General features: G+C 32.2%; 20 protein-coding genes, 1 non-coding gene and 1 pseudogene across 34 annotated transcripts; 16 read left to right on the top strand and 6 right to left on the bottom strand.

Moving 5' to 3' along the window:
* Positions 1-279: 279 nt before the first annotated feature.
* Positions 280-1,255, bottom strand: LOC124927164 (RNA-binding protein PNO1-like). Its single transcript, XM_047467526.1, has 2 exons — positions 1,207-1,255; positions 280-1,082 (listed from the first exon to the last, which is right to left on the bottom strand). Exon 2 carries the CDS (start codon positions 1,018-1,020, stop codon positions 295-297), a length of 726 nt encoding a protein of 241 aa, XP_047323482.1. The 5' UTR covers positions 1,021-1,082; positions 1,207-1,255; the 3' UTR covers positions 280-294.
* A 3,755-nt stretch (positions 1,256-5,010) lies between these two features.
* LOC124925808 (RNA-binding protein PNO1-like) lies at positions 5,011-6,137 on the bottom strand. Of its 2 annotated transcripts, none has more exons than XM_047465913.1 (2): positions 6,016-6,137; positions 5,011-5,887 (listed from the first exon to the last, which is right to left on the bottom strand). In XM_047465913.1, exon 2 carries the CDS (start codon positions 5,831-5,833, stop codon positions 5,165-5,167), a length of 669 nt encoding a protein of 222 aa, XP_047321869.1. In that variant the 5' UTR covers positions 5,834-5,887; positions 6,016-6,137; the 3' UTR covers positions 5,011-5,164. The 2 variants fall into 2 exon arrangements, with proteins under 2 accessions (XP_047321869.1, XP_047321871.1); XM_047465915.1 differs by having other exon boundaries at positions 6,020-6,067.
* Positions 6,138-10,692: 4,555 nt separating this feature from the next.
* On the top strand, positions 10,693-12,275 carry LOC124926522 (L-aminoadipate-semialdehyde dehydrogenase-phosphopantetheinyl transferase-like). Of its 2 annotated transcripts, none has more exons than XM_047466765.1 (5): positions 10,693-10,852; positions 10,947-11,079; positions 11,210-11,466; positions 11,545-11,716; positions 11,807-12,275. In XM_047466765.1, exons 1-5 carry the CDS (start codon positions 10,731-10,733, stop codon positions 11,987-11,989), a joined length of 867 nt encoding a protein of 288 aa, XP_047322721.1. In that variant the 5' UTR covers positions 10,693-10,730; the 3' UTR covers positions 11,990-12,275. The 2 variants fall into 2 exon arrangements, with proteins under 2 accessions (XP_047322721.1, XP_047322722.1); XM_047466766.1 differs by having other exon boundaries at positions 11,793-11,862.
* Positions 12,276-12,537: 262 nt separating this feature from the next.
* LOC124924035 lies at positions 12,538-22,660 on the bottom strand. 5 transcript variants are annotated; one of them, XM_047464071.1, is made up of 16 exons: positions 22,327-22,660; positions 21,360-21,849; positions 20,861-21,083; positions 20,128-20,399; positions 19,240-19,371; positions 18,281-19,027; positions 17,889-17,980; positions 17,598-17,660; positions 17,412-17,500; positions 17,246-17,311; positions 15,977-16,597; positions 15,723-15,800; positions 14,865-14,935; positions 14,483-14,540; positions 13,630-13,834; positions 12,538-13,499 (listed from the first exon to the last, which is right to left on the bottom strand). In XM_047464071.1, the coding sequence occupies exons 2-16, from the start codon at positions 21,764-21,766 to the stop codon at positions 12,838-12,840; spliced, it is 3,786 nt and encodes a 1,261-aa protein (XP_047320027.1). In that variant the 5' UTR covers positions 21,767-21,849; positions 22,327-22,660; the 3' UTR covers positions 12,538-12,837. The 5 variants fall into 5 exon arrangements, with proteins under 5 accessions (XP_047320027.1, XP_047320028.1, XP_047320026.1 ...); XM_047464072.1 differs by having other exon boundaries at positions 21,360-21,794; XM_047464070.1 differs by lacking the exon at positions 22,327-22,660 and having other exon boundaries at positions 21,360-21,897.
* Positions 22,661-27,527: 4,867 nt separating this feature from the next.
* Positions 27,528-31,488, top strand: LOC124925671 (ACT domain-containing protein ACR12-like). The gene is made up of 10 exons (XM_047465743.1): positions 27,528-27,779; positions 28,103-28,157; positions 28,356-28,478; positions 28,796-28,890; positions 28,990-29,074; positions 29,150-29,209; positions 30,244-30,299; positions 30,408-30,513; positions 30,632-30,700; positions 31,275-31,488. Exons 1-10 carry the CDS (start codon positions 27,598-27,600, stop codon positions 31,335-31,337), a joined length of 894 nt encoding a protein of 297 aa, XP_047321699.1. The 5' UTR covers positions 27,528-27,597; the 3' UTR covers positions 31,338-31,488.
* A 1,807-nt stretch (positions 31,489-33,295) lies between these two features.
* Positions 33,296-34,645, bottom strand: LOC124925916. The gene is made up of 3 exons (XM_047466051.1): positions 34,310-34,645; positions 33,752-34,243; positions 33,296-33,680 (listed from the first exon to the last, which is right to left on the bottom strand). The coding sequence occupies exons 1-3, from the start codon at positions 34,559-34,561 to the stop codon at positions 33,393-33,395; spliced, it is 1,032 nt and encodes a 343-aa protein (XP_047322007.1). The 5' UTR covers positions 34,562-34,645; the 3' UTR covers positions 33,296-33,392.
* A 3,297-nt stretch (positions 34,646-37,942) lies between these two features.
* LOC124927948 (11S globulin seed storage protein Ana o 2.0101-like) lies at positions 37,943-38,659 on the top strand. Its single transcript, XM_047468461.1, has 2 exons — positions 37,943-38,258; positions 38,377-38,659. Exons 1-2 carry the CDS (start codon positions 37,961-37,963, stop codon positions 38,649-38,651), a joined length of 573 nt encoding a protein of 190 aa, XP_047324417.1. The 5' UTR covers positions 37,943-37,960; the 3' UTR covers positions 38,652-38,659.
* Positions 38,660-38,730: 71 nt separating this feature from the next.
* LOC124925050 (11S globulin seed storage protein 1-like) lies at positions 38,731-39,207 on the top strand. Its single transcript, XM_047465026.1, has one exon. The coding sequence runs from the start codon at positions 38,731-38,733 to the stop codon at positions 39,205-39,207; it is 477 nt and encodes a 158-aa protein (XP_047320982.1).
* Positions 39,208-39,267: 60 nt separating this feature from the next.
* On the top strand, positions 39,268-39,659 carry LOC124927949 (11S globulin seed storage protein Ana o 2.0101-like). Its single transcript, XM_047468462.1, has one exon. It carries the CDS (start codon positions 39,271-39,273, stop codon positions 39,649-39,651), a length of 381 nt encoding a protein of 126 aa, XP_047324418.1. The 5' UTR covers positions 39,268-39,270; the 3' UTR covers positions 39,652-39,659.
* A 2,768-nt stretch (positions 39,660-42,427) lies between these two features.
* On the top strand, positions 42,428-44,163 carry LOC124925049 (11S globulin seed storage protein Ana o 2.0101-like). The gene is made up of 4 exons (XM_047465025.1): positions 42,428-42,829; positions 42,917-43,176; positions 43,281-43,691; positions 43,777-44,163. The coding sequence occupies exons 1-4, from the start codon at positions 42,517-42,519 to the stop codon at positions 44,161-44,163; spliced, it is 1,371 nt and encodes a 456-aa protein (XP_047320981.1). The 5' UTR covers positions 42,428-42,516.
* A 2,224-nt stretch (positions 44,164-46,387) lies between these two features.
* LOC124925048 (11S globulin seed storage protein Ana o 2.0101-like) lies at positions 46,388-48,165 on the top strand. Its single transcript, XM_047465024.1, has 4 exons — positions 46,388-46,734; positions 46,817-47,088; positions 47,168-47,605; positions 47,687-48,165. Exons 1-4 carry the CDS (start codon positions 46,422-46,424, stop codon positions 48,089-48,091), a joined length of 1,428 nt encoding a protein of 475 aa, XP_047320980.1. The 5' UTR covers positions 46,388-46,421; the 3' UTR covers positions 48,092-48,165.
* Positions 48,166-50,653: 2,488 nt separating this feature from the next.
* LOC124925047 (11S globulin seed storage protein 1-like) lies at positions 50,654-52,298 on the top strand. Its single transcript, XM_047465022.1, has 4 exons — positions 50,654-50,951; positions 51,034-51,293; positions 51,385-51,822; positions 51,904-52,298. Exons 1-4 carry the CDS (start codon positions 50,654-50,656, stop codon positions 52,288-52,290), a joined length of 1,383 nt encoding a protein of 460 aa, XP_047320978.1. The 3' UTR covers positions 52,291-52,298.
* Positions 52,299-55,066: 2,768 nt separating this feature from the next.
* On the top strand, positions 55,067-56,802 carry LOC124925046 (11S globulin seed storage protein Ana o 2.0101-like). Its single transcript, XM_047465021.1, has 4 exons — positions 55,067-55,468; positions 55,556-55,815; positions 55,920-56,330; positions 56,416-56,802. Exons 1-4 carry the CDS (start codon positions 55,156-55,158, stop codon positions 56,800-56,802), a joined length of 1,371 nt encoding a protein of 456 aa, XP_047320977.1. The 5' UTR covers positions 55,067-55,155.
* Positions 56,803-59,038: 2,236 nt separating this feature from the next.
* LOC124925045 (11S globulin seed storage protein Ana o 2.0101-like) lies at positions 59,039-60,797 on the top strand. Its single transcript, XM_047465020.1, has 4 exons — positions 59,039-59,373; positions 59,456-59,727; positions 59,807-60,244; positions 60,326-60,797. The coding sequence occupies exons 1-4, from the start codon at positions 59,061-59,063 to the stop codon at positions 60,728-60,730; spliced, it is 1,428 nt and encodes a 475-aa protein (XP_047320976.1). The 5' UTR covers positions 59,039-59,060; the 3' UTR covers positions 60,731-60,797.
* Positions 60,798-63,292: 2,495 nt separating this feature from the next.
* Positions 63,293-64,945, top strand: LOC124925043 (11S globulin seed storage protein 1-like). Its single transcript, XM_047465019.1, has 4 exons — positions 63,293-63,590; positions 63,673-63,932; positions 64,024-64,461; positions 64,543-64,945. Exons 1-4 carry the CDS (start codon positions 63,293-63,295, stop codon positions 64,927-64,929), a joined length of 1,383 nt encoding a protein of 460 aa, XP_047320975.1. The 3' UTR covers positions 64,930-64,945.
* Positions 64,946-69,803: 4,858 nt separating this feature from the next.
* On the top strand, positions 69,804-69,876 carry TRNAR-CCG. Its single transcript has one exon. It is a non-coding gene; the product is annotated as a tRNA-Arg (tRNA).
* A 42-nt stretch (positions 69,877-69,918) lies between these two features.
* Positions 69,919-73,533, top strand: LOC124925658. The gene is made up of 10 exons (XM_047465725.1): positions 69,919-70,149; positions 70,214-70,310; positions 70,387-70,491; positions 70,577-70,654; positions 70,750-70,805; positions 71,476-71,533; positions 72,303-72,428; positions 72,604-72,699; positions 72,801-72,872; positions 73,130-73,533. Exons 1-10 carry the CDS (start codon positions 70,049-70,051, stop codon positions 73,190-73,192), a joined length of 852 nt encoding a protein of 283 aa, XP_047321681.1. The 5' UTR covers positions 69,919-70,048; the 3' UTR covers positions 73,193-73,533.
* A 2,638-nt stretch (positions 73,534-76,171) lies between these two features.
* Positions 76,172-81,556, top strand: LOC124927305 (annotated as a pseudogene).
* A 64-nt stretch (positions 81,557-81,620) lies between these two features.
* On the bottom strand, positions 81,621-86,215 carry LOC124927306 (putative lysine-specific demethylase JMJ16). 7 transcript variants are annotated; one of them, XM_047467701.1, is made up of 11 exons: positions 86,200-86,215; positions 85,334-85,403; positions 84,952-85,240; positions 84,337-84,867; positions 84,026-84,250; positions 83,785-83,946; positions 83,324-83,692; positions 82,680-83,253; positions 82,475-82,581; positions 82,178-82,381; positions 81,621-82,099 (listed from the first exon to the last, which is right to left on the bottom strand). In XM_047467701.1, exons 3-11 carry the CDS (start codon positions 85,237-85,239, stop codon positions 81,866-81,868), a joined length of 2,694 nt encoding a protein of 897 aa, XP_047323657.1. In that variant the 5' UTR covers position 85,240; positions 85,334-85,403; positions 86,200-86,215; the 3' UTR covers positions 81,621-81,865. The 7 variants fall into 7 exon arrangements, with proteins under 7 accessions (XP_047323657.1, XP_047323660.1, XP_047323655.1 ...); XM_047467704.1 differs by lacking the exon at positions 86,200-86,215 and having other exon boundaries at positions 84,952-85,044; positions 85,075-85,240; positions 85,334-86,041; XM_047467699.1 differs by lacking the exon at positions 86,200-86,215 and adding an exon at positions 85,821-86,041.
* A 2,925-nt stretch (positions 86,216-89,140) lies between these two features.
* On the top strand, positions 89,141-92,909 carry LOC124927307 (RNA-binding protein 42). 2 transcript variants are annotated; one of them, XM_047467707.1, is made up of 7 exons: positions 89,141-89,685; positions 89,836-90,013; positions 90,163-90,260; positions 91,679-91,775; positions 92,232-92,317; positions 92,407-92,496; positions 92,620-92,909. In XM_047467707.1, the coding sequence occupies exons 1-6, from the start codon at positions 89,419-89,421 to the stop codon at positions 92,458-92,460; spliced, it is 780 nt and encodes a 259-aa protein (XP_047323663.1). In that variant the 5' UTR covers positions 89,141-89,418; the 3' UTR covers positions 92,461-92,496; positions 92,620-92,909. The 2 variants fall into 2 exon arrangements, with proteins under 2 accessions (XP_047323663.1, XP_047323662.1); XM_047467706.1 differs by having other exon boundaries at positions 92,612-92,909.
* A 153-nt stretch (positions 92,910-93,062) lies between these two features.
* LOC124926301 lies at positions 93,063-98,196 on the bottom strand. Its single transcript, XM_047466497.1, has 4 exons — positions 97,728-98,196; positions 97,464-97,579; positions 94,637-94,886; positions 93,063-94,547 (listed from the first exon to the last, which is right to left on the bottom strand). The coding sequence occupies exons 1-4, from the start codon at positions 98,055-98,057 to the stop codon at positions 93,315-93,317; spliced, it is 1,929 nt and encodes a 642-aa protein (XP_047322453.1). The 5' UTR covers positions 98,058-98,196; the 3' UTR covers positions 93,063-93,314.
* A 20,092-nt stretch (positions 98,197-118,288) lies between these two features.
* LOC124926802 (uncharacterized acetyltransferase At3g50280-like) lies at positions 118,289-119,784 on the top strand. The gene has a single exon (XM_047467105.1). The coding sequence runs from the start codon at positions 118,333-118,335 to the stop codon at positions 119,737-119,739; it is 1,407 nt and encodes a 468-aa protein (XP_047323061.1). The 5' UTR covers positions 118,289-118,332; the 3' UTR covers positions 119,740-119,784.
* The last annotated feature ends 2,112 nt before the right edge of the window (positions 119,785-121,896 follow it).

The following is a 121,896-nucleotide window of genomic DNA, read 5'->3' as shown; positions in this document are numbered from 1 at the left end:
CACCAATCCCTAATCGCCTGATCTTACTCACTTCGACTAATCAATCACATATTTTACCATATATATACAACTAAACTTATATATCCTCACTTCACTTCGATCATTACTCATTCATTTTGAACACATCTCATCACATATTTTACAATTGACTTACACTTTGACCTTATTTGACCTCACTCTACTAACCATTATATATATAATTTGAATATAAAAAATTAATAATGAAAGATAATATATTTATGTGATAAGAAAATAAAAATCAATTAGAAAAACGATCATCTGCATAATAAAATCTCAAAACAAAACAAAACATAACAAAACAAAAGAAAAGAAGATAAAAAATAAGATCCAACACCTCTCAGCTAACCAAGCAGACACAGCTCTAAGCTTAGAGTAAACCTTCCCAGCAGGAGACCCAAGAATGAGACTATAAAGTGAATCCCTAGCCACCTTTATGTTTGCAAAGGATCCAAGAATATGAATCTTAGTATCTGCAATCACAATTCGAGTCTTTGTCGAGTTTTCAATTGCAAACTTTGTCCTCCCATACTTCCCAGAAAGCCTTCCAATTGCCCTAGATAGATGCTCCCCTCGAAGAGTTTTCACATCCTTTATTTCAAACGACTCAACATACAGTTCATCCATACGCAGAAGAGCCAAGGCGTCAATTACATCAAAACCAAGCATGAAAGCATGGACAAAATCAGCACACTTTAGTAGGTTGCTGACGTCTGGGGTATCTGCCCGGGTCTTCAACTCAACCTTTCGACCTTTCAGATTCATCCGGACGTCAATATGCATATGGTCGTATATTGGCGTGTAGATATCCATCCAGGCTTTCTTCAGCAGCGTGTAGCGATGAGGAGGAACTGGGACCTTTCGGAACTGGATTTTGCCTTCAGATATTTCGTGAGCCTTTAAGGGTTCGAAGATTGGCTTGGATGGAATAGATGCAGGGTTTGGATTGGCCGTCGACTTCTCCACCTCCATTGAAGTAGCAGCTCCTTCGCTTGATCCCATGACGATATTGAATTAGGGTATTCAAGGATCGATGTGTTTAGATGGAGAATTAAGTGACAATTCTATAAAAGAGATCATATATATATATATAGCAAACAAACAGATAAATATAGAGAAATTAGTTCAGAAAGAGAGAAAGAAAACATTAATGATGAATCATAAACGGAGGAATTGCAAAAGACTCACATGATCTTCTAATGGGTGATTTCGGAGGCTCTCTCACTTTGAGAATTAGGGATTTTGATGAAATAGTATTTACAAGTTAAAATATATAATATATATATAATATTTATAAGGAAAAAAATAAATAGATTTTATATTAAGTTAATTATAAAAATATAATTTTTGAAATATTATTCAATATATGAAATTTTTACCTTACCAATAAGATTGATTTTTTTTTTAAGTTAATATGGTTTTTAGATATTAAAGATACCGATACAGTACCGAAATTAAGGTAAGGTAAATGTATAAATTTTTTGTATATTGAAATTAAGGTATATCGAAATAAGATATACCGAAATCAATGTAAGGTAAAGATATGCATTTTTTACATACAAAAATTTTAGGTAAAATATAAGGTATGGATAAAATATTAAGATATATCATGCCACCCACCCCTAGTCATTCTTTCCTATTCCTTTTCCCAAATTACCTCCTCTATCATTTCTCATATTTATATTATCTAATATATATATATATATATATATATATATATATATATAATAAAAGAAATTATATATCTATATATATTAATAAATAAATAAGGAAATTGATTTGATATGTTATATACTACGAGAGAATAAATAAAAATAATAATTAATTAAAAAAAATAAATTATATATATATATATAAGGAGAGGAAAAATAAAAATATATTTATATAAAATTAATAATAAGAAAAAAAAATATAAAAAATATATTAGTGATTTAATTATATTATTGTATATTTTAGTATTATATATATATATATAATAAGAGAAAAGAATAAAATATTTATATAAATTTAATGATAAAACGTAATTTATTTATATGATAATATATATATATATATAAAAATAAAATAAAGAAATTATATGGAGAGAGAAATTGAGAGAGAAAACGAGAAATCATGTAGTAATGTTACTCATGTTATAATAACATGAATTTTTTTTAAATAAATAAGTGTGAAGAGAGAAAAAAAAATATTATTATCTCTTATTCTTTAACTTAAATTTTATATCTTTATCATTTCTTTAAAATAAATTAATTAATAAAAAAATAGTTATTATTAGTGTTACTTTTTAATTATATATTATAATTTTATTAAATTTATTAAATTTATAAAAAAAAATATGTAATATCATATATATAAATATAAAATTTATTGATTAAATAATATAGTTTTATATGATTTTTCATAATATATATATATATATATATATATATATAAATAAATATTTATATAAAAGTAATATGAAATAAAATATATATATATATATATATAAATGAGCGAATATAAAAAAGAATAAATTAATTATGAGAAATAAAAAAAAATTAATAGCCAATAGTGTATTGACTAAGCTAATTAAGAGGGTGAAAAAATTATTTTGTCAATTGGAGTTTTTATTATATTAGGTGCTAAATTACGATTAAATGTCTATTGTGACCTGATTATCATTAAAATAGAATATAAATGATCTAGATAGAAAATGTAAAAATAATTTCGAAAAGGGCTGGTTAATTCTCATTAAGAGTGAGTTGTCATCTATGCTCATATATGATGTCATTATTTATTCTACCAAAAGTGTGGCAGTGAAAATGAAAAGAATAAAGTGTAAATTTTTATGAGAATTTTCTAACTTATCGTTTTGTCATCTAGTTAGTTGAAATAATATTAAATGTTTTAAAACTAAGAAGGTCTAGATATTCAAGATCTTAATTTTTTTAATAAGGCCTTTTTATCAAAATGGTGTAGTAGATTTGCAATGAACCGAATAATTTTTTGGCATCGATAATCAGATTTAAGTATGATATTGATTAAGTTTAGCTACCATGTACCATTAATTTTGCTTCCATAACTATATTTAGAAATACCACAGTTAAAGACATGTTTGATCATTGGTCTAGTGATTTCGCTAGCTGAATTAGATATAAAAGGAAATTAAACATTGTGGAGACTTTGTCCCATAATAGAGTTACTTTTGGTAAGACGCGAACAAATGTCACCGTCTGAACAAAAAGTTATGCGTTGACAAAATATAGATAGTTTTCATGTGGGGTATTGATACAAATTGTTCGTTAAGATGATTTTATATAATTTTTGTTGAAAAAAATTTTGAGAGTCAAAGATTCCATCTAAGAGCTTCTTTTTGGATGAAGCGTTGTTCATGATAGAATTTTTACGGATGATGTGTGCATAAAAAAATGTTGTATTATAACTAGTCATATGTGTCACGAAAAGGTTTAATCGACAACTCACTTACTTTTGCATTGTCGAGAGTGACAAATATTTAGAGTCTTTTGTTGAGTATTAATGAGATTAATATGTGATGTCTGAATCTTTGAGTAGTTGCTAAAAATTTGATTTGATGCATCTGATATGATGATATGACAGACCACATATTTGGGTTATTATCTCAATTATTTTTTGGTGTATTATCTGGTTAGAGAGAAATCGTCGAACTTTTAATTATTGTAGTCATCAGTTACGTATTATTGCTAATACTATTATTATGACAATTTTTAGATTCGTTCAGGAGTAAATAGAGTTAATCGGAGAGTTAATCGTTTTTTTTTTTAGAATTTACAATTATGATAACTTATTTAGTATTGTTTTACCTTATTTTTTTATTTTTTATTTCCATTTAATGTTTTGTCGATCGTTTAAATAATTTTTTTCATTTTTAAAATATAAATATTTTTCAAAAAATATGAAAGAGAGAGAAAATTATATGATGAGAGAAAAAATAATAAAAAAATATATGTTAATTATAAGAGAAAAATTAATATTATTATTTGTTAGACGTTAACATTTTTTTAATAAGGGTTATTATATATAATAAATTAATTATTATTGTATTATGAATATTTATTTTTTAATATTTTATTTTAAATATATTTTAAATTATTAATTTTATTTTATTTTAAATATATTTTGTCTTAGCATTGATTTAATATATATATATATAAATATATATGAAATTGGCAAGAAAAAAAATTAATTATATATATATATATAAGTTTTATTATATATAAATTAAATAGATATATATTTATATAAATATAAAAATTATTAATTAGATAATATACCTATATAAATAAAAAATTAATTATGAAATAAAATATATATAATATGAGGTGTAATATGGTTGGAAATTTGGGGAAGAGATTTAGATTAAATCATTTTCTTATATAATAATTTTTATATTTATATATAAAATATTATATATTTATTTATATATATATATATTAAAACTATAATATAATATATATATATATATATATAATTACTTAATTTAATTTTTTTTTTCTTGCTAAATTCATTTCATATATGTATATTATATATTTTGTCTAATATATAAATATATTGTCTTTCACACCATGTTATACCAAAAAAATGAGGTATAAAATAATGATATAAATATATATGATAGAGAAAAAAAAAAAACTATTAGAAATGAGAAATTTATATTATTTTAGTAAAAGAAACTCCAAAACATTATTATGCAAATCAAGATATATATTATAGCCACAAAAGTTGTAATCAAAGATAAATATAAAACCATTCATTCTTGAAAGATTGATCTTAACCCTCAATTTATACATACACTGAAATAAATGAGATTTCCACAAGACACTTAAATAATCTTGAGAGTATTAGATTCTAAATTAAAACTACACAACCCAATTAACCCTAATCTGTATCAAGATCCCAATTAAAGTTTTTAAGTCTAGTTTTGAATTACTACCAACACACTCAAATAATTTCCACAGTATCCTTGACACCATCAACAAAACTATCAACCATATAAATCAATCAATCTTAGTTTATCATAACATAGTAATGGAAAGGAACCAGAGATTGCTTCCAACCCTTTTGACAAAAAGGATTATCTGCATATATAATAATATCTCAAAACAAAACAAGAAGATCAAAAATAAGATCAACTCCTCTCAGCTAACCGAGCAGACACAGCTCTAAGCTTAGAGTAAACCTTCCCAGCAGGAGACCCAAGAATGAGACTACAAAGTGAATCCCTAGCCACCTTAATGTTTGCAAACGATCCAAGCATATGAATCTTAGTATCTGCAATCACAATTCGAGTCTTTGTCGAGTTTTCAATTGCAAACTTTGTCCTCCCATCCTTCCCAGAAAGCCTTCCAATTGCCCTAGATAGATGCTCCCCACGAAGAGTTTTCACATCCTTTATTTCAAACGACTCTACATACAGTTCATCCATACGCAGAAGAGCCAAGGCGTCAATTACATCAAAACCAAGCATGAAAGCATGGACAAAATCAGCACACTTTTGTAAGTTGCTGACGTCTGGGGTATCTGCCCGGGTCTTCAACTCAACCTTTCTACCTTTCAGATTCATCCGGACGTCAATATGCATATGGTCGTATATCGGCGTGTAGATATCCATCCAGGCTTTCTTCAGCGGCGTGTAGCGATGAGGAGGAACTGGAACCTTTCGGACCTGGATTTTGCCTTCAGATATCTCGTGAGCCTTTAAGGGTTCGAAGATTGGCTTGGATGGAATAGATGCAGGGTTTGGATTGGCCGTCGAGTTTTCCACCTCCATTGAAGTAGCTCCTTCGTTTGATCCCATGACGATGAATTGGGTATTCAAGGATGTGTTTAGATGGAGAATTAAGCGACAATTCTACAACAGATATCATATATACAACAAACAAACAAACAAACAGATAAATATAGGAAATTAGTTCAGAAAGAGTGAAAGAAAACATTAATGTTGAATCATAAACGGAGGAATTGGATCAAAAGACTCACCCGCCGGCTTAGTGATGATCTTCCAATGGGTGCTACTGATTTCCGCGGCTGTCTATCTCTAACTTTAGAATTAGGGTTTTGCTTTCTCCTCTTTTATAGGTCTGATGAAAGGGCGAATGAAGCTAACGGGTCAATGAGGAGTAATGGGCTGGACACCCAGTCCAATAAGGATAATTAATATAATTTATTTAGGATTTTAAAATTAAGATGTTTTTTTAGATTTTACATATATAAATAAAAACAAAATATTTTTTAATTAAACAAATTATAATTATTTATCCAAAAAAATAAATTCATATCATATAACTAATATTAATGTGATTTTATTTTTTATTTATAACAAATATACGAGATATCGGTATATATTCTACGAAATAATATTTATAAATAAAAAATATGTATATAATACTTATAATAAAATAAATAATGACTAATTAAATTATAAATATTTAAGTTTTAATTTTCATTTTAGAAATTAGATTCACGTATCCATTATAAAATTTTCAACAAAATCAAACCATGTATCAACTAATTTTAAGAAATTTATTTTTTTCTCCATTGTAAAGATATCTATTTTATCTAGGATGGAAAAATATACTGATATTAAAGGTATATTGAAAATACCGTACCGTAATATATCGAAAATATCGACTTTTAAGGTATACCGAAAAAAAGGTAAAGTATGATATCGATACCGAAATTATTGGTACGGTAAAGGTACGAAATTTTTAAAATTGTAGTATATGAAGATATACCGAAATACCAAAATAATATTTATAAGTTAAAATATATATAAATATATATCTATATATATATATATTTAATACTTATAAGGAAATAATTAAATAGATTTGATATTAATTTAATTCTAGAAATATAATTTTTAAACAATATCAAAATATAATTATACTGAAATATTATTCAATGTAATTTTTACCTTAACGATGAAATTGATTATTTTTAAATTAATTAATTTTTAGGTATTAAAGGTATAATATGGATACTCTACTGAAATTAAGGTATACCGAAATCAATGTAAGGTAAATGTATGCATTTTTTGTATACCGAAATTAAGGTATATCGAAATCAAGGTAAGGTAAAAATATACCTTTATACCGAAATTTTAGGGAAATTTGAGGAAATGACTTTAAAGAGGGGCCTAATTACGGATGGTGCGGGCCCATAATTTTAATAGCGCTAGTGACCCCCAAACTTTTTAATGACCATTATACCCTTGCGTCACGCACCCTCCAGCTGCGTGACGCACCCTAAACCCTATAAAGTGATAATTTTTTTTTCATTTTCGATTCATTTTCTCTCTCATTCATTTCTTCCATGTCTTCTCCGCCGTGAACCCTAATGGCGGCGGAGAAGACTTTCTCTTCTTTTTCATCGCCGAAAAACCAATCGAAGGGGCATCGTCGACCATTCCACCATATTCAATGGTCTATAGTTGCGAAGAACTTCCAAACGCGAACTGCGGCTCCAACGGCGAACGACGACGGCCGAAACAAAAATTTCCACTGTATTCGTTTATATTTTGTGTTTATTTCGTTTACATATGATTGTTTGTGTTGATTTCCTATACATATGATTGTTTGTGTGGATTTCCTTTACAGAACGTCATTGATTCGCCCTGATTCGTTGAATGCAGGTTGATTGGTTGGTTGCGTCACGCAGGGTGCGTCACGCAGGATTACAAATGAAAGTTGACGAAGAATCAATTGGAGGCTTATTCGTGGCGTTTCTTCATCAAAGGAGGTATATTACCTTACATTTGCTGACTTCAAATTCTGTATTATTGGTGCTTTCATGTTAATGATGTTTTTTAACTAATCTGTCCCGTTTAAAGTGTGCTAGGCAAGGTTTTGCATTGGGTTTATCTGTCCTAGTTAGTTCTATCCCAAGCATCAAAATTGATGCATTGCTGAATCTCATAGTAGATACCCTGCCGACCACTTCTTCAATGAAAGGACAGGTTACAAATGAAAGCCTCAATTTTTTTTATATTTTTTTGCCAAATGGAATAATGTTCATTTTCATTGAATATTTAACTAGATGATGGTGGCCAATATAGGACATGCGAGATAATCTTTTGGGTCGATTATTTGATTATGGTGCTATTGCACGATCCAAAAGGTTATCTGAAGATTGGAGAACTGACCAGAACTCAACGCAAATTGTTGGATCCATTGGTTCTCTAGTTGGCCTTGCATCCAAGAAGAGGTACCTTCAAGAGCCTGCTGTCTCAATAATTCTGGAACTAATTAACAAGGTAAATTTCTTCGACATGAGTACACTTATTTATCTGAGGTGTTCACTCATTTATATGATATGTTAATTGGGTGGTGTTTACAGGTACCTGTAGAGTCTGTCTTGAATGAGATTCTTGAAGCACCAGGTCTTGGTGATTGGTTTAATGGTGCAATTGAAGCTGGAAATCCCGATGCATTGCTTCTAGCTCTTAAAATGAGAGAGAAAATATATGTTGAAAGCAATGTCTTTGGGAAACTTCTTCCTCATCCATATATACCTGGAAGCTTTTTTACAGTCTTAATCTTCTTTGTATGGCCTAACTTGCAGGAGTCTACTTTCTGTCAGCCTCGTGTTCATAGTATATGGCCTGTCTTAGTGAATATTATCCTACCAGATGTGGTCTTGGAAGTAGACTCAACTCAAAGCTCGCATTCTGGAAAAAAACACAAAAGAAACCGAAAAGCTAGTTTGTTGGAAGAAGAGGTTGAGAAAAATCTGAAGTGCTTCTGCGAAGTTGTGTTGGAAGGATGTCTTCTTTTGTGCCAATTTGAGTTTTGCTGTAAACTCGGTACTGTGTATATATACAACACATTTGTTATAGATTATTCTTCATTTAAGTTGGTTCAAACATTTAATTTATTTATCTTTTTTTATTTGTTATTTGATAAGAGAAGTGTGATTGAGGTAAATCTTTGAATTTTGAACGAAATGATTCAATGGTTTAGTTTCAAGTTATAGAGGGTTAAACAAATCTGGATAGTTACAAATAAATTGTGATTTGTGAACCAGAAGTTGTGATTTGAGGTAATGTAATGTTTTACAATATAAAAATTTACAAATAAATTGTAATAGAGTTTCAAGATAGTTAAATTGTTATTATTTGAAGTTAAAACATGTAGTAGAATATCTCATTTCAACATAAAAGGCACAAACACTAAAACTGATATAAGCAACAATTCTAACCTGACTCGATTTTACCTATTTCAAACCAAACTCGACTTGATTTTTTCATGGTTCAATCCGCAAAAAAACTTCGAAAATTCAGTATAAATCAAATTTCAAATATTTATAAAGTTCCCAACATAGGGTGACAATTATTGAGTAATGTCTGATTTACAAACCAATGTAATTACATATAAAGTTCCCAACATATTTGATTTACAAATAAATAAGAAACAATTTATAAAAGACAGTATAAAGACACATATCATCTGATCTTTGTTAATCATAAAAGAGATCGATCAGATCCAAAAATTAGGGTTCTTCGTCGTCATTATCCTGCACCAAGATGATTAACATGTCGATCTGGCTCTGCAATCTCACGTTCTCTTTTTCTACATGAGACCTTTTATTTCTCTCCTCCAACAGATGAACTTGCAGGTGTTCAACACATTTTGCATCTTCTTCCAATTGCTCATTTAACTTATCAATCTCTCTATCCCGAGTTTTCAACAGACAATGGAGAAATATGTGACAAACTATGTCATCAAATTAAAAATAGAAGCTAATCAATCTACTACAATCCTAAACTACAAAATCTGGCTTTTATGGGCCACACAGCTTGGATTGACACCAGATAGCTATATAGATCCAATTTGAGGAAGATTTCATAATCAAGAATAAACTAACATGTTTCAAGCCTTCAACACTCTAAAATCAGTTGTCAGTTACCCTAATTTCTTCAAAGAATGAATTGGGTATTTCAACAGGGCATTTCATCAACCCAATATATTTGAACTGTTAACACAAAAAAGAAATAACATATTCAGATGGTTGCTACTATCAATCGAGAGACACTGTAACAATGAAATGCAAATACTAACTATAAATGGTTTGGGGTGCGTCACTCAGGTGCGTTACGCACCTGCGTGACGCACCTGCGTGACGCACCCGGATTTCGCCGCCAGTGACATTTACCTAATCAATCCCTAATCCCTAGACCCTAACAAACAATGCGTTCAAAGAAAGAAATAAAGGAAGAAGTAAGCATACCAGTAGCAGAAAGATACATCTCCTTCGTTGGGATTCCGCCGTCTTCGTTGGGATTCCTTCGTCGGTGGTTGTCCTTTTTAGAGAGAAGGAGGAGAAAATGAAGTGAAGAAAGAGAAGAAGAAAGAAAGAAAGAAATGAAAAGAAAGAGAAAAACTGGAATTTTTTTTTATTATATAGTAAGGGCATTGTGGACTTTTCACAATGCCCTCGGGTGCGTCACGCAACTGGAGGGTGCGTGACGCAATAGGGGTATTTCGGCAAAAAATATTTTGGGGGTCACCAGCACTATAAAAAATATGGGCCCGCACCAAACATAATTTGACCTCTCTCTAGGGTCATTTCCTCAAATTCCCCAAATTTTAGGTACTCACATAATCTAAATAATTTACATGTTAGGCAATTTTTCATATTTACTTTGAAGGAAACTTGTTAAAATAATACCATTATCATATCGTAGATTATTGACGATGGTTTTGCAGGAGGGCGTGAAGAGATGGTTGGTGGACATATCGGAGTGGGAACCCTCTCCCCAAGACTTTTCCGCCGCTTTATCTTCTCTTCCTCAACTTGACCACCATTCCATCACCAGGTCAAGACATGATTTTGATTATCCCCTTTAGCTTCTAGAGTTATATATTGCATAGAATGTCAAATTGATAAACAGATAGACCGATTTAACCTAGATTTGTCAAATTGGAAGATCGGAAAAGGGCACTTGTGAGCAGGCTGCTTCAGTATTCCCTTGTGCATCAAGTGCTGGGAATACCATTTCAGGACATTCTCATTAAACGCACTTTTGAAGGCAAACCCTACTTGGTACGACTATGATTGAGCTCCATCCAATCCAATCATAATTTTATTTTAGTTAGAATGTTTAAACAAGATGGTTTTGGGTAATGTCTAATTTTTTTAAAGATTTACTAAATTTTTGTCAATTGTTTGACAGGAAGGTAGTGATTATAGTAAAACCCTAGACTTTCCCAATTTCAACTTCAATGTGTCTCATCACGGCGATTACGTGGCCATTGCATCAGAACCAATTTCCCTTATCGGTGTTGATATTGTCGCTCCTTCCACTCCAATTGGGAACAAGGAAACGGTACCAGAATTCATTAGTAGCTTCACTTCGTACTTCTCAACCCTAGAATGGTCCAACATAGTTAATGCAGCAAACCATGATCAAATGTTAACCAATTTCTACAGGTAATTTTAGTTCTCTATTATAATCTATTATGGACAGGAAGGACCGAAGAAAGAGGTTAAGATTTTTACACTTGATAGATACTGGTGTCTGAAAGAATCTTATGTGAAGGCAATTGGGAAAGGTGTGGGAGAAAGATTGGACAAGGTGGAGTTTCATCACATCGGTTGGAACAACATATATGTTAAGATCGATGGAACCATATTGAGTGACTGGAAATTTTGGCTTTCTCAACTGCAGAAGAATCACTTGGTTAGTTTGTACTAATCACTTGGCTTTCTCAACCTGCAGAAGTAATTTTCCATACAGTTTTAACCTTTGTTGTAAGGGTGGGGATTGTAGATAGCCATCGCAAGAGGTAATCCAAATGCAGCAACGGATAGCTACAAGAGAACATTCAAGAAGATGCAATTTGACCAAGAAGAGTGCAGATGTGGTCTACTTCTTCCCAATACAAGCTTTGAGCTACTGAAGGTGGAACAATTAATACTCCAGAATCCCAATGATGCTGGGAAGAAGATGTAGAAGACTGTAATAGACTATTCATGAGGATAGGCAAGCATTGGATGTTTGTAGAATGGGCTTCAAGGGCTGATATCATCGCAGAAGATGTTTGTAGTCAGTTTTTTTGTGTGCTTGGCTACTTACTTATCCATGTTGGATTTTTGAAAAAGTATCATCAATATATAAATATATAAATGTCAGTTGATATTACACAATCTGGAAGACAGAACTTGGTTTACTAATGAAATTCATATTTCATAAGCTTGAGTGAGCTATCATTTTCAAAACAATCAAATAGATTTAAAGAAAATTTGTATCAACCTGAAATTCATACAAACTTATTAACTTCACTTCAAGCTTTGCACAGCTTTGCAAAAATGCAAATTCAAACATTAGGCAGCAGAATTTCATATTTATAATAAGATTAATAAAACATGAATTCTAAACTACAATTTCATGGTCAAACTATGTTTACATTGTGTCTGACCCTCAAAAAGAAAAGTTCTTAAGATTTAGTATGCCTGCTATTCAGCATACATAAATCAGATAATTAAATGCATACACAAACATGGTAACAATAATAATAGGATAAAGCCCCTCCATTTCCCCTTAAGCAGCTAGCTGTGATTCATTGAGGAAATTCTTAAACAGTAAAATCAATAGTAAATAAATTTTTTTCTTTTATCTGTAGAACTGTATAAAAGAAGAAAAATACATTAAAGAAATTAAAATAATTACAAATAATGCCATTTGGCATTTTTCTGGTGAAATGAGAAGACTGGACAATTTCTCCTAAACAAGTAGAATAAAAAGCTTTTCTGAACCAAAAAAAAAAGTAACTAGCAAGAATTTACACATTCAGCAGGCGATCAAAACATATTCAAACCAGCAATATCATCCATAGGTATTTGAAGTCCCTCCATGGAAAAGTCTTGGTCTTCTTCTTGTAAGCCAGTATCATCAAAATTCAGCCATGAAGCCAAATCTTGCTGCCCACCACCACCCATATCTATCCCCCCTGCACCCAGCTCGTCTATTGTGTCCATTTCTGGGAGTGGAAAGTTTGCCAGATCCAACGGTTCTTCTTCTTCTTCAACAGCTTTTGTTGCTGCTGCTGATGATTTTTCAAGATTATTATTGCGGCCACCCTCTTTTTTCCGGTTGGTTTCTGTCGACTTATTATTAACAAATGCATTTCCAGCTGAGGACAGCTGCCTTGTTGTCTTCTGCTTGGGATTTGTTTTTGTTTTGACATCTCCATTACTACAGGTACTCAAATGGTCATTTTTCGACGTAGCAAATCCATTAGACGTTTCCTTCTCATTTCTTTTTCTCTTGGCTCCAAAAGCAGAAGCACCACCACCACCACTGACATCATCAAGCGGTATGTCCCTCTTCTTCCCTCTATGTTGATTTGGTACACCAATTGATAAGCCCTTGTCAGGTTTCTGAGATGTCCCAAATAAATCTGATGACACGCCATTGAGATTACCACTAGAACCGTGTTGTTCAGCATATCTGCGAGTAGAGACTACAAGAGGAACAAAGCACATACGTCAAGATAACAGAGCAGGAAGGTATGAGATAGAAATAGATCGTGAGTGGAATCAAACAAAACAATAAAATACAAAAGGAAAGGAAAACACTTCAAACTTGCATACCAAAAGTGTTGGCGGGTTCAGTCTCATCATATGGAGTAGTAGGTTCAGCAAAAAGAACATCCCGAAACGGTTTCTCATTTAAGCAGCTTACTCCTGAATCTTCAAATACTCTGCATCTAGCCAGAGTCCTTTCGACAAAAGCCAGAGCAACATGCTTAGACACCTTCGGGGTCCCAGATTTAGACGCATTGCTTCCTTCACTAGCCTGAATATATTTTACCATTTTGTCTAAATTTCAGTTCAACAAGAATAACAACAAGACATCCCCCTTTACACATTTTAAAAAAGAATAAATCCGTGAAGAAATAAGAAGAAACAAGGAATGCATCTGATAAAACGACTAAACCAGGGATCTTGTCCTTTGACATCTAAGAAGCAACTACCATGTGCAGCAACAGAACTATAAATGATTTATTCCCAGGTTCTCTCACAAGAAAATTATCTCATTATTAAGCACAACTCAAAGGGATAAATGTAAATTAATATCTAAAAGGCCTAGCTCATTAGGTGGATAACCTAAAGCTGTAAAAAGCCAACAAGATATACTGGGAGATTTTTGTTTATAAAAAAAATCACAACCTTCAGACCCCCGCCCTACTAGGACTTAGTTGACTGTTAATAAAAAAAAAATTCCCCGCATCAATAGAATTATTTGAAACAATAACAAATATCAAAATTGCATTTCAACTGCTTAGAAGGAGAAGAGCACCAGGCCTTAAAAACTAGCAAACTCTCAAAAACCCCTATGGATCCATTAACCAACGCATGTATTAGCAGTTCTCCTTAATCAAATCTCATTTATGTGTCAGTACTAAGTCAAGGAAATTTTAGCAGACAAAAAATAAATAATCACCTGGAGTTTTTTGTACCCCAACTCCACGAGTCTGTCCATTGCAACTTGCTCAAGTGCCCTGCAGATGAAAGCACTATATTATATCTCACAATGATTAGCAAATTTATTTTAAATTAATATTTTATTTAGAGGCAGAAAAAAATGTTGCATCTGCAGTGAGACATAATCTATTATATAGACAAACCTCACACAAAAAAGACCAAAATACCCTTAAGACTACCTATACAATTTTACCCCACATACACAGCACAAGATGCATCATGTGCCGCAAAGACAAAATTACCCACGTCAAGATTTTATAAGGAACCCAAGATAAAACCCCTGAACATAAAATCAATGTTCTATATCAATATATATAGAAAAGCTGCTGAGATATAGTTACCCCTTCTCCTCTTCTTTCCCTCGCAGAACTGCCCCATATAGTATGTCCAAGGATTCTTTTGTTGTGACAACCTGTGAAAACAGCTAAAGAAAATAAGAATAGAGAGAAACTAGACTGGTGCTTATGATAGAAATATCCAAGTAAAACAGCATTTTTCATCACTTTTGAAGTAACTTGCTAATGTCTTTTATGAACAACATTATTTGACGGAGCAGATTCATTTGTTTATTAGATTTTTTTACAAGACTCTCCTGTATCATACAAATACAAACATGATATGGGTAAAAATAAAATGGATCTTGGAATAGGAGAAAACCTGCCCCTGAACTTTTTGAGATAGAGGAATTTTTCCATAGAAATATTTAAAGGGTAAAATTACCCATGAACTTTCTTGATTGAGAACAAATTAGCTCTCATTTGAGAAAATTGACTGGTATTGTTTCCCTTTACAGGAAAAATTACTAGAGTTCATGGCAAAGTTGCCCTCTGAAAAGTTCAAGGGTAAGTTTGCTCTACTATAGAAAGTTTGGGGGAAATTAGCTATTTTGTCCAAGTCATACAATAGGATAAAAATTGAAAAGGACATCTATAGTTAAGATTTATCTTTTATCATAGACTTGGCAATTCAATTTCCTTATTACAGAATTCCCAGACTTGTTATGTTATTGATACCCCACAACCAGGCATTTTATCCATTCGTTGGAAAGAGCAGAAAAAAGTAGTGGAGTCAAATTCAGATAGAGTTAAACATCAGAGTTATGATTTATGAACAACATCAAAATTATACTAGTATAATTTAATCTATTTAATTTTCGGGGTAGGAAGACTGAAGCTTGTGAAAAAAAAATACAGCTTAACCTGTTGCCTATAACAGTCCTCGGTGAATTGAATAGTTTCTTCGACGATACTTGCATCATCATGGTCATCTAAATCAGGCTGTGGATAAAATCAGCAAGCCAAAAGTAAGACATAATAATTTGTAAATATCTGAAGAAAACTGAATAGTTGTAGGGGAAGGGGTAATGAATAATACTGTTGATACTAGAGGAGGAGGAGATTAAAATATCAAATTGCAAAAATAATTTTTTGAAATACCAACATCCAGAACCTACCACTGTTTCTGGATATATTCCAACATTATGCAGTTCCAGCAAAATCTTGTCTTCTATGCACAACTGCTCGTATTCATTATCAGAGTAAGAATGTCCAAACCCATTTGAATGAGCAAAAGGGGACCCGCCAAGAGAATTTTTGCAAAACCCAGTTAAACCCCCAACTTCACGTGAAAACCCAATTTTCTCCTGCGACTTGTCCACACTGCATGGAAGATTCTGGCCCACTGAACCATTAACACCATCATAGGAAAAATACATGCTTGCTGCAGATTGTTTCTCCATTTCAGTACCAAAATGCAACTGATATCTTCCTTCTTTTCCATCTGTCCTACTAGGTTCATTACAGGATAGACTATGTGCAGCATACTGGGAAAAAGCATTTCTTTCTGTACCACCTTCTTCAATTTCTTCAATTTCATCTTCTGCAATGAGAGCTGATAAAACCCTTTGATACAATGGAGTGTGTTTGTTTGATCCCTTTTCCGAGCCTGATCTTTCAGGAGGAGTTTTAAATTTAAGCCAGTCAACTGAGCCAATAGAGTTGACTTCCTCCTTTTGTTTAACTCCATCAGTTTCCACTGCTCCAGAAACAAAGGCAGCAGGCACATATGTATCATCCTGCAAAAAAGAAGGATGATGATAATGGCTTTTGCCAGTACATGAAGAAAATCTGTGGCATGTCCAGATCCACATAACTATCCATACCATTATGTCACGTAGCTTAGATAATTATACTTGTATCATGCTACCAACTAGTTAACCCGAAAAAGTGAAACATGCATAAGACGACCCATTACATTCGACATCATCAGAGAAACATCTAAAAAGATAAAATTAGAGATGCTTTTCTATGTTGGACCAACTATAGTACCATGGTCCTTGTATACCTACCCTTTACGCCAGAACAAAAGATACTATTTACTACTTGGTGTTTCATGGTTCTTTATGTAAAAAATAAAAGCTTCAAATTTAGTTTAGCAGTATTTTAGAGTAAATATGCTTAGGAAGTCCAGAAAATGGCAATTAGTAGAACCCATTTATAATTAGTTTGAAATAAATTTCTTGTGCATCATTTCTAGGAATTCATATGAAAAGAATACAGAATTGAATGCAAGCCTAATTTCACTATACACTAACATCATATGCCAAAAGAATGAATAGAAAATAAATTTGTAATCAGAAATAATTATCATAAAATGTACATCTAATAAGAAAATATATGTGCACTGTTAAGCACATTGCAGCAAATAAGAGTGAGCGACTCACCAAATAATTACTGTCATGGCCAGTCATTTGAGGCAGACTTTTATTAAGTTTTTCTTCAACTTGTAACTGGTATAAAAAACATGTAAGTTTAGAAAGGAACGGATAAAGATAAGAATACAAAAATAACATTACACAGTTTTTTCAGGTAATCAACTTTCTATAGCACCTGTTGAGCCAAGTAAGAACTGTCCTGTGAGCTAACTGGAGCAAAACCTATTTCCATATACTTCCAGAATGCATTGGAACCAACAAGATCTACACAGTATTGACTAATTCAGAATAGAATTGTTTCAAACATAATGTGTACTAAACAAATAAGGAAGTCATGATATAGTGGGATGGATCCACATACAACTGGGGTTACTAGCAAAACTAGCAGATGTTAAGAGTTCTTCATGATCATCATCTGATTCCCCTGCAGTGTTTTTGGACAAGCATAATTACTTAGTTTATAAACTAGGAATGAAAACTCATAACATAAAAATAAAGAAGTCGTGATATAATGGGATCTCAAGCAGGAGTATAATATCTATCTGAAACAGACTGTATGAGGCTGAAAATCACAAAACAAAACCAAATTCTAAAGAAAGAGCAGACTTTATACTGAACATCAACATGAAATAACTCTTTCAGAAAAAACTACCAGTGATATCTGGAGAATCGCCATTTGGAATATGTCCTTTACGGTAAAGGCCTTTACGATCCACTGGTTTTTTTGGAGGGCGTCCAGTCTTACTGCACAAAACATATACAGGAGGTTAAACCAACTCATGATGATACATCTGAGATGAGTTTCAATTCAAATAGAATATCTCATCATGGATGTGGCACAAGGACCAAATTGAGAGTTATGAGGTGCAGTGTTATTTCAAACATCCTATCATTTGCCAATGTTCAATAGCTTATATGCAAGATATAGAAGAAATAAGAATGGAGACTTATAGCTCAGTGGTAGAACGCAGAAACTCATTTCACACGACCACCGTTTACAAAAGAAGAAATAAGAGGGGAAAAAACAAATGTTATATTCAGCACCTTCCATTCTTATCAGAATTTGGCCGTGCACTTCTAAGGGGATTAGCTGTGGCAGCATTCTCCATCTTATCTCTCATTGGTGAAGTGCTAGAATTGGAAAACGGAGAGCCCCTCCCATTCCTCCCTTGCCTCGGTACGCAATCACCAATGTCTTCTATTGGTGATTTATTTTTCTTTGCCAACATTGTGAGAGTCCCAAAACTTGGGAAAGTAGTTCCTGCTTTTTCCTTTATGCCACTGATACAAGTACCTTTTTCTTTCATTCTGTTTCCCCCCGCACCAGATTCTTCACCCTCAGAAAATCTAGCAGGAGAAGAAGCATTTTCTACTTTCATCTTGAGATGATGTTTACCATTAGCCCCATCTCTGAAGCCTCGACTGGAATTAATTCTAGCTTCAAAATTTGAAGGTGAATAACCATCAGCTGATACTTGTGTGTCATCAGGGTTTGAAACAGGGGATACTACATTAGTCCGTCGAGTGCGAGAAATCTTCTGTGGTCTCTGTCCGCCCCACTGAGTCATGGATGAGGTTGATCCTGAGGGAATAGAACGTTTTTTGTTGTTACTCCCACTTGACGTGTGGATCTTGTTTAGATTTGCGGATTGCTTGCAGATCTCAGGTGCTCCAGACCTAATTATATTTGTTGATATACTTACAGCTGCTGAAGGGCCACCTCGTGGAGCCCTTGAAGCCTTTGTTTTCGTTACTGGGATAGTATTGCCAATGCGGTTCTCCTCACGTATACTGTCATATAGCCAAATTGGAAGATCATCAAAAAGGAAATTATATTTCTTTGGTTCATCAGAACTAATACTCCTTCAATTCCAAATAAATGGATAGCCTTAATGAAAATACTCTTGCAGACCAGTCCATTTATTTTGGAAGGAGGGAATAGAAGCCAGGTAAAAGCAAGCATGAACCACAATTGTATAGCTTAATTCAACATAGATACATACATGTTTCCTTTTACTATTAGTTTATCTGTGTCCTGTTCATGCTTGGGCATAGCAGCAGAGGTATTCAAGATTACAGGTGAAGAAATGATACCCTTCTTAGGACTGCCACTGTTACCATTAAAAAAACCAGATCTGTAAAGACAAAATCCATTATCACAGTGAGAAAGCCCCTATATAAAAATCAATAAACAATCATGCCCATAAATAGCAAGGGTTGTTAAGTTCACGAGTTCAATTGGCATAGACAATGTTTTTATTATTAGAAGTTGCCTACAAGATCACTTTATTGATACAAACTCTAACATTTCGAAGAACAAAAGGCCACAGAGTACAAACATTATGAAGACACATAATGAGCCAGTTCGGGAGCTAGTATTTTGTCACAATATGTGCCACAAATACAATTACAATATCAATGGAAAATTGCTAAAGGTAAAATTGCAATTTAGGCTTGGATTATAAGTTATATAGACCTCGCTTTATATCAAACCACACAGATAAACATAAAACCACATAACAGTTACTATAGGCATTTCAAGGCCCAAACCATGTTGGCAAACATTGTTCCAAGAAATACTCATATCCTACCTTGGAAAAAGTTATCAAATTTCAATTTCAATTCAACAGATCTTATTAATATTTTAACTGGGTTGGAATGTGAAAAAAAAAGAGAAATTGTTTTAAGAAGCATTTAAAACATTAAAGAAGAATTATGAATTTAGTTGTTTCTTTTATCATTCTGAGACTCAGTTAATTTCATTGTAACCTGTCCTAATAAGATGACAATACAAAATTGCTCTCATGTCATCAAAAGAATAAGGGAGAAAAATAAACTTTAGATATGCAGTAGAGACAAAAAAGAAAGAAAAAATGTACAAGAATTTGTACCTTAAGGAGCCATTTCCTTGTGAACCACCTCCTTCATTGCAAAAACTTTTATGCATAGATCGTTTCGGATCTCCATTGATATCCAATGATCTCGTTAAAACCTTGCTTACTGAACGTTTTCTTCTCATTTTTTGGTGCCAACCTTCTCCTCCAGCAGGTAGTGGCCTAATCTTTTCTTCTGTATCAGGTTGGGAAACACTATCCTTAAGCAAGTCCAGGTTTTTTGTCGCAGCCATTGGCTGTCTTGATATGCCATTACTACGGGCTTCTGTCTGGAATGAAGGAAATTACATTTATGATGGATTAAAATGTTTACATGGTGACTGCCAAGAAAGAAAGAAAATTTAACAGGAAATAATTAATTCCCTAGAATGGAATGATTCTAAATTCACTATCTAAATCCCTCGTGGTAAACCAAAGGTCAAGTAAAAGACCATTGTGCTCTCAAATTATACGCATTGAAGTCATATCCAGCTCACAATAAAAAGGAAAAAAATATCGTCAAGCATTAATGACTTGATTTTCAATCTCCCTTTTGTTGTGAACTTCTGGTATTCATACTTCACCAGCCACACTTATTTGAATATTATCTCATTTATTACGAATGTGCCTCAGTTCCGAAAGAACAATTCAAACAACTGGCAGCAAGAACATCTTACTTTGATAGGTTCACACTTGAGAAGTATTGGTAACAAAAAAAAGTAAGTTAACATTATTTAAGGAGATAAGAAACCTGGGTTTCCGCCATTGACGTGCGAACTCGCTTATTAAGAACACCATTCTTAGCCCGGTCGTCTACTAGAGAGTTTCGATTAATCTGAGCACCAATCTTCAAGTTTGATCCAATTGATCGTTCGTTTGTAGACAGCTCAGTCCTTTGCTGCTTCCTAGTGTTAGGAGCTTCAGAGATCTTATCCAACTTATGCAAGTTCTCGTTAAGCCTTTTTACTCTAACCCTATCAAGAAATATAAAATAAGACTGTAAGTATGTAGTGGTGAGTCATCCACTTGCATGATCTACATACTGCTTTAGTTATCACACAACAATATACTGTTCCAAGCCATCCTTAGCCGTGTATCACAAAAAACTAACCATCTATTAGAAATATTTAACCATGAATAATAGTAACTGTCATGAAGTATAAAGAAGAAAGATGTGACAAAAACTATATATTTTCCAATGTGACTTGCATATCCTAGTAGCATTTCCAGTATCAAGTCTATATACACACCTAGCTTTGCTGTTAATCTCAGAAAAAGTTACTTTGCTCTGCTTCAGAGCCTCCACAGCTGCAGAACGTATAGGCCTAGAATGAGCAGGTACAAGGGAACTCTCTTCAGAGGCAAGTCCAGCAAGATTCAGAACCCTCGTTAATTCACCTGAACATGAGTTCTTTTTAAGGTCTTCCATTGGCATCGGTTCGAGCATCAGACCTTGAAGTGAAGTGGACGAGCCACCTATATGTTGCCTACTTGACCGAAATGTATTGTTTCCAGATGGGAATGATCGACTCTCACCACCTTCTCGAAAGCTTCCAGGCCTATCCAAAGTAGGGCCAGAATGGTTCCCTTTATAGCTACCAGTGAACCCAGGCTCTACAGTACTCGAGTCCAGGTCAAATTTTCCATTCCCCGCCATAAATAAAATTGCACAGTCGAATTATCCCCTGAGAAAAAAAACGGTTATACTACCCTTGTTTCAATCATCGGAAAAGAAACAACCTGCAATTGCCCCCAACAAACAAATAAGGTAACATTGTTAAGTATTATACTTATCTAAAATATTGTTTATCATCGGATTAAACAAAAAAGTGTTAACAGAATCTTAAGGTCACAATTATGCAAACTTTACTATCATGCTTCATCTATTCTAAGTGCAGTACAGAGGGCTAAACTTTGATGCGAAATACAGTGTCAAAAAGTTGAAGAAAAAATGCAGCTTGTTCCCCCCCCAACAAAATTAACGGTCTTCTTCGTCTCACACGTATGAACTCAAGTAAAAGTTGTGATCTAGAATCCCCGTGTCTGGTTTTAAGATATATAGAAGCATGAAAGCGATCAAGTATATTCTATGAGTTCTGAAACCCTAGGTCACCCGGATCAGAATAATCTAGGGTTTATCAGTGAAATTGGATATAGATGAGCTGAATAAAGGAATTGAGTCGACAATGAGATGTTGAAAAGGAATCGTAACATTACCAGAAGGCAATTGCCAGGAAGGGATCGGCACGGAATTACCGGTAAAGATTTGAGGCTTCGTACGAGTAAAAACGATGGCGGGCTGATTCTTTTTTTTCTGTTTATAGTAATTTCTTGATGTCGTGGAGATTCTTCTTCTTCTGCTTCGTGTGAGAGAGAAAGAGAGAGAGGGAGAGAGATCGGCGTATGATTGGGGAGGGTCCCCCTAACACTAACACTTGGGGGGATTAGGCATACAATACTACTACAATTGGCGATGACGGGTGAGTCCAAATTCAATAGAATTTAGAGCCCCCCAATTGAAACAAAACCCTTTTCTCTCTCTTTTCTTCTCTCTCTGGGTATTGGTTCATTGAACTAATAATGGTCCTTCTTATTATATATATCCAAAGGACACGGCCCCTCTTTTAGACTACATTCACTGACATCATCATCTCACGTACTCTCTCGTATGACAATATACCCTAAAAAAATCTTTTTCAAATAATCCACCCTAATTCACTCTAGGCTCGTTTATTGGTATTTTTCCAAATATGTGGATTAAATTTTCTAAAAATTGGATTTTATTTATTTTTTTATTTTTTGGGTTAAAAGTTTAAAAAATATTTTTTTTAAAGATAAATTAATTTTATATAATTAAATAAAGAGTAATTTTGATGGTTAAATATATAAAATGAGTAGTTAGATAGTTGATTTAAAGAAGATTTTTTTAATTTATTATTTTATTTATTTGATTTTATATATTAAATTAACCCATTTGAGAACAATTTAGTCTTATTGTAATTGGTCTGAAAATATAAGTATCTATATTTTTTCACCAAGACGAGCATTTCAGGTCATTCTTTGTCGACTTTGAGTAATCTCGTAGTTCTATAGGGCAGAGATGATGGGTTTGGTCTATGATGGATGAAAGATTTGTATTATGAGATAAAATTATGAAAAAAATAGAAAAACCACTACAATCAAATGAGTCTCTTTGACTTGTTTTTTTTTTTAAGTTTTTTAAAATGTAATAATAGGAGATGATTTTAAGAAGGTTTGAGAATTTTTTATAATATATTAATATATAATAATAAAATAAAAATAATAATTTAAAATATAGGTATTTTAGTATTTTTATTAATAAATTTAGTAATATAATGAATAAAAGGGGAATGATATGATATTTTTATATTCAGATATGTAAATAATCATCCATTCAAATATTTAATATTTTTTTTCAAAATTATATATTTTAGTAACTTTTAAATCTATTAAGTAAAATATCAAACAAAGCTGATCAAATAAAACAATGATTGGATTTTGAAGATTAGCACTTTTTGTTAATTATAATTTCATTGAAAAAAATATATAATTAAAAGTAAAAGTCATTTTTTTTGTTTGGTATAATTTATTTTATCACGACTAATGTAATATTTTATCCTCGATATAGATAATTATGTTTTTAATAATTTGAATAATTGATAACATACAACTTAGAAATGACTATTTATAAGTAAAAAATCACATCATTTTAATCCTTACTATTTTTTTTAGTAGAAAATCATGCCATTATCAATTTTTCGGTCAAAAATCATGCAGGTACTATTTTGTTTTTATAAAATAAAAACATGGCAAAATCAATTTTTTTGTTTGAAATGATATGTCAAAATTATGATAAGAATTTCTCAATTCAAAACCATCCTTGACCAAAGATAGTTCAAAACCCTTGTATGCATTTGTTACCTCTTATAATAACTTATAAAATAAATAAAATTAGTTTTTTGTGTTAATTTATAAAATAATTAATTTACAATTATAAAAAATCGAGAAAAAAAAAATGTACTATATTATTCTTGTTAAGTTTAATTCGGCTTATACTAAACTTGAAAAAATATAAAAAAAAAAAATTGTATTAAAACGTAAAATATGTTTAACTATAAATTTTGCATTAATTTATTACGCAAAATTATGGTAACAAATTATTACGCAAACGCTAAACGCAAATACGCCATATAAATTATGATAGGGGCAACGACTTGCATAGGGAGCAAAACAACGAATTCGACGTAGCATGCCACGGCAGATGGAAAAAAATAAAATAAAATAAAAAGACGTTTCCCGTTCATCGGAAAAGAGTCTCCCTCTACTACTAGTTGCGTCTCCTCACATTTTTTCTTCTTCTTTTTCGGTTGGTTTCTCTTCCATTGTTCGCGTTTTCTTATTCTCTTTCGGTTGCTCTCTACTAGTCGTGTTTACTCCGTTGTGCAACCAAAATGGTAAGAATAGGGGTTTCTTCAGTTTCCTGTAAGTTTTTCCAAGGTTTTAAAATACGCGGTCGGACCGTCGGTCCAACCGGTCCGACCGCGAAACGGTTGAGAAGGCGGTTCAATTTTATACTTCAATAAGTTACCTTTCGAACTGGTCAAAATCCGGTCCGACCAGACGGTTCGACCGGAAATCCGAACCGAAAATTACCGGTTGAAAAGGTTTATCCAAAATCATTTCATATCCTGCCTCTTTCTCTCTCTTTCTTTCACTCTCTCCCTCTTTTTACTCTACTACTCTACTTTTCAAGGATAGAGACATAGATGAGAGAGGATGTTCAAATGTAGTTATTTTTTTATTACTTATTAAATTAGATTTATAAAAATAAAGATATATATTTTATTTTATTTTAATATAATTATAAATTTTTAAATTGATATCTCTTTTTATTTATACGATGGAGGACTTTTTCATCATAATATTTAATAAGAAAATGTATTAAATTTGAAAAACGTCTTAATATTAAAATATTTGATTAACTTTGCACATGTCTAATTGAATATATATATATATATATATATACCAATATATTTAAATTATTTTAAAAAAAATTTAAAATCCGGTCCAACTAGTAGTTCAACTGGTTGGACCGGTCGGACCGAAGTTCGTCCAAAAAACCGGGTTGATGACCGGAACGGTTTTCAAAACCTTGAGTTTTTCAAGCTTCAAGCTTTACATTTTATTTTATTTTTATTTTTTAAAATTTTACATTTATCTCTAATTTAATTATCAGGAATCACATAAAGAAATCGTTTCTGAATCGATAAATAAATCGGCATATAAAACTAAGAGATAACACATTTCAATATGTTTACTGAATCGATAAAAATATCGTTCCGTTTATAATATTGTAGTTAGTTTTCATGTAAAACACAAACTATATTTTTGTAGTATTATATATGAAGGTGATTAGCTTTATCAATTAAAATATAAACACCTTCATAGAAAACCCCTCATCTAAAACACATTAATAGATAACAAAAGGTGTTTCATATAAAACAACTTCATTGAAAGCTCAAATATAAACAACAAATATAAAATACTTTCATAGATAACAAAAGTTGTTCAAATCACTTAGAATGATTGGTTCATGTTCATGTTCAAATACAAATACTAATCTTTTTGCTAGAAAATCGAGGTGTATAAAACAAATACGACTTATAATGCATGAAAACTTAAATATTTTCAACAAACTTTCATATAAAACGATTTATGACTTCATATAAGATATAAAACAATGTATTACTTCACATAAAACATAGTTTAGACTTGTAATGAGATTTACTGAATTATTTTAAAAATGAAAGATTATAAAAAAATTGTTCTAAGTCAAATAGAATGTAAATTACGTCAATGATATTTTCATACTCATGTTTAATATCTTATTGGAAGGCCGAGGACGTAAAACATTTTTTTTTGTCTCTCATGCTTTAACCTCACTTTTAGCACATTCAATGAAGTATTTTTTCCTTCCCATCTTTTCCATTTTTTCCTTCTAGTTTGCAATGGTCAAAACCACTAGTTTAGGCATATGTATTATAATATTCACTGGTAGTTGGACATCAGCAGCATTTAGAATTGGGATATCGATATGTGGATGGTTGATTTACATCATGTAACAAATAAGAGAAAGTTAAAAAAAAAATGTAAAAGTTTTACATGAATGTCTAAACTATGCTAATTTATGTGAGAGTATAAATCGTTTTATATGAGAATACATATATTTTTATCGAAGGTATAAATCGTTTTATATGAGATTTTGCTAAAAATATTTCAGTTTTAATGCAATAAAGTTCATATTTGATTTATATAATTCAGTTTTCAATCATTTAAACATTAAACCAATCATTTTATATGATTTGAACAACTTTTGTTATAATATTTTATTTTTAAATCACTTCAATAAATCACATTACATATATAAACTATGATTTATATAAAGTATAACGGTTTTATATGACATTTTTCTAAAAATATTTCAATTTCAAACAATAAAATTCGAGTTTTATATGTATTTACTGTTTATATTTTAGTTTCCAACTACAATATTAAAATAATTTACACATTCATTCACTTAATATAAAATGATTTAGACATTCATTCAATTAAAAACTAATATTAACACGAAAGACATCTACAACATTAAAAACTTGTGGTTAACCCTATTATTACACTAAATGTCTTTTATATATCACACATCTCAAATCCGATTCAACTATCATCAATATAAAGAACTCAATATTCTTACACAAGGTTTTAGAAATAGAAAAAATGGCAGAACAGGAAGAGTGAAAAAAATGAAAAATCATTGATTTCATACATGTTATCCTCCTTGTTCTGATTTAAATACTCTAAAACAAGCAAACTACAATATTAAGAACAAACTAGTTTCAAAATAGAATTTCAAACTTAAGAACGACATATATTTTTCCGACGACAACAAAAGAGCTTTGTTTATTGAGATGATAGTTGAATCGGGGCTTGAGTTTTATTTCCGATGACAACGAGCAACATTTTGGTTTGAAAGAAGAAGAGTCGCGTTAAAAGAAAAAATACATCAGAAAGAGATAAAGAAATAAGTTCGAAAAAACTATGACAGTTTTTGTGAAGATCTTTTGGATAGAAAACTTTCGGAAATAGAAAAAAAAAACTTTTCGAAAAGAAAAACCCTTTTATTTATTTATTTATTTATAATTTTTTTTCTCATTAGTTACCTTAATCATGTTCCTTGTCTGAAATATCTAATAATAAAATATGTTTCCCATAAATTTTGAATAATTAAGTTGAAGTGATAAACGTCATATATGTCCCTACAAATGACGATCTGGCCCCATCTGATGTGGAAATTTAGCTGTTCTTCTAAATATTTTATCTAATCAGAAACATCTTTCTCTTTCAAAGACCTTTGAGAAGCAAAAAGCAAATCAGTAGTATTTCAACAGTATAATCCGGGCAACAACAACTATGGCGATGGCAGCTGCTTTTACTTCATCATCTGCTTTGTCCCTCCACCTCCGCCGATCCAGGTTCCCAGAACTTTCTTTTGATTCCATCCCCGGATTAACCCTTTTCCAAGATGTCAAAATTTTTGGTCAGCCCCTTCGTCATGGCTCTTCCGAGCTCGTCATAACTTCCTCAACAAAAAAGTAAGTGAAAGGTTGATGTGGGTATCAACCTTCTGTACATTGCTATTGTGTCTATTGGAGCTTCATAAATTATTTTCACTTTTCACTCCCCATGTGATTGATTGATGACAACGATAGAATTGAGGTAAATTTTACTAAATTCCATGTCTAGCCTGGACTACTCCAAGTGCATTTAATTAAAAGACTTTAATTTTACTTGATGTTCCCAACTTCTACAAATTATGTATTTCCCCTGTATTGTTGTCCATGGTGACTGATCTTGTAGTCTCTTTATTGGGTTTGATTTTTGTTACTAAATGAATGTTTGTATTTTTACTATTTAGGAACATCATAAAGGCTTCCGTTGATGGTTTTGATTCTGTGGGTTCAATTTCAATGGTGAGCGGAAATGATTCCTTGTAGATTTGTTAAAAATGTAAAGTATATGGTTCTTTTGAAATCGTAGAAGGTATTGAATTTTGTGGTGTTTCTCTGGATCCTGAATATCTTATACACTCCTTTACTGCTATGAGTATGATTAAAGTAAGTATCCTTTTTTAATTCCATGATCAAGTTTATTTTATTCTTTCATTCCAGAAGTATGGGCTGGATGGTGAAGATGTGCCTATGCCAGTTGTTATGATAGATCAAGATTCAGATGCAGATGCAACAATTGTGCAAGTCAGCTTTGGGGATCGCCTGGGTGCCCTTCTTGACACGGTGAAATATTATGTTGATTTTCAGCACTAAACAAATGTATAGAGGTCTAGACCTAAATGGTTGATTATCATTCCCATGACTGGTATTGATATAAGTTCGTTGAGTTCATCCAAAATATTGAAATACTTGTTGTTTGGAATAAAAATAACTTTGAGAATAAAAAATGTTTGGAAAAATTGGATCCACATACAAAAACATATATAAAAAGTGTTTTGAAATAGGGCTATTGTGTTTTTTGCTGGAACTTTCTCATTTGCTTTCACACTTGTGTAACCAATAGATGCAAAAGAAGTCATAATGTTTGTTTTCTGGAGCAGATGAAGGCACTGAAAGATTTGGGTTTGGATGTGATAAAAGGAACTGTCACAACTGAGGGATCTGAGAAACAAACAAAATTTTTCATCACAAGATTGTAAGTTATGCTCCTATGTTTTTTTACTTAAAATTAAGTATCATGATTTTTTATCCCAAGTACTGCTTCCCAGTGATCGTACTATGGTTAATGTGTTAGATCGACTGGGCGCAAAGTTGAAGATCCTGATCTCCTGGAGAGAATTCGTCTAACTATTATTAACAACCTGTTGAAATATCACCCGGTTTGTATGCCATACAAATGCGTTCTGATGTTGTTTGTAACTTTCCTTGGGCTGATTGTCTTTTAATTTCAATAGGAGTCCAGTGAGCAGCTTGCAATGGGTGAAGTTTTTGGGGTTAAAGCACCAGAGAAGAAGGTGATATTAATAAGAATGATAATATTCTGTTACGTTATCCATTGCTTCCTGAAATAATACACCAGAAAATGTTTCTGTCTGTGAATTTGTTCTTCCAACTTTTCTCCTCCTTTTTATTGAAATGTTAAAGTTTGTATTATAGATGCTAATGCGACTTCTATCTATACTAAGTCTTGAAATGACCTCAACGTTCTCAACCATCTAGCCACGTTGAATATGGTCTTGCTCTATGTGGCAAAGTTGCAATTTGGTCAAACTTTTATGCGAAATTTAAACGAGTGCTAAATAAATGTGGATCCAGATGCAATCACATTTGTAACTTAGTGAGACACATTAAAAACTTTACCTGTGGTTTCTCATAGGATCCGGATTTAGATCCAGAAATAAAAATTGTTTCTATATAGGAATGTTAGAATTTTTTGCGTATTCGATCCCTTTAATGAAGTCTTAGTTTTTCTAAATAAGAGAAGAACAACCATGTTTACTACATGGTATGGAGACATCTATATAGATCAAGCATGATTTTGTGATAGATATGACATGGATTTAGTGTTTTATCCCCTCTGGATTATGAACAGGTCATAAATTTCCATTCTTCGAAAGTCAATTAGTGCATGTTTCTTTTATTGGATTCTTTATTATTACTGATCAGAGTTTCTAATTTCAGTGTCTTGCACAACCAGACGTGTACCTTACCCATAGATTTTTGCTTTTTCTATGAAATTGTTCAGGTTTTGAGCTTAATCCTATGATATTTCTTAGCTTAGACTCCTTAAAATGATATACTTTGTTGCAACCTTTTGAAATGCTACCAAATACTTTGTCTTCATGGTTCTAGCTTTCCTAATATGCCAGAAACAGCATAAGCAAACCAACCCAACTGTCTAGTCTGTCTTCAATGCAGTAAATTATCTTTTCTATGTTGAATTGAAACACTTCACAGAGAATCGGGGTATTTGGATTTGGATTTTGAAACTGTTTTTCACTTGGCTTATATTCTAAGTCAACAAATTTTGCTTTTATACTGATGACAGCTTGATGTCGATATTGCGACGCATATACAAGTCAAGGAAGACGGGCCCAAGAGAAGGTGTGTGATACCAAAACCTTGATTGATGACTCAATCCTTTGGTTATAGTTATGTAACCATTTGTAAAATTCCTTCTAATCTATACAAGGACTTATGTTTTCAATGCAGTTTACTTTGTATAGAGACAGCTGATCGACCTGGGTTACTGTTGGAGATGATCAAAATTATGTCTGATATTAATGTCAATGTGGAATCAGCAGAGATTGATACTGAAGTATGTAGTCTTTCCCTACTCTTCTTTGTGTTATGAGTAAATTTGTATCTCTTCCCTTATCCTTGAAAAAAAAAGAACATGTGTTCAACCTAACCTTAAGTTGTCTCTTTGTATGTAGGGTCTGGTAGCTAAGGATAAGTTTCATGTCAGCTACAGAGGTGCAGCTTTAAACAATTCACTCTCTCAGGTAGCAGTTTTATATTGATCAGTGTCTATAGTTAGAGTTTAAACTAAACATTGTTAGTGTGTGCATTCATAAAACTAAAAATTAAGTGATGAATGTTAGAAAACTGACTTTTTAAGTGTCAAATAAGTTAAGTATCTGAAAAATAGATGTTGAATAAACCAAATTATGCAAGCTGATTAGAAAAAATGTGGAATTAGGTGCCGCGAAAGTACTCAAACCCTATTTACCATTATAGCGACGTAATTTGATTCATTATGTGGGTTAAATTTGTAATTTGGATACTCATGTTAGATAACCTAGATAAGTTATTCATAGTTTTTGCTTAATTTGAGTTGAATGTTTATCCTTATGTGATTATAAATAACATTTATCAAATACAGTTGAAATAAACACTTAATAATTTAGATTAAGTGATAAGCTTAACACATGATCTTATGATAGTTATTATTATTATCATCTTTGGGAGGTGAAGATGTTTACTCTAGAGTTGACTGATTTTACTCTTAAGAGAGATTCAGATTCCGTTTTGACTTTAGTTTTCATGTAATAACTTGTTGCTTCATTGAATTGGTAGGTGCTGATAAATTGCCTCCGGTTCTACCTCAGGAGGCCAGAGACAGACGATGAAAGTTATTAACGCTACCAATGTGTACAATTTGTTGTTGAAAAGAACTCCATTTTCAGTCTCGAGTTTCTACTGTGCTAGGATTTATGAACTATTATCACTCTTTGATACTCCAACTGCATTGACATTTCTTCTCTGGATATATAGTCTGATGTTTGGTTATCAGTTCATCATCAACTTGTAGAAAAAATAACATCAAGATCTCATCACAACATGAATATGTACTACATAGGAGGCTTAGCCATGGAAGTTCATAAGTTGAAGCAGTAGCATTTAATTGACACTTGTTTGGTTTTGGGTTCTTGTTGATCATAAGTTATTTTGAACTAAAACAGGATATTTTGATCATATCAAACTTAAAACCAAGCAAGGAATATTTAAGATAATTTTTATTTTATTTTAATGATTTAATTTACTAGGGTTTAATTTTAATTTTATGTACACATTTTAATTAAAAATAAAATTATTTAAATATAATTAGATTTATAAAATTAATCATAATTTGTGACAATTTTTTTGTTTGATTTTATAATTGTTGTAAAAAGAAGGAAAGTAAAACAATTTTTAGGTACTTTAAAACAGAATAGGAAAGGGAAAAAAGGTATTCAAATTTTAATTGTGTCCAAAGTCTCAATTTGTCTGGATGGTATGTTTTTCTATGGTAAGCTAAGTAAACTTTTTTTTTTCTCTTTTTTTTAGAAAAATTAAGTATAAATAATATTGACTCAATTGCTATTTGTGAATCAAACTTGGATCATTTTATCATTTGGCTCCAACTTTGGACCGTATCATATAAGGTGGAACTATCAAAATTTTAGTAATTTAAAATTTTTGAATTTGAAGTTTTTTCAAATGGACAACAAGTGTTATTTTATTTTAACACATCATTTTCGTTTTTCTAATTAATTTGTAACTAAAATGAGACATTTTAGACGTAAATTTTTAAATTAAGTATTATTTTCGAGAATTAGACATTCTATCATGTTATAATTGGTTTGAGTGATTACAAAAATGTGTAATCTAAAAAAAGATTTAAAAAATTTTAAATAGAGATATATTTTATATTTATTTTTCAAATAACTTCATAACGATATAACATTGTGTAATGTCTATCAGTTTAGACGTTTTTGTGTTTTAGATTGAGTATTTTTTCGAGATATAAGCAATACGGTTTGAATGTCTTAAAAAATGTGTAATGTGTAAAAAATATATTGAAAAATAAAAAAAATAATAATTTATTTTTGTACAAAATGGTGTAAATTAATTTAAAAAATGAATAAAGTAGGAACACATACATTTATTCGAAAAAGTTTAAAAGACTAATTAGGATAGTTGAAGCCCTTCCGACACAATTCAAATTTCGAACTCAAATTTCGAACCCAATAGATAAAAACAACGCAAATTCAAGTCTTAATAATTAGGTCAAATAATAATAAATGTTTGTATTAAATGTATTATTTTAAAAACAAAATAAATGTACTCTACATCTACTTCAAGAAAAGAGATAATGATGGGTAACCAAAAAAATTGATGACACATGTAGTTAAGGGGATGGTGTGTATTGAATATTTATAGTTATCTGTCACTAAAGACTAATTGTAATTACACAACTTTCATTTTTCTAAATTCACAAAAATAATCTATTTGCTAAAAAAAAGTTATCATCTATTATATAAAAGGAATCTAATATTTTATATCAGATATAAAATCATTTTTATTTTAATAATTAAAAAAAAAAATAACTGTGATTACCACAAAATATTAGTTTGTAATTTTTGAATGATATTGATATTCTCAAAAACCTTAAAAATTAAAATTATTAACATAAATTTGTCATATTTATAATCATGTTTATTGTGACTTCATACATAAAAGGTTGAAAATGGAGCATTATAGAAGTGGGTAAATTAATGGAAATAAAACTTGTTTTCCTTGCCTTCCACCAGTAATCTCTCAATTGCATTTGTGGGTTATAAGTTATAACAATCAATTAATAAGATTATAATTATTTTAAAATATATTAATATAGTTCTCGAAACAAATACAAATACAAAACCATAATTATAATTATTTCTTTATGAGAAGTGCATTGAAAATGGCTTCTCTCATTCCAGTTGCAAATGGGAGCAGATGCCCTGCACCTCGTACCTCATGGTACTGAATCCACGGCAGTTTTTCCGCAATCTTTCTCTGTAATTTGGTCGGAACTAATCCATCTTCGTCTCCTTGCCATAAATGCACCGATCCATCATCAAAACTATTCTCCAATTCCATCGGGTCAAATTCCCATTTCCCAAATCCAACCATCATATCGCGAAAGATAGATTCTTGCCGTCCTTGTTGAGTTGGGGTTACCTGATAGATCATAATTAATAAAGAAATTTCATGTGGGTTTAGTTTTTAAGGTTTTAGGGTTTAGGGTTTACCATGTCTCGAGGAGTTTGGCCGGAGCTAGCAGCCATGATCCCAGCAATGATTTGAATGTCTTGGGTTGTGTAATTGCCTTTTCCTGATGCAACACTGGAAGAAGGGAACCATTTCTGAGTGTTCCACCAATAAGTGAACCAATTAGGAAAGTAATGGGCAACGCGTAATGCCCATTGATCTTGTGGGTATTGTTCATAATAAGCTTCTTTTGCTAACTGGTTAGGGAAACCAGGCCACCAGTAATTAACAACCGGAGCAATTAACGCTGCTCCTGCTAATCTGTGTGGAATGTACTTAAGACAGCCCCAAGCAGCTTGACCACCCATGGAAAACCCAACAAGGTAGAATTTAGGTCCAAGTTTCAAATGATCAGCCAATTCTTGTACATCAAGAGCCAAACTCTTCATTGTTCTTCTTGGATGTGGATCACTTTCACCATAACCAGGCCTGTCAAAACTAACCAAAAACACTCCTAACTCCTCTGCTATTTCCTGCAATCAAATTCAAGATTATTAATCAAATTCCCATTTCAGATAGATTTTGATCACATTGCTCACCGGTGTAAGTATGTTGGGGTCGAGTCGACAAGAGCCGAAAGGATGAAGGAAGACGATGTTATGGGTGGCATTGATTTTGGGGACGCCATGTTCTTGATAAGCAAGATGTCTTCCATCTCTGAGCTTGAGTCTGGTTGCTGTGATGGGTGGACCTCCATTAGAACCACAGATTTTGGGAGGAGGAGGGCTTGCTATTTGATATGCCCATCCAAACACCACAATCAAAAGAACCCCAACAATCTCTCTATACATCTTCTTCTTCTATTGATTTCTCAACACACAATTACTTCAGTTTGATATCTCTGTTTTAAAGGATAGGTTTCTGGAGAGAGAAATAAACAAATAGACAGAGACAAATGAATGACTTAAAAGAGCCTTATTTCATATCAGAATAAAGTAAAATTAATTTATTATGAAAGGTATAACTGAATCAAATCAAATAAAATTAGGTAGAAAGTAAATAAAAAGTGAAACTTTTTATATATAATTATTTAACAAATATTTATTTTTAAGATTTTTCAAAATAAAAAGCTTGAGTGATGATTTTTTTTGGTTGTGGTATTTAAATATTCAATTCAAAAATATAATTATTTTAAATTATTATTTTTTATTTTATTATATATTAATTTTTTTTTTTTAAATATCACCTTCTCAAAATTATTACTCTTTAAATAAACACAATTTTTTTTTTAAAAACTGATAAACATAAATAAAATTGATATTAAGTTATATATTACACAATACCCCACCAAGGTAACTCAGTCACAAGAGTCATTTTAATAAACAAAGATGTCACAAGTTCAATTCCATCTAAAAGCGTTTTGACGTAAGCGCGGGACTATGAATCTGAGGTCGTTTCTTTTAATTTAAATAATAATAAATTACACTTATAAATAAAATCAAACATATTTTAAAATTTAATAAATAAACTTAATAATCTTAACATAAATAAAAATAATAAATATAAACACTTCAAAATAACAAACAAATTCAAAACTATTCAAATAAACTTTATAAAAAAATCTGATAATTTTAACGTCAATATATCCTGTTTGACCCACTTTTTCATTCAAATGTTTCAACTTCTTTCTAATAAATAGAGCTTGTTTGAATTAAAATAAATAATCTGGATTATAAATTTAAGAAGGTGTTAAATTATACAGTAAATTATTAAAATAGTATTTTATATTTAAAATTTAAAGTTACATAAAATTAAACAAGTCTTTTATTTATGAAGTAAGTTATTTAATTATTAAAATTAAAATTAAATAAAAAATAAGATGTGATCATAAAATTCGGTACGTGGCTTTATGTCAAACCGGAGACATACATGTCTCATTCAATTTAAAAAATAATATTTATATAAAATTTTAATTTGGAATCTAAATAAAATAATAATAATAATAATACTTTAAATTAAAGTGGGAGCATCATTATGAAGATTACAATGAGTTTACTAAATATATATATAAAAAATAAAAATAAATTGAATTGATATGCACAAAAGTAGAATGTAGAACTTGTTTAAAAGGTAATATAAAGAGAAAGAAAAAATTTGTGAAATTGTTAGGAAATACCAAAAAGAAATTAAAAAAAAAATGGATTAACTTGGCAAAAATTAATTTTATACCAAAATTAAAGTGAAGATTGACATACATATTTGTGTTGGAAGATAATATTTGCTTGACCTAATACAAAATTTGTCTCATTTAGGCTTAATTTGGTGTGTTACATGACATGCTATATTCTAGAAGGCCTTAATATATTAATTTATAAAATGCTGTTAAATAATGCATTATAAATAAGTCTATTCTTCTATTTGATAAAATGAAATTTAGGTCAACAATTTGACCTGCATTTCAAGAAGTTGGCAACCAAAGCACCAACCATTGAAATTGATAGTTAGCTTCACTCTTTAGACTTTATTTTAGGATAAATCAACATCATTAAATTTATTGATTTTGATTTCATTTTTAAAGATTGCCTTTTTTTGTATTAAATTATATTTTAACTCATAAATAATATATGAATTCTCTCTTAGGGGTTAGGACTTATTCAATCTAAGTTATATAAACAAAAATCTTGATTAATGTTCATTTTGAAAAAAAAGCTTTATTTTACAGACTTAAAGAATTTTAATATATAATAATAAAATATATTTTAATATTTTAATTAATAAATTAAATAATATAATTAATGTACTAAGAGAATGAAATAATTTTAATTAAATTATAAATTTTTAATCTCAACCCAACACGATTAATTTGGAACAGCTAAAAAGTTACAAATTTATCTTTTATTATTTAATTTTGTATTACTGCTGAAGAAACAAATTTATTACTCAATTAATGTGCCTTCTTTGTTTACTGTTCATGGCTTCATAGTTCATATAAGATGATTCTTGATAATCCATGGGAGCTATAATTATTGTTATTAATTTATTAAACATAATTCAAACAAAACATAAAATAAAATATAGTTCAATATAAATAATTAAACATTTGTTTGTGCAATGACTTTTATTATTTCAAAATCCCATTTTTTTTTTCTGAAATAAAAGAGATACATTAAAATGGTGAGTGTAATTGGATTGATCAGTTTATTCATTAAAATTAAAATGTGCATTTAAATTTGTTGAATCAATTTCATAAATCTTAAATCAATAACTGGGTTGATTTTTATTCCTTTAACAAAATTTGTAACTCAATCAAAAAATAATTAAGAAAGAATATGCATGATTAATTTAATTATTTAAATATATTCTAATCAAAATACTCAAACTAACAACGGTTTTGGTTTCGACAACCTTAAAAAAATGTGCAGAGCGCGGCACCATATTGGACCCTTAATGCGCACAACATAATCTACATATTGCGTGGGTCGGCAGAATCCAAGTGGTGGGTCACTCCAACCGGGTCGTCTTCAATGGCAATGTTCACATAAATATTAATCACATACTATTAATTATAAATTATTGTTAAGAAAATTGAGATATTCACATAAATATTAAAAGGGATACATTTTTACATTCCAGCTGCTAATAAAGCCATGCATGTCCTTGCCCACATAGGGGTTGCATGTGTCTCTAGCTGCTGAGAATATATAATTAATTTGTCTGCATTCATCATGCATACAAAAGTTAGAAAATAAAAATATTCCTTTTGAAATGGGTCAGTATTTATTTTTGTTGTCAAAACAGATGTTCATTCTTACACAGTTACACCATCTCTCCTTTAATATACGATAAAATAACAACAAAAACTCAGCTGATTTGAAAAAGGAACTAAGCAAAATTTAGCTGAAATAACTTTTGAGAAACTTATAAACTTTAACATCCTATTAAATAAGATAATTAAGTAAACATTCAAACACTGAACATGCTTAGTTTATATAGATAGTAATAATTAATGATAAAAATGGTTTAATTAATGCAAACTATTGAAAGGGGATTCCATGAGCTTTAATTTGGCCAAGGTTGCCGCGTATTCTTCTTCAGGGATACTATAAAACAAAAACCAGCCATGCAATGATGCAAACAGCAATGCACTATGAAACTTACGTGGAGTTCTCTCAGCCAACTTCTCTCCCTTATAAATTGTCCCACATTCTTCATTTATTCATATCCCACTTCCTAATTAGTTATCTATAGCCATGGCTAACTCTTGTGTCCTTCCAATTAGCATACTATGCTTCCTGGTCCTTACAACCGGAGGCTCTGCTTATAGACAAGCTGGCCAACAACAGCAAGCGCAGTGTCGCATCCAAAGCCTCAACCCTCTTGAGTCTGCCAGGCGCATCCAACATGAAGCTGGTTACACCGACGTTTGGGACCAAAACTCTGACCAGATTCAGTGTGCCGGTGTGGCCGCCTCCCGCCACCTCATCCAGCAAGGAGGCCTTCTCTTGCCTACTTTCAGCAATGCCCCTTTGCTAGCCTATGTTGTAAAAGGCATGTTGTTCTACTTAATAATCTATCCCCTCTCTTTGTTAAATTTTACTACTACTATTATTTAACTTAGAATACTTAAATATTGTGATTGAAAGAAAAACCTGCATGCATGGAACAGGTAGAGGAATTGTTGGCACCATAAATCCAGGCTGCGCAGAGACGTTTCAATCGAGCGCACAAACTGAAGTTGGAGGACGATTTGGCTCTCAAAAGTGTAGGGATCAACACCAGAAGATCCACCGTTGCAGAAAAGGAGACATTGTTGCCTTCCAAGTCGGTGTAGCTCATTGGGTCCATAACGACGGCAACGAAGACCTTGAACTCATGGTGGTACACGATACCAGCAACATCGAAAACCAGCTCGATCAAAACCTCAGGGTAACTAACATATAGCCTATAAATATATATTACTCTCTTCGACATTTTAACAAACACAACGTGCAAGAATAAATTAGAGAGCGAGTCTTCTTGAATGGTGTTGCAGAGATTCTTCCTTGCCGGTAACCCGCAAGAACCGGCAGAAATGCATCAGAGGAAGTCCAGGGGCCAACAAGAGGAGAACTTTTCAGGAAACGTGTTCCAGGGATTTGAGACCGAGGTTTTGGCGGAATCCTTCAAAGTCGACTTGAAGACAGCCGCAAGACTACAGGGACAAGATGATAACAGGGGATTCATTGTGAGAGTAGGGAAAGAATTCGAAATGCAAAGACCATCAAAGTACGAAGAGGAAAGAAGAGAGCAGAGCCAAAGAAGCAACGGATTCGAGGAAACCGTTTGCACAATGAGGATCAGAGAAAATCTCGATGATCCAGAGAGAGCAGATGTGTACACCGCTCAGGGTGGTCGCATCAGCACCGTCAACAGTCATAATCTCCCAATTTTGAAGCAAATCCAATTGAGCGCCGAGAGAGGAGTCCTTTACGAGGTAAGCTTACAAATAGCAACCTAGAGACTCAAACTGATAACGTTTTCTAATTGTTTTGATCTCCCCTTAAAAAATGTGCAGAACGCAATGGCTGCGCCACACTGGACCCTTAACGCCCACAACATAATCTACATATTAAGTGGGTCGGGCCGAATTCAAGTGGTGGGTCACTCCAACCGGGCCGTCTTCAATGGCGAAGTCCGCCAAGGGCAGATATTGGTCGTCCCTCAGAATTACGCTGAAGTCAAGCTGGCGGGAAGCGAAGGATTAGAGTGGGTGTCGTTCAAGACAAATGACAGGGCGGTTTCAAGCCCGCTTGCTGGGAAGACTTCAGTGATCCGGGCAATGCCGGAGGAAGTGGTGATGAGTGCTTTCCGCGTGTCGAGAGCCGAGGCACATAAGCTAAAGTACAACAGGCAGGAAGTGAGGATTTTCCCTCAGTCAAAGAGGCAATTCGAGAGGGCTTGAAATTGGAGTAAGAATAGAAGGAAGGATGAGATGTAAGTATATATGTATAAATAAGAGAACTTGGAAGAAGAAAATGAACACAAGTCAGTCTAGTTCTCTAAATGAATAAGGGTTTTGGAATATGAGAAAATAGGTGAATAAATAATAATATCTTGTTTTGTTTTGTTTTGCTATCATCTATCATTTCTGTATCACAAATCAGCTTCATCTTCTTCTTTTTACATCACTTTATCACTTTTGTTTCAACTATAAATCATCATTTTAATAAAAAAAAATCACTATTCATAGAACTTAAAATCACTATTCAAACATTCCGAATTGAATCGGCTTAATATTATTTTATTATTTTTCTCACCCAAAAAGTATCTTAAACTCGTCGTACTTACTTAGTCCCCTATAAAGATTAGGGGTTTGATAAAAAAAACTCATTTGAGTTTTATGGTTTTAGTCAAACAAATGTAAATAAAAAAAATAGATAATAAATCAAACCGGTTTCTTTTTCTAACTTATAACTAAAACCTAAACTCTAACTTGTTAACAAGAAAAATCAGAAGAATATGTATGTTGAGAGAGAGGAACGTGAAGAAGGAAGAAGAACAGAGCAAAACATTGGTTCTGCTTCCTGTATTTTTTATTATTCTTCAACTACAAAGAAGACTAAGAGTAGTAAAAGAATATCAATTAATATGTTGATATCACCAATTTTGAAATTCAATGGATAACTGATGTTGCAACAGCTTCTGCCAAAATAATTTTTTGATATATCAGGTAAGGAAATTTCTTGTTGAGTCACTCACAGGTATCTAACATATTCATACCGAACGATTCCCCCACAAAGTGGTGACGAAATGGAGAAGGACAATCACTCATTCTTAAAATCAGGAGAAGTGACATGGATTATTCAAGTTTTCAATATGCTTCTTGTCATTTCTACTACAGTTCTATTTTCCTCTCGACTACACTATCTTGCTCAAGTGTGTAAGGAGTTGTCAACTCCCTGTGAATTTCATTTTTCTCACATAACAGATTGAAATTATCCACCTCTGTCTGTGCAAAGTGATTTAATACACAAGTCACTCTGATTCTCTACATTAGAACTTGTCAAAGCTTTCTGATTTGTTCTCTGCAAAATCCAGCTCATACAACTATAATTATCAGTAAGCATCAAGAAATATTGACTTCCTCCAAAAGATTTAGTTTGCACCGGTCACACAAACCAACGTGTATTAATTCAAGGCATTTTGAATTTCTCCATGTCTTTTCTTTTGGAAATTGTCTCCTTGCTTGTTCACCAAGAATACAAGCTTCACAAAAGTAAATATTTTAATGTATGATACGCTAAGAACCCACTTTCATGTAAGTTCCCATATATCAAATGCCATAGCTTGGATCCATCCTGCACTTGTGTGAGCAAATTGAAATCCTATTGTTAAAGTGTCAAGTGGGACATTGGTAATCACACATTGATAATTGTCAGGTCAGTTTCTTTCGTGTTTAACAACAAATGCATCATTATCAAATTCAATAAAATATCCACTAGCCAATAGTTGTCCAACACTAGTAAATTATGGGCTAAATTAGGAATAAACTTAAACATCCCATAGGAGTTTAGTGTTACCTTGGCTAGTTTCAATAGCAATTGTATCGTTTGCCTTCAACTTGCATTGCTTCTTGATTATGTCACACCTTGACACTTGACAGTCTTCTTATAATCAAACTCCTTTAATTCTATAAAGATTTTTTTCTTGCGTGTTAGGTGAGTAAAGCATCCAATGTCAATAAACCAAACATCACCTTATGAATCAACTATATCAGATTGAGCCATAAACAACTTGTTTTCATCTTCATAGTTAGCTTGGTTATCTTCGTACCAACAGTCTACTGCTTTCAGTGCCAATACCTTTTGCATTGATAGCTGTGAATAGAACTTTTGCTGCTCCTTTCGTAATTAGAAAGTTAAGCATAGAAAATTTATAGCAAAGCTCAATAAGATATTTGAAAGTAATTTGAGAAATTATTAATTATTGTAATGAAAATTGAGACTTTATATAAATGTGAAAAATAAAAACTAAAAGAGACTCATTTTCACATTAAACTAATATTCCAGCTGCTCGTAAAGCCATGCATGCCCTTTGCCCACATAGGGGTTGCATGTGTCTCTAGCTGCTGCTATATTCAGATTAGGTGGAGAATATACAATTAATTTGGCTGCATGCATCATGTATACTAAAGTTAGAAATTAAAAATACAGCTTTTGAAATGGATGAGTATATATTTTGTTGTGAATGATGACAGGTTACACCATCTCTACTAAACAGCAAAAACTCAGCTGGTTTGAAGAAGGAAGCAAGAATAATTAGCCTAGAAATTATTTGTTTGCTTCGTCTATTCATTTTTTATTTATTATAAAACTTCTTTTTTTGAGAAAGTTATAAGACTTTAACATCCTCTTAAATAAGATAATTAAATAAATATCCAAACCTTGAACAGGCTTAGTTTATATATAGCGAGAGTAATAATTAATGGTGATTTAGTGTATTGCAAGTTAAACTTATATAATATATAGACAGAGGATTGATTAAATTCTTATTTCTCTGCCTTTTGTCTTCAGAGAAAGCAACAGGAAAAACCAAAACCATGAGAGAGCAAGCAGACATGAGCTTTAATTTGGCAAAGGTTGCCGCGTATTCTTCTTCAGAGATGCTGTAAAACCAAAACAAGCCATGCAATGATGCAAACAGCAATATGCCCTCTGGAACGTACGTGGAGTTCTCTAGCCAACTTCTCTCCCTTATAAATTATCCCTACAATCCACATTCATTCATATCCCACTTCACTTCAATTCCTAATTAGCTATCTATAGCCATGGCTAACTCTTATGTCCTTGCAATTAGCATCCTATGCTTCCTTGTCCTTACAACCGGCGGTTCTGCTTATAGGCAAAGGCCTCAACAACAAGCTGGCCAACAACAGCAAATGCAGTGTCGCATCCAAAGCCTTAACCCTCTTGAGCCTGCCAGGCGCCTCCAACACGAAGCTGGTTACACCGATGTTTGGGACCAGACCTCTGACCAGATTCAGTGTGCCGGTGTGGCTGCATCACGCCATCTTATCCAGCAAGGAGGCCTCCTCTTACCTACTTTCAGCAATGCCCCTTTGCTAGCCTATGTTGTACAAGGCTAGTTATTATCCACCATCTCTCGTTGTTGAATTTTATACTCAAATATTTTGACTGACTGAAAAAAACTGCCTGCATGGCATACAGGTAGAGGAATTGTTGGCACCATAAATCCAGGCTGCGCAGAGACGTTTCAATCGAGCGAACTAATTGAAGTTGGAGGACGATTTGGCTCTCAAAAGTTTAGGGATCAACACCAGAAGATCCACCGTTGCCGAAAAGGAGACATCGTTGCCTTCCAAGTCGGTGTAGCTCACTGGGTTCATAACGACGGTAACGAAGACCTTGAACTCATGGTAGTCCACGATACCAACAACGTCGACAACCAGCTCGACCAGAACCTCAGGGTAACTGACACGTGACATATATATACTACTTTCTTTGGCGTTTTACCAAACTCGTGGTGGACGAATAGATTATTATAATCGAGTCTTCTTGAATTGTGTCGCAGAGATTTTTCCTTGCCGGTAGCCCGCAAGAGGCAGAAAAGCAACAGAGGGGCCAGCACAAGGAGATCTTTTCAGGCAACCTTTTTCAGGGATTTGAGACCGAGGTCTTGGCGGAATCCTTCAATGTGGACATGGAGACAGCCGCAAGACTACAAGGCCAGGATGATAACAGGGGATTCATTGTTAAGGTAGGGAAGGAATTTGAAATGCAAAGACCATCAGGGTACGAGGACCCAAGAAGCAACGGATTCGAGGAAACCGCCTGCACAATGAGGATCAGAGAGAATATCGACGATCCAGAGAGAGCAGATCTTTACACTGCTCAGGGCGGACGTATTAGTACTCTCAACAGCTATAACCTTCCAATTTTGAAGCAAATTCAATTGAGCGCAGAGAGAGGTGTTCTTTACGAGGTAATCATTCAAGTAGAGAGCTATTGACTCGAATTGACATTTACAACATTTTCTAATTATATCAATCTCTGCTTACAATGTGCAGAATGCAATGGTGGTGCCACAATGGAGCAATAACGCCCACAACATCATCTACATATTGCGTGGATCTGGACGTATCCAAGTAGTGAGTCACTCTAACAGGGCCGTCTTCAATGGCGAGGTTCGCCAAGGACAGCTGCTAGTCGTGCCACAGAACTTCGCGGAGGTGAAGCAGGCGGGAAGCCAGGGATTGGAGTGGGTATCATTCAAGACGAATGACAGAGCAGTGTCCAGTCCGTTGGCGGGAAGGACGTCGGTGATCCGGGCAATGCCGGAAGAAGTGGTGATGAGCGCTTTCCGGGTGTCGAGAGACGAGGCACGCAAGCTAAAATACAATAGACAGGAAGTGAGGATCTTCCCGCAGTCAAAGAGACAATTGGAGAGGGCTTGAAGTTGTAGTAAAAATAGGAGGATGAGATGTAGTACAAGTCAGTTAGACTTCTCTTAAGGAATAAGGAGTTTTGAAATATGAGAAAATAGGTGAATAAATAATAATAGCCTGTTTTACTTTGTTGTCACCCTTTCTTCCTCTGAACTCATTTTCTTGTTTAATGTATCAACATATTAACCCTCTTTTCCAAACAAAATAAAAAGAATTAAACCCTTCCGATAACTTTAACATTATTGTTTTGCCCGAATTATTACTTGTAAAGTTGTCATATTTTTTTCATTTAAAATTGTACCGAATAGATCATCATAGAAGGTAGAATGATTATTTATTATATTCTCCCCACCTTTAGGTGCATCTTTTTGATCATTTGTATCTTCTTTCCTTTAAGGGAACTAATATGAACAAAAGGTCCACATGAGTCTCATGCTTGCTTAATGATCAACTGGATATTATGAAATCACTTTGAATATTGAGGTCTCGTCTAACAGAGGATCTAGAATATGGAATAGACAGTTATATAAAAGCTAATTATGCTAAATATGATCAACTTTTAACACCTTGTTTACACTAGCAACTGGCCATATATGACCAAAGTGATTGGCTATGTCAATATCGATAAATGAAATGAACCAGCGAGCTGAAGACCAAATATTTTAAGAAATTGGAATCTTACATGGAAAATCAACAACAGCAATATAGACTGGCTGACCCCATTCCTCTTCTTGATCAAATCTTCCACTGCCATACAAATTGAACTGTTGAGATACATAAATATACAGAGAGCTCATATTCACATAGAGATCGGAAGGTAGAAGAACATACAAAACCCAATTATCTAAACAACATGGATTAAAAATAGGAAAGCTAGAAGAACCAACGGAAGAACCCCTCCCCCACCCCACTTAAGTCTACACAATAGATATATTTGTTTTACAAAAGTTAATGTTTGTCAAATTGCCGGCAAGAAACGGTTTATAACCTTTTCCAACTACTCCTAAAGTGCATTAACCTAAAAATAGGTTTCATGTTTAGACAATTACAACGACTCAATCTAGCCACGATGATATTTTTTAATGTATGATAAGCGAAGAACCACGTTGTTCTCAACACTTGTAGTCCTATTTCATGTAAGTACCCGTATCTCAAATTCCAAAACTTGGATCCATCTTGCACTTGTGTGAGCAAAATGAAATCCTATTGTTAAAGTGTCAAGTGGGAATATTGGTCATCTCACATTGATAATTGGCTGGTCAATTTCTTTTGTTTAACCACACATGCATCCTTATAATATTCAATAAAATACTACTAGTCAATAGTTGTCCAAAGATACTAAATTATAGGCTAATTAGGAATAAACTAAACATCGTGTAGTGTCAATGTTGGCTAATTTAAATTGCAAATATAAGTTTGCCTGTCCAAAGAATTTGAAAATAAAAATATAATAAAAATAATTTAAATATATATTATTAAGATATTAGTTTGACAAAACCTATTAAAATAAGTCAAATGTCAAGAGTTTTTTGTTAATCTTCTTTTCGCTCTCAAAACTTGAAATAGTTTATACTTCAGGACATTGAATTCTCTTATTTCAATATTCATTTCCTCTGCTTCGGTGAGCCTGTCTCCAGGTCAGCATCGATGCTAGAGTAACTATCTGGCGCACCTCTCGAAGTCATCGCTATAACAGCTACAAAGATATAAAAATATATTGGTTTGAATTCCATTGAAATTCTATTTCCAATACTAATTTCAATTTTTAATTTTTAAATGTTCTATCAAACCTAAGAATTGGAATTACACCCTTCAATTACATGGTTACCAAACACACCTTAAGATCTGATTTTAAATAAATAGAAAATAAAAGAGAAACAAGAAAAAATAAATGCTTTAAAATAAATTCTATTTTTCAAATTAAACTAAAATACTCCAGCTGAATGCATGCCTGCTATTGTCCACGTATGGGTGCATGTGTCTTTATAAGCTGCTCTTATGTTCAGAATTTGAGATGATGCTTGTAATTATATTAGACAGGGGCTTCCTCCTCTTTTAGCCGCTTCTCAAAGCCTGAATCTAGACTAAATAGCCATGGTTGTTCAATATCAGATCCACGGCCAACAGTAAAACCAAAACCATAACCAGCCATGCAATTAACAGCGATGTGGCAATCATCCATCAAACTTCCCTCCCTTATATAAACAATCAACCTTAATTCTTCCTTCATATCCCACTTCACTTCACTTCCTTAATAATTAGCAGCCATGGCTAACTCTCTTGTGCTCGCAATTACCATAATCTGTTTCCTTGTTCTTACCACCGGAGGCTCTGCTTTTCGGCAAAGGCCTCAGCTGCCCCAACAAGAGCAGCAGGCGCAGTATTGTCGCATCCAAAGCCTCAACCCTCTTGAGTCTGCCAGGCGCATCCAGCATGAAGCTGGTTACACCGACGTTTGGGACCAGACCTCTGACCAGATTCAGTGTGCCGGTGTGGCCGCCTCCCGCCACCTCATCCAGCAAGGAGGCCTCCTCTTGCCTTCTTTCAACAATGCCCCTTTGCTAGCCTATGTTGTACGAGGTATGTTGTAATACTAGTTAATTGCACATCCCCTCTATTTGTTGAATTTTACTTTATGGTTGAAAAAACTTGTATGGAATAGGTAGGGGAATTGTTGGCATCATAAATCCAGGCTGCGCAGAGACCTTTCAATCAAGTGAACAGACTGAATCTGGTGAACGATTTGGCTCTGAAAGGTTCAGAGATCAACACCAAAAGATCCACCCTTGCAGGAAAGGGGACATTGTTGCCTTCCAAGCTGGTGTAGCTCATTGGGTCCATAACGACGGTAACGAAGAACTTGAACTCATGGTAGTCCACGATACCAGCAATGCTGACAACCAACTCGATCAAAATCTCAGAGTAACTAACACATAGCCTATATATATAATGTTCTCTTTGGAATTTTAACAAACATTAAATTATTAAGAGTCATTTTGATTAATTATTCCAGAGATTCTTCCTTGCCGGTAGCCCACAAGAGTCTGAGAAGCAACAGACGAAATATGGGGGACAACAAGAGGAGATCTTTTCAGGCAACCTTTTTCAGGGATTTGAGACTGAGGTCTTGGCGGAATCCTTCAAAGTTGATTTGGAGACAGCGGCAAGACTACAGGGACAAGATGATAACAGAGGATTCATCGTCAGAGTAGGGAAGGAATTCGAAATGCAAAGACCATCAAAGTACGAAGACGAAAGAAGAGAGCGGAGCCAAAGAAACAACGGTTTTGAGGAAACTGTTTGCACAATGAGGATCAGAGAAAATCTCGATGATCCAGAGAGGGCAGATGTGTACACCGCTCAGGGTGGTCGCATCAGCACCGTCAACAGTCATAATCTCCCAATTTTGAAGCAAATCCAATTGAGCGCCGAGAGAGGAGTCCTTTACGAGGTAATCGTACAAATAGCGACCTAGAGACTCAAACTGACAACGTTTTCTAACTGTTTCGATCTCCACTTAAAAAATGTGCAGAACGCAATGGCTGCGCCACACTGGACCCTTAACGCCCACAACATAATCTACATATTGCGTGGGTCGGGCCGAATTCAAGTGGTGGGTCACTCCAACCGGGCCGTCTTCAATGGCGAAGTCCGCCAAGGGCAGCTATTGGTCGTCCCTCAGAATTACGCTGAAGTCAAGCAGGCGGGAAGCGAAGGATTAGAGTGGGTGTCGTTCAAGACAAATGACAGGGCGGTGTCAAGCCCGCTTGCTGGGAAGACTTCAGTGATCCGGGCAATGCCAGAGGAAGTGGTGATGAGTGCTTTCCGCGTGTCGAGAGCCGAGGCACATAAGCTAAAGTACAACAGGCAGGAAGTGAGGATTTTCCCTCAGTCTTCCTCAAAGAGGGAGAAGGGCTCACGTTGGTCGATTGTGTAATGATAAAGATGGTTTGAAAAATAAATAAATGCTAGTAAAAGTAGAGGTATGTATCTATAATAATAAGTTAGAAGTAAAGGAGAGGATGTAATGAGTAAGTCTTCCTATGGAGTTTGGAAGTGAATGATAAGGGTGAATAAAAAATAAAAGACTGTTTGTATGATCTTTCTTTATATCTCATACTAAAATTATCTACTTAGAAAAGCAATAAAGAATTGCCAACAGCTTGGTTTATTTGTCATACAATTAAATTATTGTCCTCCTGTCTACAATAAATTTAACTCATAATGTGTCGAGCTAAATTTTCTCATACAGGATACAAACTCAATGAGGAAATGACAATGCTTAATTGTTAATCTGTCAGTCTAAGTTCAATGATGTATGTGCCATGATTATCATGTTATGACAAAGCATCATGCACGAATTAACCAAGGTTGCCACATATGTTGCTGCTGCTACTTGTCTAAAAATAAAATTAAACCAGCAATGCAAACAACTATATGCCCTCCCCTTTCTATGTTGGCTTTCTCCATGGAATAGACAGATATATAAAGGCTAATTATGCTAAACATGATCAACTTTAATACAAAATCTACACTAGGCAACTGGCCATATATGACCAAAGTGACTGGCTATGTCAAGATCGATAATTGGAGAAATCGGCATCTTACATGGCAAAGCTGTAATATAGACTGTCTGACCCCGCATTCCTCCTCTTGATCAAATCTTCCACTGCCATACAAATTGAAGTGTTGAGATACATAAATATACAGAGAGCTCATATTCACATAGAGATTGGGAAGGTAGAAGAACATACAAAAACCCAATTATCTAAGCAACATTGATTAAAAATAGGGAAGCAAGAAAAACTAACAGAAGAACCCCTCCTCCCCCCAACTCACTTAAGTCTACACAATACATATTTCTTTTACAAAAGTTATTTTTGTCAAATTGCAGGCAAAAAACGGTTTTTATAACCTTTTCCAACTATTCCTAAAGTGCATTAACCTAAAAACAGGTTTAATGTTTAGACAATTACGACTCAATCTAGCCACATTGAATTTTTTTAATGTATGACGAACTAAGAGCCACTTTGTTCTCTAACACTTGCAGTCCTATTTCATGTAAGTGCCAGTATCTCAAATGCCAAAACTCGGATCCATCTTGCACTTGTGTGAGAAAATTGAAATCCTATTGTTAAAGTGTCAAGTGGGAATATTGGTCATCACACATTGATAATTGGCAGGTCAGTTTGTTTTGTGTTTAACGACACATGCATCGTTATCAAATTCAATAAAATATCACATAGTCAATAGTTGTACAACGATAATAAATTATGGGATAAATTAGGAATAAACTAAACATCGTATATGAGACGTTGGCTACTTATAAATGCAGTTATATGTCTTCACAACTTGTAAAACTTCTTGATTATTTCGCATCTTTAAATCTATAAACATTTCTTTCTTGTCTGTCAAGTGATTGAAGCATCCAATGTCAATAAACCAAACATCACCTTATGAATCAACTTTATCGAATTGAGCCATAAACAACTTTCTTTCACATGCATAATTAACTTTGTTATATATCATCTTACCAACAATCTGACACTGATAAATAACAGTGAATATAACTTTTGTTGTTCCTTTTGTAATTGGAAAGTTATAGCAAAGCTCAAAAACATATTTGAAAGTAATTGAGAAATTATAAATTATTGTTATGAAAATTGAGATATTCACATAAATATTAAAAAATATTCATTTTTACATTCCAGCTGTTCATAAAGCCATGCATGTCCTTGCCCGCATAGGGTTGCATGTGTCTCTAGCTGCTGAGAATATTAATTGATTTGTCTGCATGCATCATGCATACAAAAGTTAGAAAATAAAAATATCCATTTTGAAATGGGTCAGTATGTGTCCTTGTTGTGGGTCAGTATGTGTCCTTGTTGTGAAAGGAGATGATCATTCTTACACAGTTACACCACCTCTCCTTTAATATACCATAAAGTAACAATAAAAACTCAGTTGGTTTGAAGAAGGAAATAAGCAAAATTTAGCTAGAAATTATTTGTTTGCCTCTCATCTATTTATTTTTTATTTATTATAAAACTTCTTGTTTTGAGAAACTTATAAAACTTTAACATCTTCTTAAATAAGATAATTAAGTAATTATTCAAACATTGAACATGTTTAGTTTATACACAGACTAATAATTAATGCTAAAAATGGTTTAAATTATTGCAAACTATTGCAGGGTATTCAGCTTCTTAGTTCTCTGCCTGAACCTGGACTACATTATTTGTATGTATCCCGAAACTTGTTTTCATACTAACGCAACGGGACAAACCAAAACCTTGAGCTTTAATTTGGCCAAGGTTGCCACGTATTCTTTGTCAGGGATACTGTAAAACAAAAACCAGCAATGCAATGATGCAAACAGCAATGCCCTATGAAACTTACGTGGAGTTCTCTCAGCCAACTTCTCTCCCTTATAAATTATCCCTACAATCAACATTCTTCATTCATTCCTATCTTACTTCCTAATTAGTTACATATAGCCATGGCTAACTATTATGTCCTTCCAATTAGCATACTATGCTTCCTGGTCCTTACAACCGGAGGCTCTGCTTATAGACAAGCTGGCCAACAACAGCAAGCGCAGTGTCGCATCCAAAGCCTCAACCCTCTTGAGTCTGCCAGGCGCATCCAGCATGAAGCTGGTTACACCGACGTTTGGGACCAGACCTCTGACCAGATTCAGTGTGCCGGTGTGGCCGCCTCCCGCCACCTCATCCAGCAAGGAGGCCTCCTCTTGCCTTCTTTCAACAATGCCCCTTTGCTAGCCTATGTTGTACGAGGTATGTTGTAATACTAGTTAATTGCACATCCCCTCTATTTGTTGAATTTTACTTTATGGTTGAAAAAACTTGTATGGAATAGGTAGGGGAATTGTTGGCATCATAAATCCAGGCTGCGCAGAGACCTTTCAATCAAGTGAACAGACTGAATCTGGTGAACGATTTGGCTCTGAAAGGTTCAGAGATCAACACCAAAAGATCCACCCTTGCAGGAAAGGGGACATTGTTGCCTTCCAAGCTGGTGTAGCTCATTGGGTCCATAACGACGGTAACGAAGACCTTGAACTCATGGTAGTCCACGATACCAGCAATGCTGACAACCAACTCGATCAAAATCTCAGAGTAACTAACACATAGCCTATATATATAATGTTCTCTTTGGAATTTTAACAAACATTAAATTATTAAGAGTCATTTTGATTAATTATTCCAGAGATTCTTCCTTGCCGGTAGCCCACAAGAGTCTGAGAAGCAACAGACGAAATATGGGGGACAACAAGAGGAGATCTTTTCAGGCAACCTTTTTCAGGGATTTGAGACCGAGGTCTTGGCGGAATCCTTCAAAGTTGATTTGGAGACAGCGGCAAGACTACAGGGACAAGATGATAACAGAGGATTCATCGTCAGAGTAGGGAAGGAATTCGAAATGCAAAGACCATCAAAGTACGAAGACGAAAGAAGAGAGCGGAGCCAAAGAAACAACGGTTTTGAGGAAACTGTTTGCACAATGAGGATCAGAGAAAATCTCGATGATCCAGAGAGGGCAGATGTGTACACCGCTCAGGGTGGTCGCATCAGCACCGTCAACAGTCATAATCTCCCAATTTTGAAGCAAATCCAATTGAGCGCCGAGAGAGGAGTCCTTTACGAGGTAATCGTACAAATAGCGACCTAGAGACTCAAACTAACAACGTTTTCTAACTGTTTCGATCTCCACTTAAAAAATGTGCAGAACGCAATGGCTGCGCCACACTGGACCCTTAACGCCCACAACATAATCTACATATTGCGTGGGTCGGGCCGAATTCAAGTGGTGGGTCACTCCAACCGGGCCGTCTTCAATGGCGAAGTCCGCCAAGGGCAGCTATTGGTCGTCCCTCAGAATTACGCTGAAGTCAAGCAGGCGGGAAGCGAAGGATTAGAGTGGGTGTCGTTCAAGACAAATGACAGGGCGGTTTCAAGCCCGCTTGCTGGGAAGACTTCAGTGATCCGGGCAATGCCGGAGGAAGTGGTGATGAGTGCTTTCCGCGTGTCGAGAGCCGAGGCACATAAGCTAAAGTACAACAGGCAGGAAGTGAGGATTTTCCCTCAGTCAAAGAGGCAATTCGAGAGGGCTTGAAATTGGAGTAAGAATAGAAGGAAGGATGAGATGTAAGTATATATGTATAAATAAGAGAACTTGGAAGAAGAAAATGAACACAAGTCAGTCTAGTTCTCTAAATGAATAAGGGTTTTGGAATATGAGAAAATAGGTGAATAAATAATAATATCTTGTTTTGTTTTGTTTTGCTATCATCTATCATTTCTGTATCACAAATCAGCTTCATCTTCTTCTTTTTACATCACTTTATCACTTTTGTTTCAACTATAAATCATCATTTTAATAAAAAAAAATCACTATTCATAGAACTTAAAATCACTATTCAAACATTCCGAATTGAATCGGCTTAATATTATTTTATTATTTTTCTCACCCAAAAAGTATCTTAAACTCGTCGTACTTACTTAGTCCCCTATAAAGATTAGGGGTTTGATAAAAAAAACTCATTTGAGTTTTATGGTTTTAGTCAAACAAATGTAAATAAAAAAAATAGATAATAAATCAAACCGGTTTCTTTTTCTAACTTATAACTAAAACCTAAACTCTAACTTGTTAACAAGAAAAATCAGAAGAATATGTATGTTGAGAGAGAGGAACGTGAAGAAGGAAGAAGAACAGAGCAAAACATTGGTTCTGCTTCCTGTATTTTTTATTATTCTTCAACTACAAAGAAGACTAAGAGTAGTAAAAGAATATCAATTAATATGTTGATATCACCAATTTTGAAATTCAATGGATAACTGATGTTGCAACAGCTTCTGCCAAAATAATTTTTTGATATATCAGGTAAGGAAATTTCTTGTTGAGTCACTCACAGGTATCTAACATATTCATACCGAACGATTCCCCCACAAAGTGGTGACGAAATGGAGAAGGACAATCACTCATTCTTAAAATCAGGAGAAGTGACATGGATTATTCAAGTTTTCAATATGCTTCTTGTCATTTCTACTACAGTTCTATTTTCCTCTCGACTACACTATCTTGCTCAAGTGTGTAAGGAGTTGTCAACTCCCTGTGAATTTCATTTTTCTCACATAACAGATTGAAATTATCCACCTCTGTCTGTGCAAAGTGATTTAATACACAAGTCACTCTGATTCTCTACATTAGAACTTGTCAAAGCTTTCTGATTTGTTCTCTGCAAAATCCAGCTCATACAACTATAATTATCAGTAAGCATCAAGAAATATTGACTTCCTCCAAAAGATTTAGTTTGCACCGGTCACACAAACCAACGTGTATTAATTCAAGGCATTTTGAATTTCTCCATGTCTTTTCTTTTGGAAATTGTCTCCTTGCTTGTTCACCAAGAATACAAGCTTCACAAAAGTAAATATTTTAATGTATGATACGCTAAGAACCCACTTTCATGTAAGTTCCCATATATCAAATGCCATAGCTTGGATCCATCCTGCACTTGTGTGAGCAAATTGAAATCCTATTGTTAAAGTGTCAAGTGGGACATTGGTAATCACACATTGATAATTGTCAGGTCAGTTTCTTTCGTGTTTAACAACAAATGCATCATTATCAAATTCAATAAAATATCCACTAGCCAATAGTTGTCCAACACTAGTAAATTATGGGCTAAATTAGGAATAAACTTAAACATCCCATAGGAGTTTAGTGTTACCTTGGCTAGTTTCAATAGCAATTGTATCGTTTGCCTTCAACTTGCATTGCTTCTTGATTATGTCACACCTTGACACTTGACAGTCTTCTTATAATCAAACTCCTTTAATTCTATAAAGATTTTTTTCTTGCGTGTTAGGTGAGTAAAGCATCCAATGTCAATAAACCAAACATCACCTTATGAATCAACTATATCAGATTGAGCCATAAACAACTTGTTTTCATCTTCATAGTTAGCTTGGTTATCTTCGTACCAACAGTCTACTGCTTTCAGTGCCAATACCTTTTGCATTGATAGCTGTGAATAGAACTTTTGCTGCTCCTTTCGTAATTAGAAAGTTAAGCATAGAAAATTTATAGCAAAGCTCAATAAGATATTTGAAAGTAATTTGAGAAATTATTAATTATTGTAATGAAAATTGAGACTTTATATAAATGTGAAAAATAAAAACTAAAAGAGACTCATTTTCACATTAAACTAATATTCCAGCTGCTCGTAAAGCCATGCATGCCCTTTGCCCACATAGGGGTTGCATGTGTCTCTAGCTGCTGCTATATTCAGATTAGGTGGAGAATATACAATTAATTTGGCTGCATGCATCATGTATACTAAAGTTAGAAATTAAAAATACAGCTTTTGAAATGGATGAGTATATATTTTGTTGTGAATGATGACAGGTTACACCATCTCTACTAAACAGCAAAAACTCAGCTGGTTTGAAGAAGGAAGCAAGAATAATTAGCCTAGAAATTATTTGTTTGCTTCGTCTATTCATTTTTTATTTATTATAAAACTTCTTTTTTTGAGAAAGTTATAAGACTTTAACATCCTCTTAAATAAGATAATTAAATAAATATCCAAACCTTGAACAGGCTTAGTTTATATATAGCGAGAGTAATAATTAATGGTGATTTAGTGTATTGCAAGTTAAACTTATATAATATATAGACAGAGGATTGATTAAATTCTTATTTCTCTGCCTTTTGTCTTCAGAGAAAGCAACAGGAAAAACCAAAACCATGAGAGAGCAAGCAGACATGAGCTTTAATTTGGCAAAGGTTGCCGCGTATTCTTCTTCAGAGATGCTGTAAAACCAAAACAAGCCATGCAATGATGCAAACAGCAATATGCCCTCTGGAACGTACGTGGAGTTCTCTAGCCAACTTCTCTCCCTTATAAATTATCCCTACAATCCACATTCATTCATATCCCACTTCACTTCAATTCCTAATTAGCTATCTATAGCCATGGCTAACTCTTATGTCCTTGCAATTAGCATCCTATGCTTCCTTGTCCTTACAACCGGCGGTTCTGCTTATAGGCAAAGGCCTCAACAACAAGCTGGCCAACAACAGCAAATGCAGTGTCGCATCCAAAGCCTTAACCCTCTTGAGCCTGCCAGGCGCCTCCAACACGAAGCTGGTTACACCGATGTTTGGGACCAGACCTCTGACCAGATTCAGTGTGCCGGTGTGGCTGCATCACGCCATCTTATCCAGCAAGGAGGCCTCCTCTTACCTACTTTCAGCAATGCCCCTTTGCTAGCCTATGTTGTACAAGGCTAGTTATTATCCACCATCTCTCGTTGTTGAATTTTATACTCAAATATTTTGACTGACTGAAAAAAACTGCCTGCATGGCATACAGGTAGAGGAATTGTTGGCACCATAAATCCAGGCTGCGCAGAGACGTTTCAATCGAGCGAACTAATTGAAGTTGGAGGACGATTTGGCTCTCAAAAGTTTAGGGATCAACACCAGAAGATCCACCGTTGCCGAAAAGGAGACATCGTTGCCTTCCAAGTCGGTGTAGCTCACTGGGTTCATAACGACGGTAACGAAGACCTTGAACTCATGGTAGTCCACGATACCAACAACGTCGACAACCAGCTCGACCAGAACCTCAGGGTAACTGACACGTGACATATATATACTACTTTCTTTGGCGTTTTACCAAACTCGTGGTGGACGAATAGATTATTATAATCGAGTCTTCTTGAATTGTGTCGCAGAGATTTTTCCTTGCCGGTAGCCCGCAAGAGGCAGAAAAGCAACAGAGGGGCCAGCACAAGGAGATCTTTTCAGGCAACCTTTTTCAGGGATTTGAGACCGAGGTCTTGGCGGAATCCTTCAATGTGGACATGGAGACAGCCGCAAGACTACAAGGCCAGGATGATAACAGGGGATTCATTGTTAAGGTAGGGAAGGAATTTGAAATGCAAAGACCATCAGGGTACGAGGACCCAAGAAGCAACGGATTCGAGGAAACCGCCTGCACAATGAGGATCAGAGAGAATATCGACGATCCAGAGAGAGCAGATCTTTACACTGCTCAGGGCGGACGTATTAGTACTCTCAACAGCTATAACCTTCCAATTTTGAAGCAAATTCAATTGAGCGCAGAGAGAGGTGTTCTTTACGAGGTAATCATTCAAGTAGAGAGCTATTGACTCGAATTGACATTTACAACATTTTCTAATTATATCAATCTCTGCTTACAATGTGCAGAATGCAATGGTGGTGCCACAATGGAGCAATAACGCCCACAACATCATCTACATATTGCGTGGATCTGGACGTATCCAAGTAGTGAGTCACTCTAACAGGGCCGTCTTCAATGGCGAGGTTCGCCAAGGACAGCTGCTAGTCGTGCCACAGAACTTCGCGGAGGTGAAGCAGGCGGGAAGCCAGGGATTGGAGTGGGTGTCATTCAAGACGAATGACAGAGCAGTGTCCAGTCCGTTGGCGGGAAGGACGTCGGTGATCCGGGCAATGCCGGAAGAAGTGGTGATGAGCGCTTTCCGGGTGTCGAGAGACGAGGCACGCAAGCTAAAATACAATAGACAGGAAGTGAGGATCTTCCCGCAGTCAAAGAGACAATTGGAGAGGGCTTGAAGTTGTAGTAAAAATAGGAGGATGAGATGTAGTACAAGTCAGTTAGACTTCTCTTAAGGAATAAGGAGTTTTGAAATATGAGAAAATAGGTGAATAAATAATAATAGCCTGTTTTACTTTGTTGTCACCCTTTCTTCCTCTGAACTCATTTTCTTGTTTAATGTATCAACATATTAACCCTCTTTTCCAAACAAAATAAAAAGAATTAAACCCTTCCGATAACTTTAACATTATTGTTTTGCCCGAATTATTACTTGTAAAGTTGTCATATTTTTTTCATTTAAAATTGTACCGAATAGATCATCATAGAAGGTAGAATGATTATTTATTATATTCTCCCCACCTTTAGGTGCATCTTTTTGATCATTTGTATCTTCTTTCCTTTAAGGGAACTAATATGAACAAAAGGTCCACATGAGTCTCATGCTTGCTTAATGATCAACTGGATATTATGAAATCACTTTGAATATTGAGGTCTCGTCTAACAGAGGATCTAGAATATGGAATAGACAGTTATATAAAAGCTAATTATGCTAAATATGATCAACTTTTAACACCTTGTTTACACTAGCAACTGGCCATATATGACCAAAGTGATTGGCTATGTCAATATCGATAAATGAAATGAACCAGCGAGCTGAAGACCAAATATTTTAAGAAATTGGAATCTTACATGGAAAATCAACAACAGCAATATAGACTGGCTGACCCCATTCCTCTTCTTGATCAAATCTTCCACTGCCATACAAATTGAACTGTTGAGATACATAAATATACAGAGAGCTCATATTCACATAGAGATCGGAAGGTAGAAGAACATACAAAACCCAATTATCTAAACAACATGGATTAAAAATAGGAAAGCTAGAAGAACCAACGGAAGAACCCCTCCCCCACCCCACTTAAGTCTACACAATAGATATATTTGTTTTACAAAAGTTAATGTTTGTCAAATTGCCGGCAAGAAACGGTTTATAACCTTTTCCAACTACTCCTAAAGTGCATTAACCTAAAAATAGGTTTCATGTTTAGACAATTACAACGACTCAATCTAGCCACGATGATATTTTTTAATGTATGATAAGCGAAGAACCACGTTGTTCTCAACACTTGTAGTCCTATTTCATGTAAGTACCCGTATCTCAAATTCCAAAACTTGGATCCATCTTGCACTTGTGTGAGCAAAATGAAATCCTATTGTTAAAGTGTCAAGTGGGAATATTGGTCATCTCACATTGATAATTGGCTGGTCAATTTCTTTTGTTTAACCACACATGCATCCTTATAATATTCAATAAAATACTACTAGTCAATAGTTGTCCAAAGATACTAAATTATAGGCTAATTAGGAATAAACTAAACATCGTGTAGTGTCAATGTTGGCTAATTTAAATTGCAAATATAAGTTTGCCTGTCCAAAGAATTTGAAAATAAAAATATAATAAAAATAATTTAAATATATATTATTAAGATATTAGTTTGACAAAACCTATTAAAATAAGTCAAATGTCAAGAGTTTTTTGTTAATCTTCTTTTCGCTCTCAAAACTTGAAATAGTTTATACTTCAGGACATTGAATTCTCTTATTTCAATATTCATTTCCTCTGCTTCGGTGAGCCTGTCTCCAGGTCAGCATCGATGCTAGAGTAACTATCTGGCGCACCTCTCGAAGTCATCGCTATAACAGCTACAAAGATATAAAAATATATTGGTTTGAATTCCATTGAAATTCTATTTCCAATACTAATTTCAATTTTTAATTTTTAAATGTTCTATCAAACCTAAGAATTGGAATTACACCCTTCAATTACATGGTTACCAAACACACCTTAAGATCTGATTTTAAATAAATAGAAAATAAAAGAGAAACAAGAAAAAATAAATGCTTTAAAATAAATTCTATTTTTCAAATTAAACTAAAATACTCCAGCTGAATGCATGCCTGCTATTGTCCACGTATGGGTGCATGTGTCTTTATAAGCTGCTCTTATGTTCAGAATTTGAGATGATGCTTGTAATTATATTAGACAGGGGCTTCCTCCTCTTTTAGCCGCTTCTCAAAGCCTGAATCTAGACTAAATAGCCATGGTTGTTCAATATCAGATCCACGGCCAACAGTAAAACCAAAACCATAACCAGCCATGCAATTAACAGCGATGTGGCAATCATCCATCAAACTTCCCTCCCTTATATAAACAATCAACCTTAATTCTTCCTTCATATCCCACTTCACTTCACTTCCTTAATAATTAGCAGCCATGGCTAACTCTCTTGTGCTCGCAATTACCATAATCTGTTTCCTTGTTCTTACCACCGGAGGCTCTGCTTTTCGGCAAAGGCCTCAGCTGCCCCAACAAGAGCAGCAGGCGCAGTATTGTCGCATCCAAAGCCTCAACCCTCTTGAGTCTGCCAGGCGCATCCAGCATGAAGCTGGTTACACCGACGTTTGGGACCAGACCTCTGACCAGATTCAGTGTGCCGGTGTGGCCGCCTCCCGCCACCTCATCCAGCAAGGAGGCCTCCTCTTGCCTTCTTTCAACAATGCCCCTTTGCTAGCCTATGTTGTACGAGGTATGTTGTAATACTAGTTAATTGCACATCCCCTCTATTTGTTGAATTTTACTTTATGGTTGAAAAAACTTGTATGGAATAGGTAGGGGAATTGTTGGCATCATAAATCCAGGCTGCGCAGAGACCTTTCAATCAAGTGAACAGACTGAATCTGGTGAACGATTTGGCTCTGAAAGGTTCAGAGATCAACACCAAAAGATCCACCCTTGCAGGAAAGGGGACATTGTTGCCTTCCAAGCTGGTGTAGCTCATTGGGTCCATAACGACGGTAACGAAGAACTTGAACTCATGGTAGTCCACGATACCAGCAATGCTGACAACCAACTCGATCAAAATCTCAGAGTAACTAACACATAGCCTATATATATAATGTTCTCTTTGGAATTTTAACAAACATTAAATTATTAAGAGTCATTTTGATTAATTATTCCAGAGATTCTTCCTTGCCGGTAGCCCACAAGAGTCTGAGAAGCAACAGACGAAATATGGGGGACAACAAGAGGAGATCTTTTCAGGCAACCTTTTTCAGGGATTTGAGACTGAGGTCTTGGCGGAATCCTTCAAAGTTGATTTGGAGACAGCGGCAAGACTACAGGGACAAGATGATAACAGAGGATTCATCGTCAGAGTAGGGAAGGAATTCGAAATGCAAAGACCATCAAAGTACGAAGACGAAAGAAGAGAGCGGAGCCAAAGAAACAACGGTTTTGAGGAAACTGTTTGCACAATGAGGATCAGAGAAAATCTCGATGATCCAGAGAGGGCAGATGTGTACACCGCTCAGGGTGGTCGCATCAGCACCGTCAACAGTCATAATCTCCCAATTTTGAAGCAAATCCAATTGAGCGCCGAGAGAGGAGTCCTTTACGAGGTAATCGTACAAATAGCGACCTAGAGACTCAAACTGACAACGTTTTCTAACTGTTTCGATCTCCACTTAAAAAATGTGCAGAACGCAATGGCTGCGCCACACTGGACCCTTAACGCCCACAACATAATCTACATATTGCGTGGGTCGGGCCGAATTCAAGTGGTGGGTCACTCCAACCGGGCCGTCTTCAATGGCGAAGTCCGCCAAGGGCAGCTATTGGTCGTCCCTCAGAATTACGCTGAAGTCAAGCAGGCGGGAAGCGAAGGATTAGAGTGGGTGTCGTTCAAGACAAATGACAGGGCGGTGTCAAGCCCGCTTGCTGGGAAGACTTCAGTGATCCGGGCAATGCCAGAGGAAGTGGTGATGAGTGCTTTCCGCGTGTCGAGAGCCGAGGCACATAAGCTAAAGTACAACAGGCAGGAAGTGAGGATTTTCCCTCAGTCTTCCTCAAAGAGGGAGAAGGGCTCACGTTGGTCGATTGTGTAATGATAAAGATGGTTTGAAAAATAAATAAATGCTAGTAAAAGTAGAGGTATGTATCTATAATAATAAGTTAGAAGTAAAGGAGAGGATGTAATGAGTAAGTCTTCCTATGGAGTTTGGAAGTGAATGATAAGGGTGAATAAAAAATAAAAGACTGTTTGTATGATCTTTCTTTATATCTCATACTAAAATTATCTACTTAGAAAAGCAATAAAGAATTGCCAACAGCTTGGTTTATTTGTCATACAATTAAATTATTGTCCTCCTGTCTACAATAAATTTAACTCATAATGTGTCGAGCTAAATTTTCTCATACAGGATACAAACTCAATGAGGAAATGACAATGCTTAATTGTTAATCTGTCAGTCTAAGTTCAATGATGTATGTGCCATGATTATCATGTTATGACAAAGCATCATGCACGAATTAACCAAGGTTGCCACATATGTTGCTGCTGCTACTTGTCTAAAAATAAAATTAAACCAGCAATGCAAACAACTATATGCCCTCCCCTTTCTATGTTGGCTTTCTCCATGGAATAGACAGATATATAAAGGCTAATTATGCTAAACATGATCAACTTTAATACAAAATCTACACTAGGCAACTGGCCATATATGACCAAAGTGACTGGCTATGTCAAGATCGATAATTGGAGAAATCGGCATCTTACATGGCAAAGCTGTAATATAGACTGTCTGACCCCGCATTCCTCCTCTTGATCAAATCTTCCACTGCCATACAAATTGAAGTGTTGAGATACATAAATATACAGAGAGCTCATATTCACATAGAGATTGGGAAGGTAGAAGAACATACAAAAACCCAATTATCTAAGCAACATTGATTAAAAATAGGGAAGCAAGAAAAACTAACAGAAGAACCCCTCCTCCCCCCAACTCACTTAAGTCTACACAATACATATTTCTTTTACAAAAGTTATTTTTGTCAAATTGCAGGCAAAAAACGGTTTTTATAACCTTTTCCAACTATTCCTAAAGTGCATTAACCTAAAAACAGGTTTAATGTTTAGACAATTACGACTCAATCTAGCCACATTGAATTTTTTTAATGTATGACGAACTAAGAGCCACTTTGTTCTCTAACACTTGCAGTCCTATTTCATGTAAGTGCCAGTATCTCAAATGCCAAAACTCGGATCCATCTTGCACTTGTGTGAGAAAATTGAAATCCTATTGTTAAAGTGTCAAGTGGGAATATTGGTCATCACACATTGATAATTGGCAGGTCAGTTTGTTTTGTGTTTAACGACACATGCATCGTTATCAAATTCAATAAAATATCACATAGTCAATAGTTGTACAACGATAATAAATTATGGGATAAATTAGGAATAAACTAAACATCGTATATGAGACGTTGGCTACTTATAAATGCAGTTATATGTCTTCACAACTTGTAAAACTTCTTGATTATTTCGCATCTTTAAATCTATAAACATTTCTTTCTTGTCTGTCAAGTGATTGAAGCATCCAATGTCAATAAACCAAACATCACCTTATGAATCAACTTTATCGAATTGAGCCATAAACAACTTTCTTTCACATGCATAATTAACTTTGTTATATATCATCTTACCAACAATCTGACACTGATAAATAACAGTGAATATAACTTTTGTTGTTCCTTTTGTAATTGGAAAGTTATAGCAAAGCTCAAAAACATATTTGAAAGTAATTGAGAAATTATAAATTATTGTTATGAAAATTGAGATATTCACATAAATATTAAAAAATATTCATTTTTACATTCCAGCTGTTCATAAAGCCATGCATGTCCTTGCCCGCATAGGGTTGCATGTGTCTCTAGCTGCTGAGAATATTAATTGATTTGTCTGCATGCATCATGCATACAAAAGTTAGAAAATAAAAATATCCATTTTGAAATGGGTCAGTATGTGTCCTTGTTGTGGGTCAGTATGTGTCCTTGTTGTGAAAGGAGATGATCATTCTTACACAGTTACACCACCTCTCCTTTAATATACCATAAAGTAACAATAAAAACTCAGTTGGTTTGAAGAAGGAAATAAGCAAAATTTAGCTAGAAATTATTTGTTTGCCTCTCATCTATTTATTTTTTATTTATTATAAAACTTCTTGTTTTGAGAAACTTATAAAACTTTAACATCTTCTTAAATAAGATAATTAAGTAATTATTCAAACATTGAACATGTTTAGTTTATACACAGACTAATAATTAATGCTAAAAATGGTTTAAATTATTGCAAACTATTGCAGGGTATTCAGCTTCTTAGTTCTCTGCCTGAACCTGGACTACATTATTTGTATGTATCCCGAAACTTGTTTTCATACTAACGCAACGGGACAAACCAAAACCTTGAGCTTTAATTTGGCCAAGGTTGCCACGTATTCTTTGTCAGGGATACTGTAAAACAAAAACCAGCAATGCAATGATGCAAACAGCAATGCCCTATGAAACTTACGTGGAGTTCTCTCAGCCAACTTCTCTCCCTTATAAATTATCCCTACAATCAACATTCTTCATTCATTCCTATCTTACTTCCTAATTAGTTACATATAGCCATGGCTAACTATTATGTCCTTCCAATTAGCATACTATGCTTCCTGGTCCTTACAACCGGAGGCTCTGCTTATAGACAAGCTGGCCAACAACAGCAAGCGCAGTGTCGCATCCAAAGCCTCAACCCTCTTGAGTCTGCCAGGCGCATCCAGCATGAAGCTGGTTACACCGACGTTTGGGACCAGACCTCTGACCAGATTCAGTGTGCCGGTGTGGCCGCCTCCCGCCACCTCATCCAGCAAGGAGGCCTCCTCTTGCCTTCTTTCAACAATGCCCCTTTGCTAGCCTATGTTGTACGAGGTATGTTGTAATACTAGTTAATTGCACATCCCCTCTATTTGTTGAATTTTACTTTATGGTTGAAAAAACTTGTATGGAATAGGTAGGGGAATTGTTGGCATCATAAATCCAGGCTGCGCAGAGACCTTTCAATCAAGTGAACAGACTGAATCTGGTGAACGATTTGGCTCTGAAAGGTTCAGAGATCAACACCAAAAGATCCACCCTTGCAGGAAAGGGGACATTGTTGCCTTCCAAGCTGGTGTAGCTCATTGGGTCCATAACGACGGTAACGAAGACCTTGAACTCATGGTAGTCCACGATACCAGCAATGCTGACAACCAACTCGATCAAAATCTCAGAGTAACTAACACATAGCCTATATATATAATGTTCTCTTTGGAATTTTAACAAACATTAAATTATTAAGAGTCATTTTGATTAATTATTCCAGAGATTCTTCCTTGCCGGTAGCCCACAAGAGTCTGAGAAGCAACAGACGAAATATGGGGGACAACAAGAGGAGATCTTTTCAGGCAACCTTTTTCAGGGATTTGAGACTGAGGTCTTGGCGGAATCCTTCAAAGTTGATTTGGAGACAGCGGCAAGACTACAGGGACAAGATGATAACAGAGGATTCATCGTCAGAGTAGGGAAGGAATTCGAAATGCAAAGACCATCAAAGTACGAAGACGAAAGAAGAGAGCGGAGCCAAAGAAACAACGGTTTTGAGGAAACTGTTTGCACAATGAGGATCAGAGAAAATCTCGATGATCCAGAGAGGGCAGATGTGTACACCGCTCAGGGTGGTCGCATCAGCACCGTCAACAGTCATAATCTCCCAATTTTGAAGCAAATCCAATTGAGCGCCGAGAGAGGAGTCCTTTACGAGGTAATCGTACAAATAGCGACCTAGAGACTCAAACTAACAACGTTTTCTAACTGTTTCGATCTCCACTTAAAAAATGTGCAGAACGCAATGGCTGCGCCACACTGGACCCTTAACGCCCACAACATAATCTACATATTGCGTGGGTCGGGCCGAATTCAAGTGGTGGGTCACTCCAACCGGGCCGTCTTCAATGGCGAAGTCCGCCAAGGGCAGCTATTGGTCGTCCCTCAGAATTACGCTGAAGTCAAGCAGGCGGGAAGCGAAGGATTAGAGTGGGTGTCGTTCAAGACAAATGACAGGGCGGTGTCAAGCCCGCTTGCTGGGAAGACTTCAGTGATCCGGGCAATGCCAGAGGAAGTGGTGATGAGTGCTTTCCGCGTGTCGAGAGCCGAGGCACATAAGCTAAAGTACAACAGGCAGGAAGTGAGGATTTTCCCTCAGTCAAAGAGGCAATTCGAGAGGGCTTGAAATTGGAGTAAGAATAGAAGGAAGGATGAGATGTAAGTGTATATGTATAAATAAGAGAACTTGGAAAAAGAAAATGAACACAAATCAGTCTAGTTCTCTAAATGAATAAGGGTTTTGGAATATGAGAAAATAGGTGAATAAATAATAATATCCTGTTTTGTTCTGTTTTGTTTTGCTATCATCTCATTTTTGCATCTCAAATCAGCTTCATCTTCTTCTTCAGAATAGATAAGTTTCATGTTTGCTTACTGAACTATGGATATTATGAAATCACTTTGAACATTAAGGTCTGGTCTAACAGAGGATCTATAATATGGAATAAACAGATAAAAGCTAATTATGCCAGACATGATCTACTTTAACACCTAATCTGCACTAGCAACAAGTCATACGTGACCAAAGTAAATGGCTATGTGAATAAGGATAAATGGAATGATCCAGCCAGCAAGCTGAAGAACAAATATTTTGAGAAATTGGTATCTTACCTGGCAAATAAACAGCAGCAATACAAACTGGCTAAGCTTTCATACAAATTGAGCTGTTGAAATATATAAGGTCCAGAGAGCTCATATTCACAAAGTGCAAATTTTTATAAACTATATAAGTTAATTTTTGCCAAATTGCCTGCAAGAAACGGTTTATAAACTATTATTCCTAAAGTTCATAAACCTAATAAAAACAGGTTTCATGTTTAGACAAATGAATTTTTTAATAGGAACCGGAAAGAGATAAACTATATACCAAAGATGCAGAAATATGAGCATAGCGTGGTTCAAAAAAAAGAAATGAAACTTGTGGAAGAGACATAGTTTTGGTACCTGAGCTTGCTTGCAGAGAAGCCATGGATAGAAGAGGAGGAGATGTTGTCAGTGAAGGTACTCGGCGATGGCCCACCTCCAGACTCAGAAAGAAGAAGAAGAAGAGAGCCGGCGAATACAAGATATGAGGAAGAAGACCGGCGGCCGGAAAGCCAAATCATAAAATTAGGGTTTTAAAAATTTTATTAAAAGAAAAAGGTACGATACCTTTAACGACGGTCCTTCTTCAATAACGCTGTCGTTAAAAGTTATATAAGTTAATAATCCTTCTTTTTACTTGGTGTTATGAAGGAAGAAAAATGTTCTTAAAATTTAATTATCCCTTTTGAATCCCTTCTGAATGGAATTTAATTTTGTGAAAAAATGTATTTAGATAAGCTAGCATTTAGTCTGTACATTTGCACGAGAAATAATATAAAAAACCGTGAAACAAATTACAGATAACATTTTTAATTTTATTTTTAACCGTTTTAAGTTTATGGGTGGGTCAACCCACAATCCGACACAAATATCCATTACTCAACATCATTATATATTAGTTAGTTAAAATGTTGAACTTATATTAATATTAAAACGTCCCGCGTTTATCAAATTTGGTGTTGAATTTAAAATATAAAGTCTTTGTAACCTAGTTGGTTAAAGAGTTGTACTTGTTTTGTTAGATTGCAAGTTCGAAACATACCTCTAACATTTTTAATTTTATTTTTAACCGTTTTAAATTTTAAAACGGGTCAACCCACAATCCGACCCAAGTATCCAAATTAACCACAACTCTCGACCCGACAATCTGGACACTTTAAAAATTAAGCATCATTATATATATATATATATAGATTAGTTAGTTAAAAAGTTGAACTTATATTAATATTAAAACGTCCCGCGTTTATCAAATTTGGTGTTGAATTTAAAATATAAAGTCTTTGTAGTCTAGTTGGTTAAAGAGTTGTACTTGTTTTGTTAGGTTGCAAGTTTGAAACATAACTTTAGCATTTTTAATTTTATTTTTAACCGTTTTAAATTTAAAAACGGGTCAACCCACAATCCGACCCAAGTATCTAAATTAACCACAACTCTCGACCCGGCAATCCGGACACTTTAAAAATTAAGCATCATTATATATATATATATAGATTAGTTAGTTAAAAAGTTAAACTTATATTAATATTAAAACGTCCCGCGTTTATCAAATTTGATGTTGAATTTAAAATGTAAAGTCTTTGTAGCTTAGTTGGTTAAAGAGTTGTACTTGTTTTGTTAGGTTGTAAGTTCGAAACATACCTCTAGCATTTTTAATTTTATTTTTAACCGTTTTAAATTTAAAAACGGGTCAACCCACAATCCGACCCAAGTATCCAAATTAACCACAGCTCTCGACCCGGCAATCCGAACATTTTAAAAATTAAGCATCATTATATATATATAGATAACAAAAAACTTTGAGTGTGTTATTGTTTGGTTCAAACTTATGTAGAAGGATTGAGTTGATCTGTTTTTGCTATTCCTTCACCCTATTTTGTTAGAGAAATTAAATACAATTTTTGTGCCATTATTATTAGAATTAATTCGAATATTTTTTATATATATACTTGGTAATTATATATTTGTTGTTACCAACATAAAGATTAGTTTTAAGAATTTATTTATATATATATAATAGATATGTTTGTCTAAAGCAACGTTTACTATTTCATTAAATTTGTTTATTAAGTTTATCTAAAATTCTATATAAATATTTATATAGATAGTATATATTTTTATGTATTTCTCATACAGTAAATGTTTGTTTAATATCAGATAACACTTAAGTAGGTATGACAATGGAGCTATTTGGGGGCAGAGAATACATTTACTATCCCCGCAATGTTTTTATTTCGATTTTTTTTTAATACCATCCCCATCCCATTCGATTTTGAATAATATCCGTGAAGCACCGTTTATAAAATATTTTAAAATAAAAATTATACGATAAATTTATATAAATTATTTTTTTAATATAATATATATTGTAATATATCAAAATTTCATATTATTATAAAGAAAAAAACTTTTAATTTTTATAAAATATAATGAATCAATTAATATAGTTTCAATATAGTTGTGATTTTATATATTTAATTGTGTTTATAGTTTTGGGGGTAAAATCGAAGAGAGACACAAATATCATCCCCGTCTCATACTTGTTCGGTTTCGAGGAGAAAAACTACCTCAAACGGGACAATTCGATGCGGTTACCGCATGACGGTTTCAAATTATTCTCCTTATATTTAAGGACTATTGATATATCAATAGTTGAAAGATTTAATATCCACATCATACCTCCATAAATAACTACTCATATGAATAAGAGGATATTAAAGATCAAACAAATAATATCTAATGGAAATATTTATTAAAAATTCATTTATGCTTCCCCAATTCAAAATTATTCCAGACCTTTTCTCTTGAGATTGTTCACATGAATTTCATTCACTTACAGTAAAAAAATCATTCATCCACACCAAACAGTCATATTGTATTATTGTCCATCTATAAAACGTGTAAATTTATTTATTTACTTTTAATTGGTATACATATGAAGACTCTAAGGGGTGAGAAACTGAAAATAGGTTCCATCAATATTTGTTAGAAATATTTAACATTAAATCGATTTAACGATATATTTTTTTTTTTTATGAAAAGTAAATAAAAAATGTATTTAACAAAATAATCTATATATATAATAATGCTTAATTTTAAATTGTCTGGATTGCCGAGCCGAGAGTTGTAGTTTATTTGAATATATATGTAAGAGTAATAAATATTTGGGTCGAATTGTGGGTTAACTCGTTTATAAACTTACCGTTAAAATTAAAATTAAAAATACTATATATATATATATATTATTTCAAACTGATAACCTAAAAAAAAACAACAAGTATTATCATATAAAGTTCTAACACAAATTCAAAAAGTCTATTGAAATTCTTATAATCATTCATTTATTTTATCATTCTTAATTGTTTAAGGTCTTTATCATTAACATTGATATGAAAGTAGTCTAAGCTATATTTTATAGAATTATGGTATAAAATAACCTAAAGCTAGACTTATTTGTATTTATATGAATAATATGAACCATATTTTATTTAATTATATTAAAAATGTCATGAGAATATTCTTCCTTTTCCATGAGAAAATCTATAATAACCCTCATATCATCTCTTAAAATAGTATAACTTTTTATAATTCAACATGTATTTTTTTTTTAATGAATTAAAATGCAGGTTTTATTCTATAAAAATAATCAACGAATTAAATGTTATAAGAAAATAACCAATGAATTAAATATAGTTTTTTAAGGTTTCTAATGTGCAATTTATTTTTATTAAATTAATTTGTATATATTATATAAAAAAAAAACTAATGTACACCTTACTGTGTGTTTGTATTTTATTTATCAACAATTTATTCATACATGTAGTGATTAATGAAAGTTGTGTATTACTTTTGTAGAATAATTACACCATTTCTACTTTTATAATTCTTTCAAACTTATTACTTATTATAATAAAAAAGAAAATAAAAAATAAACAAAAGGAATATTTGATTTTCTCCCATCGGTTTCAGAGTAATTTTTTTACTTGCAATTATTTTTGTCTGAATAACACATTTTTTTCCACAATTTTTCTAGTGTTAGTTTTTTAAATTAAAAAAAAATATATATTTTTCATTAGATAAAATTTTTCTAAAAAGAATTTTACCTTGAGTTGAATTTGACTAACTATGAGCAAACTTAAGAACAGAGGCCTGGGTATATCCTAAACAACTTTTTCATTTTAAATTAATATATTTTTGAAATAAACAATATTACAGCGTTATAGTTTTAAAAAATAGCAAAAAGTCTGGTTAGTTAATAGACTAGAGAATAGAAGATACCATAATTTATTCAATAAACTTCTCCAACCTAATATTTAAAAAGAAAATACTGAACACAAATTAATTTTTAATAAAATAAGTAAATAAAGAATAATATGTATTAAATAAATAATTCCATTTAACAATCAGACACAAACAAGAGTTCGCGTGGCCTAATGGATAAGGCGCTCGCCTCCGGAGCGGGAGATTGTGGGTTCGAGTCCCACCGTGAACGAGTCTGTTTTATCACATCACTTTTTTTTCACCCTTCTTGCTTAACTGTGCCGATTACTGAATTCTAGTAAAACCACAGTGTGTAGAAACAAAGGATCAAAAGGCGGAGGAGGGGTTCGAGAATAAACGGCCGGCAGCTGAGCGATAAGAGAATCTAAACAAATCTCCGATCAATGGCTTTAGCCTTATCTAATTCCCTTCAGTTTTCCGCTTCAAGATTTCCTTCCGCACATGGATTTCTCAGGCTTTCAAAGTCTCCCTCCTCCTCGCTCAGGTGAGTTTTTCTTTTGTTTCCTCTCTGTATTCTTATGACCTATTATGGTGTGTATTCATTGTAGGTTTCCTATGTCACATTCAATGTCCAGAAGAGTAACTTGTGCTGCTTCATCAGCTGCTGGAAGTCCTAGTTCAGATAGCGACTTCAATCCATATCAGGTGTAACAAAAATTGTTTATTTTTATGTAATTTATTTGCTTATAATGGATGGTCTTCAATCTTCATGTATATGAAGGTTCTTGGCGTGAGTCCAATTGAGGGATTTGACATGATTAAAGCTGCATATACAAGAAAACATAAGGATGCTGAGAGAAGAGGCGATGGAGCAACACTTTCGCAGGTTACCTTTTGGGAACTCTTTTCTTGTCTTGTTTTCTGTTGTATATTCTTGAGAATCTTTATGTTTTTACCTGGTTTTGTTACAGTTGGAAAAGGCGTACGATAAAATCATGATGGCACAGCTGAGTAACAGAAAGCAGGGTTTAACTTTTGGTTCATTCAAGGTTTTAAATCATATCTATTCTTCAAATTCTTATAAAAATGGAAACTCGAAGAAATCGTTTTATATGTGCTAGTGAATGGTGGGTTATTTTTTCAGGTTTCAAAGGAAATTAAGTTTGCAGATAAGCAGCCAATTGTACCATGGGGACCAAGGTTTGCCATTTGATGTTTATTGCTAGCTAAAGAAAATGAAGCTTAAAATTGTTTACAGTTCTTATACTTGATTGTTACGTTTCAAAGACATGTATATTGAATAGTTATTGCAGATTGTAAGATGAACATGCTAACCTATAAAGCTTTTTATCCTTTGCCCACTTTTTTGAAACATTGATAATGCTCATCACTCTGAGTTCAGATAAAATCTCTCAAATACATTGACATCCATAAGTTTAGCCATTAACCTCTGGTTTGTAATCTCTTCCAAATGCACACACCTTTTTGAAAACACTTTTTCTATCAGATATCCCATCTGAATGTTGATCTACATCCATATGCGGTCACATTTAGAAACAGAACTTAGTCATTCATAAATTTGGCGGTTTCTTATCTGTATCGGGTATCCCCTAGAACTTTCCTGTTCAAGATTGAAAGCCAGTGTTGAATTTTAATAATCATCTTCAGTCTCGAGTTTCCAGGCTGAATTGATAGCCTAAAAACTAGTGATACTAGTGCTTACTTGGTCATTCTTGAAGAGACGGTCCTTGTCTGTCCAAATTTTTTTTTGTTCAGTGCTAAAATCATTTTCATGACAATTTCATTTGTAACCCTGTTATCATGTGTGAAAATGTATAGTTTGTTAATTATCGTTTCCTCATATTTTCAGGCCAGAAAAATCAGATACTAAAGATATGCGCATAAATCTTGCAATAGCTGCTGTATTTGTAAGTAGCTGCATTCTGAAATTTCTCATGCAACTATGTATGTACATGTGAAAATAACTGCAATTAATGTTATCTATTCTTCTTGATAATCATTTGACCATTTACTTTTCACAGTGAAAGATAATATCATTCTTCTAATTTCAAATACCACCAAAAAAACATATGCATAATACCTGCACCAAATGCAAATTAAGCTGTTGGGGTCAAGGCCGGCGCTGTGAGGTTGCAGTGATATTAGAAGGTCAAAAGACTGTACATGGGCCATAGTATAAGCAAAAAAACACGGGTCAATGATAACAAAGTAGTATATATACGACCAATTCAACATGATTTGATAGTTGAGTTGTTTAATGAAACAGGTTGCAAGTTCAACACTTAGTATAAACATTGTTCGTATTTTTAGGAAAAAAAATAATATTTATACAAACTTTAACGTTTATAATTTTTTTTTTTTTTTAAATTTGAATAGTAGTGTCTTATAACCAATAAATAATTAACTCACTTAGGTGTAGGTTGCTTGCATTCAACTTGTGATGGAGATATCCACTTTTTTATATTGATTTTCAATTATTTCTCCTTGGTAAAATGCATTTCGCTGATGCTTTCCTTTATTTCTCATATATTCGGTGCTTTTGGTATTGCAATCAGCAGCACAATTTGGTTTTATGATAAAATTCTCACAAATTTGATATTGCCCAAGTACCAAATGATTACATTTATTCTAATGTTTTCCAACTATATGATTCTGTTCTTTTTGGTCTCTCTACAGACTGCTTGGGTTGTCATAAAACGCAATGCTGAATGGAAACCACTTCAATTCCTGGCCTTTGCCTTTGTATACCGGTTGTTTGAGAAATTGAAAGCCTCTGAACCAGAGTCCTCACCCACATTTACGGTACACCATGCTTCTACTCAAGGAAGACTGTCATTTTCAAACTGAAGCTCTGATTACTGTAACTTGTAAACTTTTTCAATATTCGATTAACCTTAAAATCATCACCTTAATGTTTATTTTTAATTTTTATTTTGCAAAAGGAGAACTAACAAAAATTTAAATGGATTGGGTGCAGGAGGAAGGTGAGGATGAAGGGAGATCCATGCGGATGGGGAAGCGATTGCTTCGTTCTCTTTCCCTGGTGTTTGGCTCGATGGCCATTGCATCTTTGGTTAGTCTTGTCATATGTTCTGAATCTACATTTGTTCCAGTAAAATTATGTTCTTTTTGTTCATTATTGACTGGGTTGATTAATGACTTTTTTATTTGCAGGGATTCACGGGCCTGTTGAATCTGATTGAGTTTGCTGGTGGTTTTATTCCTTCTGTTCTATACAATAACCAGGTAATAAATTATTAGTAGTGGCTAACCAATCAAATGTTGCTGGTTTCACATAATAATAGTAACAATGCCTTTTGATGACTTATATTTCCCTGTCCACACTGACCCAAAGTTCCATAACTATATTTTTTTTGCGACTCGTAAACGTGTAATTATATTAGTCTCGTGTTTGTATTTGGATTGGCAATTGAAATTGTTTTCTGATTGGTGTTAAGGAGTTTATTTATTCATTTAGCTGACACAAATGTGAACATGTGCAGGAGTTGTTCATTACTGCTTCAACCGCAGTCGTGCTGTACATTATGTCATCGTATTATAGATGATCAGATCAACAAACTCTAGTCAAACCGGACCAAGTAACACATAATGTTTATGTTGAGATGTCTGTCATGTTACTTTTGCACCAATTTTGCATGAATAGGCAGAATAGCTGAATACCAGGTGAAAGAAAGAGTCTTTGATCTTTGGGGAAGTGAATCACATTATTAGGGTTGTATTCTTGAAACGGTTTCCTGGTTTGTATGTTGATTCTTATTTATATGGCTCCTTCTGTCAAATTTGATAAGATAATTTACTATCTGAGTCTTATATATATATATATTTTTTTTTTTTCTGATTTTATGTAAACCTGATTTTAAGTTCAGTAGCTAATTTTTTTTACTCAGATTTTATTCCCGGGTGGTTAACATAACCTCTTTAAATGAAAGTATTTTTTTTAAAGTAAAAATTGAATATTTCCATTTTAGTACCTGTTTCAAAAACATAAAATAATAATAATAATAATAAATAAATAAAATTAGAACCTCAATAAATAAATATCTTTGGGATAAAAAAAATATTTATTTGTCGAGATTATTTATTTATCCCATTTAACCCTTCAATTGACCATCATTTTGTAACTCACACTTTTTCATATGCTTTTTTTTATCCATTCGGTAAAACACTCACCAATCTTAATCGACCTTAATTGATTACACAGCTCTTATCTCTCGTCAAACTCAACCACCCAATTGACCATTATCTTGTGACTCACACTTTTTCATGTCTTTTTTATCTCCTCAGTAAACTACCCACCAATCTTAGTCGACTTTAATTGATTACACATTTCTTATATCTCGTCAAACTCAACTACTAATCCCCCAATTGACCTCATCTAGTGATTCACACTTTTTCATATGCATTTTTTATCCTCTCGGTAAATCACCACCAATCTTAGTCGACCTCAATTGATTACATATCTCTTATCTCTCGTCAAACTCAACCACTAACCCCCAATTGACCCTCATACTGTAACTCACACTTTATTATATGACTCTTTATCTCCTCGGCAAACCACCCACTGACCCTAATCTTGTGACTCACACTTTTTCATATGTCTCTTTATCCCTCGATAACTACTCACCAATCTTAGTCGATCTCTCTTTTACTCTCACTTCAACAAATCAACAACCAATCACAATTAATCACAAACTTCTTATACAACCACCACCCGACCTTCATCTGACCTCACACTTTCAAATGATCGTCAAATTAACTATTAATTCTGACGCCAAACTCGACAAACTACCCACCATCCGACCTCCATCTCGTGACCTCACAATTTTAAATACTTGTTAAACCACCCACAAACCTTAATTTTGCGACTCACATTTTTTTATATGTCTTTTTATCTCTCGACAAATCACTCAACAATCTTAGTCGACCTCTCTTTTACTCTCACTTCAACAAATCAACAACCAATCTTAATTAATCACAAATCCCTTATACAACGTCAAACCAATCACTAACCATCATCCGACCTTCATCTCGTGACCTCACACTTTCAAATGCTCGTCAAACTAATCACTAATTCTGACATCAAACTCGATAAACCACCCACCACCCGACCTTCATCTCGTGACCTCACACTTTCAAATGTTCGTCAAACCAACCACTAATTCCGACCTCACACTCGACAAAACACTCACCACCCGACCTCCATCTCGTGACCTTACACTTTCAGATACCTGGTTTGGGATTCAAACCATAGTCTTAAGCATAAAATGTTAACACTTTAACCGCTAGACTACTTGAGATTGTTGAAATAATTTTATTATTTTGTGTATGTATATAATATATATATTTTGTATTTAATATTTATTAATAATATATATATATATAATTAATGGAAAAAAATTAATATATATATATATATATAAAAGGTAGCTATATTTAATATATATATATATATATATATTATAAATTATTGATAAAATTATATATATTTTATATGATTAGTGAGAATATATATATATATAATTAATTAATTAATTAACGTGAGAAAAATAATTAGGAAAAAAAATATTTATAGTCAAGAATGTATTTTTTTAAATTTAAATTTGTATTTTTGGAATTCTAACTATAGTCTTAAACATTAAATGTGAACACTTTAACTGTTGAAGCACTTAATATTGTTCAAATAATTTTATTATTTTGTGTATGTATATATATTTTGTATTTAATATTTATTACCATTAGTTAACTTTTATATTAATTAAAAAATTATTTATAATAATAAAGAAAATATTATATATATATATATATATAATGAGAGAAAAAATGTATAATAAAAGATTAAATGTATTTATATAAAATTAATGATGAAAAATAATATAATATATATAAGGTAATTAAATTTAATATATATATATTAATTAATGAGAGAAAAAATAATTAGAAAAGAAAAAATATAAGATAAAATATATTTATAGTAAATAATGCATTTTTTTTTATTTAAATTTGTATGGTGAACATTTTATTTATATATATATATATATATATTAAAAGAGAAAAAGTAATTATTAAAAGAGAGAATTGAAGAGGTAGATTATTATGTTGACTTGTTAACTTTAAATATTATTATATAAAAAAAATATGTATTTATATAAAATTAATAAATAATAATATATATATATATATATATATATATATATAATAGAAAAATATTTTATATGATAATAAAAGAGAAAATAATTATAAAAGAAAAAATATAAAATAAAATATATTTATTGGTAAGAATGTAATTTTTTAAATTTACATAAGATGTGAATACTTTAATAGTTATATTATTTACAATTTTATTAAAATAATTTTATTATTTTATAATATATATATATATATATATTAAAAAAGAAAAAAAAATTATTAAAAAAAAAATAATAAAAGATTATTGTGGTAGTATATATATTATGTAATTAATTTTAAATATTGAAAGAAGCTGATTCTGCTCCATATCAATGAGGATACATGCAGAGGACAGAGAGAATCCCTGGCTGGACTGCTGAAGAAGATCTTCATTCCCAGGAATAACTTCACTCGGCCGGATCATTTCATCGTCCTTCAAATTCCTAGGGGCCTGTATTTTATACTCATGGAGACAAGAAGCTGCCACAAACCCTAGGAATCGGCATTTGCCAACGGTAACCGGAGCGAGCTGCGTCTTCCCGTTCGTCTAAGTTAGAAGATATAAGAGAGTGTATACCCTTTTCGGGTGCCATTCCAGTGAAGCGAAGATGAGGATTATGATCAAGGGAGGTGTGTGGAAGAACACTGAGGATGAGATACTCAAGGCAGCGGTGATGAAGTATGGAAAGAAAGAATCAATGGGCCCGCATTTCTTCTCTCCTCGTGCGTAAATCTGCTAAACAGTGCAAGGCGCGTTGGTATGAGTGGCTTGATCCTTCCATTAAGAAGGTTAGAACACAAATCTTCTTATTCTTGCTGTTAGTTAACTCAGACTTTGATTCATTTCTTCTGTTGCTTAATTGGAATATAGAATTTCCATATACTGTTTTGTGAATTGTTCTATAAGAATATTGTATTTGACAGAATGATTAATTTTTGTTTATGCTGTTAACCAACCCAGACTGAGTGGACAAGAGAAGAAGATGAAAAATTACTTCATCTTGCTAAGCTCATGCCCACTCAATGGAGGACAATTGCTCCTATTGTTGGCCGTACACCATCTCAATGCCTTGAGCGCTACGAGAAACTTCTTGATGCAGGCTGCAGCCTGTGCTAAGGATGAAAACTATGAAACAGGCGATGATCCACGGAAATTGCGCCCTGGAGAAATTGATCCAAACCCAGAATCTAAGCCTGCCCGTCCTAATCCTGTTGATATGGATGAGGATGAGAAGGAAATGCTTTCTGAAGCCCGCGGCTAGCAAACACCAGAGGCAAGAAAGCAAAAAGAAAAGCACGGGAGAAGCAGCTTGAGGAAGCTAGAAGGCTTGCTTCCCTTCAAAAATGAAGAGAACTTAAAGCAGCTGGAATTAATACTAGGCAAAGGAAGAGAAAGAGAAAGGGAATAGATTATAATGCTGAAATTCCTTTCGAGAAGAGGCCACCACCTGGTTTTTATGACATTGCTGAAGAAGATCGGACAGTGGAACAACCAAAGTTCCCAACCACTATTGAAGAACTTGAAGGTGAGAGAAGAATGGACAAGGAAGCTCGATTATGTAAGCAGGATATTGCTAGGAATAAAATTGCTCAGAGGCAGGATGCCCCTTCAGCAATAATGCAGGCAAACAAACTTAACGATCCTGAAACTGTCCGGAAGAGATCAAAACTAATGCTTCCAGCCCCTCAAATATCAAATCACGAGTTAGATGAAATTGCAAAAATCGGCTATGCTAGTGATCTTCTGACAGGGAGTGAGGAACTAACTGAAGGCAGTGAAGCAACTCGCTCACTTCTCGCAAATTACTCTCAAACGCCAAGACAAGGAATGACCCCTTTCCGTACACCACAGCGAACACCTGCCGGTAAGGGTGATGCAATCATGATGGAAGCAGAAAATCTCGCTCGGTTGAGAGAATCACAGACACCACTGCTAGGTGGAGAGAATCCTGAATTGCATCCTTCAGATTTTTCTGGGGTTACTCCTAAGAAGAGGGAGATTCAAACTCCAAACCCTATGTTGACTCCTTCAGCCACACCTGGAGGTGCAGGTCTAACACCAAGAATATGCATGACTCCATCAAGGGATGGCTATTCATTGGGTATGACTCCAAATGGTACACCAATAAGAGATGAACTTCATATTAATGAAGAAATGGATGCACAGGAAAGTGCCAAACTTGAACTCAGAAAGCAAGCTGATCTGCAGAGGAATTTGCATTCTGGCCTAGGCAACCTTCCAGCACCCAAGAATGAGTATCAGGTACTTATGCAACATGTGCCAGAAGATAATGAAGAGCCTGAGGAGAAAATTGAAGAAGACATGTCTGATAGGCTAGCTAGAGAGAGGGCTGAAGAAGAAGCAAGGCAACAAGCACTGCTGAAGAAGAGATCAAAAGTTCTGCAGAGGGAACTGCCTAGGCCACCTATTAGTTCACTTGAACTGATACATAATTCATTAATCAGAGCTGATGAAGACAAGAGCTCCTTTGTTCCCCCAACATTGATTGAGCAAGCTGATGAGTTGATAAGAAGGGAGTTTCTGCTTTTATTGGAGCATGATAATGCTAAATATCCTCTTGATGAGAAGATGGCGAATGAGAAGAAGAAAAGAGGCAAGCTGGCTGCAAATAAGAAGTCTGCTTCAGTCCCAGTTTTTTTTTTGGGGGAAAACAGTCCCAGTTATTGAAGACTTTGAAGAAGTTGAAATGAAGGAGGTACATCTTTTACTGCATTCTTATTTTGATCTTGATGTTTATGCATATTGAACCTATTTGGAATCGGGTATTTTGTCACAATCACATTGGAAAATCACTAAAGTAAAAAGTGAGTATTTTTTGCATTTGGTGTGAAAAATGTGTTTGAATTATCGACTTAATTTGGTATATTGTTGTCAACTTTTTTATCCACTTTTACCATATTACCCTTACAATAAGAGTGTTGGGGAGTAATGACAAGAGAATAATTATGACATATCATTTTCTGTTTTTTGAACTTTTGGATACTTATGATGTATATAATACACAGATCAAATTATGGGTTTTCTATGCATTCCACAGTTCATATGTTGTAGAAAACTTAGCCAAGATTAATGGTTCTGTAAAATTGCCACTAACCATGTTTCCTTCACAATATCTGCAAATTAAGTACAACGCAGATGATTCTTCCCTTGACATGTTTCTTAGTAATGACCACTTTTTCCTTTGGCAAGAACAGAAATTTTTGCCTGTACAGATCAAAAGGGGGGAAGTTTCATCTGTTCATACTGTTTTGAGAGCTTATATTTGCTTGATAAATTTGTATTCAGTGGAAGACATGGACTAAGCTGTTTAAGATATGACTATTAACATGCATATCTTTCACCCATCATTCATGAATCTTGCATCTCCCATGGAAATGTTCAAACCACATGTGGATTCTTTTTTTGTGGAACAGCTAAGTGAAAGTCTTTGCCTAGACATGTTTAGGAAATATAGGGGAATGCATGACAAATGCATAGTCCTTTGATCTTCTCCTATACATGAAATATTGTTGTGCCCAAGCAGTTGTAGAGCTCTGGATAACGAGTCTTTTAAGTATAATCTGGATAATGTCCTTTGTATGCGTGCTTTGCTACAAATTCATCTATCTAGTTCCTTTATATATACCTTCTATTGACAAGTATAGCTTCCAGAAAATAGTTTTCTAATGCTAATCTGTAATTTCTTTTCCTTTTCCTTTGAGAAGGTGGTTTGGTGTATTTAAATATGTGGAAATAGTCAAACTAGATTAACTTATTTTTTCCCTATTTTTTTTACTGAATTTTTATTCTCTAATTTATTTCTACATTTACCCTAATTGTCGAAGAACAGATTAGATGAGATATTTTAGGGATTTTGATTTACCCTAATTATGGAAAATCAGCTCCTACACATAAAGACAATTTCATAATGGTACCGATGTCATCCTGTAGCATTATGAAATTGCCCTTGTATATGTCATCATCCATTTATATCTTGAATACCTAAACAATGACAAAAACTTAGTTTCACTTTCTGGTGAATGACAATAATATGTATCAAACAAATGTTGAATACAGTGCAAATAATGAGAGTTTATGTTGATTTCAGGCTAACCATCTGGTTATAGAAGAGTCCCAGCATCTCTGTGTGGCAATGGGGCACGAGAATGAATCTCTTGATGAATTTGTTGAAGCCCATATAACTTGCCTGAATGATATAATGTTCTTCCCCACTCGTAACACATATGGTTTATCTAGTGTTGCTGGAAACATGGAAAAGCTTGCTGCCTTACAGAGTGAATTCGAAGCTGTAAGGAATAGAATGGACGGCGATACTAAAAAAGCTCAACGACTTGAGCAGAAAATTAAGGTTCTTACAAATGGTTACCAGGTATTTTGTTGGAACACTCTGAGGGCCTTGTTTGAAAGCCCTTATCCCGTAATCATTCTAATCATCAACTAAACTATTAAAATACCATTACTTTATTTTTTAAAATATTTAACTACAAAGGATATTTCACATTTATCCCAAATAATCAACTTTTTCATCAAATAAGATTTTTCTTTTCCAAAATATCCTACATCAAACAAGCTCTCAGTTTGTATGGTACTCAACAAATTTGATTGTATTTATTTTTACTTTGCTTTGTGCTGGAGTCATGATAATAATTTACTTAGGTTTCTATTATAAACACAATTCCACTATCCCTTTATTCTATAGTAATGTTTTCTTTTCTTTATGTCTTCAGTTTGGAAATTTCTCCTTGTATAATATTAGTTATTGATACTGCGAGAGTTGTGAATGATCTCAGATGCGAGCCGGTAAGCTATGGACGCAAATTGAGGTAACCTTCAAGCAAATGGATACTTCAGGAACTGAACTGGAGTGCTTTTGGGATTTACAAAAGCAAGAACAGATTGCAGCATCTCACAGAATCAATGACCTTTGGGAGGAAGTTCAGAAACAGAAGGAGCTTGAACTCACATTGCAGAAAAGATATGGAGACCGTGTAGCAGAACAAGGAAGGATCCAACTTCTCATAGTAGATGGTTACAGAGTGCAAAAAGAAACCACAGCCCAACAAAGTGCTCTTGAGTTGGCCAATGATGTGGCTAACGAAAATCTCGCCATAGAGCCTGCCAAGTATGATGGTGGGGACGACCACCACCTTGAGAAAGTGGAATTTGATGATCAACTTCCAAAACAAGAGATAGATATAAATGATTATGCAAGCTTGATAGATGGTGACATGGATGTCCAAACTGTACTGGGTGATGCCATTCCGATAACTCTACAGTAGATGAGCATCAGCAGAGATCTTAGTGAAGAGAGAATGTTTCTGAGAAGAATTGGTGAATTTCTAGAGATATTGTTGGATGGTGATTCCAATCTGGGACGAACATCCAGTGAAGATAGCCTTAGTGTGATGCAATAATCAAGCAGCCTGATCTGGATTGGATTTTGAACGGGGCTTAATCGAGGCAGTGGAGAATTGGAAATATGAATCAGCTTTCAGGAAATGTGTTTGTGTGAGATCACATTTTGATTTAGCAAATAAAATTGTGTTTGAATTTTGATCTCATTTCGTATAAAACAAATACATTTTCTTTGTTAAAAATTTATAAATTTGATTATAGATTGGATTACAAGTAAGATTTTAGGCATGATGATGAAAAATATTTCAACTGAATATTTATACAACTCAATTTTTGTCAAACTAAAATAGGCTGATTACTTATGTGATGTCTTATATAGGCTTTATGTTGGGACTTCATTTTATATATTATTTCTTTGTCTCAAATGGTAGAGGACTAGCATTATATAACAATTAAAAAAACTTATAATCATGTATCAATTATAGTTATACTTTACATAAAACAAATTTAAATTTTATAGTTTATGATAACTTACAAAATTTGTATAACTTTTTATTTATTTCGACTAAGGTGTCTAGACCGCTTTTGAAAAAGAAAGAGGCTCTGCATATTCATACGATTAGTTATTAATAAGATTTCAGGTATTTCAGTTGCAGATCCATTAAAGGTAAAAAAACTATGTTATGTTCTTAGGGCGCTTTCGAATCTCTTCATGGAGAAGTTTGGTTAATAGGCCATCATCTTCTTTGCTTTCGCCACTACTACTAAGGATGTGGAGCAGTGCTTTTAGTTCTTCTTGATTTGCCTTCTTAAGAAGTTCATTGAGCATTGCATCTCCCTGAATATGCGATGATTGGCCCGATTTCCAGTATTCTGTACAAATGTGATTTCTGTCCATTGTTTCAATAACCTACCACAAGGTAAAACAGAGGAAATGATTAGTTCTCTTTTCTTCAATCATAATTGGATAGTAAGTAAGAAAGAGTACCTGCATAATAGGAGGAGAGGAAAAACCGAACATTTCCAAACCATCGAGAATTCCAGTTATCTGTAATGGTGGAAGATCTGTTCTTCTTTTTCCAATCTTGTGTTGTCTTGTAATCTCTTGATTTAATCTTTCTCTTACCATTTCCCAGCATTTACGTGCTGAAACATGAATGAACACCTCACTTGGACATTCTTCAACAGAAACCTGAGAATTATAAATGAATCCCTCTAATCATGATTGATTTCTATAAATTAATACAATATTCTGGTTATATTTATTTGGCTTCCTTATTATTACCATAAAAAGAGGAAAATCGCGGCGTCCAGCGTCCACGATTTCAGAAACATAGTAACACTCTGTTGTTGGTTCGAGAATGCTTATGTACCTAACACGACTCCTAAACCCTGTCGAATAACATTCCACTTCAAGACTCTTTCCACTTAAGTTATCTTGAGTCGAGATATGAATGCAAAACCTGTATAAGAACGTCCACCCTACTTACCCTTTGGAAATATGGCCTTACTATCACACCACCTCTTTCCGGTTTGCACAACACCATATTCAATAGGCTCGATGTGGGATTTTCTCCTCCTAATAACCTTTGCAATTCGAGGACCCTTTTGTATGACAAGTGTTTCTTTATTGTTAGAACCACCGCCCCTTGAAATCAGAGTTACCCCAATTTCATTGGCGCTTCCTTTTTCGATATTTTGAGAGAAATTTACTGATCTTGATGCAAATGAAGAACTCAAGGCCAGTCCAAGATCTTGGTTTGCCCATTTGTAAACAGCACTCAATTTCCCTTCTAAGGCGTCAACAAGTATGCTCATCTCATCGATATCATAACGAAAGATGAAGACCTTTTCGGAATAAGAACATGAGCATAACTGGTTCACGTGGCTCAGGCATGTATATTTATCGGGTGAACAGCTGCACCGGGCTGCAGACAGGTGCAAGTCGAAAAAACATATAACACATTCCTTTTCACTTGTGGTGTCAAAATCGCTTTCCATCTTCACTGCCTTTGCAGAACCGCAACAGAACTTCCTCCTTACACTCTCCACCTCAACACGATCCTAGTTAAGAGAACAAAAAAAGTTCATTTCATTTCATTACATCCAAGCACAAGCAACTCTAAATCTTTACCTTTAACGCCTTTGTTAGAATTCCATCTTTCCCGCAAACACTCTTCCACTTTAAGTTATAGGAAGTATTTCTTCGCAGTAAACTAAGTTCCCAATGTGCTTTAACCGCTTCCCTTGCCGTACCTAGAAGCAGTTTGTCATGAGAAAGTGATGTTTTTCGTCCCTGCTCACGATACAATTCAATGGCGGTCTGACCATGAGGAAACCAATCAATAGGAGCAACATTAACAGCTTCAGCACAATTGAAGCCACAGTTCAATCCCGAATGATACGCCCTAGGAAATGTAAGAACAAACTCCCCAGAATTCTGGACACATCGATAGATTGGTACTCCTTCAGATCGCAGGATCGAAGGTGAAAGCTGTGTGACCTGCAAATGTACAAGTTTAGACAAAAATAAAATAAAATAAAATGGTTTCAACTAAGATGTTTTCTGTGACAGTACTAGGTTTAAACACTCACGAGCTTATTAAGCAAATCGGGTTGTTCTGCAAATAGGTTGGGAAGATGCTTTTTCATAGCTGCTTCCAATTTAAGTGCACCATCACCCGGGACACCATACCACAGCTTTGGCGCGCCAAAGTGCATGTAATTCAATGAGTACAAGTAGTGATCTTCAACATGCTGTCACAAAATAAAAAAGACAAATATCAAACCAAATATGAAAAAAATCATGAATTTAGAATCCTTAAACCTTACTTACCCAACAAAATGAAGAGAAACACATTCCAATGTATAACCACGGAACAACAACACCAGAAATGTCGCTGCTTTCATAATTGAGAACTGAACCTTGAAGTTTCGGAAAGTTGTTCAGATTCCACCCCGATTTGACATACTTCTCTTCATAATCCAAACCATCTTCATTGCCACATTTCGGGAAACCACTGCGAAAATTGCCAGTATCTACATCAGCACCGTAAAGTACCTAGAATAAAACACAATAATTTTTTACTTTCCTGTTAAGAATAAAAAAGTTATATGGATTCATTGATAACTGATATATCATCACACCTCAATTTCTTCAGTAGGTCTCTCCACAATTCGCCAATATTCACCTTCAATTTCCTCAGGGGATATATTTCTTCGGAAATATTGAGTTTTAAAATCGTCTGCATATTTATGAAACGTATCTAAAGTGAATTCTGGACCCGGTTGGAAGCCAAAGCTATCCATTCCACAAACACCGATATCATCACAATTTCCTGTAGTATTAACTTGGGCACATCTTCTCTTCTTCCTACTCTTCTTGCTATTAAACTTTAAGATCATTTTCATTGATTCCCGGTTTTGAAGTTTATTAACTTTCTGGACACGAGTAGAAAAGGTAGATTTTTCCCAGAAACTTTTCTCCTTAAGGGAGGAACAAGGAGGTTTCCAAGATGGAGGTGGAACAATTCGACAAATCCCATATTTTTCTGCTGTGGGCCGTATACTTGCAATATAGTTAAGAGTGTCAATGAATTCCTCTTCAGTAGGGTAGAAAACCGGAGCATCCTCAAGAACAGGCCTGCGGCCATCTTCTGGCCGCCACCTTGCTGTCACCTGTTCAAACATCCAATGACATAAGACAACAATCCATCAAATTCCTGATTAGATGAATAGAGATTATTATAAATAAATAAAAACCTTGTCCAAATCAGGCCCATGTCCTGGATCATTGTTATAGTTTATCTTAATCCTTTGCTTTCGGGTTCTTTTGATGTTTGCAGTGTCATTTGCATGGATTAAGGGTTTGATGTCATCATCAAGTGTTTCCAATCTAGTGGAGATTGAGCATGAATTATTACTTGTTTCATTATTGTCTTCTACACCACCTTTCAGGATTTGAGGAGCAAATGACTCAAAACCTGGTGGAATTAAAGGAATATCCATCTCCTCTTCTTTGATAAAATGTCTAAGAATTTTTGTTCCCATCCTGAAAATAAAAAATCAAATGAGAAAAAATAATCTATGTTCTTAAAACCACAGGGATCAATCATTGAATTTATGCAGAAATTGATGAACTCACCTACTAATGAATCTTGATCAAGCAGTTTGCTGAGTTGATCCTGATCTACAGCAGCTCAAATTTCATTTGGCTATTTATTAGATCAAACAAGATCTAAGTCACAAATATTTATATATATATTGATTGATGTGAAACAAAACCCAGAAAATAAAATTCCAGATTTATCAGATCTAAACCTAAATCTAAGATGGTTGACTTACACAAGACAAATCAATAATCAGTTTTACCCTAAAATTAAACTGTATCCAAAACTCGATGATGATGGTGAAGAAGAGATCAAACAATTAGAAAGAAAATCAGAAAGGTGAAAAAATCTAAAGAGGAGACCCAGTTGGAGATTATTAAGATCTACAAAAGTTTGTAAAAACATATTTTATATACTTAAAAAGAAACCCTAATCTTGATTTCTTGATAGTCAGTCTAAACACACCTTTGTTTTCATTAAAGGGCATGGTAATTGTTAATAATTGTTAGGTATCTGGCTTACCCTCCTATCAAAACATGTAAGGAAGTTTGGTATAGGAGAATATGGTCGTCTTCGTGGGTTTTACCTCTTTGTTATGCATAAATCCTCATATTCCTCTGGTTTTTGCTATACAGAAAACAGGTAAACAGGATATGGGTATCATTTATTTATTTTTGTTTATTTTTTAGGGTAGCCAGCCATAAAGTGGTGGATAGGTAGCAGATAGCCTCTCACTAAATAATATAAAAGGTAAGTAATAAGTATTAAAGCTGATGATAGAGTTAAGATGTTTGAAAAAAAAAAAAAAAAAAAGATATTTGCTTATGGGATGGAGGAAAAGATGGAAAATGACAACTGGGTATTACTGATTTTTGTTGAAGTTTTCTTCCTCTTTTCTTACCTTGTTTTCTTCTGGTCTCGATTCTAGAGCAGACCAGACCAAACCAACAAAGAGTGAAGAAGAGAGAGACAGGAAGAAGGGGCTGAGTGCTGATTTTTTAATGACCTCATTTACCCAACCTCGATTCTAGAACATATAAAGCACGGTTTATGTTAGAAATATGTTAGATGATATTCGATAATCAAAATCGGGTATTTTAAATCGAAATCGGAAAATGTTTGGGTTGGATTGGATATTTTAATTTCATTATATTAAAGATTTTAAAATATTTGTGTCTAAAATTATTTGTATAATTTAATTTAAATAAACCACTATTTTATTAATATATATATATATATATATAAGTACTTGAAAGAACCCTTTAAATATATATGACTGGGTTGAATGAAAAGATTATAATAAAATAATTTTTTGGATAAATGTTTAATAAAAAGAACATTGTATATATTTTTTTAATTATTTTCGTTGCATTCCCAAATGTGGTTTTGTGTGGAATTGCAATGGGCGGCGAGTGGACGGTACTGTGGGCTTTTCAATTGAATTATTATTATTATTTTATTATCTGTTCCATTTAATGCTGTTTTTTTTTTGTAGCTCTTTATTTCTTTTAAATAAGATAACATTATATTATTAAATAAATAAATGTAGGAAATATAAAATAAAAATAAACTAGTCCTTTTACAATAAAAAAAAATAAAAAAAGGCGACTTCTTTTTCTATTTTATTTATTTATTTCTCTTAGAAAACTAACACAAACTTTATACAATTTTTTTGTTATTTTTCTTTTTAAGAAAAAAATTATCCTCATCTAGCCCACAAGTGTTGTTGTAAGAAGGGAATATAACAAATTAAAATAAATAGTTGATAATTTTGATATTAAAATATGTGAAATATTTATAAAATTAAAATGTTTAATGTAAACATTTGACAATTGTTGAGAGATATTTCAAAGACGGGCTAATTTAGGTTTTTAGACCATAAGTGTTGAAATATAATAAGTTGAACAAACTAATAATAACACTAATAATAACGATGTTGGAACAATTTTTGACCGAAATAGTAAGAGAACTTCATCATGAAAAAACATTTTCAATCGCTCTTTATTAAAAATATAAAAAAACAAATTTAGATAGAATAATTACGTCTCATTTGATATTAATAGGAGAGGAATGGAGATGATTAATAACATAATTGGGCCGACCCTAGGTAAGCCTATAGCTTGGACAGCTCATCCATTTAATAAAATGCATTGGATTTTTTAACCATAATAATGTTTAGTATAATGGTTTAAGACGATGAAAATTAAGAAGTTCTGGTTTGGTTATAAGTTCAAATTTTACTCATAATAATTTTTTTTTAAATAAAATTAGGCAATCAATTTTTTTTCTTTCTTTTATTACTCGGTCTCGGGCAGTCCAAAACATAGAATTGACACTAAACACAATCGGAGAGTAAAAGTAGTTAATAACTCATCAACAATTTTGAGTAATATTCGAATTATAAATATTCGAGACAAAAAATATAATCTGATTAAATAAGATGTCACCCCAAAATAAAATGCAAACATCTCCAAGACTCCAAGTATACACTATATAACCATTTTAATTTGAAATCAATAAGTGTAACATTTTGTATTTGATTTCTACAATGATTATCTTGTCTTTTTTTACAACGTAACTTATTTGGTCATGGATTCAAATCTCACTCGTAATCATATTTTTTAAATAGAACTAAGTAACCAATTTTTTTTCTATCTTTTTCTATTTGGTCCGGGGCAGCCAAAACATAAGGTCGACACTAAACACAATCGGAGGATATGAATACCCAACAACTCATCAACGACTTTAAGTATTATTCAGATTAAAATTATTCGAGACAAAAATCTAAAATAATTATAACATTTTAATTAAATCTCAATTTCTATGTTTGAAAAAAAATAATTTTAATATATATTATCTATTTTTATTAAAACATTGGTTTGACATAATCAGATAACTCAAGTATCGATAGAATTTTGTAAGTTTCGATTTTCATTAAAAAAATCGATTTAACATGTTACTTCATAGATTTGAAATATAAATATCAATTCGACATAATATGGTTCAACATTTAACTTTTTAAATTAATTCAAAATGTTAACTTACCAAATTAAAAAAAATATATATATTAGTTCAAAATGTTAACTTATTAGATAAAAAATATATATCATTTCAAAATATTAATTTACTAAATTAAAAAAAAAAGATCGATTCAATATTTTAACATTCTAAATAATAATTTAAAAACATAAAAAAAAAATATTTGAAAATACAATTCCCGAACTAAAAATAGTAGAACTAGAACTATAAAAGTACACTAAATTGAATATCATTATTCTAGTTCTAATTATTAATATTAAAGGGTATATAAATATCACACTTAAAAATTAAAATTAAATCTCATCATTCTAATTCTAATGTCAATTTCAGAATTACCAAACAAAGGCTTAAATGTATTTTCATTAAATTTAAATTTAATATGTAAAAAAATATTTTAATAATTTATTTTAAATAAATTTATTTTTTAAACAAAAAAACCCATTAAAATTCTACCAACTTAATATTAAACTTAGCACAATATAAGGGGAAAAGATCTGCTCTCCCAAGTGAAGTTGTCCTTTACTGTTTCATTTATTAAAACGATGTAATTTTGATAAATTAAATAAATAAAAAATTATATATATATATATATGAAATAAACCCTAAATCCTACCTTCTAAATCTTAAATCATAAACTCAATATATGACATTTTATTTTAATATTTAATTTTCTGTTTCATATTATCTTTGGGATCCAATTCCTCGTTTATAATGGTTTAAAATAAAATAAAATAAAAATAGTTTAATGAGAAAAAGAAAGGAAAAACACCTATAAATAGAAATGGCTATTAAGAAAGAGATTCAGCCGGCTGCTTGTGTAATTTCATCTTTCTCTTTCGCGAGGGATCCATATTCTTCGATCCAAGCAAGCAAGCAAGCTTCCACAAGTCCAAAGTATTTCTTCTCGATTCAAAAGCCTAGCTGTTCGGAGCAGTTTCATCTCTAAACAATTTCAAAGGTAGGTTTAGTTTATAGGTTTTGATGATTTCTCCCGTATAATAAATAATAAACGCACGATTTCATAACCCTATTTTCCAACGCAACTTTAAATAATCGACCGTGAAAATATATATCTTTGGGGATGTCGAATGTATCTTCGTCTTCCGCCCCTTCGAGCTCCTCTTCCTATCCCGTAGTTTCGGCTCCTTCCGTCTCCTCCCAATTCACTTATGCAGGCGGATCGTATTTTCCTGTCCCTTTTCACCTTCAGCAACAACCTTACGTCGGTGCTTCTGCTGCTGCTGCTCCAACCTCTCTGCAAGTACCAGCGCCCCGGCTTCCTTCGGTCTACCCCGCTCCTGCTCCCGCTCCCGTCCCTGGTGTTTACGCCCTCCCGCAGTATCAACAGGTAAAAATTGTGCATTTCATTGGCTTATAACTTCCTTGACTTCTGTAAACTGCCTAGAATTTTATTCATGTCATGTTTTCCCATAAAGCTACTTTCTTGAGGTGTGTATGTGGTACATGAGTGTAACGAATTTGAGTTCCATGAGCGCAGGCACAGCAGTTGTTTCAAAGGGATGCTCAGACAATTACTCCTGAAGCTCTAGAGAGTGTGAAAGCTGCTCTTGCGAATAGTGAAATTGAACACAAAGCAGAAACAAAAAAGAAAGCAATACCACGCAAAGCTGCTGGACAAAATTGGGAGGACCCAACTCTCTCAGAATGGCCTGAAAGTATGGTTTCTTTCTTATCTTCATCTGTATTGCTTCGTGTTGTTAGTGATGGTGATATATTTACCAAATGGCATTCTGGTACATGTTTTGAACTGTCATCAGCTTTAGACGGCGAACAACCTTACTGACATGATTTTTTGTGCATATAGATGATTATAGACTGTTTTGCGGTGATCTTGGAAATGAGGTGAATGATGATGTTCTCTCTAAAGCATTTTCTCGATTTCCTTCGTTCAACATGGCTCGGGTAAGTTTCACTTCATTAACCCATGGCTTTGGTTGTTTCATGATAGGTTGCTTTGAACTGAACATGTTATTTGACATGAATGCATTACCCCTAGTTTTATCATGCTCTTGCATATTCTAAGTTTATGCTCTTGCTCCTCAGTAGATTTGTGTGCCAGCATCTATCAAAACAGCTCTTTAAGAGATTCCATGCTGAAGTCATTCTCACTGGATATAAATGTCTACTTTTAGTACATGGATTTACTCATCCTTTCTTTCTTCATTTTATTGCACCTAAGGTTATGTGAAGATCTTTGTGATCCTATGTACAATGTCTTTCAAATTGGCAAGATGGGTTGACATAAAACATTTTCATATGGATAGACGCTGTATTTGATATTTTGCTTATGGCCTGTCTCCGCCAGTTTAGAACGAAAAAAGTTTATACACCAGAGATGTGGAGTAAGCAGGGATGTGTGATCATGAGAAAGAATTTATACATAAACTCTCTCATTTGTGGAAGAAATGCCTAAGATACGGATAGAAGACCAAATTTACACATAAACTTCTTAAATAAGGTGTTAAATTAAATGAGATTTCTGTTAATGACCCTTACCAACCATGTTACAAAGAAAATCAATGTCCCCAAATTCTTTTACCCCCTACTACACTCCTGTAATGCTTTCTAGTGAGAGGGTATATGCATGCGTACCAATTCCTCTGTATTTACGACCCAAACGGTGCCTGACCCCTTTTCATCCCAGAAGGCAGGACAATAAATCACCGAATTCCATGCCAAGATGACTTCTTGCATAGGGAGATTCACCCAAAGCCAATAATCATCGTACCATCAGGACTGTATTTTCTCGGTCTCCCACACTTGCACATGATCTGCTCGATGGAGCCATCAATGCCAGTATTTTCCTTGGGCACTAGCTTACTAATGAAGTTCCAGGCGAGAGAGAGAGAGAGAGAAGAGGGAAGAAGAAGGGGTTATGTGGATTTAGATTTCCATTTTAACAAGGTTATAATTTTATAAACACCTAGAGTATTATATTTTATGGAGGTGATACATCCGCTAACATAAATGTCTTATAATTAAATCCATGCTAAAATTTTCACATAAGAAGTCCCTTCTGTATTTTTGCCCTAATTAAGAAAGTTCATGTGTTTATTTGTCCTTTCTCTTTCTTTTATTTTTCTGGGTAAGTGGGAGAATGTCTATTCCCGTGAAAAGGAGTTTGCTTAAACCTAATGATAGTTTCTGGGTGGCTGTATAATTCCAGATATAAAATTTTGTAGTATTTGTGGGGAGTAATGTGGGCTTAAAGTTCATGTGTTTATTTTGTGCTCTTCAAAGTTCTATTTTCTTAGAACTTTGTTTTGTACCTTATCTTTAACTATTTTTTAAAGATTTAGATGGTCTGTTTCATGCAACAGGTTGTCAGAGATAAGCGAACTGGGAAAACTAAGGGCTATGGTTTTGTTAGTTTTTCTAACCCTTCAGATCTTGCTGGTGCTTTAAAGGAAATGAATGGTAATTTTTCTGTACATTGAGATTTCTTTGTTTTTATTCTAGAAATATCTTGCTTCACTTATGCTGTTAAAAAAGATAGAGAGAATTCTAATGTACTTGAAATGTCTCTGAGTCTATACATCATCAGGGACTTATATTAGGGGTTGGTTTTATTGTGATAGATTAGAGTAGAGTTGTTTTATAGGGGTTTGATTTATAAAATTATTCCATTCATTTGGTACAACAGAGTTTTGAATGTAGATGAAGATAATTTCATCTAATTATTTCCTAATACTCAAACTATTATTCAATATTGGTCTAGATTTTTCAATATGAACTAGTTCCCAGTTGACTGAAACTCATCTTCCTTTTGTAAAAGAGTCAAAAGTCATTGTTTGAAAGTAAATTAAGTATTATAGAGGCATGAGCGAATTTCTTGATGCTAATGTATGATGCTGTTTTTTATATTTATTACAGGCAAATATGTAGGAAATCGACCAATTAAACTTAGGAAGAGCAACTGGAAGGAGAGGACAGACAGTGATGCTCTAGAGAGGCAAAAGGTGTACATTTTCTTCTGCGTCCACCCGCTAAACTATTTTAGTTTAAAAAGGCGGTTAGATTCTTAACGGTTACTTTTCTCTTTTGACAGCACCACACTTACAAGAAAGCTAAACCTGTAAAAAAGAGTGTGCTACATCGTTGACCAAACAACATACGGGAGATGATAGACAAGGTCATGGTAAGATAGATAAATGCCTTTTTTGTTTTAACTTTGATTTGTTTTAACTTTGATTTGTTTGTACACATTCACAAATATCATCACTAAATTGATGTGCGCGCTTTTGCGGGTCTAGTTTTGCAGATGTGAGAGTGAAGGCATGATGCTGTTTCAGAATTTTTCAGTTGGGATGGGGGTGGTGTGAAGAACACATTTGTTAAGAAGGGTTTGTTCTCGATTAATGTATAAGTTTGAACATGATGCATCTATCATATCCTCTCTTTTCTTTTCTTTTCTTTTGCTGTCTGGGACATGCAAAAACACTGAAAGTTGTACTTAAAGAGAGATAGATTCGATATTCTATTGGCATTATTTGTCTGTTAACAAATTTGAGTTACTAATACATGAATGAATGGAATGCTCACTTGATCAATGTTTACTTCTGTAGGATATGATAATCTCTTCAAAATCAACTAATAATGGTTTATTCTTTTTTATTTATTTATTTAATCCACCCAAGAACAAAAAAACAAATACAAATTCACTCTTAATAGTATTCAACTGTAACAAGACATAATTTGATAGTGTGAACCAATGCATATATTATAATAAATAACAGTAACAAAAAATATATATAGATTGATAAGGTTCAATGCTTTTTATATGTCTATTTTCCTTTAGTAAAAAAGATCGAGACACTACTACTATTACTACTTTTTAACCTCTCTGCCAGCCATATTATGAACAACTTGCTTGCAGACAAAAGACACATTTACATTTCCAAAAATCACCAAACAAACAAACACACAAACAAATGACAACACCAACTGATATGTCAGTCAAGCCGTATCCTCTTCCAATCCCGAGCCATTCTCGCTTCTTTCTTCTTCCTTCTCCATGTAAGCAGGCACAGACATCTCCGACACACGATCATATTCATGGTTACTACCGCTACCATTCCATCTTTTCCCAAAGCAAACTGCTTGATCAGACAACGATAGAGAAGAAACCAATCCCAATGCAGATATCCTACTGGATATAATATTTATATCTTCAACACCAGTGTTGTAATGGCCCCTGTTTCCCAATCCAACAACACTCTGCCTCTTGTCTGTTTTTTCGGTCAGACCACCTGGAAACATACCTACCAACTGCGGTTTGCTTTGTGCAGAACCACCACTTAACAGCATCCGCAAAGTCTCCCTAGCCCCTTTCTCCACATTAGGATCCACCGCCAAGTTTTGGTGCAGAGGCGGCGGTCCTGCACTGCTAACAATGTACCCTTGGCCTCCCGATGAGCATAACATATCAATAACCGGGATGTGAACGATCGGATCACATATCAAAGGAGTGAAAGGCGGAATTTGCTGCGACCCAGATGCTACTACTGGAAGTAATGTGGGGAAGAATCCCTGTGGCAGAACTAGTCTATTTTCACCTTCATCAACCGAAGGTGTCAGTAAACTAGATAAAGGCGGCAATGAAAATGGCTCTGTAAAGGAAACCGGAATCTGTTGGGATGCAATTGTATTATTATTATTATATGGTAGAAACGATGACGATGAAGCTGCCGCAGCTGCTGCAATAAAGGATAAGTTTGTGTATTGGCTTGGAGAAAATATAGTAGGCAGTATTGGCGGCAACTGTGATGATAGGGTGGTAAGAAACGGGAGGGCATCGGATTCAGATTCCTCAACTGCTTCAGGTTGATTGTTGTCCACTTTCGTGTCCAAGAACGATGATGCATTGATACTACTACTAGAAAACTGTCTCTTAAGCTTTTCTTTTGCAGCGTTGCTAATAGGCGACAGGTTTCTAGGTTGACACTCCTTAAAAGAACTTGACCGAGGACCTAGGCTACCTTGGTGGAGATAAATATGCTGCTTTCGAGACTGTGCAGGATGATAAGAAGGTCCAACATCTTCGTCGTGTAATGTCGTCTCGGGATTGGAGTTCAATGCAGTTGACTCGACAGCATAAGCTCGTATATGAGCCGCAAACAGGTCAAGGCGGGATTCACATATACCTGTCAGCTCGGCAAGAGACGGCTTCTTTTCCATCAAATCCTTCATCTGTGATCAAGAATAGAAGAAAAAGTGATGAATATCTCTTCCACTTCTGTTGGTTCTTTAATGGTGGGTGCAGCCAGTTCTCAACTAACCTCGTTAAGCAACTCGTCTCCAATAACTTTTGATTTCTCAGAGCACCAAAAGTAAGAAACCTCTCCTTTTGGTATCATCTTCTTTATTAGGAAGGACCGTCCTGAGTTGTCGGACGAGATCTTTTCAACTGATGATGCAGCAAAGGGATAGGCTCTCTTTATGGTTGTCAATATCTCTGTCTTACCATCATCCCCAACAAATGTGATCCGTAAATCAGACGTGGGCAGAAGGGTCAGATCCAAATTCCCCCTGATCACCAGCAAATAGGGGGCATAAAGGCTAAGCAACACTATAGAAGCTTTGCTAATGCAAGAAACAACAATAGACATGCAACACATCCGCTTCAAAATCTTTCAACTTTCAGTAGCATTACAATTGTGCAAGATATATATTACAAAGGATTACCATTAGAAATTGTTTTGGTTTTGCTTTCTATAAAACAATTGTGTATTTCTATGTTTTAGTTAGTGCTTTAAATAAAATAAAAATAGCAAATGATGATTTCCACATTCTTATGAACTTCATTATGAAACAGCAAACAATTATCATTTGCTTGCTCTCTTCAATATAGAAATAATACTGCTCTCTTCAATATAGAAATAATACTATGTGTAATCAACAAGGATGAATCCTGATAATGTATACCAAATAACAAAGACAATGTTTCATGCAGAACAAATGTAACAAGGTAAAAGAAATATAAACAAGATAAGGACATATTTGAACAAAGAGTTAGTATATCGATCCAATTAGAATATGGGTAATATATAAATATGATTAAGATACACAAAATAACCAGAGCATAAACCATATGGTGTAGGAGCATGAAACTACCTTTACTTCTTCTTAATTCAGAGATCATAATAGAATACTGCCGACATTACCTACAAGTACAAAGACATACTTATTTGGAAGCATGAACATGTTACCAACAACTTAAATATATATAATTCTGTATTGCAGCTTAATTTGGGTCAGTTACAAGAACAAACAATTTATCTTATCATAAAACAGGAAGTGACATCAAGAAACCACTTCCAAATAAGACATGCCTACCACCCTCTGTGAAGACTTCAACAGGGAAAAAAAAGCACATAAGTAAATTACTTGCATATATAATATGACAAACGTCCAGTAGGAACAAACAAATTACTGTTGAATAAAGAAGTGTGAAAAATATGCATACATAGAAGAAGACATTAACGCACTTAAAATTAGAGTGCGGGCCAAATATCCCAATTCCCATGTACTAAACAACTAGACAAGAAATGAGAGAGCATCAAGGCATCTCTTAAATTATTATTACACATTTTGAAATTCATCAGCTATGATGTTGGAGAGATCACCCTTTGTTATCTTGAAATCATTATTACACATTTCATAACTTGTTCTTACTATATCACACTTCTATCATAGTGGATGCAACTTTAGCATTGATTGGTTTTAATGAAATTTCATTTCTTACAAAAATAAGAAAAATGAACTAGACAAGCAACTTATAAATTAAAGATTGTATGTATTAATCGGGATCTTATTATAAATATAAATTAAAAACATATTTACTAATAAGGTGGGATCAAGTACTGTTGAGAAATTGTTAGGGATGTATGTGGTGTGGAATAATAAGAAAATGATTTAGGACCAACCTTTTTCTTTAAAAAGAAACCATGTCCCCCATTTCATTACTATTCCTAGTAACTAGTAACATGAGAAAAATGGAAATTTTGAGTTTAAACGGGCAACACTGGAGTTGAGTTGTGACGAGAAATGTAATAAATTTTCTTGGAAGCACTTTTTTGTTTTAAGTATCTCATCCGGATGTTGATCTAGATATACAACTTAATTAGACATATTCATAAATTTGTAGACGTTTTCTGGTTCATCAATCTCAGACTTAGACACAGATTCTGTTCCAAAAAGTGTTTCCAAATGGACAATTGACATAACTTCTTTAGACTAAAGCATTTCATCCAAATGGATAATTTCAAACCCAGTGAACAAATAGGAAAAAAGTCATGAAAATGGCACTTGCATACAATGGTTACCCATGTAACAATTGAAAAATAAAAGAGGTCACCTCAAATTGCAACCATAATGTATTGTGTAAACAAACAATACACAAGGGATAGAGCTTGTCTAAACTTGTGGAAAGTTATAGATAATTAACTAAGGTTATGTTTTGAAGTGTATAATTGGAATTGAAATTAGAAATACAATTCTAATTTTTATGTTTGGAGAAATCATGGAATTGTAAATCCAAAGTAGGAATGATAAAATTGGAACTTAAAAAGATCATATACAATGCAATTAAAATGGAATTATAATTCCAATTCAATTTCCGAATCTTTATCTTAAGTCATAATACTAAACAAAATTTTGAATTAGACCCCAATTCCAATTCCGTTTGAACCAAACATCACCTCATCAGTAAAGCAACTGATATAAGGTTCAAACTTTTGGTCACCATGAAAATACACAGGTCAAGTTAATTTATTTTGAGATTCAGTAATATAAATCCAATCCACAATTAATATTAAAATTGTAAAGCTTAAAAATAAGTTTGCAATAATGATAAGACTAAATAAAGTGGCAATAATTTCGCCAGAGAAAACCAATGCTAAATTGATATCCATATAAGCTCATTATTGTTATAAACCTCTTGCTACATGCTGTTATATCTGTATTATTCTCAAATTGTCTTGAAAAAATGCAAAGTCAATGCACCCTCCCGTTAGATTAGGGCAGATGACCATCACCAGTGCAATGATCATAATAAAATAAATAAAGGCTAATTGAGATGCAAGAAAGCTAAGGTAGATTTATTACCTTGTTTCAGTTGGGCACAGAAGTGCCCCTTGCTTGTTTATCTTTCCGACTCGTATGGAAACCAGAGGAATACACAAACATCTGGCCAGCATCCCGACTTCGGAGGGCTCAAAGTGCTACATAATAACAGGAATTGACAAATAAATGACAATCGTAAATCTGTAAACGAGCTAAAACAGCCATCAATTTTAGGCGAGAAAACCAAAAACTGGTAACGAACGCATAAAAAAGGATCAGTTATGAATTCTGTAGATTTGAACTTACTCGACTAAGATGAGATAACAAGCAATCCTCGGAGGCACCGCCGGAGACGTGCAGCTTCAACAAAGGATTCAACCTCTCATCAGCACGGCAAGCACCGACAACCTGTAAGTCGAGAGCCAAAAGATACTGTAAAACATTCTCCTCCCGATCGTTCCTCTGTAGAAGCAAATCACCATCGCCTTCCTCCACAAGAATATCTTCCAGCCGCTCCGTCAGACCAAACCTTGAAGACGAGGCAATTCTGTAATCATCAAGGCTCGTCTCTTCTTCCGCGTCCTCCTGCACATCATCTCGGTCATCGTCCGTCCATTCTCTCTTAGAATTAGCCATTTTATATACTCAAAAACCCTAAGAAGACGAAATCGAATTCCGTTTCAACAACAATATTGAATCAATTGAATCGAATACAAGAATCAGATATTGTATTGGGCAAATGGCGAAGAGAGAAAGAACTCGTGTTCCTTTCTTCCAAAATAAACCAGAAAAGTAATAAATGTAAGGGATAACGTATGGTATTTAAAAGAGAGAGACGGACGTGAAATTTGATTATTAATTACAGTATTACGTTTTGTTTGGTGTCCGGATGACGACGGGTATCTTTTTCGTGACGATTTTGGGCCCAATTCTGACTGGTGAGGCCCAATTATAAGCCAATTAAAAGGCGCCACGTCAGCACGTAGCCGACCAATTCGGTTTAGATTTAAGAAGGCCACATATTATAAAAGTGGGGCCCATCTAAATGGCGGTGAGCCGGCGTTGTTTTGATAGGACAGGAAGTCGCTGTCCAATTATAATATTTTCACACTGACACTTGGGTCCACTAAACGGTTAAATATTTTACGAAATATCTGGAAAAAAAACATTTAACAGATTAATTATTTGTTTTTTAAAAAATTTTAAATTAGTTTCGTTCTCAAACTCATCGTAGAAATTAATTTATCTTAATTTAAAAAATTATATTCAAACTTAAAATAATATTTTTAAAATATTTATTTTTACATAAATTTATTAACTTTACAAATTAAGCTTCATAATTTTTTTAATTCAATTACAGAAAATTATAATAAAATTAATTATTTATACACATACAAAAAATGATTATAGTGAAAATTATAATTTTTACTTTTAATTATTGAATAAAAAATATAGGATAAAATATATATATATATATAATATATAATATATATAATATATATAAATAACTAAATATATAATAAAAATTAAACATATAAATATATAATAAAAATTAAAATAAAAAGTAAACATATAAAGTCACTTACATTCAAAGTTGAAGGACCGGATTAAAATCTTTTAAAAGATTTTGAGTTTTGAACCGTGTGTAAACGTATATATCCGTTTGTTTGAGAGATATATCAGTTTATACTTTATAGTGAATATATAAATATTTTTTAAAAAAAATATAATATAATAAATAATTTGGGAAAAAAATTTGACGAAAAATTAACAAATTTTTTAATGATGTGGTGACAGTTATCTTTTATTATTTTTCCCTTAGTGATATAATAAAAGTCCTTCCCTTCTTCATTTCCTCTCTCAAAATCCTATATCACTCGTAGTAAAATATTTACATTTATATATTATATAATTTACTAATAAATGTTACTTTTTTTTAAAATAAAGACAAGATGTTAGAGCTATGTTTTTTTAAGTTGGTTCCGCTTCTCTTATATAGTGCGACTAATTCTCGCGAATTAAACACACAACATGTAAATACACTTAACCATTTAACTAGACGCAGAATTGCCGCTTAACGAACTCGAACTTAAGACCTTAGGGAGGTTAGGATATTCACACGTATTCTTGCTGCTAGACTATAAAAACGAATATGTTAGAGTTGGTTTGATATTTTTTTTTATTCAAAATTTAATCTTTTATCATATATATTTTCAATTATTAAATTATTCAATTCATTAATTAAAATACTAAAATATATTTTTTTATTTTTTCATAAATTTTAATTTAAAAAATATTATAATAATTGAACAAATTAAAATTTTAAATAACATATTTTTAATAACAATTTTTTTTATAAATAAAACTCAATATAAACCTCAAATAACCAACATCAAAACAAGTTATTAAGTTGTGATAATGAGTTGTTAATTTTATGAATTAACCTAATAAAATATTTCATAAGTTGTGTTTAATTTTAATTTTAGTTTTAGTTTCATAGTATTTTACCATTTAAAAATATTCTTTTGGACTGGATCAAAATAAGGTAATGAAAATAATTTTAAAAATATATTTGTATTGTTCATATAAATATAAATCAAGATTTGATAATATTCTAAAATAAAATTTAATTAGATATAAATTTAAATTTATTAATATTTTCTTTATCTAAAATTTATAATTTTGGAATAATCAAACTCAACTAGACTGTATTTTTCATAGTTTTGAAACCTTATTCGATCATCAACTCGATTAAGAAATTGAGTCATTCACTGAGTTACTAGTTCAACCAACGAATTTCATATAATAATAAAATTCATTAAATTGTTTATAAAATAATATGCTTTTATTGGAAGAAGAAACTAGGTTTAAGTTATTACTTAACAATGTCACATTAAATCGTTTTTTTAGTCCGGTAATAGCGAAATCAGCTGGTTCAAGTAAGAAGTGGAGTTTGAGGTTGATGAAAGAGTTTGTTATTCTTAGTGTCTAGAATTAGACATCGGTAATCTAGGCACATGAAACTAAAAATAAACTAAAAATAGATAAACTTAATGAGAACAAAAAAACAGGGAGAGAGTATCTAAGAGAGTGATAAGTGAGAAATAAAATAAGTGATTTTTTTTATAAATAGAATAAACCCGCTGGATTAACTTGGACTGTCGAATTCATGGTTCACCGGCTGGTTGACCGAGTTTAATTGGGTTGATTGTATTTCTCATTTTTTTCATCAGCCCAACCCGATTTGACAATCGGTTCACCGGGTTTGCCACCGGTGGGTAGGTTGGATTTTAAAACTATGTTTAAACGAGCTTTTAACTTTAAGAGTTGGGTTGTTTTATTCTTATTTAAATTTATTTTTAATAATCTTATTTATTGTCAACAAAATATTAAATTTATTTTATTTTATTTTTAAAAATTAAATACAAAATAATATTTAATAATTCCATGTCAAACAAACTCTTAAACATCTTCAAAAGTACTCTCAAATATTTTTAATAATTGTTTGAATTAATTTGAATCTTAAATCCCATTGTTCTCAATAATAATTATAACATCAAATCATTTAAAATAATATTAAAATATATTTGTAGGATGAATGAGAAACCTAGGATGTGATGGTCTTTATAATGTTCCATGGAGTTATAAATTGTAAAACTTGATAACTATTATGATTTAAAGAAAATATATAGGGTCAGGAATTTGAGTCGGTTACGTTTTGTCCCCATTTGTGATAAATTATAGAAGAAAATAATAAATTAAATTAAAAAAATTAAAAAAATTAAAGATTATGTCAATTTTTTTGGGTGGGCCAAGATCGATCCGCCGTGCCCTTGAATGTAAGAAAGATTGATAGAACTTCCTCTTTTTAAGTCATGTTGATTAAGGCCAACAAAAACAAAGGATTATATTTGTTAATAATTATATAAAAATATTATATTTATTAAACTTAACATAAAATATACTAAATAAAATATAAGAATATTTTACTAATATTACTTCGTGGGTTAAGCTTTCAAAACCTGCCTCAAATATGGCCTTCTTTTGTCTCGAGCAAATATTGGGCTTGATCACAAATATGATGGGCCACAATGATTAGATCACCACAAGCAAATATATTGGGCTTGATCACAAATATTATGGACCAAAATGATTGATGGAAATCCTCCTTCTGCAAACTTTTGAATTTGAACTTTGAAGGCCCTTAATAATATGTTAATCATAAAAAAATGACTATATTACACTAGTTAAAACCCTTGCAAATCAAAATTTATGAAGTCAAGATTGTATAGTTTTATTAATTTATAATTATTTTTATGATTTTATATGATTTTATAAAAGAATTAAATATATATATTTATATTTATAAATTAAAAAAGGTTATATTTATTTAAATAAATAAATTCATATAATTAATTTTATAGATATGACTTTTTTTAGTCTCATTTATTATTATTATTATTATTATTATTAATTATATATATAATTCTTAGGATTTTAAGTAATCACAACTTTATGAGTATAAATGACCAAAACTTTAAATAAATTCTTGATTTTGAATGCATGGTTAAAAAATAAACTTTAAATTTTCAATTCATTAATGGAATTGACACATCATTTAATATAAAATTTCTCCATATTTATCTTTACTCTTTTCTTATTTGACATATAGAAGATAGAGTGCATTAACATAAAATTACAAATTAAATTATTGAATTAAATATAGATGAAAAATAAATATTGAATAATTAAATGAAAATATTTTACTTTTTAAGTATTTGTTAAGTAGGTTGATTTAATAAAATACTAAACTAAAATATCATAAAATTTGGTTAAAGATTGACTTTTTTTATATGATATTTATATAATATACATCTAAGTTGATTATAATTTAATTGGATCAAATTAAGGCTATTCACTTTTTTTTATTAAATCATAACCAAACATCATTGATGTTTTATTCAGTATCTTATCAATCATTTAATAAACAAATACTTTAAATTAAATGATCAATTATAGTTATCAAACACAGCTTAAGTTTAATTATATAATGAAATTTTTTGTTTGACCCTCCTCAATCTTTGATAAACAAAGTAATTACTTAAATTATTTTTGATAAGTATGATGTTATTATTACCAACATTTTTAGTTTGAATTCCATATCATATAATATATATATATATATATATATATATATATATATATATATATATATATATATATATATATATATTTATATATATTAATTTGATTGGACTTGGCCTAGTGTCTAACACTAAATTTAAATTGAATGATAGTGATTAGTGAGGCCATGTCATAGAAACCGAATCAAATTCCATTGAATTGATTAATTTTGACTTTTTAAAAAAAAATATATAAAAGGGGAATATATATATTTTAAAAGATGAAACAGTGATTGATTGATTTTATTAAAGAGAAATGTTGTTCGTCTGACATTGGAAATGCACTCTTAACCCTAGATAGTTCATATCGTATAAGCATATTTCTGCTCGTCCATCAATTGCTGCATTAATTAAGGCATCTCTTCAAATATATATGTCGTTTGAATTCAGCTCATCAAAAAGAAGGGTCAACGGTGCTTATTAAACCCTTAATTTAGTATAGTTTTATTAGTAAAACTATGTTAGTTAACCGAGTATATAAAATGTTAAGAGTCCGTATTTAAGAAATTGTCAAACGTTTAATATTTACTTAAAATGTCTTAATTTTAGATGATTGTTATTACTGTGAAATCATGCTAATTACAGAAAAAAATAATTAATTAAATCATTTTAGTATGAATCGAATTTAAAACCTTTAATTTATAATATAGATTGATTGACACTCGAGAATTAAATCTAACTCTTAATTTTCAATGTAAGACTAATTTTTGAATTTTTCCTTGGTATTCATTTTAAATACAACCGGGCTTTTATTTTTCATCTATTATGTAGTGGAATAATTAAGAGAAAACAAAAAAATGACACATAATATAAATTAGAGGTTACAATTGATATGAGAAGAAGAATAAAATAAGGGTTACATTGGCGAAATTTATAAACTATTGTTGATGTTCACTAAATAGAAACTGGCTATTAGAAATTGTAAACTGCAAGTTGCAAATAATTAAAAAACTTAGTTGGTAAAAATAGTAAAATAAATGTCGCTAAATACTAAAACAAACCTCTAGCGTACCGTCGCTATATCGAATTAGCATTCCGATTTCATTTGTGTCGCTATTTAAGCGTCGGAATAAATCAACATTTTTTCTGGCGCATAAATAACTTTTACTGACACTATTTTATGCGCTGAAAACTTTGTTACAGACTCCGAGAATTGAGATTGTATCGTCAACACTAGTCAACACTAGTGAAAGCGTAAGAAGCTGTTTTTTTAATGGGTTAATGAGTTTGATAGGTATATGAATATTAGTTTGAACGAAAAATAATATTATTTTAATGGGTTAATGAGTTTCAAGTTTGATAGGTTTACATGTATATGAATATTAGTTTGAACGAAAAATAAATAATGCTTATTATTGTTTTTTCGTTCAAACTCAGGAAACATTTCAAAAAGAAAATATTTCAAATTAGTCATATAGATAATCGAAAATAATAAATTGTCTTTAAAACTATATTCTCCTTTAAGACAAAAAGAAATAGCATTATTTGATTAATATATTTATGCATTTGCTTTAGTTTAGGAGTAGACAAAATGATGTTGATCCCTCTTGTCTATTAATTTATAGTTTTTCCCACATATATTTGTTCTCAAATTTTGTTGACTTCTTCTTGGTTCTATTTGTATCTTCATATATATAATAACTTGATTCATCTCAAAATTTTAATAAAAAGTATTAGTATTATTTGAATTTGAAAATAAGTGTTGTGGCCAGTGGTTTAACTTTCAAGTGTTTTTAATGGTGGGACGTGTTATATATATATAACAATCAATATCCTCGATCCAACTCATCTTAAAGTTTTAATTAATGCTCGAAATTAAAACCATGCTTACTTAATAACAAAGATTATATGCTTGCTTTACTTAACAACTTATCATTTTAGAACATTTCTTATCATATAATATGATGCTCTAATTAATTAAACTTCAATCCTCAATCATTTTTCTAGAACTTTTCTGATGTAGTTGTTTATTGGATAAGATCATATTTGTATTATCTTGTTATTATTTATACAAGTTATTCACCATGTTATAATTAATTAAATAATTAAATAGCATTTTTATTGATATATGAAGACAAAAATTAGATATTTTATTTTCTTTTGTTAGACAAAAAAAAATAGAATTCACCCTTATCTTTATACCCACTTTAAAAGCAATTGAAAGTGACATAAGAAATTAAAACGGTTTGAAATATATAGAAAAATGAATAAATTAATTAAATTTGTGACAAAAAAATATTATTTAATACAAAATAAGACACTAATTATTTTCTTAGGGGTACAAGAGTTGAAATTCCTTTGACTAAATTTATCAAACAACATTATCACATTGTATGGGGTCAACTTGAAAAAAAAAAAAAGAAAACATATATGGACCCATTTCTCCAGCATGATAGATTTTCCTACTTTAATTTATGTGCTTGACAAATGACAACCACCAATTGATTGATCATGTCTTCTTCTCCCCCATTTCTTTGGTGGATCAAAATTTCATCTTTTTTTCTATTTTTAAATCCCAATTTGCTCTTTTTAAATTTGTTTGTGGGATGACAAATGATAGCTAGCATACACTGTATTTTCCCATTATTATTATAATTATAGCAAGGACCAATTGCAGTGATATTCAAGCTCTTGAGTTAAATCATCATCATTATAATAATAATAATAATTATTTTAGTGATACTATGAATCTCAAGATGCCCTCCAATTCATTGTTTGATTGAAGTTTAATTCATAGTGGATTAAAATAAATTATGTATTTAACTCATCTTCCATAACTTGCGATTAATTCTTCACGGGTTTGTCTGTTAAGTATATGTTTCTTTTGTTTCTAATTGCACATGTAACAATATCGTCAATAATATAGTAATAGTCATTGAAAATGATGGTATCATTTTGCATAAAAACACTTAGATTACCTATAATAATTGTGCATGTGCGTGCCCCGTGTGAATCTGCTAGTGTGGCCATGAAATCTCACACTCATGATTATGCAATTCCACTAACTTCCTATTTCATGGTTGGATTAAGCTAGCTAGACAGACAAACTACTTTCTAGTGAAGAACATGCCTAGATTTCTTTGCTTTATTCATGGTGGGTGTACTTGTGATATAGACGGTGATGGTTTGTTCTTCGTATGTATTCATTCCAACAAAAAATATATAATATGTAAAATTATTTCGGGGTAAATGTTTCATTTGATCCTCAGAACTGATGCTCAAGGATCTGCCTTCGAACGAGATTCACAATCACTTCATGCGTCGCAAATACTTATTTTTAATAATTATATTTTATAATTTTAGATTTAGCCACGGTTTAAAATGATACAGCAACGCATTACATATTCAAGTTTGTACTAACCAACTGCATTATTTCTTATTTGACATAGCAATTTTTTTAAGCTTTAGCCGCATTTTTAGTTCTCATAGAGTAATATTAGAATTTAAAGTAACATCATAATGAAAATTTAAAATATATAAAACATTAAATATTTTTAATCAAAATCAAACCTTAATTATCAATAATAAAACTTATTTTTAAAATAACATCATAATGAAAGTTGTAGAGTCTTAAGTTATAATGGAGATCATAATCGTATGACAGAGCCGGATCTATTTGGAGGCGAGAGAGGCAATTGCCTCATGGTCCTATTTAAGGATCCAAATTTTTTAAGGCCATCTCATGGCTCGAAAGGTATCAAACAATTATAATCTTTCTCAATCTGATCATCTACTTCAAATCTTGTTTAGATTCTTCAATTTGTTGATCTTAGATGTTGAATAAAGAAATATTTTCTCTTATAGACTTATGTGATTTTAATGAAATTTCTGAAATAAGTGGAGTTTTAGTGCTTTACTTGTATTAATAGATTTTTTCTTTTTTATATTATTAATGAATTTTTGGAATTTATAGATGAAAACTTAAAATCAAAATTAATATAACAATTAATTATAACATATATTCTAATATATTGACAAGTGAAATCCTAATTCTATACTTCTATTACTACATGGTATGAATGGATATGTTGTTGAGTTAGGTTTTGTTGATTAAATTAACTTTGTTTGAAAAGAGTTAAATAAATTCAATCTTTATTTGATGAAATTGTAAAATTGTGACAATTTTAGAATTTGTCAACTACAAGAAATTGGTTGTAGTTACTAGAATTGATCTTGTGTAAAATGCCTCCTAAACATTTATCTGGAGCTCAAAATAGAAAATTGAAACAAAGGGAGGATGCATTAATTCAAAGTCAAGCCGGTGATATCAAGAAATATTTAAGTTTTTATTGAATTTGGAGAAGTTAAAACGTAAGCCTTTAACTAGCTTGATAAAGTCTTGTATGGAGCTTCAACAATTTTTGAGTCACGATAGACGTTCAGAAATTAATGGTGATGAATTGTATTTAGAGTTGTTGGTCGTGACTATTTAACAAATGAAAAAAAGCAATTGATATGTTATACAATGTATGACAAAACTGAATGGTTTATTCTCAAATACTTACATTACCTTTAATATTTTGTTCACCATACCAGTAACAGTTGCATCGGCAGAAAGAAGTTTCTCAAAGTTGAAGTTAATCAAGAGTTACCTTCGACCAACAATGTCACAGGATAGACTAACTGGGATATAAATGTTGTCGATTGAGAAAGAAATAGTCTGTCAATTAGATCAATATTTTTGCCTCTAAAACAGTTAGACGTGTGATGTTTATTTTGTTATTTCAAATAAGGTTAACTTTCATCCTTTTATTGACGTGACATATTGTTTCTGGCCCATTTTTTTATTTTTTATCCCAGAACTTATCGAATGAACACAGATCTCTAACGTAGTTTTCTATATTAAAAAAATTAAATATAAGTTAAAAAGTAACCTTTTATTTCTTGCATTTTATTTTAATTTAGAATATCTTTTCTGATCAAATGTATTATTATTTTTTATATGATCCAAAACTTATTAAAGATTAAAGTTGAGCAATAAAAATTATTGAAGTATTTAAATTAATAATTTATTAATACATTTTAAATGGACGTGGAGTCATGACTACAATGTCATCCTAGCTTCCTATTAAAAAAAACAAAAATTTAAAATTTGACTCATATTTATTTAAAGTTTATGTTTTAATGAATTCTAATAGATTTAAGTTTAAAAGTATTTAATTACTCTAACTTAAATAATTTTATAAATAGAAGTTAGAGATACTTACACCATATTGGTTGAACCTTGTTAAAATTTGTATTTTTGACTTTACTATATATTTATCATTTTTGTACTAAATATTATTTTAAATTACTGTTATTGTGATTAACAAAAATCAACTCCTTACAATAATTGTCTTAATTAGCATATGATCTTGATTTTGAACTCAATGAGAATTCAAACCTTCAATATATGAGGCTAGTTGCTTTATCAAATTGATCTTCACCTTCTTTTGAATTGCCTCCATTTATTTCTCTTTCACTTTCACTTTTTTAATCAGTTACAAAAATAAACCTTTTTTTAGCAAATCAAAACAAGGAAAAAAAATACCTCATATTATTATTATTATTATTATTTTTTGAAAAAAAAAAACTTAATACCTATACTTGGTCAATATATAGACAAGACTGATATTAAGTATATATATGAGGAAATATTGATATTATTGGCTAGCTAAACTCCAAATAAAATTAAAACTTATCTCCTCCCTCTTGATGGATGTTGGTTAAATTAATAAATTAAGCCTGATCATAAATCTGCAATAATAGAGAGAACACAAATTTTCACATATTGAAATATAAAACGGCAAGATAATACTATGAATCACATCTTTAATATTTAATTTCATGTAAGTTTGTTGGACAAATAATAATATTAATCACATGAAAGTGTTGAGTATTCAATAATATTCATCGCACTTTTTAATACATTAATTAGTTAATATCTTGATTTTTATTGTGCCTTTGTTTTATTTTATTTAATAGAGCCTCATTTTTTTTAATAGATATTTTTTTATCTAAAATTCCTATGTTGATGCTTGATTGAACTTTGAAGTGATAGCAATATAATTTTAGATATATTTCTCCTCATTAATATTGTCATAGAAGACTCGTACCTTATTTAATTATTAAAAAACAGATGCCCCAAAAAAGATGATTGGATTGGAAGAATATATATATGTCCGTTAATAAGTTTTAATAATTATATTACATATGTATAGATCATGGATAATATTTCACAAGCGTTACTAATCACCTGAAACTAAATTAATTATACTTTACTAATATCATCACAAAATATTAAAATTTAGAGCAAAATCACCGCATTCAAATAATTATTCGATAAGTCCCGACTCGACTGACTTTGTCGACTTTTCAAAATTAATATCAAAAGATTAATTAGTAAGATTCAATGGTTAAGACACTATATGGACAAATTGGTCTTCTCAATTATATTGTGTATTAACTAATTCAGTTCTAAAATAAAATAATTGAATACAAATTATGGACGTAACAAGATTCAATCAATTAAAGTTCAACTTCATATTTTATATATTTTACAATTATGTTAATCTATTGAGTTTCAAAATAAATTTGGACTAATTTATTCGCCCACAAAGATTTGATCAAATTATTAATAGTTTGAAGTCCCACGTCAGAAAAACATAGTAAATATATATTCTCCCGATAAGAATTAGGCTAGTAAATTATAACATTTATGAGTACCTTTAATTTTGAGTTTAAATTGTAGAGACTCAGTGGTTTGTTCGGAGGTATTTATAGTCTATTTTCTTATCACCGAGAGTTTGAGACTATCCATGGATCGCGACAAGGAGGCATTAGAGGTGGTATAAAGCCACCGGGTCACGTCGCAATATACTCTACTTATAAGATAAAGCTAATAGACATGTGGTAGCCTTAGTGGTTTGTTTGAAATATTTGTATTCTATTTTTTCACGAATAATTGTTCCCAAGTTTTGGAAGTTAGAATTATTATATTACTGAGGGTGATATTTAATATATATTTGTTACAATCATGTTAATCTATTCATTTTTAAATAAACTTTGATTGTTCATCTACAAAGATGTGATCAAATTATTATTATATTGTTCGAATGATATTTAATTTAGAGAAATATATGATAGGAAAGTAGAATTTGAAAAAATGATAGGAAAATGGGTGATAGGTTGCAATTTGATTATTGAAAAAAAATAAAAAATATTTCTCTATTTTTTTTTCTATTAACATTTTTTAATTTTTCTAACCAATAACATATGTCACATCATTTTATCGTACTTCCTCCCCAATCATCCCACTTTAATTAATAATTAATATAGATATATATGATCGCAATGACAATTATAAGTTAGAAACAATTGATGAGAAGTTGGTGGGGGCACAAAATAACTGGTTGTTCTTACATACCCTAGCTAGTCAATTTGTCATATGTAGGCATGCCTACCAAAATTGATTTAATTTAAAGTGGTAAGCCGCAATAGTAGTAGGTGTGTAGAAGGCTAAGAAAATAATTCACTTTAGAGAAGAAAAAAGCAACCAATATGATGCATCCTTATCTCTAGGTCTTCTATCTATTTTATCTTTTACCCATGAAATGAAATGAAGTAATGAAAATGACTCTTAATCACTGTATCTGCATGCAACTAAAGGAATGAACATACATACATGCACCTTATATAAATATTCAATATTCAAGTCTTATACGTAGCATCTTAAATTCACTATATTTTTTAATTTTGTCTGTTTGTTACATTCAAAACTTAATTAAATCGTTACATCATATATATTTAATCAAAAATTCACTATAAAGTTAGGTTCACGTCAACCACAAAATTGATTGCAAACAATATATCATTATATAGGTCTTAATGCTCGATAGCTAATTAACTTCGAATTTATCTTCTATTATTCGAAATAGTAACTTCTCAAAACTAAAGTTTTCCCACCTTGAAAGCTATTGTCAAAAGAGCAACCTAACTTTAAAGATATAATTATTCATTAATTGTTGATTGTTGTCTAATGTGAAAATGTTTGGGAGATTATTATGAATTTATGATGCTGTATCACAACTTGACTAAATATGATATATATAATATGAATCACACATGCATTTGTTTTCTTGTAAAGTCTGAAATAATTTTATTAATCCATATTTATGCAAAGAATAAAACGGCTATTTGATTTTGGAAATTCTGGTAACAAATGATCATTTTTATAATTCTTAATAGTTAAGAAAATCATAAAAATGATAACAAATTAAAGATGATCAAAAGAAAAAAAAAACTTAGGCTTATCCATCGCATCATTAAATCATTAACCAAAATACTAAAATACTATTTATTTTAAATTATTATTTTTTATTTTAACATTTAAGTCTTTTTGCCAAAAATAATTATCACCTCTCAAAATCATCAATAATCATTATTTTTGTTTTTTAAATAATTCAATCCGAACAAACCAACAAAATCTCAGTGTATAACATGCATGAGCTCTTCAAGAAGATCGATATAGACATCAATTCAACTATAATGGTAATATGAATTAAACTCGACGACTCACGCTTTCTTATCGGTCTATATTTTTGTAAATAAATTAATAGGAAATTTTCGGTGCTTTTCAAAATGAGGACCATCTTGCATTAGGAGGTAAACTTAATCATTGGCCGGTGCTGGCCTACATTTCTTGTTCTAGCTAGTTTATCTAGTCATGGAATATATATATATTTACATATTTAGAGACAAATAATTCAAGATTCATGAACTTATTATAACTAGAATTTCACTCTCAACTCAAATTGGACATTATGACTTTATGAGTGTAACTAGCAACTAGTGAGTGTGTGTCAAATATGTATCAATTCCGTGAATGTGTTTGCCTTAATGAGGCCCTCATAAATCATAATGATATACTATATCTTGACCCTTTTTTCTTTTTTCTATAATTGGAACGAGTGAATTTGTTAGTTGCAATTAACATATAAATTCCGTGTATTTGAGCGGATATATTCTTATAAATATTTTAGTTAAAATTATTTAAATTTAATTAATTTAAAATTGGTTTTAGAAGTAAAAATTAAGTTTAATCTTAAACTTAATATTAACATATATATTTTATTCCCTCCGCACTCACTTAACCCTCAATTGACCATCATCTTGTGACTCACACTTTTTCATATATCTTTTTTATCCCCTCGGGGAACCACTCAACCACCCACCAATCTTAGTCGACCTCAATTGATGACACATCTCTTATCTCTCGTCAAACTCAACCACCAATCTTAATTCTGACTTCACACTCGACAAAACTACCCACCACCCGACCTCCGGATCCCCCGACCTCCATCTCGTGACTTCACACTTTCAAATGCTCGTCAAACCAACAACTAATTCTAATCTCACACTCGACAAACCATTCACCACCCGACCTCACTTTCAAATACTCGTCAAACCAATCAATAATTCCGATCTCACACTCGACAAATCACCCACTACCCGACTTCTATCTCGTGATCTCATATTTTCAAATGCTCGCCAAACAAACTACTAATTATGACCTCACACTTTCAGATGATTCATATCCTTTGTTTAAAAGTTGTGTCACCATATATTATAGTCAATAATGCATTCTTGAAAATCTAAATTTTTCTGTTTTGGGATTCGAATTTTCTAAAGCATAAAATGTGAACACTTTAACCACTAGACCATTGTTAAAATAATTTTATTATTTTGTGTATGTATATATATATTTTGTATTTAATATTTATTACTAATTAGTTAATTTTTATATTAACCAATAAATAAATATATATATGAGGAGAGAAAAAAATGTATAATAAAAAATAAAATGTATTTATATAAAATTAATGATGATAAATAATATAATATATATATATATATTTAAATTATTAATAAAAAATATATTTTTTTTATAATTAGTCAGAATATATTATATAATTAATAAGGGAGAAAATAATTAGAAAAGAAAAAAATATAAGAACAAATATATATATATTTATAATCTTTTAAATCTAAAATTTAATTAAGAAAGAGAATAAAAGAATGGGGAGAAAATATCTAAAGACGTGAATTATATACTTGAAGTATATTATTATAATGTTGATTGATTTTAAGCATAATTATATATATTAATTTTATTTTTATTTACAAAATTTACTGTTATCCTCAATAATGAGCTTCATTTATTAATTTATTAATTTATTTATCTTATGTACAACTTTAGTTACCCTAATAAGTTTGAATTATTAATTTATTAATTAAAATAAAAACTCTAATTTAAAATTTTAGATAATCAATAATAGTTTGAAAAGAAATGTTTATTTTAAAGTTCAATATTAATAGTGAGTCATTTTAAATTCATTAAAGTCAATAAAATAAAAGAGTAATAGAGATTGTGTTATTTTCCTAAAAAAAAAATAAAAAAAAATTATGTACTAGGCTTCTAACAAAAATAAAATTAATAACAAATTACGAAATCAATTATTAAAGCTTACAATTAGAAAACAAAATTTCAAAATCAAAAGTAAGAACCATAAGGCTTTGTTAGGATTGGGTTTTTTTTAAACTTAGAGGGAGAAAAAAAAATAATAATTATTGATGATTTTGAGGAGATAATAATTATTTTTGATAAAAATACTTATATATATATTAATATATATAAATAAAATAAAAAATATAATTTAAAATATGAAAAATGATTAGGTAAGGGAATTTGGCGAGGGAATGACTTGGCATAATCTTATTCGCTGAAAAAATCAAATAATTTCTTTTTTTTCTCTTTTTCCTCCCACTTTTACATTTTCCAACCAATGAAGAATAAAGGTGATATCAAGTCATTCCCTCACCAAATTCCTTCTCTATATCACTCCTCTTAAAATATATTGTATTTTAGTATTTTAATTTTTATTAATGATGTGATTATTGAGAAATGGTTGATTTAAAATTTAATTTTGTTTGAGTTAATTAAAAAAAATTAAAGTAAAACTGAATTATACCCACGGTTGGTGGGTCAGCCTTTTGGTCATAGTTCATTGGATTCTATATGTTTCTTTCAACATCTACTTTTCAATTTTTTTTCACAAAAATATTTTAATTAAAATGGAAGCTGATTATATTGAGATAGTGTGTTAATTAATCTATATTATATAGTTAAAATAAATGAAAGTTTTTTTTAACTCAACACCGTCTATCTATCCTAGTATTCGTAACCACAAACATGTGAATTTAAACCTTTATAATTTATTTTAAATATAAATAAAATGAATGACTATAATAATAGTAGCTTTCTTTTACCTTTAAAAATTAAAAAAATTGTAAAAAAAATAAAGCATATTTAAAATTCTACTTTTTCTTTTATTAAATAATTATTTTACATAATATAATATTTTAATATATATATATATATACTTATTCATTTAAATTTCCATCCATTTTATCTCATTAATTTTGTAATTTGTAAAACTTTGTTTGAAAATTTTCTTATTTATATACTCCTAGACTGTCTTAACATTAAAATTTGCATTGTTTTTTATTATTATTTCATCTCAAGTCTTATTAAGTGCAAATTGAACTTAAAATATTTTTAACTTTTTCATTATTCAAAATATTAGACTAATATATTTTATTTATTGCAAAGTCTTGTTTGTTCAGATTATATTTCTCGTAAAAAATATTTTTATCTAAAGAACAATTTCAAATTTTAGCGGGTCATTTGTTATTTATACTTTTCAAATATTTTAATGATTATTTTTTTTACACTATTTTGATTAGTTTTTATTTATTTATTTTATTTCATCATTTATCATTATTAAATTAAAAAATGTTAGTATTTCATGAAAGTTACAAATTATATTTTCAACTAAAACTTTTTAAGTTGAAATGAATCGTTTAAAATTATATATATATAATTTAAATTTTATAAATACTATTTTATATTGTTTATATTTATATATAAATAGTTATTTAATTAAATTTTTTAAAAAAATGAGAAAGAAAAAAGTACACAAAGTCATACGTTGTTGATACGTGCAGGCAGACCCAATTGCAAATTTAAATATTGAAATAAATAAAAAGAAATAATGGCACTTTCTCAACCCAATTCCCCATGTAGCACTAACTTCAAAAGCTCAATAAATATCCCCACTCTCTCTATATATCATATATATTATATGTATATATATATATAATAATATATATATATATATATAATATAATATGACAGATGCTCAAAATTGGGTACTTACATAATACATAAAATAAACAATTAATTTTAATGAGGATGATGAATTGGGTACTTTGTACTCGTACCTTAATTTACTAATTTGACATAAACATTTTAATAATGATTTGCAACTGTAACAGCCCAATTAAGAATAACAATTCCCAAAATTCTTCACGGTTGTTCTTGAACTGTCATACACGTGTATAACAGCCAAACATATTTCTTTTCCTTGATAATTATTTCTTCAAATTTTGTTATTTAAAAATGTTTCAAAGAATTTAGACACTAATCCACCCAAGAATGTAGACATCATGCATTCATCTCTATTATCATAGTATAAATTTAATTAAACATTAATGATATATTAATTAGATGAGGGAATTCAAGTTCTCTTCATATAATTACAGTTTAATTAATCTCAAATTTAAATAAATAATCAAATATATAGAGAGAGAGAAATGATTAAGTGAGGGAATTTTGTAAGAGAATTACTTGACATAATTTCTCTATTTCCTCCCACTTTTATATTTTCCAACCAATGAGGTGATATTAAGTCATTCACTCACCAAATTCCCTCTCTCTATCACTCATTATATATATATATATATATATATATATATATATATATATATATATATATATATATATATATATATATATATATATATATATATATATATATATATATAATGAAAATTGTTTGTGAATTTGAAAATAGAATAATATTTAAAGTGGATAGAAAGCTAGTTAATTAATCTATTAAGAGTAATTAGGCAGGTAGTGTATGTTAATTTTGAATTGGCTGGGGAAATAAATTAGAATAATGAAACATCTAAGAGCCGACAAATCTGGAAAGACGGTTTAATAGGGTTTTTTTAGAAAGGAATAGAACCGACCTTTTTACATGCGTGTAATATCAGGTTCATTATTAATAATTTATTAATAATTAGTGAACTAGCTTAGCTAGCTAGTACTATATTAATATAAATAGAGTAATTAATTAAATTAAGTTCAAGTTGCTCTCATCTTATGGCCAACGCACGTATATATATTTGAATCTATAAGTTTTTTAGATATAGAGAGATTCCATATATTAATTAATTTTTTATTTATGGAATTGATTAATTAGCTCATTACAGCCAACATCCAGTGAAAAGTCGGCGCTATTAGTTATTTTGCTCATCCATTTAATTTATTATTTTTTCTTATATGGTATAGAGAGAAAAAGACTGAAGTTTTTTAAACAACGTCTTTTTAGTGAGCATTTATTCGGGTTAGGTTAGATTAGGTTTGGTTTGGATTGGATGAGTTGAGTTAGTCATTCACGGTTAAGCGTAAATTTTGAATTTATTTCGACTCAATTTCGATCGGCTAGCTAGACTAGCTGGCCTATTTTCGACGACCGATCGATGCTAGGTCCCCCTCTAGTGATAATGGGCAGTAACAACATTGAAGATCCTTGACTAATTAATGGGACAAAAAACAAATAAAGGGCGAAATTAAAAGACTTCATATCTTCAAATTAATGCATATATATTTTATTATTGTTTGAATATATAAATGGCCATTAATTATATAGATATATGTTGTAGCAAGGATGGATGATAAAAGACAAGGATATCTATCTATCTATCCTCTTTGGAAATCTAATATGGCAAAAAAATCAAAATTAGAATAAAAATAAAATAGTATATGATTTTATCCATATAGTTATGACAAGATTACTTGCATGAGGGCCACGTTTGGAGATCTCTTCTCACTCCACGTCCCTCCCTCTTGTAAATTGAACCTGGTTATTATAAATTATATTATAATATATATATATATATATTATATTATATATATTATATTTATATATATATAAGTCCTCTATGAGATTGCAGCAACAACCTAATTAGTATCTCTCAGAATCTTAATTTAATTAATTAGTTCAAACATACCGTTTCCGGAAAGAACATGAAATTCAAGATTTTAAAATAAATTATATACTTTTAAAAATATGGAGTTGGAATGGTTTTTGAAAAGATGGGGTCAAAATGACTAAATCTCTATAGCCTGTTTGATCTTGATTTTTTAGGATTTTTATTAAAGTGGGATATTTGAGATTTGTTTTAAATAAATTATTAAAAAAACAAATTGTATATAAAATTTAATAAAAATAAAATAATAATATTTTAAAGATGATGCAAGTAATTTAATGATAAAATAATATTAAAACAAAAAGTATATAACTGATAGTTTAAATATGAGATTGATTCCTAAAAGATCAATGGTGACCAACAGTAAAGTTAAAATGAAGTTGATGCTTTAAATTTTTTTATATTAAAAAAATATTTTTTAACAAATCTAAACAAAAATATAAACTTCAAAAAACTCAAGATCATGCTAGCTTTGAAGAGATATAATAAATGTAAGTGGAGATATGAGTTAGATTTGTAATTAAGCAAAAATCATGATTTGAAATGATCTTATTGTCCCCAAATCTGTTGCAGCCCAACCTTCCACAAAGATTTTCACTCTTATAGCTAGACTCATATATATTCATATTATTTGTATTACATATCTTGTTTTGATATATAATATATATATAAATGATGTTACAAAAAAATTAATTAAATGTAATATTACATCGAACGAAATTACTATAATACAATTTTGATTCGAGGCATGTCATTAACACATTTCTCTTAAAACAGTTTCACTGTCTCCCCTTGTGTTGAAACTTATCGTAGTTGACTATCTTTTTGGTACAAAGAATCTAGTAGTGATTTTAGTCACTACGCAACGAACTTAACAAAGTACTTGAATCGATCACCGGGTTTCAACGAAAATATGACGAGTCAAGAACTCAAAAAATACTCCATTAAGTGAAAAACTCGAATAACACTCAGTTGAGTAAAAACTCGAAGAACACTCAAGAAAACAAAGAAAATCTTTCGAAGAATTTTAAAAAGGTAATAAAATGAGTGAAGAATAGATATAAGATATATGAAGTTTTCCAGCATGAAGGATATATATATCTAGAAATTATATCAATAATTAATTCAACGAACATTACGAGAGACTCTTACAGATCTTATCCATTAGCATTCGATCTTATCCATTGACATTAAATTTTAACAAAATTCACTTAATTGGATATGAATTTTATATTTATTTAATTTATTTATCTAAATTATCATATTCATTTAATTAATAAAATTAGTTTAAAATTACAATCATTTATTATTATTATTATTTTGTAATCCTTCCATCCATTCATCAATTAACAAACTTTTAGTAAGAAAGAGCAAATAATATAATAAATTTTTTATATTGGTGGTGACATTAGTAAGATAAAAAAAAAAAAAAAGAAAAAAAAAAAGAGGGAGACAGAACACAGATGCATGAACATTGAACTTCAACCCTATAAATACCCATGCCTCCCTTCACCATTTTTCATCACTCCTTCTCTCTCTCTCTCTCAATCTTGTCTTGTTTATTTCTCTAAAAAATGCCGTCTTCTTCTCTACCAACCACTACTGTGATCTCAAAATGCCCTGTCTTTCCCGATCAAAAATCCACCATGTCCGACCTCAAGCTCTCAGTCTCTGACCTTCCCATGCTTTCATGTCACTACATCCAAAAAGGCTGTCTCTTTCCTCGCCCTAATCTCCACACTGATTCATTACTCTCTCTCCTCAAAAATGGTCTTTCCCGTACTCTTTCTCTCTTCCCTCCCTTCGCCGGTAGATTCAAAACAGACACCCAAGGCTATATCTACATCACCTGTAACGACGCCGGCGCCGATTTCGTCTATGCCACCGCCGCCAACATCCACATCCGCGATATTCTCTCCCCTCTTCACGTCCCTGAATCGGTCAAAGGGTTTTTCTCCCTTGATTCCACCGTTAGTTACCAAGGCCATTTCAAACCCTTATTGCTTGTTCAGTTGACGATTCTCGCCGACGGAATCTTCATCGGCTGTTCAGTTAACCACGCCGTCGTTGACGGAACTTCGTTCTGGAATTTCTTTAATACGTTCGCGGAGGTTTGTAGAATTGGGGCAAGGAGAATTACCAGATCGCCGGATTTTCGGAGGGAATCTGTGTTAATCTCGTCGGCGGTGTTGAATATACCGGAGGGTGGGCCTAAAGTGACGTTTAACGCAGACGCGCCGATTAAAGAAAGGATTTTTAGTTTCAGTCGTGAATCAATTCAGAAGCTGAAAGCTGAAACAAACGGCCGGAAATGGATTGACTTCGTCGTCGGCGGAGAAATCGATGTCGCCGAGTTGATGGGTAAGATCAGTAACGATTCTAATATCAAACTCTGGAACGAAACAATCTCGAAATCGGATATTTCTTCATTCCAATCTCTGTGCGCGCTATTATGGAAAGCGATAACAAAAGCGAGGAAATTCCCGTCGGAGAAGATGACGACTTTCCGTATGGCAGTAAATTGCCGGCAGAGATTGGAGCCGAAATTGGAAGCGTATTATTTTGGGAACGCTATACAGAGTATTCCGACGTACGTGTCAGCCGGTGATGTGGTGAACAGGGATTTACGGTGGTGCGCGGAGCAGCTGAACAAGAACGTGTTGGCTCATGGGGACCTTACTGTGAGGCGATGCATAGAGGATTGGGAAAGGGACCCACGATGTTTCCCGTTAGGGAACTTTGACGGCGGGATGATAACTATGGGATCATCGCCGCGATTTCCAATGTTCGACAACGATTTCGGATGGGGAAAGCCGTTGGCGATTAGAAGCGGACGGGCGAATAAGTTTGACGGTAAGATCTCGGCTTTTCCTGGTCGGGAAGGAAGCGGCACCGTTGATTTGGAAGTGGTATTAGCACCGGAGACTATGGCGGGTCTGGAGTCCGACCCGGAGTTTATGCAATATGTAACGGGTTATTGAAAATAGTTTTTTTCTTTTTTCTTTTTTAATTTTAACTGTATTTCTCATTTAACTTTTATTTTAATATAATATTGTCTAATAACTTTTGTAAAGATTTTGTGATGTAAGAACTTATAAAAAAAATTAAAAAAATTATATTATATAATAATCCATCCATAATCATTTATTTTTCTTTCTAAAACAATAATTATTGTCTCTTAAAATAATTATTTATTTTTCTTTTTTAATTTATTTTTTATTTTCTCTCTTTTACAATATATTATAATAATAATAATATATTACATTTATATTTTATTGCTTATTATTTATATATTTATATAAATTTTTATTTTTCTTAAATATATTTTATCATTTAATAATAAAAAAAATATAATATATATAAGGAGAAAAAAACATTAATTAAAAGATATAAAAAATTAAATGTAATATATAAATAATATATATGTATTACATATTTATATATAACTAACGTGAATTTCCTAAGTATATATATATGCACAGATAAAAATATATATAAAATATTATTTATATAATAAATATTTTACATAAAATTAATATTATTCAATTCTAATTAATTTAAAATTATTTTTAGTTTATAAAATTAAGTTTAATTTTCATTATTAAAATGGGAAAAGCAGAGGAAGAAGAACATTGAAGAATGTATCCCCTACCATTATTATCTTTCTTTTAAATTATGGATAAAACTAAAATCCACACCTCATCACTTTAACACTTAATCCGAACATTCATTAAATTCACTTAATCTTGTATAGAGACTTACCCAATTTCTTTTTGTAGATAAATTAAAACTTCAATAGAGATTTATTGAATTTCTTGTTATAGATTCACTAAATCTTTTGTGAAGTTTTACACAATTTCTTTTCTAGATTCAATAAATCTTTTAATAGATATTCATAATTCTTATGTCATTTTTTAAACATTTCTTAGTTATAATCTTATCTTTGTCCTATATTTTGTTTGACAAGTTAATAAATTAATAATTCAAATAAAAATAATTTATGTTCTTCTTAAAAAATAAAAAATAAAATCTCACAAATGTTGTATTAATAATAATAACTATAATAATTTATTAGTTTGAACAAAAATAAAAATAGTTTCGATAAAATAAACCTTTAAATATTGAATTTTGAATCAAATTAACAATCAAATATAAAATAAATTCTATTGACTTTAATATTATTTATTATTATAATATTTACTTATTTAAAAAATAATTATTAAAAAAAATCAACTAACTAATTCATTTAAGTTTTTATATTTTTATAACTATAATAATTTTGATTATTTAATTACTAAATTCGAGGATTCATTATTAAACATTCGATTACACCTTTAGACATAAATTCTTAGATTTTTATTACCAATATTTGTGTTACACAAACCGACATTCCCCAAATGGATGAACCCTTAGGTTTTTTCACTCATATTAGCGTTACTCAAGCCGACATTCACTCATTAGGTTTTTCACCAATGTTTGCGTTATATATAAGGTAACTACATTTAATATATATATATATAATTATAATTATAATAAGCGAGAAAATAATGAGGAAAAAAAATATAAGATAAAATATATTTATAAACAAGAATGTATCTTTTAAAATTTAAATTGGAATGTTTTGGGATTCAAACTCTTATATTAAACATGAAATATAAACACTTTAACCGTTAAACCATTCGAAATTGTTAAAATAATTTTATTATTGTGTGTATCTATATATTGATGACATAGATTATTGTGGTGCTTTGACTTTAAGCATTATATATATATATATATATATATATATATATATATATATATATATATATATATATATATATATATATATATATATATATATATATATATATATATATATATATATATATATAATATAATAAAAATAATTATATCTCTTATACTAATATTAAATACAAAATTGTCAAATATTATTATTATATACTTATTTGAAAAAAATAAATATATTAAAAAAATTAATTAACCATTTCATCCAAATTTTTATATCTATAATGATTTTGATTATTTAATAACCAATTTGATGGTACATTCTTAAACATTTTTTGGCATGATCCTAAGCCCTAAATCACCATATGTTGATGAACCCTTAGGCTTTCTCTCAAATGCTTGCTTTACTC

This window comes from Impatiens glandulifera, chromosome 2 (genome assembly GCF_907164915.1).
Source record: "Impatiens glandulifera chromosome 2, dImpGla2.1, whole genome shotgun sequence".
In the NCBI taxonomy this organism is placed as follows: Eukaryota; Viridiplantae; Streptophyta; class Magnoliopsida; order Ericales; family Balsaminaceae; genus Impatiens; species Impatiens glandulifera.
This window is presented reverse-complemented; position numbering and strand designations above follow the sequence as displayed.

Excerpts from the sequence above, each read along its gene's own strand:
- LOC124927948 (XM_047468461.1), top strand. The coding sequence starts at position 37,961 with ATGGCTAACTCTTGTGTCCTTCCAATTAGCATACTATGCTTCCTGGTC. Across the intron at positions 38,259-38,376 it reads GCTAGCCTATGTTGTAAAAG|GTAGAGGAATTGTTGGCACC; the intron begins GCATGTTGTTCT and ends TGCATGGAACAG.
- LOC124927164 (XM_047467526.1), bottom strand. The coding sequence starts at position 1,020 with ATGGGATCAAGCGAAGGAGCTGCTACTTCAATGGAGGTGGAGAAGTCG.
- LOC124927306 (XM_047467701.1), bottom strand. The coding sequence starts at position 85,239 with ATGGGAACAAAAATTCTTAGACATTTTATCAAAGAAGAGGAGATGGAT. Across the intron at positions 82,582-82,679 it reads TAAGGCCATATTTCCAAAGG|GGTTTAGGAGTCGTGTTAGG; the intron begins GTAAGTAGGGTG and ends GTTATTCGACAG. Across the intron at positions 82,100-82,177 it reads CCTCTCCTCCTATTATGCAG|GTTATTGAAACAATGGACAG; the intron begins GTACTCTTTCTT and ends ACCTTGTGGTAG.
- LOC124926522 (XM_047466765.1), top strand. The coding sequence starts at position 10,731 with ATGGTTTTGCAGGAGGGCGTGAAGAGATGGTTGGTGGACATATCGGAG. Across the intron at positions 11,080-11,209 it reads TTGAAGGCAAACCCTACTTG|GAAGGTAGTGATTATAGTAA; the intron begins GTACGACTATGA and ends ATTGTTTGACAG. Across the intron at positions 11,717-11,806 it reads AACTGCAGAAGAATCACTTG|ATAGCCATCGCAAGAGGTAA; the intron begins GTTAGTTTGTAC and ends TGGGGATTGTAG.
- LOC124925658 (XM_047465725.1), top strand. The coding sequence starts at position 70,049 with ATGGCTTTAGCCTTATCTAATTCCCTTCAGTTTTCCGCTTCAAGATTT. Across the intron at positions 72,429-72,603 it reads AGTCCTCACCCACATTTACG|GAGGAAGGTGAGGATGAAGG; the intron begins GTACACCATGCT and ends GATTGGGTGCAG. Across the intron at positions 72,873-73,129 it reads CTGTTCTATACAATAACCAG|GAGTTGTTCATTACTGCTTC; the intron begins GTAATAAATTAT and ends GAACATGTGCAG.
- LOC124925043 (XM_047465019.1), top strand. The coding sequence starts at position 63,293 with ATGGCTAACTATTATGTCCTTCCAATTAGCATACTATGCTTCCTGGTC. Across the intron at positions 63,933-64,023 it reads AACTCGATCAAAATCTCAGA|AGATTCTTCCTTGCCGGTAG; the intron begins GTAACTAACACA and ends TAATTATTCCAG. Across the intron at positions 64,462-64,542 it reads AGAGAGGAGTCCTTTACGAG|AACGCAATGGCTGCGCCACA; the intron begins GTAATCGTACAA and ends AAAAATGTGCAG.
- LOC124925045 (XM_047465020.1), top strand. The coding sequence starts at position 59,061 with ATGGCTAACTCTCTTGTGCTCGCAATTACCATAATCTGTTTCCTTGTT. Across the intron at positions 59,728-59,806 it reads ATCTCAGAGTAACTAACACA|AGATTCTTCCTTGCCGGTAG; the intron begins TAGCCTATATAT and ends TAATTATTCCAG. Across the intron at positions 60,245-60,325 it reads AGAGAGGAGTCCTTTACGAG|AACGCAATGGCTGCGCCACA; the intron begins GTAATCGTACAA and ends AAAAATGTGCAG.
- LOC124926301 (XM_047466497.1), bottom strand. The coding sequence starts at position 98,057 with ATGGCTAATTCTAAGAGAGAATGGACGGACGATGACCGAGATGATGTG. Across the intron at positions 97,580-97,727 it reads TGTTATCTCATCTTAGTCGA|CACTTTGAGCCCTCCGAAGT; the intron begins GTAAGTTCAAAT and ends GTTATTATGTAG. Across the intron at positions 94,548-94,636 it reads GAGACGAGTTGCTTAACGAG|ATGAAGGATTTGATGGAAAA; the intron begins GTTAGTTGAGAA and ends TCTTGATCACAG.
- LOC124925808 (XM_047465913.1), bottom strand. The coding sequence starts at position 5,833 with ATGGGATCAAACGAAGGAGCTACTTCAATGGAGGTGGAAAACTCGACG.
- LOC124925048 (XM_047465024.1), top strand. The coding sequence starts at position 46,422 with ATGGCTAACTCTCTTGTGCTCGCAATTACCATAATCTGTTTCCTTGTT. Across the intron at positions 46,735-46,816 it reads GCTAGCCTATGTTGTACGAG|GTAGGGGAATTGTTGGCATC; the intron begins GTATGTTGTAAT and ends TGTATGGAATAG. Across the intron at positions 47,606-47,686 it reads AGAGAGGAGTCCTTTACGAG|AACGCAATGGCTGCGCCACA; the intron begins GTAATCGTACAA and ends AAAAATGTGCAG.
- LOC124925047 (XM_047465022.1), top strand. The coding sequence starts at position 50,654 with ATGGCTAACTATTATGTCCTTCCAATTAGCATACTATGCTTCCTGGTC. Across the intron at positions 50,952-51,033 it reads GCTAGCCTATGTTGTACGAG|GTAGGGGAATTGTTGGCATC; the intron begins GTATGTTGTAAT and ends TGTATGGAATAG. Across the intron at positions 51,823-51,903 it reads AGAGAGGAGTCCTTTACGAG|AACGCAATGGCTGCGCCACA; the intron begins GTAATCGTACAA and ends AAAAATGTGCAG.
- LOC124925046 (XM_047465021.1), top strand. The coding sequence starts at position 55,156 with ATGGCTAACTCTTATGTCCTTGCAATTAGCATCCTATGCTTCCTTGTC. Across the intron at positions 55,469-55,555 it reads GCTAGCCTATGTTGTACAAG|GTAGAGGAATTGTTGGCACC; the intron begins GCTAGTTATTAT and ends CATGGCATACAG. Across the intron at positions 56,331-56,415 it reads AGAGAGGTGTTCTTTACGAG|AATGCAATGGTGGTGCCACA; the intron begins GTAATCATTCAA and ends TACAATGTGCAG.
- LOC124927949 (XM_047468462.1), top strand. The coding sequence starts at position 39,271 with ATGGCTGCGCCACACTGGACCCTTAACGCCCACAACATAATCTACATA.
- LOC124925050 (XM_047465026.1), top strand. The coding sequence starts at position 38,731 with ATGGTGTTGCAGAGATTCTTCCTTGCCGGTAACCCGCAAGAACCGGCA.
- LOC124926802 (XM_047467105.1), top strand. The coding sequence starts at position 118,333 with ATGCCGTCTTCTTCTCTACCAACCACTACTGTGATCTCAAAATGCCCT.
- LOC124924035 (XM_047464071.1), bottom strand. The coding sequence starts at position 21,766 with ATGGCGGGGAATGGAAAATTTGACCTGGACTCGAGTACTGTAGAGCCT. Across the intron at positions 19,028-19,239 it reads CTAATAGTAAAAGGAAACAT|TATACGTGAGGAGAACCGCA; the intron begins GTATGTATCTAT and ends GCTATATGACAG. Across the intron at positions 17,661-17,888 it reads CGATTCTCCAGATATCACTG|GGGAATCAGATGATGATCAT; the intron begins GTAGTTTTTTCT and ends AAAACACTGCAG.
- LOC124927307 (XM_047467707.1), top strand. The coding sequence starts at position 89,419 with ATGTCGAATGTATCTTCGTCTTCCGCCCCTTCGAGCTCCTCTTCCTAT. Across the intron at positions 89,686-89,835 it reads CCCTCCCGCAGTATCAACAG|GCACAGCAGTTGTTTCAAAG; the intron begins GTAAAAATTGTG and ends CCATGAGCGCAG. Across the intron at positions 90,014-90,162 it reads TCTCTCAGAATGGCCTGAAA|ATGATTATAGACTGTTTTGC; the intron begins GTATGGTTTCTT and ends TTGTGCATATAG.
- LOC124925671 (XM_047465743.1), top strand. The coding sequence starts at position 27,598 with ATGGCGATGGCAGCTGCTTTTACTTCATCATCTGCTTTGTCCCTCCAC. Across the intron at positions 27,780-28,102 it reads ATAACTTCCTCAACAAAAAA|GAACATCATAAAGGCTTCCG; the intron begins GTAAGTGAAAGG and ends TTTACTATTTAG. Across the intron at positions 30,300-30,407 it reads GAAGACGGGCCCAAGAGAAG|TTTACTTTGTATAGAGACAG; the intron begins GTGTGTGATACC and ends TTTTCAATGCAG.
- LOC124925916 (XM_047466051.1), bottom strand. The coding sequence starts at position 34,561 with ATGTATAGAGAGATTGTTGGGGTTCTTTTGATTGTGGTGTTTGGATGG. Across the intron at positions 34,244-34,309 it reads ACCCCAACATACTTACACCG|GAAATAGCAGAGGAGTTAGG; the intron begins GTGAGCAATGTG and ends ATTTGATTGCAG. Across the intron at positions 33,681-33,751 it reads GCCAAACTCCTCGAGACATG|GTAACCCCAACTCAACAAGG; the intron begins GTAAACCCTAAA and ends ATGATCTATCAG.
- LOC124925049 (XM_047465025.1), top strand. The coding sequence starts at position 42,517 with ATGGCTAACTCTTATGTCCTTGCAATTAGCATCCTATGCTTCCTTGTC. Across the intron at positions 43,177-43,280 it reads AGCTCGACCAGAACCTCAGG|AGATTTTTCCTTGCCGGTAG; the intron begins GTAACTGACACG and ends ATTGTGTCGCAG. Across the intron at positions 43,692-43,776 it reads AGAGAGGTGTTCTTTACGAG|AATGCAATGGTGGTGCCACA; the intron begins GTAATCATTCAA and ends TACAATGTGCAG.